The sequence below is a fragment of the Nuphar pumila genome, chromosome 5 (assembly GCF_984573655.1).
Source record: "Nuphar pumila chromosome 5, dmNupPumi1.hap1.1, whole genome shotgun sequence".
Lineage (NCBI taxonomy): Eukaryota > Viridiplantae > Streptophyta > Magnoliopsida > Nymphaeales > Nymphaeaceae > Nuphar > Nuphar pumila.
The window spans coordinates 2,827,024-2,968,621 of record NC_143253.1 but is presented as its reverse complement, the minus strand read 5'-3'; the positions used below and the strand labels follow the sequence as shown (position 1 = coordinate 2,968,621).

Genomic DNA, 141,598 nt, shown 5'->3' with positions numbered 1-141,598 from the left:
ATAAGATATAATGGATTCTTGATATCATTGCGTCATCACACCATTGCCTGAAACAACAGTCTACTCGTCACCTGAATCTCATAAAATGAGGCTAGACTCATGAAATCTTGATAGGTACAATAATGTCACAGAGTTGTAAAAAAATAATATACGTATGATGAATAGTCATGCATATATATTTAGTCACATCAATAATATCATAATACATGCAATTTAAATGATCTACTAATTTGTATAAGCAGATCATCATTTTCATTCCAATTAACAGAATGAATATCAAGACTTTGTTTCGATATTATTTACCTGCGGGTACTCACAGGACGAATACGCAGATGCATACTGAGATCATTTGGAGGTTTGTTATTTCATGTATGTTGATACCCCAAATGATTAGTTGAATATGCTTCAAAGGGGATGATGTAATAACTGAGATAAAATTCTCTAGAGGCCACTTGTTTGGATGTATCTTATACTTCTGCAAAATTAGTGGGATCTATCACCTAGGATAATTTTTGGTAGACTTGTCCCCCTAACTCTGATGATTAGGGCCGTCAAGTCATTGCTCTTCGAGGATCATAGTTATTTTGACAATGATGTTCATCAGAGTTTATATTTTTCATCATCTTCATATAGGTCATTAAGTGTGAATGAGTTAATGAGTCCTTTATTAATAAGGGAATTTACCACATTTGCATATGTCTCACTTTTGTAAGCATCATCTACCCGTTCTAGGTAGGTTCTCATATTTGTATTTTATTTCAACCCATTCACTATGCTTTAAACTTTTAAACTGATGAAGCATTTTGCATGTGAAGGTAATTCCAGATTTTTTCATGTGTTTTTTCATTATTGCACCCCGAAGTTTGTCATAAACCTCAACTGATTCATAGCATAGTGCATTGTTGCACTGCGAGGCTTGTCATAAACCTCAACTTATTCATAAGTGTATGTGTATGTCTCGCACGTCTTATAATACAACAGTGATGATAATCAACCTGGTTTTAAAAAAGATTAACTTTATATTTGAAAACCAATAGGGGTATTCTAAAAAATTATTGTTGTTAAAAATGATTTCTCAAACCTCAAGTCGAGGTGAATCTAGGTTATTCCCAGAAGCATATTGGAGAACTTAATGTATGTACAACAAAAGTCCATATAATTGAAGTCCTGCATTTGCTTGATCACAATAGATTTAGTTGTATATAGCTGAATCATCGTTCATAATAGATTCAGTTGTGTATATCTGAATCGTCGTTCACAATAGATTCAATTGTGTATATCTGAATCTTATCAATAATTATTCTTTTAAACAATCTTTTAAGTTTGAACTACGTAAGGTTATTATTTCGCAAAGTTTGTCATTTAAAAATGTTCGATGTAAGCAAACGTAAATTATCGCATGCACACTTTTGTAAAATATCGAACACATGCGAATATAAAATCTCGCACATATGAAAATGTAAAGCCATTGATTATTTTACAAATTAGAATATGTGTGCGAGCGTAGGATCAGGTATGCATGTGAACGTAAATCTCTTGATTATTTTGCAAAATATGATGTGTGTAAGAGCACATTATCACATGCATTCTAACGTCAATCTTTTTATTATTTTGCAAATTATTAGATGTGTGTGAGCATAGAATCTCGCATGAATCTCTTGATTATTTTTTAAATTATCGGATGTGTATGAGCATAGAATCTCTCACACACATGCGAACGTAAATCTCACATAGAAGTGAACGTAAATCTCTTGTTTGTTTTGCAAGAATGTCGAGGGCATGCAGATGCAAAGTCTCGCATGTAAGTTTTTAAAAAGTAAATTAAAGCATGTGTACGCACGTGAAAGCCTACGTACACAAATAAGTCATGTGTAATTTAAATAAAGCATCATATGCAAAACTACACACGTAAATAAATGCAAGTGTAATTTAAATAAAATAACATATGCAAAAATATGTATGTAAATAAATATATGCATAACTTAAATAAAGCAGTATACGCAAAACTACGTACTTAAATAAATTATATATATATATATATATATATATATGATAGTATATACAATTATAACAAAGTTGTATTCACATAAATGCTATCATAAATAAATGCACTCATAATTTAAATAAAGCATTGTAAGTAAAAAGATGTATATGTAAATAAATCATACATATATACTTATGTATATATGTATATAATGAGTGTAGGTGCCTGGGGCTTTTTTCTAAAATCTGATGATACAGATGTGAACTATATTTGATTTTATAGGAATCAACTTTTGGATCATCCTATTCCAACACCAGTTAGGTTTTTATAAGATTCAAAAATCAACCATCTACAATTTTAAAAAATAATCAATGCTTAAAAAATCATTTTTCTCTAAAAATAATGTTCCAAATGTGTTTTTCTTGTACATAGATCATGATGAATGCATCTCAGATTTTTAAAAACAACCTGAAAACCCATATCCAGGCTGGGTAGGCACACGATAGGCACAAAAAGGGTCAGACATCTACCCTTTCTCTTGTATATAATATATATAATATATATTTATTTAAATAAATAAGAAATACTATGTGGATCATACAAATGCGATCATTGTGTGTATTTTTTTCTACCTCAAAGTATGCACAATTCCTGGAAGAATAGGAAAGTAGGCGGAAGCTCAATCGCACCTTATCACTTTAATGGAGACACTTACGATTTTGCAAGTGCCTTTATTTTCGTCCTGCTAGCACAAAAATGCGTGCATGTGCAGGTGTAATGCTGCAATAAGGGCCCAATGTGCACGAGTCGAGTCGAGGGAAGTGGTACCGACTGCGAGACTCGATCGGCCCAATGGTGGTGGCATCGGTTAGTGGGCAGCTTTTTTTCCCTTTCTCTTTTTTTTTTTCTTTCCTTTTCTCTTTTTTTTTTCCTCTTATTTTTCTTTCTTTTATTTTTTCTTCTTTTTCTTTTTTTTTTTCTCTCTCTCTCTCTCTCTTTTTGTTTCTTTCCTTTTCATTCCTTCTTCCTGCCTGTCAAGGCAAGGGAACCGAGCAGAAGATGGGTGCTCCGGCCACCACAATGGAGGAAGGGGTAGGCACAGGTGGTGCCTGCCTTCCGATCGAAACAGAAGACGGAGCAGGGGAGGACACTCATAGCACGCCTGCCCCTGTCCGACGAAAATAGAGAAAGAGAAGGGGGAAAGGGGAGCAGGCGTGGGAAGAGGGGGAAAGAGAGAGATAAAGAGGAGAGGGCGGTGGCGGTGCCTCACCTGAGGTGGCTGAGGGATCAGCCGGGGCACCTGAGAGAGGGAGAGCGCAGAGAGAGGGGCGCAAGGGGGTGGGCCTGCGGGGTTGCCTCCAGTTGAGAGAGGAGAGGCGCACGACAAGGGGGTGACCCGTCTGGGTCACCTCCGGCTGAGGAGGAGGGCATACGGGGAGGCCCCGTCGGGTGCCTCTGTCTGAGGAGGAGGGCACAAGGGGTGGGGGAAGAAGAAGATGCAGAGAGAGAGAGAAATAAAGATTTCCATGAAAAGCTTAGGGGGGTGCGGGGTTTAAATAAAATTTTAGGGATGGCAGTTTGAGTGAACAGGGTTTTTGGGTTTCAGAAAAAAGCGTGGGTGTTATGTGTTGTTGGGTTGGGTTGGGCCTATTTGGACCCTCAATCCACTACTTATATATATATATATATATATATATATATATATATATATATATATATATATATATATATATATTTAAATGTGGTTTGGATTTTGTTTTGGATTGGGTTGGGTCCATTTGGATTCAACTCAATCTATTATATATATTGTGTGGTTTAGATTTGGATTTTAAATCCTAATCCAATCCAAACCTTATTCTCAACCTAAATCCATAATATATGGATTTAGATTGAGATTGGATTGAATCCATTTTTAGATCCAAGTCCAATACAATGTATTCAAGCATTAAATAGTGTGGTGTTTTTTGTTAGGTTGGGTCTGAATGAACCCAAACCATACGTCATCCTAGATGAGACCCCCTCCCTTTGGATCTTGAATCCAAAATAACCACTCATATATGTATTATATATATTTCTATTGATGTTTAGTTTATAGTGGATTGGGTTCATCTAATGGATCCAATCCAAATAACAAGATCTTTCGCAAGGATCTAACGATAGTTATATATATATCACATATAGATATACCTTATATTTAGAATTTTGTATGTTTGAGAATTGGTTTGTGTATTTGGATCCAATTCTAGGTCCGGAGTTGTCATCATTAGATATCTTTTGGATTCAACTTGTTATGAGATTGGATCCATCTAATGGATCCAATTCTAAGTATTAAGGTTTTGAGAAATCTGGATGTCCAACTTGAAACTATTCTAAACTTGGACTTGGTCCATTGAATGGATTTGAGTCCTTATTAAAGTGTTTTATAAAATTTGGTTCACTCTCTGGATTTAAACTCATTTAACTAAGAGATCCAGTAGATCCTAGGCATCTCAAATGTGTAATTTGAATGGGGTTTCATGGGTGTTGATCATCGTGGATTCTCCATCGAGACCTAAATCCAAAAATATTTTTAAAAGGATCTCGTAGGTCTTAAATAATTTGATAAGATCCAAAATCTTTATCAATAATTTAATTGTCAATTCTTTAATTAGAAAATATCAGTATAATCCCTTATTATTTTTGAAAAATCCAAAAAAATTGTGAACTTTACATCTTCAACATCACTTTTGTTTATATAGACTACCACACTTGCCTATTCTAAACTCTTGTCCTTCTGAGGACATGCATGGTGACCTTGGTCTAAGCTATAATCACAATATCACAAATATTTTAAACATATCATTTATATTGAAAAATATACAATTTAACTTAATATTAACATGATAAAAATATTGTTTTGTAATACCTCTATATTATTTATAATTTTTACATATTTATATATTTTATATTCTTATAATATCATAAGTGTACTTTTTTCATCTCTTGCATAGGTGTAGTCACTTAATGGCTGGCTCTCCTTGGTGCCAAGTGCTTAAGGTTGATGACACCAAACAATAATTCGTTTACAAAATGGGAACTACTAAGACTTTCAAATGACCAACTTAGCCTTGGCTAGGCATTGCTCTTTAAGGTTGGATTAGTCACCTCTTAAAGTGAAGAATAGGTTTGAGGTGTTAGGCATATCAATTGATATATGTGATAAGACCCACTGGTTTTTTCGTAGTGGGATTGGGCTAGACCGTTTGATGGGCAGTATAGGTTCAGGGTCACCCTCTTAGGGAAGCCAAAGCTTGGCCAGAAAGCCCTCGGAGTTTTACGCTGACATGGATAGAGATGTAAGTACGTCCGGCTGAACCAGCCGGACTAGGTCTCTGCGCCTGGAGCGGTTTATCTGAGTATAAATAAATAAAATTAATATATGAGATAATATCAAATAATGCTTGTTACTTTTTTGTGATGGCCACTCAGTATGTCACATGGATGTGCCATTTTGGCTTATGTATCGTGTTCCCTTATATATTAGGCTTTAGAGAATTTCATATAAACGACCATATCTCTTTATCTTCGGTCATATCCATGTGACATAGAATACTAATTTTCTCAAATTACCATCCTAGCCTTGGTTTGGTACTGCTAGTTTAAGATAAGGTTAGTCACATTTTCAAGGTAAAAAAATAACAGTTTTTGGGTGATGCATCCTTTTCTTTTTTCCTTGGTGAACTAAGGGCACCTTTGAAAGAAAGAAAATGGTAAGAAAAGTCCAAATAGCAAAGGAAAAATGCTAATATTTTCAACCATTCCCAATGAGAGAAAAAAAAATTAATGTTGTTTTTTATTTTTCTATAAAAAATTCTTTTTTTTTTATCAGGGCAAGCATTCATCCATGACACATCTAATTCTATGGGCTGCCATAAGAAAAACTTCCTACATCTTCATCTTCATCTTCATCTTCATCTTCATCTTCATCTTAATCTTCATCCCACCCACCACCATTTTCATCTCTCTCTCTCTATATATATATATATACATATATACCATACGAGAGAAGTTGATCGACCACCTCTCTCATTTTTCTCACATTTTTCATTTTATTTTTCTCATGCTATACAAACAAGTGAAAAAAAATTATTTAGAAAGGCTATCATATCAAAACTTGTGATAGGCAAAATTTTCTTTTCCTGTGAGCACTTTTCTTGCTTCTAAACGTGACGAAAACAAAACCCATTTCTGATTAGCCATGACTAGGGTAGGTGTGAACCCAACCAGCTCTAGTGTAGGCCTCCACCCATAAAATCTTTGGGGTCCACCCGGCGCTGGCATTTCTCCGAGTTTTAGCCTTGCGACAAATGATGCACACCTGGGTATTGAACTCGTGACATCATACGACTTGAACGCTTTTAAAATAAACCAACCTAGTCATCCCCCAAGGTGCCCTTGGGGGCAATTATTCATGTCCATTTTGCAGGATCGATTCAAAATATCAAGATGACGTAACTTTGTCAAGAAGCCTGTTTGCAACTGATTACTAATAGTTTGCAAGTGAAACCTTGTAAAAGAAAAGGCTGAAAATATAGGCATGGGCCATGTAGGACCAACCTACCTTTTTGCTTTCACCCTCCGCCTAACGGTCAACACTTGTACTCAGTCCACTCTAGTGTTATCATATAAAGAGCCAGGATCAAGTGCCATCACATGGCACACTTTGAGTGTGCCTCTGCACTCAGCTGCCCTCCATCTGCTTTTGGGCTCCAAAACTGACCGACTGTCAGCCAAAGATGGAGGGCATCAGGTGCAGCTGCACACTTCAAAGTGCCATGTGATGGCACCTGATCCTGGGCCTCGTATAAAAGGGGAGGTATTTCATGTTTCTACCGTATCTACCAAACCTTTTGGAAGAGCATTAATAAGAACGTTACTATACTCTCCAGTACGAACTAAGTCATTTTTATATATTAATTTTTATTTACCTTGGGGGCAAGGTTTTCACCCTCGCCCCCATCTCAAAATCTTGACTTTCACCCCTGCACGGGTTTTGATTTTAACCTCCTTTCTCGGACCAAACGGGCGTTTTCCCTCTGTCCATTGTCATTCCTAAAGAAGGATTGGGGACGTAGCAGGGCGGGGCAAGGGACAGGGATGGGGCGAGGGGTGGGGGTGGGGGAAAGCGTAAGTCCATCCCCGCCTGAGTTTTGATTTTAACCTTCATCCCTGCCTCCATCCCCAGTCCAAACGGGGCGGGGCCATTTCCCCCCGGTCCACTGCCATCCCTATTTATTTAGTTAAAAACATGTTTTAGATTATCCGCGTAAGCAGGTTTTTAAGAGCTGCAAAATGGTCAATAATGTGTCAACATTTCACTACAACAACAACAACTACGCCTTCATCCCAAAACAATTGGGGTCGGCGATATGAACCAACAAAGAAAATCATTCTGGGTCTTCCACATGAATCTTTCTCCTCCATTCATTTCTATCCAATGCCATGTCCTCGGTGAGGTTCAAAGCATTCATATCCTTTCCTATCACCTTCATCCATGTCTTCCTAGGCCTACCCCGACCTCTTTTAACTAATATATTTTCTCATTTCTCCATCCTTCTAACGGGAGCATCATTAGGCCTTCGTCGAATATGTCCAAACCACCGTAAACGATTCTCTCTCATCTTATTTTCAATTAGTGCAACGTCTACCTTCTTACGTATCTCCTCGTTCCGAATCTTATCTTTTATTGTATTTTCACACATCCATCTCAGCATACGCATCTCAGCTACACTCATTTTTTGAATATGATGTATCTTGGCAGCCCAACATTCTGTACCATATAGTAAAGCGGGCCTAATAGTCGTCCTATAAAACTTTCCCTTCAACCGCAATGGCATTCTACGATCGCACAACACTCCAGTTGCACTCTTCCATTTCATTCACCCAACCTTTATCCTATGATTTACATCTCCATCAATTTCTTCATACTTTTGAATGATAGATCCCAAATATTTGAAAGAACCATCCACCGGTATTTCTTGCTCACCAAGCTTCACTACACTCCCATCTCTATTTCGTTTCTTACTAAATCGACATTCCATGTATTTTGTCTTACTCTTACTCAACTTAAAACCTCTAGCTTTCAATGTCTGTCTCCACAATTCTAACTTAACATTAACCCCAGCTCTAGACTCATCAATCAAAACAATATCATCAGCAAACAACATACACCACGACACATTTTCTTGAATTGATCTCGTAAGCTCATCCATCACTATAGCAAATAGGAAAGGGCTTAAAGCAGATCCTTGATGTAACCCAACCGTTATAGGAAAATTGCTTGTCACCCCTCCACAAGTGCGGACATTGGTTACTACTCCTTCATACATATCTTTAATTATAGTAATGTACTTGAGAGAAACACCTTTCTTCATCATTGTCCACCAGAGAACGTCCCTAGGTACTCTATCGTAAGCCTTCTCCAAATCAATAAAAACCATATGCAAATCTTTGTTCCTCTCTCTATTTCTCTCAATAAGTTGTCTAAGAAGATGTATAGCTTCCATAGTAGATCTTCTAGGCATAAAACCAAATTGATTCTCTGATATCATGACAACCTTCCTCAACCTAGACTCAATCACCCTCTCCCAAAGTTTCATAGTATGACTCATGAGTTTTATACCACGATAGTTTGTGCAATCTTGTATATCACCCTTATTCTTATATAGAGGCACCAAAGTACTCTTCCTCCACTCATTAGGCATCTTATTTGTCCGTCAAATCTTGTTAAAAAGATTTGTCAACCATTCTAAACCTTTCTCTCCTAAGCATTTTCAAGCCCCAAGTGTCAACATTTCACTATTAAAAAAAATATGAATTTACATAAGAAGTACTCAATCCAAAGTGTGATACTTATGAGGTGAGACTGAACAAATAATACTCACACCTGTGATGTTTGCTAGACTGTATGGTATTATTAAGAGTAGCCAATACCTTCCCTTGATAAGACCCAATATTTAAAACAAGATTAGTTTAAGCTCATGGTTTGCTTCCCTAGTAGATGATAAACTTGTGAAAAGCCCATGAACCTTTTGATGGAGTGAAGGGAGGTGATGAAATGAAACCTATTTGTGGTAAAGTACAATGGTTTTGTAGGGGCTCGGCTTTCCAGCAGCTGTTGATACCATTGTGATAACAAAAACTGTGCAAAGTTTCACCAACAATAAGCCCTTATTCAATCGGGTTATCAGTAAGGCTGCACATGAGCCGGGCTCGAGCCAACCTTTGGCTGAAAAAGCTTGGCTTGTTAAAAAAATGTACATATTCAAACTCAACTTGGCTTGGCCAAAGGCTCGAGCTGAGTTTGATCTCATTTGTACAGACCCAGCTCGGCTCGAGCCTCAAGCCGAGAGCTTATATTCTTCAAAAATGTAATGAAATTAAAGTGGAGGGGGAGGGGTTCAAACCCACCACCTCACACATAGATTAATGATAACGTCTAATTACCCACTTGGATAAGGTCTTTTTTGCTTTATGATAAAAAATCTACATATCCTAATGCTGGCCTCTATGTAACCACAGGAGCCGAGCTTAATCTGGCTATTCGAGCTTGAACACTTGATCAAGCTTGACTCGTTTATACTTAAAAGGAGCCTGAGCTCTTGTACAAGCTTGGCTTGTTTACCTACTCAGACCAGTCCAAACAAGTTGAGGCCGAGCCGAGCTCGAGCTAGCTTGGCTTGTTGTGCAGCCCTAATTACTAATAGTCAACCGGGTTGTTGTGCAGCCCTAATTATTAGGACTTAACCAGGATACAAAGATCTCTTATCTTATTTATTATGTGTGCACAACGAATCACAACATCATTTTGAGTGGGCCCGTATTCTATTCCAGTGGGGCCTATGTTATGCAGACATGTGAATGGTTGTGGACATATAGAAGATAAGAGATCAGTGCCTTAATAAATACTCTGTATTTGGCATTGGATGGGTTGTTTCTGTATAACTGTAAAGACTTGGTAGCTTCGTATGTGGTAAACGGGGTCCTGTGCCAAGCTGAAGGCTCAGGTTCGAATCCCTCTGCCATATGGGGCTTAAGAGATATATGGTAGGGGTCTGCCTAACCCCAGCTTGCCTTTAAAAAAAAACTAAAAAAACTTCGAGTGCTCTTCATTAATCTTGTTTATTTTCTAATATTTCATTAAATGATTTATAGATCTGGGCATGTATATGTGATCTTGATAATCTAATGGAGAACATGCAATAAATTAAGAAGTTTTGATGCTTATAAAGTTTTCAAAATAAAATCAAACATCAACAGCTCATAATGCACTAAAACTTTTAATTAAGAAGACAAACAAATAAATCAAACCTGTCATGTATATGGCTGATATTTTCACAAAAAATAGACGATGTTTTTCTGAGATTTTTGTCAAGAAAACCATAATGTTCACATCATGAGATTTTCTTGGGAACAAGATTTATGAGTTATGACCAACGTTGTCAATATCAGTATATCGTTTGGCCAATGATTCAGGTTAATCGGCCGATACCTATACTCAAGTAAATCGGTTTGAATTGGTTAAAATTAATTAAAAAAATATTAAGTGTCAATCAAAACAACATGATGCATGTAAAATCTATTAAAATATTATTAAAAATAATTTTAAGTATTTTTTTTTACATTTATTAAAAAATAACCCATTCAAAGGTAAAGCCTAGCAATTTTCTGACAACATTGGTTATGACATTGTCCTAAACATGTTCCTTACTAATCAAAACATAACACATCTACAAGTTGCAACCATTACTCTCTACCGGAAAGACTATGATAACTAGAGCCTTACTTTAACTGTAAAAGTCTTCAAAATATAAAAATAAAGTGCTACTTTGAGGGGGCGTTTGCATGTCACGGAAGGGGTGCCGTGGCACCCCCCTTGGCCTTGGGTCGAAAAGCATGCTGCTGAAATAGAATCGGACTCTCCCACGGGAACCGTTTATGCAGAAAAACTCTCTTCCAGCGTGTATTTTGGCACGCCCGTAGAGGGTTTTTCGCAAAAATAGCAGTTTTTACTGTTTGTATTGTCACGATAGGCTCTGCGGAAATGCACGTCCGCCAATGCATTTCTGCGAAAAACACCATTTTTTTTTTGTGACAAACAAACGTGCCATAAATGTCTACAACGACTCCACACATATGGTGAGAGCAACTTGTGAGTGTCACCAACTAGCTTCAAATCTCATGTCTCGTGGGCGAGGGTAAGCCCTCGGATTTTACGCTGACCTGAACAGAGACTGTAAGTACGGCAGGCTGAGCCAGCACTGTTAGGTGTCTCCACCTCAAGTGGTGTTTTCGAGTAAAAAAAAAACAAACTTACGTCACAAAATCGACGAGACGTGACAAGGTATAAAATAAAATCCTACTTTGAATGTAATAGTTTCAACTTTCAATACATTTTACCTGGTTACACACTCACGTCCGTAGCCTCATCTCCAATTTTTTTTTTCTTGTTTTCCAATACCCACTAACCAGATTGAACTAAATGATGATGTGGGAAAAGTAAACCAGAGAAAATGCTGACCCCAACAAGAAAACCTTCCTCAAAATGGGTCTTTTTCTCATGATGCACACACATCTTTAGCAGAAGTGCCTGGATAGTTGGGCACCACTCCTTCCTTCCACCTCATGACAGAAGATGGATTCTGGTTCCCACACTTCTATTCCAAGTTCATCTCTACCACCGGAATCTAAACAAGTCTCTGATTTTAGTACTGCTGCGTTGTTGTCAGATGAGCTCAAATGCTTCGACAGTGAGGCTTCTGCGGTTTCTGGATTCTGCCATCTTGGTGTTCCATTCAACAGTTTCTCTGCTTCCTCAGCTGCATGCAGTAGCCGAATTGCTGACAACCCATTGGAGTCTTCACTCTCTTTAGAGGAATTGGATGCCTTAGAGACAGAGTTGGAGTTGATCCATGATGTTTTGACGGAGGATGTGAACGTGGGTAGTGCTGGTTTGAGTGGAATAGGGCTGGGACAAGATACCAAGCTGGGGAAAATTCCCAGAGACGAAGAAAGCTCAGTTGGGAATGAGGCCTCTGCTGTGAAGAAAGGTACCCAGATTGCTACTGTGTCTGTTGATCTCATTCAGAACAGGAGGCCTTTCAAATGTTCGCATTCGGGGTGCGAGAAGACGTTCAAGAATCCGCAGACGCTGAAAATGCACTACAAGACTCATTCTTCCGATGAGGTTACGCTGCAACTGAGCTCCGAGTGGGTTACTCAGGCGTGCAGGGCAGGGCAGAATAAGAAGATCCCTTGCAGGTGCCCGGTATGCGGCGGGACGTTCGTCGGCCTCTACGAATTGAGGCGGCATTTCGGCCGGAAACACTCGGAGGGCGAGAAGACGCAGAGGTGCTGGAAATGCGGGAAGAAATTCTACATTGAGGTGGATCTGAGAGACCACTTGAAGCTCTGCGGGGAGCCTGTTGGATGCAAATGTGGGATGAAATTCGCATTCAAGTGCAACCTTCTGGCTCATAAGAAAACCCACCCAGAGTGCCTGGAGCCATCTCCAAATGCAGAATCTACATTCTCAGTCCGGAAGGTTTTGCCGATGACTCGGGATCGAATGCCATGCTTCCTGGGCTGAGCAATCCTGATTGAAAGAGTTGGAGGATTTCAGTGGTATATATAAACTCAGAAAGCAACTTGATTTTGGCAGTTGTGATCAGCTACTGATTCACCCCTTGAGTACATTGGAGCTGAATGATCTTTTTGGTTTTATTCAATTTTACATTTTTGGTCATGTTTATGCCTCTGTGATACCATAGTGTTTTAGAATTCTGTCATTAGTAGGGAGACTTGGTCATCTTTTTGATGGCTTAGCGCTCGCGTCTGTTAAGATCTGCTGAAGCGGAAGGCTTTTGTTAGTTATGAATATGATTCATGAATAAATACTACTAGTTTCTCAACTCCTCATATTTCACAGTTTGGTGAATACACAGACACTGCTTGACAACTTAATTAATGGGTTTATAGTTTAATAAGTGGGTTTGCCATATTCTTTTTGTCCCTTAGATTCGATTCTTCTTTTGTTGTAGCTACATTGACATGGATTGAAGAGGTGGAATGTTTCTTATTCTGTGGCAATTCTTGCATACCCTTCTTCAGTGCACTTTCTGTTCTGAGCCTTTGACGGCTGTTGTTTTGTTGGTATTAGTGGCTTTTCCTAAAGCCTTACTGGCATAAATCTGTTACATCTGCTAGTTCCCTATATTCACAGTATAGAAAGGGATGATGTAATTGTTTTTCCTCCTTAGGATCATGACATATCACCTTTGAAGTGAAATACATAAAATATGGTATTGGAGTTTATATTCTGGAGTGCTACCTGAAATTCACTGATATATCATAGTTGAAAGTTGAAACTGGTTTTATGAATATATTCCTCTATTGGATTAGTTCTACGCAATACTAAATGTACAGAATCAACTTTCTCATGGCACATGGCACATGGAACTTGGAATTGGTCCCATTCTAAAATCGAATTAGATGTAATCTCTCCAACTTCTATTTCCATCTTGGTAAGGAGAACCTAGCCCATCGGATGCCAGTCTGTCACAGTCCAAGTTACCAAAACCAGGGTAAACAAAAGTAGCCCGTCCCTGTCACATGTATGATTTTGGAAGGATGTGGAGTGAGTCTTCAAGAGGCAACCTCGTATAGCCCATGGATTCTAACTTATCCGCCTTAAAATGGGATACATGGATGTAGGGGAGTATAATCTGTTCATGTGATCGTGTAATGTGGCAAATATATGCATATATCCTCTTTTAATGGATGAGCAATTCATAGATATAAAATGATGAACTGACCAACTAGAAAACAAGACCTTTAATATTTATGGGTTATCTATCTTACATGGACATGTTCAAACTATAGAAGCACTTAATTTTCTAGTTCTTTTCAAATATAAAATTTGGTATGCATTATGTGAGATTAAATTGTGTCCTGACAGTGTCTCCACTTTAACCAGCATGTGGCTAACTAATGTATGATAATTCAAAAGTTCTCTTCTCATTGCTCAAAATATAGTTGAAAAATGTTGCTTAATGAGGTGAACATGCATCTGCTGCTTTATAATCATCCTGTTTAAGTTCCAATATTTCATTGTGCCATACATCATGCAAAGCATTTGATGTTGAAATAGCTAATTGATCAACTCCAATGGAAATGTGTAAAATATATATTGACATTGCTTAGCATTGATATTAAATGTGCATATGTACATGTGTGTATGCACATAAAGACATTCTGTGAACTTGAAACACATCAGATGGCAGTATTGAGCTCAATCGAATTGTTCAATTTGATCACATTAATGGATGCTACTACAATAAAAGTTGAATGCATTATACTTGGCTCAAACAGAAGGCAAAAATACTGAAGTTCAGCTCCTGATGGGAAGTTGAATCCCATGTAGTTAGTCACTACAATCTGCAAAAAACAAATGCTTTCCAGGGAAACCAATGATCTGTGCTACACATAATAATCCATTTTAAATCTTGATGAGAGTTGGAAGTACATTTAACATCAACTCTAGCAGACTTCCACTTTGGGCTGAAGAATATAGGAGGAGAGAAAACAGTTAGGATATTCAATAAAAGATCCCATAAAATAAATCCCATTTTCTAAAGTCCAGCCTCATATGCAGTTATTCTCATCATTATCTTATTATCATTAGAAACTTGAGTGATCATTCCTTTACTTTCTAATGTTTTCTTGTTTATTCAAAAACTGGTTATAGAGGATCGCCAATAGGAATTTATATATGAACTGCCAACCACTGGAGAAATTTTGAGAGTTTCCTCAAATCCCTTGCTATATTCTTCACAGCCTCAAACCTTCTTCCTCCACAGTGAATTACTATTCTTCCCCATCTACAGCTTCATACAGCAATAGTTCATTGACACTATCGTCAAACTACTCTCTGCATGTTGATGCTTTTCCTATGAACCAGGAAAGCAGAAAACTGTATGAGAAAAGCTTAGAGAACCTAAGAGAAAAATACAAGGCCAAAACCACTGCCAATCATGACAAGGGAAACCCATTCATTGACGTAGAAAACGGCACAGGACCTTATTGTTTGTGCATGACATAGCTTCCCCATTCTCAAGGGTCATTCCTTGGTTCAAAGAATTGGGGCAGTCAGCATGCAAACACAGGTTCAAGAGTGTGGCTACTTCATGCGAAAGGCAGAAGCTTAGGACCATCTCCAGTCCACCCTTCTCCAGCTCCCCTAGATATGGGGCAACACTGGCTATTGTCCCTTTTCTAGATTCTCATTCTCTATTTGTGCCTGAACATTAACATTGCCTTCTCATTGAATAAAATAAATCTACTTTTTGCAAATAACATGCATCTTCTGCCTGATGTGTGTGCCCTTGTTGCATCTTTGTGGATCCAATTGTGGTCTTCATGGTTTTCTATATTATCTGCATTATGCCCCAGTTTTTCAACTTGATGCCCACTGAACAACTTTTGGCACAATTAATTTACAGAAAATGACCATACTTACGGGAAAATGACCGTACTGTATGGGAAAATGACATGTTTTCCTAAATGCTCCCACAATTTTTTAAATCTGCCCCATATCCATATTCTCAAACGCCCAACTTTTTTAGGAACTTTTTACCCTTCGCACGAGTGAACCTCCTAAGATTCACGCAATATATAGGTATGTTGTTCTGATCTCACAACCTCTCACTAAAAAGTACATTCACACGATGATTTCACGAACCTCACGAAGTTTGCATAACCAAATTTGTGAACCTCCTGTAACTGAAATATGCATACCTTCATAAATACCCTACAAAATTCACATATATAGACAATATTTACAAGCTACCATGTGAATCTTCTTTAAGTAAATGATCATCAAGGATGTCTGCAAATGTGTGGCGACATTCACATATAATTTTTGTGAATGTTCCTGACCTTCACACTCTTCTACGAAGATTGCAAATATGGTGTTACTCTCACAAATAATATGCGACCTCACGATGAGTGCTTGTGAATCTATCTAGACAAATTTAAATTTATCTTCAATGACATCCGCAAATATGTGCCGACATGCACAAATTTTTAACATGTGGATTTTCGTACATTCACATGCTTGCTTTTATATATATATATATATATATATATATATATATATATATATATATATATTTGTTTTTTTAATTGTTTCTACAAATAACCCTGACCCTTTTTCCTTTAGAACCCTCAACCATTTTTCCTCTCCCATTATTGTGATTCTCGTAAAATCTTTTTGTTTCATTTTGATAAGGTTGTGGTATCCTTCTCATCAACTTCCTGATTATGTCGAAATATGAGTTTCATACAAATAATATATATGCATATTGTTTTATTTTATTCTGAACCTTTTTTTAGATGAGTATTTAATAACATTGCAGTATGCGTGTTTGGTTATTGTTGTAGATGATTTATATATGTTTCTCTATGTTTTATTTAATATTTGGCGCCGAAATTATTGTTTAGGGTTTATTATGTTTAGGATTTTTTTTCATAAATGTATATTTGTTAGTATTGCAGATAATTTATGTTTGTTTGCCTGTCATTTATTTAATATTTGGTGGTTTTGTCTTGGTGTAATGGGGCTAGGGTTGATTGTGCACAAGCATTCAATTAGTATGATGGGGTTGGGGTTGATTGTGCATATGCATTGAATAAGGATTAGGGGGTTATTGTGGGTAGTTGATTTTTAGTTGGTTTTCAGAGTGATTGTTGTAGGCAGTTTTGTTAATTGAATGTATGAAAGACATATTGATGGTATATTTTCATTAGATGAATGATATGTTGTGTGGTTGGTGTAGACAGTTAATGATGACTTCTAAAATAGTTAAAGAACATTATAGTAGCATTGATCACCTTACTTAGAGATCTATATTAGCCCAAAAAAACAGTAGCTTTAAAGAATTTATGGCTTTGATGTCTCATAAAAATAAATATGTAAAAAAGTTATTGAGTCTCTAGTATAGTTATTCTCTCAAAGTATGTAGCTAAGATATATAAATAGATGTTTTGGACAATGATATAGAGTCAATGTTATTTAGCGGCAACTTTTGCTTAGTTGCTCGCAAAGTTAAACAAAAGCAATTGAAAGTGATGTACAAGAAGTTATTGATGAATAAAATGATGAGAATCTTGTAAAGAATGTGTATTTATCTTCGGCACCATCTATTGAGCTCAATCCTTTGACGAACATCTAACTATCCCAAATAGTGGGTGATATTGATGTCCCAAACATTGAGCTCAAGCATATAGAGGGCATGTCGTTGCCCTAACCAATTAGAGATATAGATATTCGACGTGCAAAAAATAAAAAACTTTTATGAACAATTGATGTTGTACATAATTAGATGATCATTGTAGAGGATATGGAATTATGTGAAAAAACAGTGTTATTGATCTTTATCACAATAATTTAGATGGCATGCAGCCTTTCAGAGCAGTTGACATAACTAGGTACAAGTTGTTGGACTTTATAATGCATGCTTGAGATGTAGGTGTGATGATTGAAGTGCTATTTTTATGATTAATCTTGAAATTTGAAAATGCAGAAATGTTGCATGTATGAAAGCAAAAGAAGCGATAGATACAACAAATTTTGATTTAGTTTGTGCAACTGAATAATCAATTAATGATAGTAGTGATCACGTTGACAATAGAGAATAAAATGATATTGATGATGATGATGATGATTATACCATGTCGGATGATGACATGGGATAAATAATGGCAGATAAAAATGATGCACAAATGGCAATTGTAAAGTCAAACCCTTAGCATGTTGTATATGCTATATGAGCATTTGTTGGGCAGTATAACTGTTTTATCTTTTTACACTAATGAGACATGGTTGAATAAGTTCTCGTTCAATGGCCAGCCGTCGCCGCTCGCCAGCCGCCGCTCCCCGTCCACCGCTCGCCAGCCGGCGCTCACCAGCTGTCGCTCCCCGTCAACCTCCCGCCACCGCCCAGCGACGCGCAGGTAATCACTTGCATCTTCTTCTTCTTCTTCTTCTTCTTCTTCTTCTTTTTCTTCTTCTTCTTCTTCTTCTTCTTCACGCTGTACGCCCCGGCGATGGCCGATGAGGTTGAGCCTGGGCTATCGGCGGCGAACCTCGCCTGAGCTTGCCTTGCCTCAAGCTCATGGCCTGAGGTGAGGCTTCGCCTGAGCCGGGCTTGCCTCAGGCTCATAGCCTGAGGTGAGTCCTCGCTTGAGCCAGCCTCATGCTCGAGCCATAAGGTGTGCTCGTTGAGGCCAGGGTCGAGCCCTCGCCTGGGCCAGGTTCACGTCTGAGCCTCCCCTGAGGTGAGCTCACCTCAGCCTAGCCTCCATTCCTCACTTCAGTCAGGCTTGAGGTCTTGCTCATCCACGCAACATCGCCAGCCTGTTCGCTGTCCCTTGTGTGCACGTTTTCAAGATCCACAATGCTTGGTTTGTTATTGGAATCATCAAAATCACATTTCTTCCTTAAGATTCCATATGCTTGTGTTAATTTTTTTTTTCTTTTTTCCACTTTGGTGATGATCATGAATGTGTGCATCAAGCATGAAAGAATCAGATTTCTTTTTTTTTCCTACTTTGGGCGAAAAGTTTTGTAACATTGGTGCAATTTTGAATTATACTGAAAACATGGGAGCAATTTGAAAAATTAGCCTTTAGTTTTTTCATCGAGTTCTCACTACAATTTGATGTTCAAGCTTCAAAAACAAGGTTCGGAGTGCACTTATAATTTTTCTCCCTTTTTTTTAGGGGAAGACGCTAGTTTAAAAAAATATATCATCACTGCTTCTTTTTCACTTTATTTCATCGCATTTCATCATTAGATATATCATCAACAGTTTAGTTGTTTTTTGCATTGCATAAGTGTTTGTGTTTCCCTAATTAGCTTCAATATTCATTTTAACACAGTGTTTTTTGCAGATTTCTCAACGGAACTCGCTTGTGCCCCGCCAACCGTGGTAAGTAAGTGACAAAAACAATGCAAATCGGGTAAATACCCGTGGTGAGTAAGTGATGCAAGCGCATCACATGTTATTTAATTTATTGAATGTAACACTTTATTGTTCACACACTCACTTAGTTGTTGATATCTATGACTGCTTTGTTGGAGTTCGGAGATCATGCTGAGCATGATTTTAATGTATGAGAATAGAAGTGTTCTTATTTTTGGAGTACGGAGTCCATGCTATGCATGGTAGTAGTTAGTGGGATATTGAAGTGTGTTTGCTGCAGGTACATGTTTGACATTTGTTTGATATGAATTATTTCGATGTATTGCAATGTTTGATGTGATTGTATCCATGCTTACATGTAGTTACTTTCAATTTGATTATGTCTTCCATGTGAAATTGTATACTGAAAGCATGCTTCAAATGAATGTATCGTGTCATGAATAGTTTGCACATGAAAATATTAAGTTATCAATGCATGCATCATAATTCTTGTGATTGTATGACATCATATATTGCATGATAAATTTGATATTTTCTTCATCATAGCATTCTGATGGTTCTCTTTTAACTGGTTAGGATACTATTCGTAACATCATACGACAGAATGACTGCAAACCGTGAATGAATGTACTGTAGGATAGCGGACAATGAGTTATCGCATGAATATATGGATGGTGTCGATAGTTTTATTGAATTTGCAATGGCAAGTGTCAGTACGGTAGATCCCACAGGTCGGATTAGGTGTCCCTGCAAGATTTGTAAGAATAATTGATTTGTAGAACCTCATGGCGTTAGACATCACCTATACAGGAAGGGTTTTGTCAGTGATTATCAGAACTGGACGTTTCATGGAGAAGAATTTAGAAACGATTTTGATGCACGGGTGAATATGGTGCACGATAATCCATATACGAATTTGATATTTGATGCTGCAGGAACAGAACTGGGTTCTGCTATGAGTTCTAGTGATGTAAGAACTGCCGTAGATGAAGAATCACCAAACGATGCAGCTAGTAGATTTTATGATTTACTTAAAGATGCTGATGAGCCACTTTGGAACGGTTGTGAGAGTCACACTATCTTGTCTGCAGTTCTTCAACTAATGAATTTGAAGTCCGAGTATAATTTGAGTCAATCATGTTTTGACCGTTTGTGCATGATTGTGAAGAGTATGTTGCCTAAAGATGAGAAATTGCCACAAAATTTCTATCGTGCGAAAGTTATGGTCAACGCTCTAGGTATGGGTTACAAAAAGATTGATGCTTGTCCAAATCACTGCATGCTGTATTTCAAAGAGCAGAAAAACGACATATCATGCCCGTCATGTGGGCATCCTCGGTTCAAGCCAAAGACAAGAGGCAATGGTAGCACGAGATCAAAGGAAGTTTCATACAAGTCGCTCCGCTACTTTCCTATCACTCCTAGATTGCAGCGATTGTATATGTCTTCAAAGACAGCTAAACACATGAGATGGCATGCAAATAAAGTTCGACACGATGAAAACAAGATCACGCATCATGTTGACGCTGAAGCTTGGAAGCACTTTGATCGTACTCATCAGAACTTCGCAATGGAAGTGCGAAATGTTAGACTCGGTCTATGTACAGATGAATTTAATCCATTTGGGGGTAGATCAACTTCATACTCATGCTGGCCAGTATTTGTAACTCCATACAACCTTCCACCAAGCTTGTGTATGAAACGTCCAAATCTTTTCTTGTCTCTGTTGATCCCTGGTCCGACCTCACCTGGCCAAAATCTTGATGTATATCTAAGGCCATTGATTGATGAATTAAAAGTACTGTGGGATGACAGTGTTACCACGTATGATGCCCACAAAAAACAAAATTTCAACATGAAGGCCGCTGTTCTATGGACAATCAGTGACTTCCCTGCATATGGTATGTTATCTGGTTGGAGCACACATGGGAGGTTGGCTTGTCCGTACTGCATGGAGGATTCCAAAGCTTTTAGATTGAGGCATGGAAGGAAGCCTTGCTAGTTTGATTGTCATCGTTGATTTCTACCCAGCGATCATCCGTTCCGACGTCAAAAGAATGCATTTAAAGCAGGCACAACTGAAACGGAAGGTCCATCCTCAAGATTGTCTGGCATAAAGATTCTAAGAAGATTGCGATACTTTCCAGATGTATTAACAGATGCCCGCAGTCCTACACCCTTCCGTGGATTTGGGAAGGATCACAATTGGACGAAAAAATCTATTTTTTGGGAACTACCGTATTGGCCGACCCTATTGATACAACATAATTTGGATGTGATGCATGTAGAGAAAAATGTGTTTGATAATGTGTTCAATACAGTAATGAATATTAAAGAAAAAATGAAGGATAATCTGAAGGCCCGTATGGATTTAAAATTAATATGTAAAAGACCAGAATTGGAACTCAAAGAGTATAATGGCAAAGTACTGAAACCAAAGGCGAAGTACGTGCTCGGACCTGATCAAATAGTGTATATCGATAATCGACCGTAAGTATTTTGTTTTAAATTATTGCATATCTTTTAAATATTTTATATTGATATTTACTGTGTAACAATTCATGTGCAGCACGAGGTTTGAGCCACAAGAAGTAGTACGGGAGATTAGGAATTCACTTCTTCAACATCTACCAGGACCAGTTGCTCAATGGAAAGAGTACCCAAAGGAGGTGTTAGACAGATTGTGGTCCTCATTCATGGTATACAGTGGTTCCTCATAGTTAATGTGTTTCATATTTAATTTATTTAAGCAATGTCTACTAACTTTCTGAAAATATTTGTAGGCTTCGAATCGCTTCGCAACTACGGTGGAAGAAAATGATGCAAGGAAGGTGTGGCAGAAGGTGGCTGCCAATCGATTTGCAGACATGCTGCACACTATGAAGACTGCAGCAAAAAAAGCATCTGGCGTAGTAGATGATCCATTACTGTGGAAGGGCCATGGTCCTATTACTATCAGGAGAGATTACTGGGATGAAATATGCGATAAGTGGGTGGGAGATGCATTTAAAAATCGCTCTACGAAGGCTTCACAAAATCGATCGAAGATGCCCGAAGCCCATCTACACACAGGTGGATCTAAGACATTTGGGAGCCACCTAAAGAAAATGGTAACTCATCAATATATAATATTAATTTTATAAGTATTGTTGCAAACTTGTGTACTAAATCTTTTGTCATTTAACTTCGCAGGAAGCAGAAAAAGGAGGTAGTGTACCATATAAGGATGTGTTTGTAGAAACACATAAACGGAAGACCACGAGAGTCTTCGTATCAGAGAAGGCGAGAACGACAACGGTATGTATTAATTCTATTAATAATCATTGCAATATATATGCAAGTTATCATAATGTTATCATTAATTATTAATGAATACTTTAAACATTATTTTGTAGGAGGCATATGAGCAACAGATGGTAGAGCGATATGGCGAAGACGCTACTCAGCATCCATCATTTGATACTACAGCATGGGTGACTGCAGCAGGTGAACCAAAAAAATGTCGCGTGTTCGGGTTTGGGAGTAATATGAACACTTCACCAGTTATTGGTTCTTCCAGTTACGGCTCACCGACTTCTTGCGCCGACATAAGCTCCAAGCAGCCGACTATTCTTTCTGGTGATGATGTACGCGAGATCATTAATGAATCACTGAATAACTACTTTCAATACACCGTCGCCCCCTTTCTCCGAAATGAGATCAAGGCCGCTGTTCAGGATAGGGGATCTTCGATTCCAGGTCCCTCTCAGGTATAATCACATATTCAGTTTTTTGACTGCCTTAGAGCACATATGAGCATGCTATATTCACATATTCAATTTTTTGACTGCCTTAGCACACATACGAGCATGATCGAATCACATATATAGTTTTTTGCCTGCCTTAAAGCACATCTGAGCATGGTAGAATCACATATAGAGTTTTTTTAGATGCCTTAGAACACATATGAACATGCTATAATCACATATTCAATTTTTTGACTGCCTTAGAACACATATGAACATGTTATATATCATTTATGATAGAATCACATATAAAATTTTTGGCTTTGCCTGCCTTAGAGCACATATGAGCATGCTATATTCACATATTCAATTTTTTTACTGCCTTAGCACACATATGAGCATGATAAAATCATATATATATATATATATATATATATATATATATATATATATATATATATATATATATATATATATATATATATATATATATAACTTTTTGTCTGCCTTAGAGCACATATGAGCATGATAGAATAACATATAAAGTTTTTTTGACTGCATTATAACACATATGAGCATGCTATAATCACATATTCAGTTTTTTGACTGCCTAAGAACACATATGAGCATATTATAATCACATATTCAGTTTTTTGACTGCCTTAGCACACATATGAGCATGCTATAATAACATATAGAGTTTTTTTACTGCCTTAGAACATATATGAACATGTTATATATCATTTATGATAGAATCACATATAAAATTTTTGGCTTTGCCTGCCTTAGAGCACATATGAGCATGCTATATTCACATATTCAATTTTTTTACTGCCTTAGCACACATACGAGCATGATCGAATCACATATATAGTTTTTTGCCTGCCTTAAAGCACATCTGAGCATGGTAGAATCACATATAGAGTTTTTTTAGATGCCTTAGAACACATATGAACATGCTATAATCACATATTCAATTTTTTGACTGCCTTAGAGCACATATGAGCATGATAGAATCACATATAGAGTTTTTTTATTGCCTTAGATCACACATGAGCACATGATAGAATCACATATAGTGTGTAATTTATTTCATTATATTTTGTTTATCAATACTGACTGTTCTTTTCTTGTGTAGGCTGCTAGCGATAATCAGGGTAGTGGAGCTGAAGGGACAGATAAAGATAATGAACAAGAAGACGCACAAAATCTTGGCGATGATTAGAGGACTGTGTTGAAGAAGTTCTATTTTTTTTATTTTTCCTAATTGTAATTGTTGAATTGTAAATAATTAAACTTCTTAATTTTAAGGTGGAACGATTAATTATTGTAGATTCTTGTTATATGAATTTTTTTGTGTGGTTTGTTTTTTATTTACAGGAAATATAAATTGTACAAGAAATAGAAATTGTACAGTTCTCGGTAATTAATTTTCAAATATTTTTTTTTAATTTTTTTCTGTGTTTGCGACGGATTAGCGACGGAACCATCCGTCGCTATTCATATTAATATAGCGACGACATCGCGACGGAAGTAAATCCGTCGCCAAGCGGTGGTCGACGTTGAGTACCGGCGGATTGGCGACGGAATATAGCGCTTGTTATTCCGTCGCAATTAGCGACGGACCTGGCGACGGAATAATTCCGTCGCCAGTTAGCGTCGAAATATTCGCGACGTAAGCATATTGTCGCCTAGTTGTCGCTAATCCGTCGCTAACCATGTTAGCGACGGATTAGACGCGGAATGTGGTCGTCGCTAATCTACTGCTTTGTTGTAGTGTGTGGGCCCCTCCGAGACAGTCTCTTCAATCTTCATTTTATAATAAACAAGTTTAGAATTTTCTACAATAACAAAACAGAGAATAAAGGTAGACAGGCAGACAACAGAGACAAAAAATAAGTTCTTAAAAAAATAGAATATGATATTAAAAATACTAAAAAATGATGCAAGTGTTTCCTACTCATATTTATAATACAAGATACACAACAGATAAACAACTAAATTCAAGGATAATGGCATACCAATCGTTAAGGAAACAAAGAGACAAACAATCACTCACTGAAAAATGATTTAAATAAAGAAAAAAATAAATACGCTATTGAACATGCAAAGATAAATTGAAAACCATGTAATTCTTTCACAAAATAATTGACTCATGCTAATTTTTAGTTATTTACTGATTCATATTGTTGCTTCAAAAAATAATTGATTCAATCGTTAACGATGTGCTTATCTAAAAAACTTGTCCTCGATTATTCTTAAAAAGTCACCGATGAAGTACCGCCGCTGATGAATCACCAGAAATAGTTGTCAGGAAATCATTGAGATTTTTTGTCAAAGAAGGAACATTGGAGACCATAAAAACCGTCAGTTTATGCAAAATTAGCCCTAGAATGTGAACCATCATTTTTATATTGAGGATCATCACATTTAATGCTCGTACAAACATCCACAAAAGTAGAAAAATTCAAAGGCAAAGTAATTTCTCAAATTTGCAAATGTTTGAGAAGTCTGCAAATGAGTCAAAACTTTTGCATATACAAAGCAAAATCGTAACAACAAGATGCGAAGATCAAGAGTATTCACAAAAATTATATGTGTATGTTGTCACACATTTGCGGACCTCCTTGATGATCATTTACTTAAAAAAGATTCTCATGGTAGCTCACAAATATCGTAGTATATATGTGAAGGTAATGCCTTATTTGCAAAGATTGATCAGGATGCAAAGGTCGAGAACATTTACAAACATTAAACTATGAATGCCACCACACATTTGTGAACTTTCATGAAGATCAGTTACTTAAAGGCAATTCACACGGTAGCTCACGAATGTCGTCTCTATATGCATTTTTTGTACAATATTTGCAAATGTACGCAAATTTCAGTTACATGAGATTCACAAATTTGGTTATGCGAACTTCGTGAGGTTTGCGAAATCATTGTGCGAATATACTTTTTAGTAAGAAGTTACGAGATCAGGACATTGTACATATATACCGTGCGAACCTTTGCTCATGCAAAGGGTAAAAAGGTCTTAAAAAAGTCAGGCATTTGCCAATTTGAATATAGGACAGATTTGGGAAATTATAAGGCATTTCAAAAAAACGTGTCAGTTTCTCATACAGTACAGTTATTTTCCAATTAATTTATCTAACCCCGGATTGCCAATTTTATTTGAATCAGGACTGCCTTATGCTAAAAGAAACTGCTGCTGAGTTTTTTATATTTACCATGTTTTCTACATCAAATCCGTGAAATGATCTTGCATATAATTCTCTCCCGGTCTAGAATTTCTAATATAGTCTTGGCCATGTGGGATCACTGTGGAATTCTTTCTGTTTTTACTTTTTACCTTATTATAAGCATGACCAGAAGTGATTGACCAGTCAGATGTTGGGACCAGTGATATTATAGATCAAGTTGGGCTAAGTTGGTCTTTCTACGACTTGACTGATTTGAAGCTTCTGTTGATGCATTCTGTGTTGTTTTGCGCCCATCATCAACATGACATCATCAAGCTTACAATGAGTCGTATTATTTTGGAATTTTCTTTTCTTAGACCTGATATCCTATATAATTTGCTTCAGTGAAGATCAAAATTTTGGGGCAACAAGGAGCAAGATTTACGAAGTAGATAGCACGCCTCAGGAACCGTCAAACCGAGTATTTAACATTCAAATACATGGAACTTCAATGTATTCAGTGAGTAAATAATTGAATTGAATTTGCCAGGTCCTAAGTTGCATTACAATTATCGTAATATTGAAAATTCAGAACTTGTGCTAGTTTAAGAAATCGTTGGTGCCATGCATACTGCACTGCAGTTTGCACACAAATTTGTCGAGTCCTACTCTGTCAATTTTCTTATCCATCTGTTAACAGTTGTCACTATGACGATTACTGAGCCAACTGTTTGAGCCACATCCTCGGATGGTTAGCTCATCACGCGGTGAATCAAAAGATGTTGAACTGATCGTCTAGTCTTTGGATTAAATCGATTATCAATTGGAAATTAGAATAAATGATTGGCCTGTGTGTAGAGAATCGCAAAGCAAGTTCTGCAAGTCACTCGGAAAGAACTACATCTGATATTAGTACAGCATATTCACACCATTCAGATATACACGTTAGCTGTTTGCAAATCAGACTGGCTGCCCAACAACACATGATTAAACCTGAAACAGGTGGGCAGAAAAAAACAAGACAAGAAAAGATGGGCCACCAACAATACACACACATTACAACCAAGCACAGGATACCATGCTAACCCCAGACAAAAGACCTGACCCAAAAACATGCCGATCTTGAGTTGCCTCCACTTCAACACCGGGCAGACGTGAGCTAGCAAGTATGACCAATTAGAGGGAAAATAAAGAAATAATTACGTAAGAATGAAACAGGGCAACCATACCGGCCTAGCCAGGATTGAGCCACAGCAATGCTGACTGGTTACGTATTTCGTATACTCCTGTTCAGAAAAAAATATATATATATTACTCAGGCATTACATCTTAACGAGAGCCGGGAAAAAAAAAACAGTACAGCACAATTATATCCAAACTGTTCATGATAGGTTGAGAATGGGTTCCCACCTGATCATTGGGTTTAATCTCTAGACACTAATTTTTCAGTTAAATGATTGTGGCAAAAAAAAAAAAAAGCATGGTTGTAGCAACGAACAAATAAAGCAGAGAAGAATGCTCAGTGCTGTGGACATGGTGTCCGGATCTGCTAAATGAGGTCACACAGCAATTTATTGTAAACTAGTACTACATTGACACAGAATAGAATTCATAACTCCAGCTTCCATCATGTGGGGCGGCCAATTGTAGAAAATCAGGAGTAAAACTTGAAGAGAAAACTTGGAGATGCAGAGAAAACCATTAGATGATTTTACGGGTAGCAGAAGGCAACTGTTCATACTTCAAAATGTCATTTTCCTCTAGTAAGTGGTACAAACTCTATTAACAGTCATACAACCAAATGGGGTATGCTTTCTCTTTATGGTTGGAAGCAAATGGGGTTTCCAAGACCTTCATTGGCTACAACCCTTATTCTCTTGCGATTCAGCTATTTTATCTAATCTTTCTGTTGAGTTCTTGTCAACCTCTGCTCATGTATGGTCTACCCTTACTGAGTCTTTTCATAAAACGTTTTCCTTTCCATAAATAAAAAAACAGTTGTACGACCAAAGGTACAGCTCCACTTTAGAAAACGATGATATGCATTTGGAACATTAGCACGTGAGGAACCATTCTAGTTCCACTTAAGATGGTACGACACTTTAAGTATAACCCAATTCTCATGCCAATCCCAGAAAAATGAAAGAAGAAGAAGAAATAATACAAATAAAAGGTGGAAACTTTAAATTTCCAAAATATATCCATATATTTTGGAACTGAAGCATGAAGAGCACTTGAATGAAAAATGGCACAACAGCAATATAAAAAGCTCAATCTGACATTCCGCAAACAAAAGGAGACAAGTTGACTGGCAACTTCATTCAACAAATAATAAAATGTATGTTAAAAAAGCCAAGTATTTTTGTTACATAAACACAGCAGTTCATAAAGAAAGCTATGACCTATAAAATGAGGTGAAATACTTTTAGACCAGTTACCTGATGATTGCACATAAATAAGTGAATGAGTGGCTGCTTCTAAAACCCAATTGTCCAACTAGCAATCATAGGATATCACAGGTTCACTCTAAATCTACTCATAAACTTGGGGATAATTGGGGAATTCTACAGGATAATTTTTTTAAATTGGACCAAAAAACCTATTATTACCATGAGAATGAAAGATTTCACGCATTTAACAAAGTGGATTCAATTATATGGCCAGCATGATAGTAAATTGTACCTTCCAGGAAGCAGCTGGGAGCTCATTACAGGCCCTTTTGAACTACTAAGGCGCCTTGCCCTTAAATCACGTCCCTTCTCCACTCTGATTGCAGCCACTTCCTTTTCCATTGCAGCTACTTCTCTTCGCATTTTCTTGGCCTCAACCTCCATTGCTTTCGTCAAAGTCTCCACCTTTTTAGCTAACATCTGTTTGAAGATTATGTCCATAAAATTCAGCTTCAGGACAAAGAAGATACACCAAATGGAAAAAAAAAATCCAAGCAATAGAACCAAAATAATAACCTCAATAGCATCATCCTTGTCTTTAAGGCTTTGATCCTTCTCATGGCTAGCCTTCCTCAAAGCTATGACCTCTTTTTGCAGCATATCATACAGTAGCCCAGATACATATTCACCAGAATCTGCTTTTGCAGTTTCACTTGGTTTACTGTCCGGGTTGTCCTCCCATGTGGTATGTGTCTCATTTTCTCTAACCCTATCAACCTTGTTCATTGAAGAGTTGGACCTTGTACCATTTGCAAAAAGCTTGCTTTGGTCCAATGACCGACTACCACCATCAAACGACCTTGAAGAACCTTTAGCATGCTTCAATACTGTGCTGGCACTGTTTGAAGTTGCAGATCCATATTGTGGTGTAGGGGCTCTCCTTGATGAAAGGCCATTTGAAGATGTTCTGGACAAATTTTCTGCTCCACCAAGTGACTGCCGTCGAGATGGTCCACTACTTGCGCTTCGTCTATCAGAGGATGTGCGAGCATTACCATTTGATGATGTTCTCAGGCTTTCTTCCAAAACTTTGAGTCGCAATAGATATTTCTCCTTAATAATCAACATAAAGAAGAAATAGTAAATAACCAGAGAAGAACATACAGAAGACTATATAAATGCCACTTATTTGAAAAACAATTCCCACCTTCAGCTGGGCTTCAGATTTTGCAGTTCTTTCAACTATAGCAAGTTTGTCCCGAAGCTGCTGCATTTCTCCCTAAAGGCATAGATAAATTTATAATTCACTTGAGAAAAAAATGAATCCTGCAGGAATTATCCTTCATCAAGAGGACAAAGAAAGTATTTAGAAGGGAAAGATTTTGATGAAATCATTTTAGACCTGGATAAATCTCCTTTCTTCAAGCCATTGTTTCACAGGCATTACTTTGTCATTGGCATCTTTCCATTCATTTGCAACTACCACTGCTACCCGATTTGCTGTAACCTTTGCACGAGCTAATTCCCGGTCAAGAGTTTTCCTCTCTTCCTAAAGAAACAGGAAAAAAAGGGAGAACCACTTAGGCATACCAAATAACTTTTTGTATCAGGGCATTCATATGCATAACATTTCAAGAGGGATAAAACATTCTTACACTCATCTCCTGCACTTTCCGTTGGTAATCACGCACAGCATTTGCAGCTGCACCGCCAGCAAGAACAGCCTCCTCAAGCTCTCGAACAGTTTGACTCAGTTTTTCAACCTCTGAAACCTTCTGCCGGTGCATTTTATCCAGAATCTTGTTTTCCTCCTGGATCATGGGAGGCCCAGAAGAAGCAAGTGTACCACAGGTTCAATATAAATGGACTCTGCTAACCAAAGTGAATAATTGATAGCCCATACATGAAAGGAGGTAAGATGAACACCTGGCATATCTCAATCTGCTTCATCAGCTCTTGGTTCTTGTTTTGCAAATCATCAACTAAAGAGGCCTTTGCTAATGCCAGCTGGACAGTTCTCTCTGCTTCGAGCAAAGCTGCTTCTTTTGATTTCGTAAGCCGGTCCAATGCTCGATTGTCATCCTGCAGCTTGGCAGCCTGGAAGGAAATAGTTAACCAATACATCAGAAAAAAACTTTTTATGTGACAGACTTGGTGCATCGAGAACATCACTGCAATGCGACCCACCTCCAACCTAGCAAGCCTAAGCTCTGCTTCCAGTGGTGTGATGATGGCCTCAATTGGAGGCATTTCATCATCTTTCTGAGCTGCATGGACTCTTCGAAGAGTTGCTTCTGCTGCAAACTGTGCCGCCAATGCTGCTTTCTTCTCATCATTTATCTTCTTAATCTCAAGGTTCTGCAAGAAATAAATGCAATTCATGTAGGTTTGCACATGAATTGATCACTCGAATAGTTAACAGATAGTTTTCAACAAGAAACAAACAGAAACCAAAGATTACTTTATTTTCTAGAAGAGCTTCAGTTGTCTTCAGCTTGTCCTCCACTTTTTTCAGTTCATCTGTAAGCTATGTGCCAAACATGGACAAATAAAATGGTAAGCGTAACAAATATTCAAAGTTAAAGATGGAAATAATGAATGATTCAAGATTCAAAAAGGAAAAACTGGATAACAATTACCTACAAAATAACCAAACTGGAAAAACTGGATAACAATTCACTAAAGAAACGCAATTACCCACTATATTCTTGCTCCTTACTAAAGAGAATTAATAGAATAACAAAACTATTCTGATCATAAAGTTCTCAAATATAAGAGAGAGAAAAGGCAAAAAAATTCCTTCAGCTTTACAAAGGCATTTGGGTGTGTTCAGTCTTTCTTAAATATGATCAAGCGAGCAATAATCCCTGATAATCAATTACCATTTTTTGTGGCCCTCTTTCAGATGCTAATGAAAAGTTCAATTGAATGGACAAAATTTGTGCTTCAACTACAATTTGCTAGTCTGATCCTACGCATCCATGGTAACAGACATGGTCCATCTCCAAAATTAACCAATAGTTTAATTATTCAAAAAGATTGTTCATAGGTAATAAGATAACAATGGTAACAAGACTTCTTTTTTCCTCTCCTGGACAAAGAACAGTAACAGAAACAACTTGATTTTCCAAAAGAAATATAGATATCCCGAAAATTTTCCAAAAATAGAGAAATTTATTGTTTTCTACTTCTACCTATAATTCTATTCTTCAGAAAAATGATAATACAAAAACAAAAGCAACAATCATGAAAATAACGATGATAATGATAGTAATGGTAGTTGTAGTCATTATACTAGCATCAGCATCAATCATAATAATGATAATCATGGTTGTGATAATAATAGAACCTACTTCTTCAACAGCTTTTTCCTTTAGACGCTCTGATAATTTCAATGCCTTGATTTCTGCCTGGGCTTCTCCTAAATCTCTATCCTTATCTGCACAAAGAAAATCCAAGACAACATTAAAACTAGGTGTGAAATACACATACACACAGTATGTGTGCACGTGTTAACAGCCCAAAATAACTGCAAACTATGAAGTGTAACAAAGAAAGACGATTAATGTTAGTTATCAAAAGGGACAAAGGAAAATTTGATGACTCAGATATCTTAATCTGGCAAGTTGATCCAAAATCTGTGGAAGTGACGCAGACCAAAATTTGAAAATTTAAAGACCAAGTGACCTTAATCCATGCAAGTTGATCCAAAATCTGCGCAAACTGATGGGAGTGCCACACATCCAAGGTTACCAGTTTAACACAATGGACCACCAAAAGCACCAGACATCTTAAAATAACATATGTCTTAGTTTACAAAAGCAAGATAATAAGAAGCCAATTCACCCTTAACACAGGAACGCCATTTCACACATAACAAAAAGAAAACCAACCATGAGCAGACCTAACCAAAACTGCTTTCAAATCGATCCAGAATATTGGTTAAAATATAGCTTTTGTAAGCCCGTCTAATTAAGATAGAAACAGAAAGGGGGAACAACACAACACTAATGTATCATGAAAACTTTCTCGGAACTAGATGCCCAAAAATAATGATCAAATTATAAGTTACATAAAGCTATTAATGTACCAACTATAACTAATCCAGCTTGAATTTCTCTCAAGATAGTACACATAACCAGCAAAACTCATTCTGAGATGAAAACAACGAGGGAGAGGAAAGAGAAACCTACAGATGTCAAGAACGGAACAACAGTATAAAAATCTTAAATAGACAAAAAATAGGTATAATCCACAGAAATCTCCTACAAGTGTCAACCCTAGATATCCGGACTGTAAATAGGAAAAACAAAAGCAAGCACGATTAGCAACCCCCTCCCTCAAAAATAGAAAAAACTAATGCAAAGCAAATAAAATCTAAAAACTTGACTTTGACTCAAATTTCAGCTCGATAGAGCTGATTTCAGAAACCCTAAAATTTCGCTACTGACTGACACTGAGCCTCCTAACAAGGGGAAAAAGAGGCTGAATTTTGGCGAAGATGAAACCCTCAAATCCGACCCATCCAAAAACTGCATGAAACACTCTGAAGAAACGAATCCACAAAAGACACAATGCAATGTAACCAGGAAAACTAAAAGAACGCCACTGAACTCCTTCAGAAGAAAAAAAATAATCCGATAGGATACGTGTGAAGCAAGAACCCGACGAAAATCGCACCTTTAACTTCATTCTCGAGCCGATTGAGCTCCACCTTCACAGGATCCGAGCCGTGCAAGAGATTGATGAAATCCTCCGTCTCCGAGCCGGATCGTAGATGCTGAACCTTCTTCTTGCTCCTACTCTCGCCCTTGAACGACGCAGAAACACCCATGAATGGCTTAGGCGTCTCGAAGCCCGGATCATCTCCGCCGTTCTGCAAATCCGCCATCGGGAAACCCACGCAGGACAACAAACAAATCCGAAATACAATCCAAACTCACGAGATCATCAAACCCGCGGAAAAAGAACCCGAAACCCAACAAATCGCAGCTAGACGAAGAACGCTAGATCATCCACAGACCCCGAACCGTCATCCTGATCCACCGCAGCACGGAACCCGCCGGAATATCCCGAAACTTAGGGAAATTCCGATAGGCAGCCAGAAGAAACCTCCAGAAACCGTCACGAGAGCGACGAAGAAGGGGTCGCGGAACTCGAAATCTTAGAGGATCACAGAGTGAAGAAAGCCGAAGAAGAATCCGGCGATCGGATTCCGCATTCCACCGGAGAAACGGAAACCCTAGAGAAGGATTCCGGCTCGCAGGTGAGAATGGGAAAATGCAGGATGGAGAAAAAAAAAGTAGAAATTTGTTTTTTTTATTTTATTTTTTATTTTATTTTTCCTCTGCAAACGGAAAGGGGGTGGGAAAGGAAGGAGAGAGCGTGCGCTTAGTACTTAGCGGGGGAATTTTGAGCGAAGTTTAAATTGGCGTTTTTTTACTTGCTTCTCCTCGTTTGTATTTATCTCGTTTGTATTTATTTTGTTTAAATGGTTTTTAACTTGTGAAATAGGGAATTCCCGAATCCAGAACCCATGTGAAATGACAATGGTAGCCTTCTGTTCTCCTTTTTGTTGGAATTAACGTAAGTGCCCTTTGACCGTTAAAAAGGACAGAAAAAACCACAATGGTTTTGGACTGCTGCGTTTGACTGGATCAGATTTGTGAACCGAAGATTTTAGAACGATGGATCTCTGACCCGTCTCCCACAGTTCGAGTTGAATCAGGTTCTTGTTCGATTAAAAATATATTAGATTATTTTAGACTTAAATGGATCAACAGGTTTAGGTATTTATCAAGTCGGGTACGATGGATCAAATAAATACGGAGTCAATCATTTTATGAGAACATGAATTGGATCGAGTCCTGTAGTTGATTGTGGACTGGGTCGGGTCTACAACGTTTGGGTAAAACAGGTTTAGATCCATAAACAGTTTGGATTTCATTTAGTTTGGGAACAAACGCGAGAGGTTTCCAACAGGATTTGGTTCACTCAATAAAAGCATTTAGGGTGAAGTATGGTTCAATAAAAATATTAAAATTTTATATAAGTAAACAAGTAACCAGTAGGGGGATAGTCCACCCACTACATGGTCCGCCCCTTGTCCTTCCTTTCAAAATCTCTATGTTAAATATATTTTTTTGGCAAATTATATTCATGTCTGAAAACACATGAATAGACTCATGGTAGGATTTTATAAGGTTGTAAAAATCCCCCTTTTTAAAAAATTTTGATTTTTTTTTGTTACAAAATACTAATGTTAAAAAAAGCTTGATCCAAGAGTCTATTCATATGTTTTCAAGGATAAAGATCACATCCATAAAGTATTTGTCAAAAAAATATATTAAAAATGAAAATCCTGAAGAGGAGGACAAGTGGTAGACCATTTAATGGGTGGACAATCTCCCTTGACATAAATAACACCAAAGTCACCAAATTAAAAGCTTTTTCTCTCTCTCTCTCTCTCTCTCTCTCTCTCTCTCTATATATATATATATATATATATATATATATAGAAAGAGAGAGAGAGAGAGAGAGAGATGCACGGGCATATAATGTGGTTAAAAAAATCAACAGTCGAAAGCTCCAAATATTATTTTTTTACCCAAAACACATTATGATCTTGGTGTCAATTCCTACTAAATTAACCATTCCAAACACATATAGGGTTGAAATCACAAAAAAAGACAAAATTTTTAAACCCTATTTAACATGTTTTCATCACTGATATATATATATATATATATATATATATATATATATATATATATATATATATATATATATATATATATATATATATATATAAAGAGAGAGAGAGAGACATGATCCAGTTCAAAAAATAAACGGTCCAAATTCTTTGTAAAATTTTTAGACTCCAATATCATTCTTTTCATCGAAACACATGATCTGGGTGTCAAGTCCTAATAAAACTTCCATGCCAAACACATCTATGGGGTTGGAATTGTGAAAAAAAATATATATCATGTTTGCATCACTCATATGACTATGCCAAACACTTCTATAGGGTTGGAATCATGAAAAAGCACCGAAAAAAAAAATCATTTAGCATGTTTGCATCACTCATACAATGTTGGCAGTGCTGATCTTTTATGTTTCAATTCAGCAAACTCCATTTTCTAGGAATCAATTTTTTGATGAAAAAATATGATTTTATTTATCTTTAAGTTTATAAAAACATTGAACCATCGTTTTTTTAAGCTTTATAAAAACCCCCAAACCATTTACACCCCAACTTTATCACGTTATGGAAACATTGGTTTGGTTCTATATGGCCTTTGGAAGCTACCGACATCATTAATCATCATCAACATACATGCATGTCTCACTTACAGTTCATCTACTAATACTAATTCTCCATCTTAAAAAAGCTCATATGAAAAAAGAACTATAGCTCAGATGGTACATGATACTGTGAGCCAGTTACTCCAATCAGAGTGATATCTAAAGAATAGAATATGTATTTCGGCCATTTGGGAACTCAACAAGACCAATTTGTCTTGTTTGCAACGTTATTGGATTTGCGATATCTTTCAGATTTGGGTGAATGTGATGAGGGTTGACAGTCACACTATCTTGATTGATTGAGTGGTCTCCTTCTCTAATCCCTTTGAGGCATTTTTTTTTTTGTATTTTAGTTTTTTTTTTTTTTTATCAAGGGAACCCCGAGTTCAGGTTGTGGGGCTTGGGAGAGATTGAACTCTCAAACGATTAGAACCAATTCTGTCAAAATAGTATCGGCTAAGGTGAATCGGCCAATACCGATTCTCAAGTGAATCATTCTGAATTGGCTAAAAAATAATTAAAAAATATTCTGTGTTAAAATAATATAAAAAAGTTAATTTTAAATTTTTTTTACATATATTAAAAAATAGCCAATTCAGGTTAGTGTCGCATCGATTTTAGCACCGATCATACTCACAACATTGGTGACTGCCCTCTTTTTTTTCTTTTCCAAGAAGCTTGCGGTTTTAGCAATAGTGCAAAGAACATTCGCCTTGGATTGTAGTTTATGCTTACAAAACAACAACAACAACTACGCCTTCATCCCAAAACAATTGAGGTCGGCGATATGAACCAAAAAAGAAAATCATTCTGAGTCTTCCACATGAATCCTTCTCCTCCAATCATTTCTATCCAATGCCATGTCCTCTGTGAGGTTCAAAGCATTCATATCCTTTCCTATCACCTTCATCCATGTCTTCTTAGGCTTACCCCAACCTCTTTTAACTAATATATTTTCTCATTTCTCCATCCTTCTAACTGGAGCATCATTAGGTCTTCGCCAAACTTGTCCAAACCACCATAAACGATTCTCTCTCATCTTATTTATGCTTGCATACCTTTTTTTTCATGATGTGGAACCCTCATAAAAAACCGAGTCACTTATTGGGCTCACTCTTTTGTGACCAAACCCTAGGTAAGGTCACCCACAAGCAGTTAAAGGCACTCACAGAGTCGGTAAAACTTGTGTTGAAAGGATCAACACCTTTTCTCTAGGCCCGCTACCACTTGGGCGACCTGGGCGGGTCAGAAGAAGGGAAAAACAAAGTTTTTGCAATCCATGGAAAAAATAAGAGCTGGATCGATCCTAACCTTCTGCATAAAGTGGCTAACTTCAAGACTTAAACTTGCACCTTTGTACTAACAGCACAAGTATGTTACTGTTCTATCAAAGATCAAACAATGACTCCTAACCTTTGAGTGGCACGTGTAAATATCTCATAATTTTATTTTAAAGAGTTTTTTTTTATGACAAGCAACCCTCGTCAAGCATTGAGTTACTTACCTACAGGGGCCTCCACTTGTCTGGTAGGAGCAGCTAGTGTAGGTCACCTTGTGTTGTGACATTGCAAGTTCAAAACTCAAAGGTATCGTTGTATAACTGGTAGGGGTTTGCTTAACCCCAGCTTGCCTTTCAAAAAAAAAAACATCAAATTAATTAATGGGCCAATCCGGGGAGGAAAAGCTCGGGTGGGGTCACCGACACTCGAGCTCTTATGGGTTGTTTGATGACTTGTTCAGTATTGGACGAAATGAACAATAAGAATGTAACACAACATTGGTTTTGTTGGTTCCATTCTTTTTCTTTCAATTCTAACAGTTGTTCAATTTTTGATGAGGAAAGAACGAAGAAGAAGAAGAAGAAGAAGAAACTCTAATCAATGAAAAAAAAAACTAATCAATAAAAGAACCTTAACCAATAAAATCAAACAAAAACCCCTAATTTAAGAAAACCCTCACATATGAAAACCTAAAAAAAAAAATTGATTCGTACTAAAATAAGAAGAAAGAAGAAAGAAGAAAGAAGAAAGAAGAAAGAAGAAAGAAGAAAGAAGAAAAAGAGAAACCTTACCGACGTTCTCATCCCATACGACTTCGCATCGCCTCGACAACAGCCCGTACCCTCAACTTTTTTTTTTGACATGCATTTCCCACTCCTTGTTCTTTTTGTAACAAAGAAAGGAGGAGGGGTGTTATGAAAATAACACTTTTTTTAAAAATGCAACAGGCACCGTTTCGAGCATCCACTGCAATCAAACGTTTGTTGAAATCATTGTCCCTCACATTCATTTTGTCCCATTTTGAAATCCACCACCTAAAAGGCACCTGCACATCTGGTGGGAGTCAAACATGGCACGAAGGGGTCAGCATGCGTGCAGGCGGGTTTTTAGGCTTGTGTTTAAGGTTGCACACTTTAGCTGTTTAAACTCAATTGAAAATAAAAAGTCTTCGAGCCAAGCTCGAGTCAACCATGGGCAAGCCCGAGCTAGGCTTTCATCACCTCAAGCTGATTAACTTGTAACAAGAAAAGACAATTAAAAGCCTTTGAATAGGCGATATTAAAAACTGCCACCTCTTTCAAAGATACACATCTTATACTAATAATTAGGTATTCTTTTTGCCTTCCAAAAAAAAATTAGATCTTTTTTGTTTTTTGTGAAAAAAAAAACTTTATGACCTAACATAAATGTATACATTTAAAAATATATATACAAGAGACAAAACTAACTTATCTAAGTTCAAGCTCAAGCTCAAGTCCGGGTCGTCTAAGTGAATCTTAAACAAAGGCTCAAGCGCAAGTCCGAGTCGTCTAAGTGAGTCTTAAACAAAGGCTCAAGCTCACTTGTTTATTAAAAGCAAATGAGCCGAACCAAGCTCGAGCTTCTCGGCTCATTCTATTAACCATTCTGTTGGTCAATATGAGAAAAGGGACATGTTCGACATTTTTCGTTACACAAGGGTAGCACATGAGAGAGAGAGAGAGAGAGAGAGAGAGAGAGAGTTTAAAAGGGAAAGCCCGTGCAGTGTCATAGGAATCAGGGAAGCTGGGATGCCGTTATATGCGGGGCCCACTTGATCCTCCTGAATTGCACGTGCAACACACCTAATATTGCAATTATGGTTGCACAATTAAGTTTTATTGGCGTTATTTTTAATAGTAAATTTGTTGATAAATTTAACACAAACAAACAAGTATATAAATATAGACCCAATAGTGGGATAGAGCTTAGACGGATAGAGTCTTAATCCATGTGTTAAGGGGTAAGTCCTCAGAGTTTTATGCCGATATGGACAAAGACCGAAGTACCACAGGCGCAGCTAGGTCTCTATGCTTGGAGCGATTTATTTAAGTAAAAATAAAAAAAGTATAGAATTATATTTTTCTCTAAGAAAATATAAAATATACCTAAATTATAAATCTACTATTCTTTTTTTAAGGCACTTCTACGGTGGTACACACTTGATTTACATCTATCATGACCAGCTTCTATTTATTATTTTAATGTCTTAAGTTGATTCAAGTAAGATGTTTTATATTAATTTTAAATCATCCTTATTTTCATGAATTTTGAGTGGTTAATTTTCACCTAATCATAAATAAAATCTTATGGTGTATTAAATATGATAAAACCTTCTAACCTAGTAAATAAACTATGCTAAACAAATATGTACGGCTAGATTTACCATTTGATGGATAGATCTATGCACACAAGAGTGTCTACTTCAATATCGGTGTGTATCAGCCTGAATCAGCCGATGTGTATTGTATAGCCAAAAAATTGATATGATTAATGATCAAGATCGACTATTTTTTTAATAAATGTAAAAAAAATAGCTTAAAATTAAAAAATTTATATTATTTTAATAGATTTAACACAAATCGCATTCTGATTGACACATAATATTCTTTTATTATTTTTGTCTGATTCAGAACAATTCACTTGAGAATCGGTATCGGCGATTCACCTGAATCGTTGGTCAAACGATACAGGTCCTATTCCGATGCTGACAACATTGGTGTCTACCACCGTATAGTATCATGATAAAGACTAAAGAACCACCATATATTTTCCCTCTTCTTATTTGTATTTTGTTATATGTACATACACAAATACTAAAAAAAAGGGAAGGTACATAAAGGAGGTATCGGAAATGAAAACATCAGGTTAAAAGGTGGAATCTTTCCGACAATAAATAGACCACATTTTCCCATTTTTAGAGAAAAGTGACAGGAGAAAACGAAAAGAACTTTAAATCAAGCTCTCGTATACCGTGCTGCCACCTGTACAATCAGTTCCGATTTTTTCGAAAAAGTGATATGGGATTTTGGGGAAATGACACAGATTTTTGAACCACAGAAAAGTGCCGTTGTGACTTGATTTTTGAAATTACTTCCGTGTTACAGCGTATTTTCCTGCACAAGGGCGCGGATCCGATGCGAAAAGAACAGGTGCAATATGATTGCACAAACATTAAGCACTTGATCACCCTCCATCTTGGGAACAGGGCCTGTCAGTTGTGGGGCCATGGCTTGATGGAGGGCATACAGGTGCTTAATGCACAAATTTTGTGCCATGTGATTGCACCTGATACAGACTCCGATCCGATGCGGTGAATAAGTGGCAAATTCCTGCTACAACTGATAAAGGGGTCGCGAGTTCAAACCTTGGGAAGGCAAGTTGGAATTAAGCAGCTTATGGTTGAGTTGGTGATCAAATATGGAAATGGACTCTTAAGTTGGATGGGCAGCTTGCAGTTTATTTATTGTCCAGCCAGTTGTAAATAGGAAATCAAAAGCCAAACAGGTGGTGAGTGAGAAAGGTAACAGATGATTACTTATTGGTCCTGAACAGTTCCTATGCACTTTAAAATACATTGTTACAGGTATTCTTTTGCTTAGTATAAACTAATATATATTGCTGTTATTTATCGATTAGAAATTGGCTTTGGAACAAAATCAATTTAACTAGAAACTTTGATTCTTTTTTCTACCAAGTTTTAGTGTGATGTGAGCCTTTTTTCACTCTAAAATGGATCTAAACGTGAGAAATGTCTCATGACCTAAATCATCTTTTTTACCAAGTTGTACAGAATGCATCTATAACTTCAGATTATACTGTTTAGGGTGGTTTTGGAGATTTACTGTTTAGGACCCTCTCTCTCTCTCTCACACACACACACATATATATATATATATATAACAGAGAGAGAGGATGGTCCACCCACCTGCCCTCCCCTTCAAAATTCTCACGTAGATATGTTTTTTGGAAAATCTGACCATATGGATGCCATATTTATGGTTGAAAACCTACACATTGGCTTTTGGATCAAATTTTTTGATGTAAATTTTTGAACCATTGACTTTTAGATATTTGTAAAATCCTATCTTTCACGGCTCATAAAAACATGTGTTTTTGTCAAAAAACATAGTCCAAGAGTAGATTCCCACTAAATCGAGCATGCTAAACACATCTGACGTCTATCATAAAATACTTCAAAACTATGGGGCAAAATGAGAAATAAGACCTAATATATATATATATATATATATATATATATATATATATATATATATATATATATATTCCTTAGGCCCCTTTTTTCTTTAGGTCTAGTTAGGCTCCTTCAAAAATCATAGTTTTAAGTATTTTTTCTCACGTTATAACACTGTAGATGTGATCTATAGGTTTTGTTTAGTGGGAACCGACTTTTGGATCACCAGAATCTGACCTCTATACAGGTTTTTTTGGTGAGCCAAAATCAATGGCTATGAAAGTACCAATTTTTTCAGGCTCAGAAAAACATGTTTCTTCATTAAAAAAACATGATCCAAGAGTCTATTCCCACTAAATCAAGCATGATAAACACATCTAATGGTTCAGATCTATCATAAATCACTTAAAACCTATGGGGCAAAACGAGAAATGGGGCCTAATATGTTCAGTTCTCTCTCTCTCTCTCTCTCTCTCTCTCTCTCTCTCTCTCTATATATATATATATATATATATATATATATATATATATATATATATATATATATAAACAAACTGTTCTAAACACCTGTAGAAAAAATAACTGCACCCATGCATGTGTGTGCGTAGGATAATCGAATGAGTTCAAAACTTAGTTTTGGCATAAGGCCCACATCCAAGGATATTTGAAAACATGGATCTTAACACCCTGTTTGGGCCAGAGATAAGGCTCTACCCAAAGTTGACCCAGGTGGACCGCAACACCAGATGTACCACAATGGCACACAAAGCAGAACCATATGCTCAAGAAAAATGAAGTTACCAGGGATGGGGAGAAATGAAGTGGGAGAATATTGTCAATACTTCAACACCCAGCCTAAGGCATAAGGTTCGAGGGAATGTTAGGGAGGCTTTAAAGAGATGGAGGAGAAATGAAGTGGGAGAATAAAGTCATTAGGTCATCGTGGATTGTCCTCCCAAATGGTTGTAAGATGAATATGGGAACTTGGAAATAAAGTGATTTTTGAGGCTTTGAAGTTTGAAGGTGGGAAAGTTTTATCACTACAACAAAGCAGTAGCTTAGCGACGACCACATTCCGTCGCTAATCCGTCGCTAATCCGTCGCTAACCATGTTAGCGACGGATTAGCGACAACGCGGCGACAATATGCTTACGTCGCGAATATTTCGACGCTAACTGGCGACGGAATAATTCCGTCGCCAAGTCCGTCGCTAATTGCGACGGAATAACGAGCGCTATATTCCGTCGCCAATCCGCCGGTACTAAACGGCGACCACGGCGTGGCGACGGATTTAATTCCGTCGCTAAGCCGTCGCTAGATTAATATGAATAGCGACGGAATCATCCGTCGCTAATCCGTCGCAAAAACGAAAAAAAATCAAAAAAATTTATTTAAAAATTAATTACCGAGAACTGTACAATTTATATTTCCTGTACAATTTATATTTCCTGTAAATAAAAAACAAACCACACAAAAAAATTCATATAACAAGTATCTATAATAATTAATCATTCCACCTTAAAACTAAGAAGTTTAATTATTTACAATTCAACAATTACAATTAGGAAAAATAAAAAAAATAGAACTTCTTCAACACAGTCCTCTAATCATCGCCAAGATTTTGTGCGTCTTCTTGTTCATTGTCTTTATCTGTCCCTTCAGCTCCACTACCCTGATTATCGCTAGCAGCCTACACAAGAAAAGAACAGTCAGTATTGATAAACAAAATATAATGAAATAAATTACACACTATATGTGATTCTATCATGTGCTCATGTGTGATCTAAGGCAATAAAAAAACTCTATATGTGATTCTATCATGCTCATATGTGTGCTAAGGCAGTCAAAAAATTGAATATGTGATTATAGCATGTTCATATGTGTTCTAAGGCATATAAAAAAACTCTATATGTGATTCTACCATGCTCAGATGTGCTTTAAGGCAGGCAAAAAACTATATATGTGATTCGATCATGCTCGTATGTGTGCTAAGGCAGTAAAAAAATTGAATATGTGAATATAGCATGCTCATATGTGCTCTAAGGCAGGCAAAGCCAAAAATTTTATATGTGATTCTATCATAAATGATATATAACATGTTCATATGTGTTCTAAGGCAGTTAAAAAACTCTATATGTTATTATAGCATGTTCATATGTGTGCTAAGGCAGTCAAAAAACAGAATATGTGATTATAATATGCTCATATGTGTTCTTAGGCAGTAAAAAAACTGAATATGTGATTATAGCATGCTTATGTGTTCTAATGCAATCAAAAAAACTTTATATGTGATTCTATCATGCTCATATGTGCTCTAAGACAGACAAAAAGTTAAATATATATATATATATATATATATATATGTGATTCTATCATGCTCATATGTGTGCTAAGGCAGTAAAAAAATTGAATATGTGATTATAGCATGTTCATATGTGTTCTAAGGCATCTAGAAAAACTCTATATGTGATTCTACCATGCTCAGATGTGCTTTAAGACAGTCAAAAAAACTATATATGTGATTATACCTGAGAGGGACCTGGAATCGAAGATCCCCTATCCTGAACAGCGGCCTTGATCTCATTTCGGAGAAAGGTGGCGACGGTGTATTGGAAGTAGTTATTCAGTGATTCATTAATGATCTCGCGTACATCATCACCGGAAAGAATAGTCGGCTGCTTGGAGCTTATGTCGGCGCAAGAAGTTGGTGAGCCGTAACTGGAAGAACCAATAACTGGTGAAGTGTTCATATTACTCCCAAACCCGAACACGCGACCTTTTTTGGGTTCACCTGCTGCAGTCACCCATGCTGTAGGATCAAATGATGGATGCTGAGTAGCGTCTTCGCCATATCGCTCTACCATTTGTTGCTCATATGCCTCCTACAAAATAATGTTTAAAGTATTAATTAATAATTAATGATAACATTATGATGACTTGCATATATATTGCAATGATTATTAATAGAATTAATACATACTGTTGTCATTCTCGCCTTCTCTGATACGAAGACTCCCGTGGTCTTCCGTTTATGTGTTTCTATAAACACATCCTTATATGGTACACTGCCTCCTTTTTCTGCTTCCTGCGAAGTTAAATGACAAAAGATTTAGTACACAAATTTGCAACAATACTTATAAAATTAATATTATATATTGATGAGTTACCATTTTCTTTAGGTGGCTCCCAAATGTCTTAGATCCACCTGTGTGTAGATGGGCTTCGGACATCTTCGATCGATTTTGTGAAGCCTTCGCAGAGCGATTTTTAAATGCATCTCCCGCCCACATATCGCACATTTCATCCCAGTAATCTCTCCTGATAGTAATAGGACCATGGCCCTTCCACAGTAATGGATCATCTACTACGCCAGATGCTTTTTTTGCTGCAGTCTTCATAGTGTGCAGCATGTCTGCAAATCGATTGGCAGCCACCTTCTGCCACACCTTCCTTGCATCATTTTCTTCCACCGTAGTTGCAAAGCGATTCGAAGCCTACAAATATTTTCAGAAAGTTAGTAGACATTGCTTAAATAAATTAAATATGAAACACATTAACTATGAGGAACAACTGTATACCATGAATGAGGACCACAATCTGTCTAATACCTCCTTTGGGTACTCTTTCCATTGAGCAATTGGTCCTGATAGATGTTGAAGAAGTGAATTCCTAATCTCCCGTACTACTTCTTGTGGCTCAAACCTCGTGCTGCACATGAATTGTTACACAGTAAATATCAATATAAAATATTTAAAAGATATGCAATAATTGAAAACAAAATACTTACGGTCGATTATCGATATACACTATTCGAATGAGTCTTCTTGTGCCAGCCTGAGAAGACCCTGTTTCTTGTGTTGGCTGTTGACTTGTGCGATCAACTGGTGTAGGTGGGTCGTGTACAGGCGCAACATCATCTGTAAAAAAATACACACCAAGTTCTCAGAATGTGCATTTGAACTAATCAAGCATCTAATTAGTTATATGATATACCTATCACAGGAGCCCGTGAAGATGAAGGTTGAGCCTGGCTACTACTGGATGAGCGACCACTATAACCTCCACGAACCATATTCTAACAAATAACATATGTCATACAATACATTCAAATAATTCACATCAAGTATTACAATGCATTCAAGTCATTCACATCAAGCATTGCAATGCATTCAAATAATTCAAATCATTGACATCAAGTATTGCACTAATTCAAATCATTCGTTAATTGCATAAATTATAATACATTCAGATAATTGAAATCATTCACATCAAATATTACAATGCATTCGAATCATTCGTATCAAGTATTACAATACATTGAAATAAAATTTTTAATCATTCACACCAAGTATTGCAATACAACTCACATCAAGTATTACAATGCATTTAAATAGAGGTTTGTAGTATAAGATTTTGCTCACTAGCTTGAGAATTCTTCCTCGTCACTAGTTTGACTTTCTTCTTCTTCTTCTTCTTCTTCTTCATTGTTTGCCCATCCACTTGGTACATCATTTGGATCACATTCCTCTATGAATGTTTCATCAGCCAATGGAGATATGACATGCATATCATGCGCAACATCGTGACCATAAGCGAAGTCACAGACATCATCTGATTGATAGTAATCACTGTCTTCAGCTAACTCATCTTCTTGTAACTGATCATACTCGTGGTATAGTTTGGATTTCACCTTGTAAACTGCCCACCATTCATTTCTATCTGACTTTTTTATACTCGGATATGAAGTATAATAAACTTGTTGAGCTTGCGAGGCTAATATGAATGGTTCATATGTTCCAAACCTGGATTTATGATTCACCTCCACAATGCCTGAAGCTTTGTCGAGTCTTGTTGCAGTTGGATCAAACCAATGACACTTGAATACCGTAACCCTGTTATTCATGCCTAAGTAAGTCAACTCCATTATTTCCTCTATAACACCGTAGTAATCATGTTCATTTTCACCGTAGCTGCTACCCTTGACACACACACCACTATTTATCGTTGATTTGTTTATACCGTAGTCTTTTGTATGGAATCGATAACCATTTACGATATACCCGTTGTAGCATTGCACAACTTTGGTCGGACCATTTTCTAAATCACATATTCCTTGATCTTTAACATCACCATGGCGAACCTACGCACAGACATAAATAATTATTGTGATCACGATCAATTAAGTAACTTAGTGTTGTTTATAAGTACAAAATTTATGTTAGCTTCTTTACCAACTGTTTCAACCACTCCACAAACTTAGTTTCACGTTCTTTTTGTACTTCTGCATTAGTGAGATGTGAAACTTTGCTTTGTAACTCCAGATCAAATCGTCTGCAAACCACAAATACTTATATTACCGAGCCATGTATCCACATATAGAACATAAAAGGATTTATAATTGAGTTGCATATACATATACTTACTCGATGTATGGGTCGATCGCTGAACATTTAAAAAGAATATAGATGTGTGCTGCATCTTGCTCTCGATCTGTCAATAGCCTTGATCGGCAACTACCAAATGCATGCCCAAGTCATTGAAATATCGACAGCTTGTCAGCTACAGTTACTTGTTCTCCATCATCGTTACGGGGCGGGCATGTGTAACGTGTTGAAATATGAGGTTCGAAGTACATAGATGAGAAATTTGAAATCTCTTCTAAAGTGTACGCCTCACAAATAGAGCCTTCTACTCTTGCTTTATTACGAACCTTTTTTTTTAGGTCGAACATGCATCTGACAAGAATATACATTTCAAATTTTAAATATCTGTCATTAAAGAGACAAATATAAAAAAACATATACCTTTCAAATGGGTACATCCATCGATATTGCACAGGGCCACCAACCCTTAGTTCATATGGCAAATGTATGATCAAATGTTCCATAACATCGAAAAATGCTGGCGTAAATATCTTTTCTAACAGACAAACAGTGGTGATGACAGAGTCCTCGAGATTCTTTACATCTGATACAATGACCTCCGATGCGCACAATGTTCTGAAAAATCCGCTCAACTCAGACAATACCCCCCATATAGGTTTGTCTAACATATCATGGAATGCTAGGGGTATCAATCGTTGCATAAAGATATGACAATCATGGCTCTTCAACCCATATAACTGTCCATCGTCAATCTTCACAGCCCGAGCAATGTTAGAGACATATCCATCTGGAAATCTCAGTTGTCTCAACCATTGACATACATGTTTTATTTGATCAGGTCCGAGCACGTACTTCGCCTTTGGTTTCAGTACTTTGCCATTATACTCTTTGAGTTCCAATTCTGGTCTTTTACATATTAATTTTAAATCCATACGGGCCTTCGGATTATCCTTCGTTTTTCCTTTAATATTCATTACTGTATTGAACACATTATCAAACACATTTTTCTCTACATGCATCACATCCAAATTATGTCGTATCAATAGGGTCGGCCAATACGGTAGTTCCCAAAAAATAGATTTTTTTGTCCAATTGTGTTCCTTCCCAAATCCACGGAAGGGTGTAGGACTGCGGGCATCTGTTAATACATCTGGAAAGTATCGCAATCTTCTTAAAATCTCTATGCCAGACAATCTTGAGGATGGACCTTCCATTTCAGTTGTGCCTGCTGTAAATGCATTCTTTTGACGTCGGAACGGATGATCGCTAGGTAGAAATCGACGATGGCAATCAAACCAGCAAGGCTTCCTTCCATGCCTCAATCTAAAAGCTTTGGAATCCTCCATGCAGTACGGACAAGCCAACCTCCCATGTGTGCTCCAACCAGATAACATACCATATGCAGGGAAGTCACTGATTGTCCATAGAACAGCGACCTTCATGTTGAAATTTTGTTTTTTGTGGGCATCATACGTGGTAACACCGTCATCCCACAGTACTTTTAATTCATCAATCAATGGCCTTAGATATACATCAAGATTTTGGCCAGGTGAGGTCGGACCAGGGATCAACAGAGACAAGAAAAGATTTGGACGTTTCATACACAAGCTTGGTGGAAGGTTGTATGGAGTTACAAATACTGGCCAGCATGAGTATGGAGTTGATCTACCCCCAAATGGATTAAATCCATCTGTACATAGACCGAGTCTAACATTTCGCACTTCCATTGCGAAGTTCTGATGAGTACGATCAAAGTGCTTCCAAGCTTCAGCGTCAACAGGATGCGTGATCTTGTTTTCATCGTGTCGAACTTTATTTGCATGCCATCTCATGTGTTTAGCTGTCTTTGAAGACATATACAATCGCTGCAATCTAGGAGTGATAGGAAAGTAGCGGAGCGACTTGTATGAAACTTCCTTTGATCTCGTGCTACCATTGCCTCTTGTCTTTGGCTTGAACCGAGGATGCCCACATGACGGGCATGATATGTCGTTTTCCTGCTCCTTGAAATACAACATGCAGTGATTTGGACAAGCATCAATCTTTTTGTAACCCATACCTAGAGCGTTGACCATAACTTTCGCACGATAGAAATTTTGTGGCAATTTCTCATCTTTAGGCAACATACTCTTCACAATCATGCACAAACGGTCAAAACATGATTGACTCAAATTATACTCGGACTTCAAATTCATTAGTTGAAGAACTGCAGACAAGATAGTGTGACTCTCACAACCGTTCCAAAGTGGCTCATCAGCATCTCTAAGTAAATCATAAAATCTACTAGCTGCATCGTTTGGTGATTCTTCATCTACGACAGTTCTTACATCACTAGAACTCATAGCAGAACCCAGTTCTGTTCCTGCAGCATCAAATATCAAATTCGTATATGGATTATCGTGCACCACATTCACCCGTGCATCAAAATCGTTTCTAAATTCTTCTCCATGAAACGTCCAGTTCTGATAATCACTCACAAAACCCTTCCTGTATAGGTGATGTCTAACGCCATGAGGTTCTACAAATCGATTATTCTTACAAATCTTGCAGGGACACCTAATCCGACCTGTGGGATCTACCGTACTGACACTTGCCGTTGCAAATTCAATAAAACTGTCGACACCATCCATATATTCATGCGATAACTCATTGTCCACTATCCTACGGTACATCCATTCACGGTTTGCAGTCATTCTGTCGTATGATGTTACGAATAGTATCCTAACCAGTTAAAAGAGAACCATCAGAATACTATGATGAAGAAAATATCAAATTTATCATGCAATATATGATGTCATACAATCACAAGAATTATGATGCATGCATTGATAACTTAATATTTTCATGTGCAAACTATTCATGACACGATACATTCATTTGAAACATGCTTTCAGTATACAATTTCACATGGAAGACATAATCAAATTGAAAGTAACTACATGTAAGCATGGATACAATCACATCAAACATTGCAATACATCGAAATAATTCATATCAAACAAATATCAAACATGTACCTGCAGCAAACACACTTCAATATCCCACTAACTACTACCATGCATAGCATGGACTCCGTACTCCAAAAATAAGAACACTTCCATATTCATACATTAAAATCATGCTCAGCATGATCTCCGAACTCCAACAAAGTAGTCCTAGATATCAACAACTAAGTGAGTGTGTGAACAATAAAGTGATATATTCAATAAATTAAATAACATGTGATGCGCTTGCATCACTTACTCACCACGGGTATTTACCCGATTTGCATTGTTTTTGTCACTTACTTACCACGGGTGGCGGGGCACAAGCGAGTTCTGTTGAGAAATCTGCAAAAAAAAATGATGTTTTAAAATGAAGTCACCATGAAATTATTCGACCATATTAAATCATAAAACCTTAAAATACAAGAAAATAAATTATAAATAAACCAAAACATCATAAACTATAAGAAAAATAAACCATAAAATTAAATAAAAAAGCCACAATTTAAACCTTAATCAAACAAGGAAAAAACCTGCCCAAATCAAATACAAAAAAATCCTTAATCAAATTAACTAAAAAGTATTAATTAAAAAAATGTGATTTAAATCCCTAATTATAGAAAATAAAAATAAAAACTCTAAATAAATAAAAAAAACCTAATCAAATTAACTATAAAAGCCTTAATTAAAAAATTTTGATTTAAAGTCCTAACCAAATTAACTAAAAATCCTTAATTAAAAAAATTATGATTCAAATCCCTAATCATAGAAAATAAAAATAAAAGCTCTAATCAAATTCAAGAAAACCCTAATCAAATTAACTATAAAATGCCCTAATTTTTAAATTTTGATTCAAAGCCCTAATAAAACAAAATCAAATAAAAAACCCTAATTAAATTAACTACAAATAGCCTTAATTTAAGAAATTTGATTCAATTGCTTAATAAATGAAAATCAAAATAAAAAATCCTAATCAATGAAAATCAAAGAAAACTAAACAATAAAAATAAAATAAAAACCCTAATTTCTGAAAAAAGAAAAAAAAGAGCAAGAAACCATGGGGTCGACCCCCGGCCGGACACGGCAGGGGGTCGACCCCCGGCCGGACATCAAAAGGGGTTGACCCCCTGCCGAACAAGGCAGGGGGTTGACCCCTGGCCGGACACGGCAGGGGGTCGACCCCGGCCGGACAAGGCAGGGGGTTGACCCCCTGCCGGACATCAAAAGGGGTTGACCCCCTGCCGGGGTTGACCCCCGGCCGGACATGGCGGGGGGTCGACCCCCCCCCCCCCCCCCCGGCCGGACACGGCAGGGGGTCGACCCTCGGCCGGACATGGCAGAGGGTCGACCACCTACCGGGGTCGACCGCCTGGCAGAGTCGACCCCCTGCCGGAAAACGCAGGGGGTCGACCTCCAATCCATTTAAGGTGAAATACGTACCTGCGGTTGCTCCGGGCAGCGACGGCGGCAGCGGAAGGTTGATGGAGATCGACTTCCGGCGAACGGTGGGGGCCGGCAGAGAGGTCGACGGGATGTATAGGGCGGCCGAAGGAAGAGGGCGGCAGGAGGGAGAGGGCGGCGGGCGGGAGCAGCGAAAGGAGAAAGGAAAAAGAGGGCTGGGATTAGGGGTAATGCGACATTTAGCGACGGATTAATTCTGTCGCTAAGCCATCGTAATTCAAAAAACAAAAAAGGCGACAGAAAATATTTCGTCGCCTAGGCCGTCGCTATGTTGCGACGAAATTTTAGCCGTCGCAATTCCGTCGCTAACTGTCGTATTTTTTCGACAAAATATTCTCTCGCACAATCCGTCGCTAAGTAGCGACGGATTTTGCGAGGGAATATAATCTGTCGCTAGTTTCGTAAAATTCTACAAATATAGCGATGGATTCATTTCTCTCGTTAATCCGTCGCTAAGTAGCGACGATATAACTCCGTCGCTAAATTCCGTCGCTAATCAACTATTTTTTTGTAGTGTATAACATATTTTCATTTCAGTTCATGAAAAGGTGCTTCTGATCTTGAAAGGAGTTAATCACAACACATTATCTAGATGGTTATATGCAGGAAGATGGAAACCTCCGGATGAGGGATGAATTAAGGTATCAATTGCTAGTAGTGAGACTTATGTCTCCTTGATGGGGTTCGCTGTAAGATATCACAAAGGTCAGTTTTTTAAGCTAGGCTAGTTAGTATGGCAAATCAATGACGGTGGTAGGATATTGTGAATGATATAAATGAGAAACTCAATATTATTAGTGGGTCTTCTAAGAATAATGCAGTGGAAGAACAGCCATGATAGAGGGAAGACATATGAGGACCAAATTTGCTGTCTGAAAACTGTATCCTTTAATAGAATCCACTGTCAGTGGTGTCCGAGTTTAGCAAGTATATATCCAAATGAGTTGTATTTGATATAATCGACTTAACAAAACTCCTTTTTTGTTTTCTTTAATTTAGCATCATAGGTGTGATCTATAAACTATGCTTAATAAGAATTGGCTTTATCACCACAATTCAACGTAAGTTTTTCTGATGATGCAAAGGATGACAGCCATAAATGCACAAATTTTGTTGGCTCAAAAAGCATGGTTTTCATCTAAAAGACACGATAAAAGGGTTGATTCACACTAAATTGATCATGCTGAACGCATCTACAAGCTTATTGAGTCAAAACGGCTTGGATCGTGGGATCTCAACTTGATTGCAGATACAATCAATTGTAATATATATATATATATATATATATATATATATATATATATATATATATATATATATATAGAGAGAGAGAGAGAGAGAGAGAGAGAGAGAGAGAGAGAGCCGAACTATAACCATCAACATTACGATACGAAAACAAGTTCAACCAACATTGAACCTACCGGGAAACCAAACACGGGCCCAAGACATGCCAAGGAGCCCCAAAAAAGGAAAGAAAAGAAAAGTAAAGATGCAAGGAGAAAAGGAAGAAAGAAACCAGAAGCAAATACAGTTAGGCGACGAGCATCACCCAGGATCATGAATGGTCCCTGGAGGCAGATGGTGTTGCAGATCAGGGATGTTGATGCGGAGAATGGCGTATACGTCTGCCAAAATAAGGTTCACCATTTTGTTGAACACTGCCGGAATATGCCGAAAAATAGCGTTGTTGCGAGTCATCCATACGGCCCACCATGACGAGAGAAGCCAAGTTCGCCAAATAATACGCCATTTGTTGCAATGACGAACTGGTTGAGGACCCCACAACAAATCATTGGCGAACGATTCCTGGCGCACGCTGACCTCCGGCTTATTCCAAGTCACCTTAAAGATGTTTTGAAAAACAGAGCACTCCCAAAAAGGTGAAAGGCAGATTCTTCAGCCGCCTCACACAACACACATTTACTCGGCAGATGAAATCCGATGGATTTGAGGAAGTTGTCAGTCTGCACCCGATCGTGTAAGATTAGCCAAGCCAGGAAACATGATCTCGGAGTGGGACCCTTGCCCCAGATCAGGTTCGTCGGAAACCGGTCCACCCCCGACGGAAGGAGAGCGAGGTAGCCTTCTTTAGAGCGGAAAGATCTGTTCGGAGCAAGGGTACGACCAAAGAACTGAGACTGCGATTCAACATTGCCATTATGAGACAGAACTGCAGACCATGCTTGGATCCATGATCGCCGAAGCTTTGACATAGATCGCTGACGCACGCTTGTCGCCCCCACCAATGATTCCACACCACCGTATTTAGCTAGAAGCACGCTTGCACACGGAGACCCAGGTTGGTGTGCAAGCCAGCTCTGCTTCACGACAAGAATCATACTCCTCAGCCGGGGGTCCTTGATTCCCAAACCCCCCCTATTTTGGGGTAGTCGAAGAGTGTCCCACCCTATTAGGTGGCGCTTGTTTTGGGGACCACGCCCAGACCACAGGAAGTGCGTCACTACCTGAGCTAGCTTCTTACTAACCCCCATGGGCATCAGGAACATAGACATAAAAAATTCTGGCATAGCAGAAAGAACGTGCTTGATGAGAGTTAGTCTACCCGCGATAGAAAGGTAGGACGCTTGCCAACCCAAATTTTTTTTCTGAACCCTTTGGATAGTGGTGCTCCAGGCTGCCATTGATACATGACTGATTTGAAGCGGCAAACCCAAATAAGAGAAAGAGTTATCCGAAACCGAGCATCTGAATATCCGTTGGCCCAAGTCCAACATTGAAGCAGGGGCGTTGACCATGAAAAGACAACACTTCTCGTAGTTCAAGGATAGACCTGACATCGATTGGAAAAAAAGAAGAACAAGCTTGAATCTTAACATTTGTTGGATGGAGGCCCTTCTGAAGATAATTATGTCATCAGCGTATGTCAGGATCTGACTACGACACTCTTGAATACCGAGAGATTCAATTAGATCACCCTCCACTGCCCTCTTAACCAAGACCACCAGGCCTTCAGAGACGACGTTAAAGAGTAACTGAGACAGAGGACATCCTTATCGAAGACCACGACCAAGTTTGAACTGTTTTCCCTTGACCCCATTGATCTGAAATTGTGATTGGGCATTGGTTACCAGCTCATGCACCCAGCTAGAGAAACGCCTACCGAAGCCCAAATTTGCCAACATGTTGAAAAGGAACGGCCAATGAACCGAGTCGTAGGCTTTATAAAAGTCAAGCTTCAGAGTGAAAAAGGCCCCCCCGCTGATCTTGAGAGAGTGCAACACTTCTGTGGCCAAAATGAAGGAATGTTGAAGTCTTCTGTTAGGAATGAAGGCGAACTGAGCATCTGAGAAAATCCTAGGAGCAATTGACCGCATCATGTTAGCTAAGACCTTGGTGATAATGCGATATAAACTCCCTAACACTGATATAGGTCTAAACCGCGAGATATCCGATGCGACTTCCTCCTTAGGAATAAGCGACACAATTGCTAGGTGAGAATGAACCGGCAATCTGCCATTTCGATGAAACTCGGCGAAGACACTAAGAATGTCACTCTTAACGCATTGCCAGAACATGCGAAAGAAATCCACAGGATGCCCATCAAATCCTGGAGCTTTCCACCCAGACGACTCCCGCACCGCCGAGACGATTTCTTCTTCGGTGAACAACCCCTGAATCAAGTTGGCTAGCGCTCGATCCATAGACAAAAATAAAGTTGAACCCATATTGCCACCTACAACTTGGTTGCAGGAATACAGGTTAGAAAAATAGTTGGAGACAACATTGATTACCTGGTCGCCCGAAAAGGAGACACCATTGATATACAGAGTGAATCGCATGTCTTCGATGCCTGTGAGATGCTAAAGAATGAAAAAACCTTGTATTCCCGTCACCCGCTTTAAGCCAATTCACCCTTGACCGCTGCTTTCAACGAATTTCATCCTTTAGACGCCACGATTGCACTAGAAGAGTCAGCTCGGCCGATCTAGCATTGAGACATTCAATATCTGATGCATTCATATATGACGCCAGCTCTCGCTCTCAATCCCCCAGATTTTGGAATTTACTTATTTTATTGGAGATAAGCCAAGATTTGATATCGCGGGATAGACGAAAAAGCTTAACCATGCATCTTGTAGCCGCCCGGACTGCAAAGCAAGGTCTACTCCAAGATTGATGGACTAACGACTCGAAGCCCGCCTCCTTAAGCCACCATTGCTCAAATCTAAAGGATATATCGCCGGTGAAGCCTTGACCCCATCGGATAACAATCTGACTATGGTCTGAGACAGATGGTGGCAGAAGATAACAAGAGATGTCATTAATAGAACTCAGCAGCTCTGACGAAACGAGCACCCTGTCTAGCAGACGGAAGCACGGTGTAGATCGTCGATTGGACCACGAGAAAGCTTCACCAACATGGGGAACGTGGTACAACCGGTTCATCTGAATAAAGTTTTGGAAGTCCCTCATTGAAGCCGAGAAATTAACCGGAAAGCTAGAATCGATAGGAGACATAAGGCAGTTGAAATCTCCCATGAAAATATGCTGGTCCCCGAATGAAGCAATTACCCTATTTAAGTCCAAAGAGAAAAAGAGAGACTGGTTCCTCCTAACGGTAGGAGGGTGCATACAGTTTTAATTTTCATTTTTTTAAGTATAACCTTATAAATGTGATCTATATGCACTGTTTAGTAGAAATAGGCTTTTGGATCATCTGAACATGTGAGCAGATTTTTATAAGAGTTCAAAAATAGATGGCTCAGAATTTTAAAAAATTTAAAGACTCATAAATTCATATTTTTATTGAAAAACATGATCCAAACAACTAGTCTGAACACATCTGTAAAGTCAGATTTACCAAACATGACCTGAAACATCAAATCTAGCACAATCCAGGAGGACCAAATTTTCTTATATATATATATATATATATATATATATATATAATATATATATATATATGAAAAATATGTGCTGCAGTTACGAATGTCGCTTTTTTTTTCTTGGTTGTTTTTCATGAAACCAACCTTGTTTTCAAGTTGGACCACATAGATTCAGAAAGGTTTATACCAATGTTGTCAGTATGGAAGAGTATCGGCCGATACATATCATTATTGGCAGAAAATCGATAAGCATCACCCTTGCTTCAGTTATCTTTTAATAAATGAAAGAATACTAAAAATTATTTTTATTTTTATTTTAAATATTATTTTCATAATTTTAACATGTGTCACATTCCGATTAACACGTAATGCTTTTTTATTATTTTTTGGCTGATACAGAACAATTACTATTGGTATCGGCCGATACATTGAATCGTTGGCCAAACGACCCAGGGCCAATACCGATACTGACAACATTGGTTTATACCTACAAACGTTTATAACAAACATTTTTTCTTATATACAATGAAGCCTGAAATGGATCATACCCGATTAGATATGGAGGCCAACTGACAGAGACCCCACATCGAGTTGAATCCAAAATTGTTTGGTAGAGACTCAAAATTCACGGCTTTCAATCATCACAAACCCCACTTGGTGAAGCCATCTTTGTCCTTTTTTCATCTTTTCATAAAGGAAGTGAAGGGATTGGTCGAAACTAAACGTCTAAAAACCAGTGAGCCGTGGGATAAGGTAGTGATGACTCCCACTGATCCAGGTTATCCAGCCATCAAATTGGATAAGGTCTGGTAAACGAGCCGAGCTTGGCTCATTCTTGTGGTGAGCCAAGCTGAGTTAGAGCTGACTTGTTTATAGAAAAAATACATTGTTTTAGAGCTGAAAGAAATAGGATTAAAAAAGTACATGTCAAATATATTTTTTACTACCTAACTAGCTCATATGAGTTAAGCTGAGCCGATTACCAAGTGTTCATAATCAGCTTGACAGGCCTATTTTAAGAGTTCAAACGACCTCTTTATGAGCATAGCAGAGCAGAGAGCAGAGCAGAGCCATGAGCAGCTCAGCTTGTTTCCCAGCCTTAAATTGGACCCATGGCCAATTGGCCATTATACCAAGGCCCTGGGTGAAGAGGAACATAAACTTCCAACGGTCAAGACACCCAATATTTTCAAACACGACTGCATCACTGCAAATAACAGTGGTCCAACTCCAAGAGAGCCTGTCACGCTTTGTCCATCAAGGGTGTGTCATATTCTTACACCTCTTTCAAAAGAAAACACTCAACACTAAAGATAAAGCAATCAGAGGACATTTTTGTCTTACTGGAAACGGTTGGAAAGTACTGCACCATCCATGGAGCCTCCCAACTTTAGAAAGGATAAAAAGCAGGCAATCCATCACTTTCAAATATTCAAATGTACTTCCAAGATGATGAAAGATAACTTTCACCAAGGCTACTCATAGTTCTCATCCAACGTTTTTTTTTTTGTTTCTTTACCTCTTCTGTGGAAGCACATTGCTTCTCCAAGAATGAGTACATCCAAAGGAGTTATACATTTGCTTCAGGCTAGATTGAATCAAAGTACACTACACACCATGCCAAGATTTACATCTCACCACACTCAGCTATGACAGGCAAGCTTTGGTCGGTTGTTGGGACCTGTTGAGACGTTCTCAATCTTCCTGACAACCAATAGACCTTCCCCAAGCACTCTCTGCATGAGGCACAGATTAATATAATTTGGTGTGCAGGCAAACGATACCATGCACAGCCAGGCAAAAGTTCAGAGAGAGAGAGAGAGAGAGTACCCCAAAAACCACATGCTTGTTATCTAGCCAGTCATATTTAGCGCATGTTATGAAAAACTGTACCAGACGAAACAAGATTTATTCAGCTTACCCCAAAAAGCAACACGCTCAACCAATCACATATAGCATACAGCAACAGGTGAAAGAGCAGTAGTTAAGGTTCAAGCAAAAAAATCATGATATACTTAGGGAGTTGGACTCTAAACCCAACAAGAATTATATGAAGAAAAGCACCACACCCTTTAAAATTTTATTGCAATGCTATCATATCTTGGATTAAAGAGAATAAACAAGTTAACTTGAGAAACACCTCATGAGACAACAAGTACTTGCTAAATAAAAGCTAAAAACTAAACAAATAAATGACATTTATTTTTCGATGAGGCAAAAAAAAGTCATTTATTTATTTAGTTGACACTTATTTAGCTTGAAATAAAGGCTACTACATGTTTGTAAAACAGGAAATATCAATGACAAAACAATTTCATTTAGTTCAAACGGGACAGGATTATAGCAATTCCGAAGACGCTTATGATTCTCAAAGTACACATGAGCAGAGTTCCTTGATTTTTATAAGAGATTTGAAAACAAGACGTTATGTGGTTTCAAAACAAATCTAGAATGGAATTCCATGTGGGTGCTTCCAAGTCTATGCTCAACAATGTGTGCTTAGTGCATAGAATGTCAAATGAAGAAAATGTGATGATTCGAGTAATTCTTGAAAAAGCACACATTTTGCAATTTCAGAAGCAATTCTTGTATGCATTATTAATCGAATAGCAAACAAAACAACTGAAAGAACTGGACCCACCTAATGCACCCAGGCCCAAATTGAGGCTTGGGATGTTTTACCCAACTCATATTTGTCTGGATTCAAGCAGTCTGGCAAAATCTGTGTAACTTAAAAAAGATGCTCACAACCAATCTCAAAAGATCCACAAAGGTTTACAATTATTAATGAATCTTTGAAGGATATTATGCAAGAGAAAGATACAAACAATCTTCTCACAATAACCATGAAATCTTCATAAAGAGTATATATTCATAAGAAGATTACAAGGACCGAAAGGCTCCTCAAAGAGAGTTCAAACACAAAAAACACCCAAAATCCCCAAAGGAGGGTACACACGAAAAGGAGAGGAAAAACTTCATTAAAGTGAAAGAAATCCCAACAAAGAAGAATAATAGGTTTATTAAAAAACCTTACAACAAAATAAGATTGCACTATGGCATAAATCTATAAAATCAAATGTTTATTGAAAAAAAATTCAAAACTCATAAGTTTATCAAAAACATATGACTTAATAGGTTATAACCAACTCCTAATGCAATAAGTATGAAACAAGCATTAATGAAGACCATAAATTTTATAATGAGACAAACTCTTGAAATCAAATTTGAAGAATCTTTAAGAGTATAAAGATGTAAAGAGAATAACCATATTCCATAAGACCATTTTAAAACTTAATTCAATCGATATTATAAGACATCTTCTTAATTAAATATTGTTCATATGAAAAGGATACATTAGGTAAAAAAATCAAAACTTAATAAAGATTTTTTCATAGATGATATATGTCAATCATTTTTTTCAAAAAACACACGATATTATAAGAAGCCACATATAAGACTTTTTAGTGGGTAAACACATACCTTTAATACGAAACAACAAATATGATGAGTGTCTAGAAGAGTATGTGATCAATACTATATATCTCACAAACATTTTAATCTTAACACAACTTTCTTTAAAGACTTATCATTCATATAAAAGGTATTCTTACAAACAAAGTTAAATATAAATTCAAAAACTCCAACGGTCATAAATTTTTACCGACCCATTAAAGCATGTTTTGAGCAATCATATATCTAATTGAAAAAGAAAACAAGTTCACCGGTTTTTAGAAATTATCATTTAAAATTTTTCAAAGAAAAACATACAAAAAAAGTTAAATGGAGTATCAAGTAACCCAAACTCTTATAAAAAGACATAATGACAAAGAGAACACATATGAAAAACATATCTAATTCTTCATAATGCTCGACACTTAAAGAAATAGCATGCATACCAAATAACTTTAAGAAAGAAAAGAGAAAGAGAAATGAAAACTTCACCATTTTTCTTTAAAATTTCTTGAACAATATGCTTCTCGATGCACCAAAGAATAACTCGATCCCAACTGAGCTCTGATACCATGTTAGAAAGTATGCGAAAATGAATTACAAGAATGCATAATGCATTCATAAGGCCCAATATTAGACAAACACAACCCCGTAATGGGGAATAACAAAATGGTCAACTAAGAGACACCACAAGAAGCCTACGAAGAGGCATAAGTTGCACATACTTCATTGAATGAGGGCCTAAAAGACCATAGAAATACATGGGGTAGAAACCCTTATTTATACAAGAAAAAGGGCTGAAAAAGGGGAGCCATTGGAAGCTCCTCATAGAGACGTTGGGAGCCCCAACGACTCTATGTGGGCCCCCCTTATGCGTGGATCCCTTATTCAAAAAAAAGGAAAAAATAAAAACTAAAAACTAAAAATAATTATTTACATAAAATAGTTGTTTCTAAAAACAACTATGTAAAATAACAAAAAACCCCTATCAGGTATTTCACACACACACACACACACACACACACACATATATATATATATGTGAGAACATATATATTTTAACAATTCTAACCCACAAAATCGATCGTACTGTATGGAAAAAAAGACATGTATTCTGCTTTTTACCACAAAAACTATAAGCAATTGCATGTGTGCATATGTCTGCATGTATTTATGTATTTTGGAATCTATCTTATTGAATACCATCAAGTGAATTTCATCAGTATCGTCTCCTTCCAATTATTGTACCCTCTGGTCATGATCAATGAATATAAGCTTTGAATTCTATTGCATGATTTAGACTGTATGATTCTAGTGGTTGAGATGGTGGAATAAGCTTTGATGATAATGGAGATTATGCACTTGTGCCCTCAAAGTGTTTGTTGAATTTTCTAAGTAGGCATTCACATAGAAGGGGAAACTTTCTGCATATTTTGGTTTGTGCCCAACAACCAGTTAGCCTAAAAGGCTCATATCAAACAAGCTAGAATAGGCTAACAGAAAAACCAACCTCTACAAAGAGACATGTGTTGGGGTATGCTTTAAAATTAGAACCGGAATGCTAATTCAATACATACCAGTAGACACCATGAATGATGTGACGTGTGGGTGCTCAACGCTCTCCTCAACCTATCGATGCCCACGATGAGCCCAGACCTTCAAGTAGATGGTGAGCAGGACCCTGAACCCAAATGGGAATTATGAGGATACAAGCAATAGGCTTCAGTTGGCCAAGCCTTATATTTATAGTGGAGGATAAGAGAGGTTACAAAATGTGAACCCCTTCACATTCACGTAACCCCTACCCCACTAAATCTCATTAATTGTCGACTAATTACCTCATTAGTGTCAAACCAGCTCATACTATGGGTTGGACCCAAACCCAAATGTCCAACATTCTCTCACTTGACCCATTGATACTAAAAATGTACTAAATCGAGGTTTATAACGTTATCTCGACTTAATTCTTCATGTGGGTTCAGATGCTATCCTGTATCACAAGAATGAATCATATGAGTTATGGAGATGATCACCTATTTATGAAATGTCATATTTTCATGTACTACAATATAATTCATTTTCAGTATTTAAGCATGTTAAGATTACTTTTCTAAATAGGTTGGTCTTTAGTGCATTTTATTGGTCATTTTAATATTGATATTATGTTATTCTCTCTAACCAAATGAGAGATCTTTTATGCAAAATCAACAATACATGAAGTCATAGAAAATCAATTCATTTTTACAAATGTGATCACATATAATCATAATGTATTGTCATACATAAGAAGGAATCAAACATATGCATCTCCTTTATATGTTTGGAATACAATCCTGGTGCTAGCCCTTTAATAAGGGATCTACAGTCATTTTCTTTGTACCAATTGTATCAATATATACCGAATGATTCTCAGTTCTTTATTTAACAATAAAGTACTTTAACTCCATATGTCAACACGAGGTTGAGCTCTTGTTGTCATGTAAGAAGAACACAACAACTTCATTATCACAAAAAATCTTTAGTGGTTTCTCAATAGAGTCCACAATCCCAAGACCCATAATGAAGTTTCTTATCCATATGCCCTAAGCTAAAATCTCGTATAAAATCAATAATTTGTCTCAATGGATTTTAAAAATTCATTCACTGACCTGCAGTGAGAGATAACAACTCAAAAATTTTGAGTCACTCACAATTGCAAAAGCAACATGCTAAGAATATTCGAACACTCTTACTTCTCATAGACGATCTTAAGAGTTGTTATTTTATTCTCCATATGAGTGAGAGATTAATCGTTTTATATGATATTTATATTGAAAAGGTAAATGCAAGACCTTTTATTATTCACCTTTTTTTAGACAAGCATAATTGGGTCATTATCATTCCACTTTGGTGAAAACGACAAAATTCATAGTTGTTTTGTCTCCTCGATTCACAAGGAATTGACTTTAGTTGGTGAAACTAGCATATCATGTAACCATGAGGCAATTCAGTAGTGTACCTTTGGGTACGAACATGCTTCATGGGTTGCAATATATATCTACTATTACACCTTGTGTGAATTTAGAACACAACGACCTACCTTTGGGTATAATCGTCATTTCATAAAGACATACAATCATAATATTGAATCTTAATATGGTCCAAAGAATCCTTAATCAACGCAACTCAGATCACTTTGGTGATTGCATAAGTCAATCAATCCAAATCTTTTACCGAAATCATATTTGTATTATGAAACATGCTCATGCACACATGTTAATGCATGTATATTCATGACCGAATATGTATTATATCATCAAATTCAACTTATATGCATAAACTAATTTTAATGATAACACATTAAAAAATGTCATGAATTTAGTCATAATTCAAGATTGAAAATATTATGCATAACTTAAACAACATAAAACACATGTATTAAACATGTATAAGTAATGCTTCTTTAACAATAAACACTTATAAAGCATTAAAAATAACAAAAACATACTCATATGGTTAAAACCCAGGGTCCTCAAGCTGGAATCAGTCTAAAAATACCCTGAACCGGTCTGAAATGACCTCAAACCTATCTTTTAAGTGTTTGAACCAATTCTTGACCTAATGAACTGATTCAAAACATGAACAAAAGCTCATAAAACCCTATAACCCAATGAGAAAATCCTTATTCTTTTATGAATTCATGAAAACAGGGTCTCTACATCTCGAAACCGGTAGAAAATCGATAGGAACCGGTCAAAAATGGCTCCCAACCAGTCGCAAAAAGTCTCGTATCGGTCACAGAACTGATTCAAGTGTAAATAATAAATGGACCTATTTCGGATCTGATTTGATCCAATCCGAATCCAATTAGAACAGATCCCGAGTTGGATACCCTCAGTCTGAATCCAATCTGGATTTAGACCCATAATGATCGAGTCTTAGATTGGATCCAATGATCCAAAACCCGATCCAGACCTAGATCTGATCCATGATAGGACTTGGGTCGAGTCCAAAAACCATACCCGATTCAGGATGTGGTTGGATCTGGATCTTGACCCAATCTAACTGGATCATACCCAAACCAGTATTGTACTTAGATCCGATTGATCCAGATCATGACCTAGTTCATCCGAATCGAACCAGATCCAAAATCCAAATGGATCTGATTCTGATCCAATCAGGTCAGATCCGATCACCGACCCACTGTTCGGATCAGATCCAAACTCAGAACCATAAATGGGTCCAGGTCAGGTCTGATCACCGACCCGATGTTTGGATCAGACCCAGACCCGAAACCATAAATAGGTCCCAGTCAGATCCAGTTCTTCGGACATGAATCCATTAAGGACAGGGTTGATCGGGTCTAACCCAATGTTGGGGTGTGCTTAAAAATTAAAACTGAAATGCAAATTCAACACATATCGATGTGAACGTGGGGGCACTCGGCGTTCTCCTCAACCTATCGACGCCCACGATAAGCCCGGGCCTTCAAGTCTATAGTGAGCAGGACCCTTAACCCAAATGAGAATTTCGAAGATAGGTGCAGCCAAGCCTCCTGTTTATAGTAGAGGATAAGGGTTGCATGACCCCTACCCCACTAAATCCCACTAATTGCCCACTAATTACCTCGTTAATGCCAAACCTGGTCACACTATGCCTTCTAACCCAAACCCAAATGTCCAACAACAGGAAGACAAAAGACAGCGTCTAAGTTATTCCCATAAAGAACCAGATGCACCAACATGATTTTCAGCCACGATTATCATTGATATATCGAAAGCACAACATGAAGAAAAACACATGAAACCAGCATCACCCGGTAATGGGGTGTCGCTAGTTAATCAAGAAAATGCCTAATAACTTTTGGGTGGTCGATAAATTTCTGGTTACCTTATTAGACAGACAGACAGACAGACAGAGAGATTAAAAGAGAATAGAGTAACCTGAAGTTCTCGGCCGTTTTCGGGGGCGATATCTGCAAAAAGCTCCATTTTGATCCTTCCGGCGGGTAGAGTACCGACTGTGACGTCGAAGTAGACGATCGGATTCTTGGGGTTTGGGGGCCTCAGGTGACATTCCACCGCTGCACCTGCCCTTCCCCCACCACCACCCGTCGCCATTTTTCTTTCCTCTGACCAGCAACGAGAGCGCCTCCCTGCTAGTGTTTAAGTCTTACTCTATCGAATCAAGGGGGCAAGGGGTATGGGTGCAAACGGGTCGGACTGGATCCGAAACCGAGTCCGGATTCGGATCAGATCCGAGGATGTAAGGTTGAATCCGAAATACATTTGGTAATACCGAATCCAGAAAAATAAAACAAAATTATAAAAACCAATCCATTTACATGTAAAAAATGCAATCGAGTTGGATTTTTATTTGGATCAACTCCATATCCAACTTAAAATACTATTTGGATCTGACCTGGATCCAAAAGAAATTGGTTCTAAATGTACATTCGGGTTTTACAAAAAGAATCTATATCCAGAAATAACATGTCGGACTTGGATCGAATATCTGTCCATATATATCCAATACATTTTCAGCCCTTTAGGGGTGGCAATGGGTCGGTGTTAATCCACCCGGTCCCGTAACCAAGGACTGGGCCTGCCTATTACCAATTTTAGCAAAATTAGATACAATAACCCAACTTGGTAATTTGAAATTGATGCCGCATATCTTGTCCTTGGTAAATTATCAACAAGGAAAATCTCATGATAAAAATCTAGTTTTTCTCGAGAAAAAATTTGGAAAATGTTGGTGGATGCAAGAATGTACAAATATAAAATATACATGTAAGAATCTAAATTAACAAAAACATAAGAATTTAAAAAATAGATGGTGCTTTGAAAATATCACATATTTTTTCAGCATTAACTCAGCTTTTGGCAATATAAAGTTCGAAATCGGTGAAATTTTCAAGATATTGACATTATCTGTGATATAGCTTAGGATCGATGTGGTAATCCTGTCAACAGGATTTTGGCTCATTTTACCAAGGCTATTTTTGGGTGCCGTTGCTAAGAACGGTCATGAAATATGTGGATTTGGCAACAACATCCTCACCAATGATTTATAACACCGTCTCCCCTCTCAAGACCGCTCCCACTCCTCCCAAAACAGTGGCTCCAATCAACGGATATGCTTGGGATTTGATGAACCTCCGTCGTCCCCCCTATGGCTAACAAACAGAGCCTGAAACTGGACTGATGATTCATACGATTGTAGCCAACATTGATTGAGATTTCGCAAAAGGTCGTTAAACAAGAAAGATGATTATTTTAAAAAATTATATCAGAGATTTTTAGCAATAGGCATTATGAACGAAGTAAATCATCCTCTGCCTATCTTGCAATTCTCATGTAAACACGTATCTCTTATATATATATACTAGAATATCAATCAAATATGTAAACTCCTGTGCACCAATAGAAACCGTGATCTCCAGTTTCCCCCCTCTTCTTTTCCCTCCCACCACCGACCTCTCCTCTCTCCTTTCCACTTCCACCACCGACTTCCCCGCCGCTGTCCCTTCTCTCACTGGAGAACCACCACTGTGCGAGGACGTTCGACGAGACGGCGAGGAGGCCGTCTGCCGTTCCTGGTGGAGCGCAGTAACGAGAGAGAGAGAGCAGCGTGCAGAGAGGGAGAGAACTGGCGAGGAGGGCGTGGACGACGGCGAGGAGGCCGTCCACAGTCCCTAGTGGAGAGAGGAGAGAGCTGCGTGCAGAGAGAGAGGACGGGAGAGAAGGAGAGGGAGAGGTTCAGTGCGGAGAGGCTGTCCAACGGCAGGGAGGCCGTTTCGGCGATGAAGGGTCAGCGGAGAGGCGGAGGAAGGAGCGGTGGTAGAGGTTGTGGAAGGAGAAAGGGGAAAGAAATTAAAAGGAATACATAAGCTAGTTTCCCATATATATATATATATATATATATATATATATATATCGCTGGTTGCGTATAAGTGAGTAAGTTCCCCAATAGGGTATCGGGTCAGGGTGGCAATACCCGGAACGTGTGCGTTTGTGCCCACCCTAGTGACTCTACCTCAGTAAGGGTATCGCGTCAGGGTGGCTGACCCGGAACGTGGCGTTTGTGCCTACCCTAGTTTAGATACCTGTCTCCCTTCCTCTCGCGCGCGCGAGAGCTATTCAGAAGGGTCGGAAGTACTCTCGGTCTCAGAAGAGAACAGCGGAGGGTTTGGATCTTTAGAGTTCAAGAATGGTTGAATCGGTTTCTAGGGTTTTGAGAGATGGGGTGTTGGAGGGAGAGCATGCCCCTGCCCTCATGGTCAAGGACTCGTTGAGCATTCAATTGGGTTTTCATATTGTTGATCACTTCATTTGCAACCTTTGCTCCAACGTCTCCTCTGGAAGATCTCAAGCTCGGTAAGTTTGTTACTCTCTCTCACACACACTTTTCTTGTTGGGGGTTTTGATGGTTCAATTTGATCTGTTCTTTTCTAGGGGGTTGGTGGTCATCACATCAGCACGAAAGCCTACTTACTATTTAAACTTGTTGAAAAGGAGAGGGATTGATATGACGCTCTCGGAGAGATGGTAATCTGAAAATACCATCACCACCATGAATAGTTCTGAAGCGTCTAACTGTATTTCTCATCGTTGTTGTTATTATAGTCGTGAGTGGCATTTTGTTGTCGGATTGATAAGACTAAATTCCAAGCAAGGAACTGAAGTTATAGTCGGGATTGTTATGGAATCGATATCACATGGATTGGTTAGACTTTTGATCGTAGGAAATGATAATATTTTGCGTCCTCGGCTATTTTGACATCAAAGAATCAAGATTTTTATGAAGTTTCATTCGTGATTACTTGCATAAAGTAGACAATTTCTTTCTTTCTATTTTTCTTTTTTTTTTTAATTCAAAACTTTTTTGTCTCGGTTTATGGATGTTAACTTGATAGCTGGTGATATACCATTATCACATCTAGTTTGGAACTGCTTAGGTCAAGATGCCAACCCATTGTTCTTGATAATTTGTTGTAGCTTTGGGTGAGAAGAAGAGAATGCAGAATAAAACAGGATTCGTTTTAACTTTTAACAGTAGCAGCATATAGTAGAGCATTTTCAGATTTGACTTATTCTGCCTTTATATCATGTTTAGGCAGGTCATCCTACCTCCAATTAGTATCAGTAGTCCTAATGCTTCATAGGACCAAAGACATCTCATCATTATCATGCCATCTAAATTATATTATTCATGTTATCTTGGTCATTCTTTTGCTATTTCCATTTAGGTATAGTCTTGTAATGCGTTATTGTTTATAACAGGGTATTCTTGCTATCGTTCTGTCCATGATTGCGGAGTTTGATTCTTTCAGGCATGTGGGTTGAGGATGCACAATTACTTTCAGAAACAATCAAACAACAAACTACCATCTCCCATTTGCTAATGCAAGTCTTGCAGATACATGGTTGCAATATCTATGATATAGAGGAGCTATTGCACACTTCCTGTACATCTGAATGTTGTATATAATATTCATTGGGATTCGAAGATGGCATCTCTTGATCAACACGGGCTATAATATTGTTCACCAATAAAATAAAGTGATGCAAGAGAATAATTGAATTTCGACAGTTTGTATGAGTTCTCAGAGCTGTCTATGACGTCTTAAAGGCAGCATGTATACAAAATTTCCTACATTTTTTATAATAGTAAATGACCCCTTGTATTTCCTACTGAGGCCTTTGTTTGCACCATAAAATGCTTTGTATTGTTGCCATAAATTCTTTAATAGTAACTAGTTTTGCAGATGGAAGCACTTGCTTTAACCAATTTGACTTAACCATTCATTAAAGAGTAGATTACTGGAGGCTCTGCGTTCAAAGAAACTTGGTTGTTCATCTTTGTCCTAAAAGTAGTTCAGGAAAGGTTGTTCATCTTCATCACAAAAGTAGTTCTGGACATAAAACAAAAAGAAACTTGGTTATTGATCTATGTTGAAAAAGTAGTTTGGCAGATAAAAAAAATTTATTCCACTTAATACTTGCTATTTTGGGCATGGCTTCTCAAAGTGGCCTTGCACAAGCATTGTTTGCACCAAAAGAAAAGTGCAATACTGTTAGGAACACCAACTTGATTTGAAGTTTGAGCAGGTGCTAAATGCTTGATAAGTTTATAAATTGTAAATTGTTAATGCACACATGCTAGTGTTTATCCTCATCTCAATAGCTTTCATGACATTAATACCTACATATAAGAAGTGCTTCCATGTGGGATTGAATGAGATAGCTGGATGGTTAGGTCACACTATCACAACCAAAGGATCTCGGGTTCAAATACCGTGGGGACTATTCCCAAGCTCAAGTATAAAAAAGAAAAAGAACGCTTTCATGTGTTTAAAGTTTAAACCAAAAAATTCCCTAGGTCTTTGAACCGATGATTCCTTTATGGATGTAGCCATGTAGGTGCAGGTGTGGAAAGATATAAGCCACAAAGTCTACAATATCACAGGTTTTCCTTCTATTCTTATTTTGTTTTCTTAATTTATTTTTTTGCCCTCTTTTCTTGTAGATGAAATTAATGGCTTTCTTCTAACCAACAAATCATTATCGGTTCCCTAACCCCTGGACCCCCCACTATTTAGTCTAGTTCCTAGATTGTTAGGATTGATATATGCAGAAGATGTCACCATTCTTGAGTTAAGATTGATTTTTATGAAATTGAGAAGCAAGAGGCTGTTCGTGTTTCCATTTGTTTTCTAGCAAATATACTTAATTTAATTCATAACTTAGTGTTTTCATTGGAGGAAATTTTATGCTTGTAATTTATTTATGTTTTTTGATGGCTCAGGTTTCAGATTTTAGACTGCCATTCAGATCCTCTTGGCTGGAAGGACAGACTTTTGAATTGCACTGAAGAATATGTCAATGACAATAGTGACTTGTCCCATAGTTCCAATGTGTCCCTTTTTAAGGATGTCACTAACACAAATAAATTACTCTCTTCTATTCTTGATCTTGGCAAAGGTATCCTTTTACTGGTCTGTTGTCTTGTTTATGTGCCATGACTTGCTTTGTGACTGATAACTTCCTAAATGCCATTTACATATATGACATACAGAAACCATCGGACAAGGGAAAGGTCGATTTTCAGTAGCAATTGATTTGGTAACTTTTTCCTTACTTCATTTTACAATTATATTTGTATAATTATTTGACATATCATCTACTGTTTTGGTTTGTTTGACCTTCTATGTCTGCTTAGATCCTTTTCTTCCTTTCCTAATAAACTGGTTGTGATTTATTCTTTCATGCATATTTTGACATATTTGGTGAGAGATAATATGTGCTTCCGGTAATATTATTCAGTACAATCACAAGTAATAGTATGTTAGCCTTTTATGATAGATGAAGTCAACACAAAACATGCCCAGAAAAATGAATTTAAATGCTAGGTGGATTCGTCATTAATCCATAAAGTGGCCCACATTCGTCATTCGTCATTATTCTGTACTTCAATTATCTGGGTGATTTCTTGTCTTCACCTCCATTTCATGTATATCAAAGTACAAGTTAATGAATAATCTTACCTACTTGACAATTTTTTATTGGATGGAATACGAGACTATCAATGCATATTTAATAGCTACCTTGTTCCACATTCCTAAACCCTTAAGTATACCAGCAGCCAAAAATGCAAATGATCAGTGATTGGTAAATGTTGGTTGCTTCATTTCTCAAGTATTTTAGTGCTCGAGTGGGTGTAACCTTACTATTCTCAATTTTTGCGTTAAATAGTTTTTAGATGCTTATGCACATCTATCAAATATGGGTGCTTATAAAGGTACAAAAAACTGTATTGGTAGAGGGAGACACGTGTGTGTGTGTGTGTGTGTGTGTGTGTGTGTGTGTGCCATTGCTGCTGTCAACATGATGTCTGGTGTGGTCAGCATGCACCTGACCATGTTTTCAAAGTTTTAGATGTCATCAAGTTGATTGAATCTTTTTTTCCAACTTCTACCCTTTAATTCTCTGAGTGTTGATGCCCTCCTTTCAACGCCATTAATGATCATGGACAACCACCATTTTTTTTCCTTTCTTCTTTTATGCCTTGTATCGATGAGGCTTCTTTTTATCCGAACAACGACCATTAATAATTGACCACTATGACTGTTAACAACCACACGTCACTTTTTATTCCCTTTCTTGTGTTATTTGTGCTTTTTTTTGTCCTAAATCTTCTCTCCCAATCAGACCCATTCCAACATCCAAGTTGAGCTTGCTGGTTAGATTTCCAGCAATGTGAAACAAATCTTGGCAAACTACTCTCTCTCTCTCTCTCTCCAAACCATCAGCCATTTCTTTGACTCAGATGAACTCTTTCTACCAAACCACCCTATCTAGAACCCCACTCCCCATGTAATTTTGTTAAGTTTTCTCACTCCTTCAATCTATGTCACATGGGTATGGGTACGGAGGGTATGACATGGCAATTTAAAAAAATGCGGGTACGGGGACATGGCTATATATATATATAGATATCACATAAGTACAAAATAAATTCAAAATAAACAGAATATAATCTAAATATATATGCTATATCTAAAATATATATTATATACTGAAAATATAAAGTTATAAGATGAAAATATAATTATAAATTATAAATTGAATACAAACTTGTATGTACAGAGGGTAAAATGGCATGTCCAGGTGTCAACTTTGTGTCGACATGGGGACACGCTTGTCGACATGGGTACGGAGGGCAAAATGCAGTGTTCGTGTGACATAGCCTTCAATCTTTATCTTTTTTTCTGTTGTTTATTTAGATTTGAATGGGTGAGTTACGAGAGGGAACAAGCAATAAAGTAGCCAAATTTGGTTTAGACTTTAGAGAGTTAACTTTGTTGCATGTTCGTTCTCACATCTATTCAGGTCGGGTGAAAGTCTGATTTACTTTTACTTTTCGCAATATATTATTTTTTTCATATTTTTTGTATTCTTGCTTTGTTATTGGTTTTTACCTATTTTTTTTTTTTTACAAATCTATTTGTGATTGACTCTAAATAGTTTGGTTTATCAAATCATTAGAAAATTGATTTATCCTTTGAACCGGTTTTAACAGCAGTCTCCGAGAGTTGGTTTCCAGCAGACCTGGGACTGAGTTTAGTAGGATTGAAATTGTGATGCAATCTTGTAAATGTACCAGCTGGATTGGAAGCTCTTCATGACAAATTTAATTTCTCTATGGTTCTTAGCTTGTAACTGTAAAATCCTTGGGTTTTCTTTTTTCTCTTATTTTGTGTCTGTGTTGTTTCAGGTAAGTGAATTGATTAGACATTCATCAGTACAATTGATATCTAGCCTCATAAACAATCTTCGTAGTCATGGTATGTTATCAGATAGTTGAAAATATCCACCTTCTGATGTCCTATTATATTTTTCTCCGAGATTGAGAAAGAACGAAAGATGATAGCAAGATGTTTCATAATCTTCTGCAAAAGGTGTTGACCAGGGTTGCTTTGCAAATACTACGTTTTTCAATGAACATCATCTTACATAATGTTATGTTAGTAATATAATTCTATTGTGAATGTTATTGATTTTTTTCGTTACATAATGCTTTATGCTATGCAAATTCTTGTACATTTTCCTTATTTCTACAAGTTGGAACATAATTATGATGTGGAAGCACGGGGCTAGAAAGGAGCACTTGCCTAGGCAGATAAACACACACACGGTTTTTTACTAAGACGTACCTGGCCTCTTCAATGTTGAGTATTTCAAAAACATACCCTATTTTTCCTAGTGTTAACCAAATAAATTCTTCAAAAAACTTGCATTTTACACTCAATTTCTTCTGATATCATTTTCACCTTTATAAGTGTAACAAGTTGACAATTTTGCCCTTTCTACGACAAAGCTGAAGAATTTCTCCCTCCTTTCATCTCTCATATTGTGATCAGGTTCATCTTCATCAATACCCCTTTGATCTAGCAAAGATCTTTCCTGAATCACAATGCACACACACATGATTTAGGCATGGCATCTATTTTACATTTTTGTATATCTTTTTGTATTCATTTTCTTTTTTCAACTTTTAATCAAGCCATTGACAATGTTATGTTCATGCTAGCACCTCAATGATGTTTCTTCATCGTGCACAATAGGATGCAACTTCTTGCTTGTTATTTAAGGTTAGTAGTAATTCACAGCCATGATGGCAATGATGCTATGGTGTTAATAATGGTGGATAGGTGATGGATAATGCATGAGAGATAATATTAACTTCAGCCACTGGTGGATATGAAATGGGATAACAGAGGAAAGATGTTGCATGTTATTGAAATAGGCAAAAATCTGGGTATGAAGTTGAAGGTTTTAAATGTCTAAAAGAACTAGGGTTATTTTGTAAATAACCATCAAATTTGGGTATGGATTTGAAGGTTTTGAATTGTCTAAAAGAATCCCTGATTAAGGAAAACTCCGCCGTAGAGTTTGTTGAGATTATTAATTTTGGAATTAGATATAAACTAAAACATTCTTTTGTGGGTTATGTCTTTTTGTATTGTTATAACTGTAGTTTTAACACTTAGGGTATGTTTGGTTGCATTTCATGTCGAATCACATGTGATTCGGAATCACATGAGATTCACTTCAAATGTGATCTCCATTTCTTATTTGCATGAGATTCCGAATCACATGTTTGGTTGGCTTTGCAAATGAGATTCATTATCTCATTTGCATGATATTCCAAATCACATGTTTGGTTAGCTGTGCAAATGAGATTCATTTTCTCGTTTATATGATATTCCAAATCACATTTGAATGCAACCAAACATACCCTAAATTTGCAAAGAATCACTTCATTGATTCATATGCATTGATTATGAACATTTTCTATGAATTGTCTATTGCGTCCAAGGGTTTCCTGTTTATTTTTAATAACAATTTCTTGATGCTCCATGGCATTCAGTTAGACTAACCATTTCTCCACTACATCGTTCTGTTGGATCAACCTTGGCACAAGGTTATGATGGTTGGTCAAGCACAAGGGTGCCGGGAAGGAAAACAGAAACAAGAATCGTGTTGGGAAACGGAAACAGGAAACTATATATATATATATATATAAAGTGCAAATGTCAACAATATGGATGAAGAATATTACAAGTGTACTTACTTTTTTATTGATTATGATAAATAGTAATGTTTAATAAAAAATTTATAAAATATATGATTACATTGAAAATTTAATATTTAAGAAAAACTTGCAAAAAAGTATGGATACATGTTTCCCAAATAAGGGATACGAGTTTCCCATATAAAATAAGTAGGTTTCTCATGTGATGTGAAACAGGTTTCTCACTCGATGGGAAACGGGTTTCCCTTGCTTTTTTAGAAGTTTCCCACAAGTTTTGAAAATACATGGTCTTCAGTATCTGAAACGGTTTCCCAGGAAATGAGTTTCTCACATGTAAGTGGAGTTTCAGGTAACCCTGGTTAAGCATCAACATGAAATGTCAAGATCCAAATATCCACACCATGTGTTCACTTACAGGGATGGTTTCATAGTGCAAAAAATATCACACATTCATAGCTAATAACCTAAAATTTGTTCTGCTAGGATCAACTCCATGGGTGCTTCACCAAGTTGCACAAGGATGGGTAAAGCTCTTTGCTGAAATTATTCCATTTTCATTTCCAGCAGCAAATACAGCTCCCAATTTATGGCAGCCATTTTGGCAATAGTCTTCTCACACTAGTTTCATATGACAAAAATACTTCTGCAAAGGGGTATTAGTATGACTGTATGGGAAAGTTTACATGAATTCCTCTTTTTCAAAATACCAACTTTGTGAATATTTCTCAAATCAGTTATGCTTTCTGGCTTTAGCAGTCCCTACCACTGTTAATTAGTCCAGCGCCACCATAAGCCAATGAAAATTTTTGCTGAAATTTTCAAGAATGATAGTTTAATGCACATGTTGAAAAAATGGTATATCCCAACATGGATGCGACAGAACCTGAGCACAAAACCTTGGTATCATATGTAGCCACCTTGCTAAATTGAAGTCTATAATGCAATAATGCATTATAACATCCTTCATTGAATTATGTCCTGATAGTGTTTCTTTGTTACAGAAAAACATGCATCTTCTCTGATTTCCCTTTTGCTTTCAATTCATGATCTTCCAGCTGACTTTACCATTTGCACATGGTTGGTGCCATTGACCTGCTGATCAGGTGGCTGGGCATCAACTTTGGGAGTTTCAATGTGAATATTTTAATTTGATCTTGTGCCATCTAATTGTCAGCAACAATTTGGATCCAGTAGAGGCCTATGATTTGAAACTTTGATATTTGGCTTTTGGTTAATAGGTGTGATACGTATTGTCTTCTGTTATCAACTTTTGTATTCAAAATTGTTTTCTATGCAGTGTAATTCAAGCATTTATGGTTCACTGTAACTTATTTTCTGCTGCAGATCAAGTTTCATCTCTCCTATGGTTAATGCATTCAGACCTCCATGAGCCTAGGATGGTTGCAGCTCTTGAATATATGTCCAGTATGGTTGCAGGTTTGGAGCCAATGGCTCGCATACCTCTAGTTGCACATAGTAGCAATGCCAGCTTATGTAGGTTTGAACAGGACTCTAGGGGCAAATTACATTTACGGTTAAAGCGTCGAAATGGGAGAGTCAAAATTCTAGTAAGCTCTCTCTCTCCATACACACACACACACACACACGCACATACAACGTCATATGAATACTAATCCATACAAAATCAATGATAGTACGAGGTCTGTGTGTGTGTGTACACACACACACACATACACAGATATAGAACGTCATATGGGTACTGATCCGTACAAAATCAATGATAGTGTGAAGAATTTTTCGTGGAACATGGAGGAGTTAAATTTGTACCAGTTTCTTCGGGGAATGGTGTTAACAGTGAAAGCATTCTACCAAAGGTGAGTTATTCTATATAGGCAAGGACATCTATCTTTGTCAACGTCTGGATATTGAACTTAGAAATTTTGACACTAATACCATTTTCTGCACTTCATCTTCAATAGGTTCAGTTCAATCTCCAGCTTACAGAGAAGGAAAGAATTGATAGGGCAAAAGTTGTACTTCCTTTTGAACACCAAGGTGCAATTGATTTCCTAACTTTTCTCCATGTCATATTCCACTTGGCTGTCTCACCATGCTTAGTTTTAAGTGTTTTTTTCCTTTGGGATTTGTTGGGGGCTGGGGGGTGGAATTTGAATGGCGGGGTTTGTTACATTTTTGGCTGTTTTGTTGAGACTAGTTTACCATTTGTTCAGCATGGGGTAGTCCTAAAAGTTTTCCAGGAAACATCATTTATAAAATAGGAATTTTTGTGAAAGATTTTGCTGTTCTTTGTGTCTGTATCAGGGAACGGCAAACATATAGAGATTTATGATGGGCGAAGATCAATTGCAAGTTCACAGAAAAATGACATATCCAGTTCTCTCACTAATGACCCTGTTTCTGCCATTGGTAAACTTAACTTGCAAAAAGATGATGATGGCAAGGTTCAGATACATTATATTCGTGATTCAGATGAAGAGTCGTTTGATTCTGATGAGGATCCAGATGATGATTTGGATATATAGTTGTATTTCTTGTTTCTTGAATCACTACATTATGTATCATATTTTAGAGGAAAGAGGTTAACTTGTTCAATCATATAAAAAGATGACAATTTTGTATGGCTTTGATAATTAAGCGCTAGTTAGAACTTAAAAGTTGTCAGGGAGGGTATTTGTTAATGGAGTTTGGACACGCGAGACTAATCTGGTTGGTCTGATTTGATTGGATGGGCTAAAAAAAAGCCTTGATGAAGACTGGTTTCGCTGCCTTTTTTTTTGGATATTGAGGAGAAACCACCGTACGGTTCACGTCCTGTTATGGGCTAAGAGGTGCTATGTTGACCATGAATTTGTTTCGGCATCTGCAGTGTAAGATTTTGAGTGCTCTCTTCTTATCCACCGGGGATAGTTTTCCATTGGCTTCAATCTGGTGACAAGAGACACACTTCTGGCATCAAACTTGCAAGTTGCGATATATTGAAAAATCCCTTATGGCTGCATGTGTCAAAAAAAATATTGAGATATTTCATTTCTTACAGCATTTGAAAAATTGATCATTTTCTATATATCGCAGGGGTTGATTATATCGTTGATAATCGAAAATAAGAGATAGAAGGGATTTTCAACCCATTCTTTTCTTTTTCTTTAAAGCAGAATTCATCTTTTTCTTTTCCATTCAGTCGGATTTTCTCTGTTTCATATATCTTATAATATAAGGATTCCACATTCCTTCCAAAGAAATAGAAATGTCTTCTTCCACAAATCTCTCTTCCTATTTTATCTTTATTTTATTGAAATTGTTTTTATTTCTGCATCTATTTCTTTTTGAGTTTCCTTCTTTTCTTTCCTCTTTTAACTTTCTTTAGGTTTCTTAGTTATAATAGGTGATGGCATTCTTGATAGCAGACAGATGATAAATAAGAAAATACTAAATATTTGAGACATAATTTTTGCATTTTGACACGAAACTTATTAGATCTAAAAAGTGCATTAGATCTCGCTTTTTCCCATGACCAAGATAATATTAAGCCAATAGATTTCATCAATAAAGTGTGACCAATTAACTAGCTAAAAAAACTAATTATTACAAATAAAATCTTATTGAAACATAAAAATACAGACTAATTTGGTTAATGCTGAACTTGATAAAATAAAATGTTTGAATTATTAAAAAATTAGATTATTCAAGAATACAAATTGAATGCTAAGGTTGGGAATATGAAAATCCTGTGAGTAGAACTACGATTAAAAAGGGATTTGTGATTGTTCAAGAAATGAAGCAAAATATAAGTAGGACTAGAACAGTTGGTGCATGGGGTTTACTCAATGCTAGATGCTGGGGCAGATAACAGGTCGATATGAATATTATGAATTGTTTCATAAAAAAAAAAGCGGTTGTTGCTAATACTTCTTTTTTGCTCCCTTCTTTTGTAACCCGAGTTTGTAGAAGTAAGAGATAAGGACCTATAAAAAAAAATATGGTTAGAAATCCATAATAAAGTCCGCCCAAAACGACCTTCAACTTGAGCACCCTCACCTCTCCAGGTTTCTAAGGCGCACTTTGTATTGTAAAACCAGTGGGGTCATAGTTGTGAAGCCCATGGTCACATGTCTACCTGTAGGCAACACCTTAGTCACAAAAATATATATAATAAGCAATGTTACTTTTAATAAAAATTTAAAAGAATTAAAAAAAAGTTGACTATTACTTTCGTTCATACTCAGTATTTTTTTTAGCGATGAGAAAGCCTTGTTGACAACCAGGTCACTTAATAGGCTCACCCCCTACTAGGCAATCCCCAGGTGGAGTCACGGACACCCAAGCCCTTACAGAGCCCACCAGCTTTTTCTTATTAGGCAAAGTATGTTCTATAATGGACCCGGATCCGACCCATTGTTGATGCTGCTAGGGCCGGCATCAGTCTGACTCCTGATGCTGACTTCATCAAAGCCTGTCCAGCTTGACTTCTGATTGAGACACTGATAAGGTTCAGGTCAAGTCGGGTTCAGTCTATTTACTGATTAGGCACATGGAGGCTCAGTTGAGCTCCCACTGAAATGGTGTTTCTGCCTTACCTGGAACCCATGGCAGAGGGACAAGCCATTTTGAGTTCATGTCATTGGTGTCACGAGTTGATACACTGACATGGACATTAAGTAACTAACACGTATGATGATATTCTAATATTTTTTTAATAATATTATACTTTTTCATATTTTTAGTAATAATCTATTTACTATTATAATTTTAAAACGTTAGTTTTTTATTGGTTACAAAATTAAAATAACCCCATGTGTCCTATTTTTTAGAAAAATAATTGAATTTACAAGTGTCACGTGTCCTCATATCCACGTATCTTTGTGACGTAGCAGGCTGGAACCCAGTCCGTTTACTAATCCGATTGGGTTAGGCTTGAGTCCTATTGACTTATCGAGCTTCGGCCTGTAAGCCCGTGACCTCGCCTATCTCGGGTCGGGTAATCCGAATACCATCTGCTACTCAACCCAATATCCACCCCTAGTAACGCTGCAACCTGCACATGGTTAGGGGTGTATCTGAGTCGGGTATACCTGACTCAACCCAACGTCCCAAACCGACTATACCTGCCCCCTATCTTAATAGACCCACGGGTTCAGATTGAGGGTTCAAAATATAGACCCGTAACAAAAATAGGTCGGGTCTTGGGTATTGCAATTGAAGACCCGGCCTCATTTGGATCCAATAAGCTTTTTATACCTAACCCAATGGTTTTCTATATTGTAAAATCAAACCCGTTTTATTATTGAACTGAGTCGAGTTGAACTCAAACCCGCTTGGTATCCGTGTCGAGCCAAACTGATTATGTGCCCAAACTCGTTCTATATAACCCAAACTTATGATACATTTTGAATATTGTAGAAAATAAAATTTTTATATTTAGATTTTAGCATTATTTAAAATAGATAACAAATTTCTCAATTGTTAGCATATAATGTTCTTAATGAATAATTTTTGTTTTTGTTTTTGTTTTTTATGAGCATTCATCATGAATAGTTGATCTCAATAATTTACATAAGTTTTCATTGGCCGATAATTATGTTTGGAATACCAATCATATCAAGACCTTAGCTGAAACCCAAACAAGTTATAACTTTACTTTTTCAGCCATACTCAGACCGGAACCTGATCCAATACAAACACTTATGGGTTCACAGCTTCTGCACCCTATCCGGAACCTGAACTAGATCAGGTTAGGTTTGGGTCTTTTTTTAGACCCGAACCGAACCTGACAGGGTTACACCTAACACGAATCCAACTTAAGTTCTTCGAAAGATGACGAAAATGCCCATCATGGCATTTAACAGCAACCCCGTTTACGAGGCGGTGTGGTCGAGAAGGAGAAGGAGACGGAGACTCGTCTCTGCCGCTGAGTGGGGCTGGTTGCACCGCCTCTGATGCGTTGCTGGAACGGCCTGAGGACTCTCCTTCCCATGGCCGCGCATAAAATCCCTCGCCCCTTCCTCCCAAGTAAGTGCATAAGCATTTCTCTCTCTCTCTCTCTCTCTGCATTCTTGAGGGAGGATACCCATTTTGCCCTTCTTCCCACTCCTCAGGCGAGGGAGCGTCGCCGGTGAAGAGCAGGAGGATGACGACGACGGCAGGCGCGGACTCCGCCATCAGGGACAGCTTCGAACAGTACGCTCAGTACCTCAACGATCTGGTACGTCCAACCCAACACCATCGACGGTCGGGCTCTCTCTCTGTCTCTCTCGTATTTGGGCTTAGGGTTTTTATGGATGTTTCTGTCTTTGTTGTGAATCTCGTGGGTAAATGGTGGAAGGGCGACTGGTTGTGGTGGAATGACTGGAACGGCCCTGGATTTTCCGGGAGTGTGCTTGGTGGTGAGTGTGGTTTCCTATTTTTTCGACGAATTCGCCTCAGCTTTCTACCAAATGGGTGTGAATCTGGATTCTGTGTTTCATGCATAATTCTCGACGTGGAATTTGCCTTTCTGGGATTTGCGTAGGTAGCCTTGGTAGCGAGTGTGGATTCTGATCTCCGCCCAATTTGCCTCCGTTTTCCACCAAAAGGTTGGGAATGTGGGTTCTGTGTTTCATGTATATGGGAAGTGGGAATCGGAGGGTATCTGACTGGTTGCGAGGAATCGAAGTTCTCCAAATCCTAAGTCGAGTTTGGGAGAAACGATTTGGTGGAATTGTGAAGTCAGTCAAATCCTTGTTTTCAGTTTCCTTCACATAGTGGAAGATAAGAGGTGAATTCTCCTTTGGGAAGGATGTTGGCATAAAATGGATAATTGAAGAGCCACTTGCCCGATGCTGCCATGGACCATCCTAATGACGCCTCATTGTATATGGTGGTTGGCGTTCTCTTTGGTCAATTGATGCCTATAATGGAACGTCTAATGATGAGCAGGACCCTTGAACCTAGAGAGATAAATCACACACTTATGTGACACTCTTCACACCATTACGGGTCTCCTATTTATAAGGAGATTTGTGAGTTCAATAATTGGCACTAGTCTAGGTCTATAATGGGCATGAATGTCCAATTACAAGGCCTGTAACACCCAAAACCCAAGAGCTACAATGATGTATATCCTCCCATGTCAATATGGGTCCGATCCAAAATTCAACATTCTCCCACTTAACCCATTGACATGAAAAAACACTTCATCGAGGTTCATTACCGTTATCTCGATTTAATTTTCATGTGTGTTCACATGCTATCTTGTATCACCCGAATGAATGATACGAGATGTAGATGTAGATGTAGATATTTTCATGTACTATAATATTATTCATTTTTTAGTGTTTAGTATGTTAAGAATACCTTTATCAATAGGTTGGTCTCTAACCCATTCTATTGGTCTTTTTAATATTGTTATTTTACTATTCTCTATTCCCAAACAAGAAATACTTTACACAAAATCAACAATACACAAAAACCATAAAGAATCAATTTAGTTGCATAAATATGATTACATTATAATCATAATGCATCAGAAGGAATCCAAAAGACTCATCGTCGTTACATGTTGGGAATATAATCTCGGTACTAGCACTTTAGTAAGATGATCCACAATCATTTCTTTCGTACTGATTGTATCAATACACACTAAATGATTTTCAGTCATTTCTTTAACAATAAAGTACTTTAACTCAATGTGATGAGGTGGAGTTATTGTTGTTATTCGAGAAGGACACAACAACTTTATTATCACATAAGATCTTTAGTTGTCTCTCAATAAAGTCTATTATACCAAGAGCCATAATGAAGTTTCTGATCCTTATGGCTTGAGATGAAATATCGTTTAAATTAATAATTTTTGCCACAATGACTTTTAGAAATTTCTTCACTGTCCTGCAGTGAGAGATGACGCCTTGAATATTCTTAGCTACTCGTGATTGCAAAAATAACAGGCTAAGACTATTTGAGCGCTCACACTTCTCATACATACCCTTCTAAGCGCTCTCACTTCTCATAGACAACCTTCTAATCAATTGTGCTATACTCTGTAGGAGTCAATTAATCGCTCTATACGAGATTCATATTGAAAAGTTAAACATGAGGCCCTTTATTATTCACCTTTTCTAAGGTAAGTATAATAGAGTCATTATCATTCTATTTTGGTAAAAAACAATAATACTAAGAGCAGTTTCGTCTCCTTAATTCTTAAGGAATTGAATCCAATTGGTGAAACTAGTAGATCATGTAACCAAAGGCAATTCAACACTTTTTCTTTGGACCCAATCATGCTTAATGGGTTGGTGTACCCGCCTACTATTACAACCTGTGTGAATTTGGAACACAATGACTTACCTTTGAATATAATCATTGTTTCATAAAATCGCACACAATCGTAATACCGAATGTCGGTCTTAACACAATCCAAGGAACCCTCAATCAAGTCAACTCGGATTATTTTGGTGATAGCTAGAGTGAGTTGATCAAGATCTTTTACCACAAACATATTCGTATTACAAACCATGCCCATGCAATGCATGCATATTCATGATAAACTGTGTATAATAAGATCAAAAAATAAAAATTCATGCTACATCTCATATGCACAAATGAAATTTTTGTGAAACACATCACATATATCATGAATTAAGTCATAATTTCACACTTAAATATCATGAATAACTTAAAATAATCATAAAATGCATGCAATGACATGCAAAATGCATCCATGATAAAATTACACATAAAAGCATGAGGAAAATGACAAAGGCATACTTCTACAGGTAATATCCGGGGTCCTAGTATTGGAACTGACCATAAAATATCCCGAACCAGTCTAAAACACCCTCAAACCGATCAAGAAAGACTTTGAACCGGTCACAGAACTGTTGAACCAGTAACCAGTCTGAAATATGCACAAAAGCCTCTAAAACCCTAAAACCGAATAAGAAAACCCCTGTTCTTTCTTAGATACAAGAAAACAAGGTCTCCTCTTGCAAGAACCGGTGAAAAACCTTTCAAAATTGCTCAAAAAATGCTCTAAATTGGTCTCAAAATTCATCGAATCGGACACCGAACCGGTTCTGCTTCTTAAAAGGGTCAAACAATGCATATTCTATCATAGGATCTTGTTTCATACTTGATCCAACCCGAAACAACACATGGGTCAGATCCCTCAATCTAGAAAACACCTGAACCAGTCTCAGGAAGCCCAAAAACGATCCAGAAAACACCAGAATCGGTCTCAAGAACCCTTGAACTGGCCCCCATAAAAACTGCATCGGTTCCTGGACCGGTTCTGTCCTTAATAGGTTAAGGGGTCTTGTTTTGGACCTGATCCGACCCATGGTTACTGATCCGGTCCACCCTGAAACAATAATGGGTCCCAAATCGGGTCTCAACGGGTTACACTCAGACCCGATCCACCCGGAACCCAAATATTGAGCCCGGGTTTCAAGGCTATGTCTAGCCGGTTTGGGTATACACTTGGTCCACCCAGAATCCTATAAACGGGTCCGAGTCTCTTAATCGAGTCAACCATGGATCCGATCCACCGAAAACCCTTAACGGGTCTGGGTCAAGATCGGGTCCCCCAGGTAGGCATATACCCAATCCACCCGGAATCCCCAACGAGTTCGGGTCCCGGACTGAGGCTGATAGGGTCATGCACAGACTCTATCCACCAGTCCCTCTAATGGGTCAGGGTTTGGATCGGGTCCCGTCGGGTTGGGTACATACTCGATCCACTTGGTCCTGCCAATGGGTCTAGGTCTGGATCGGGTCCCGCCGAGTTGAGTGAAAATCCAATCCACCTGGAAACCCTCTAATAGGTTTCTGGGCTCGGATCGGGTGATGACCTGATCCACCCGATAACCCATTAGTGGAATAATGGGTTACCGGGCCCGGATCATGTCCCACCCTTGACGGGCGGAGACCTGATCCACCCGAAACCCAAGATCGATTTTGGGTTCAGATCGGGTCCCCAACCCAGTCGGGTTTTACTGTAGTTGCTACAGTAAAACCCCGATCACTTCCACATGCAATTTTTTTTTTGTTGGTGGTGAGGGTTACACCCCCTCCCCTCCCATTGTCTTCTGCCGCCACCGACGGCCGGCCTCGACTGCCAACAACGGCCAGCCTTTGACGACCTCAGTCGTCTGTCGACGGCTACAAGGGCAGAAAAAGTGAATGAAAAAGGGGTTTTGGCCCCCTTTTCTATCTGGCCACCACCACCAGTGGCCATCTATAGTCGTCGGCGGCGACGATCACATGCCGGTGACCAGTCGCCGACGGAGGCCGGTGATGGAAGGGGGTTAAACCCCAAAACAAAACCCAACGGTTTCTCAGAGTATCGCCCTCTCCCTCTTGTAACCACCACGAACAGCGGTCACCCCCGCCAACCATCGGCGACCATCCGCCGTCATCCTCAAAATGCTTCGGTGACAGCAGCCAACTGAGAGGGTGGAAGAGCTGAATGTGGCTGTGAACAACCATAGTAGTCGGAAGCCGCCTTCCCCCGTCATGGGCGGGTGGCCTCCGGCAGCCATCGACGACGGCCGGCCTTAAGCGACCAGCCGCCACTCGGCGGTGCTTGATCCAGCCTCCAGGTGGCTGCAGCGACGGTGTTGATAGTGGCAGGGGGCTCCTTACGGGGGATCCAAAAAACCCGACTAGTGATCAAGGTGATCAAGACTGAAATAAAGGGGAGACTAGTGAGGAGTCTTAATTGCAATAGAGGTTGCTTTCTCCATCAAGAAGTCCTAGTCTTTGGAGAGTCTCCATCAAGAAGTCCTAATCCTTGGAGAGAGGGAGAGAGTAATATTTGAAAAAGCTAGGCCAAGTCAGTTAGAGATTGAAGAAGAGTTGTAATAGCTGCTATGACCGATGAGAGTGAGGAAACCAAATCCCAAGAATATAGATGCAGCTCTAGCTAAAGAAGAAGAGACTTTAAAATAATCAAATGAAGGATTGGGTTCCAAAGTTCGAGAAGAAGAATGCTTTATACAAGCAAGTATAAAAAATGGGATTATACATACATTAGATGCAAAAAGATGCTATAGGACAGTAGTTTTATCGTGAATTGGGAAGAACAAAAAGAGTTGTCTCTTCTATAAAAAGCTTACAAGTTCTTGACTTCACAAAGTTAAAAAGATTATTCTGAAATAAGGCATGTCACTGTCAAGAAGTCAACAATCATAAAAGTAGGTTTAAGGTGGAGAATATTAGAGTCAATACCGACTAGTGATGATGCAAATTTGGGGAGCAAAAGTTCATCCATCTCCTTCAAACTTGATGCATACAGTGGTGGTGTTGGTGAGTTTGAAGCCAGCAAGATTGAGAATGATGAGTATGACTATATGAGAGCAGATCAGGTAGTGATAATGTGGAGGGTGGATCTGGTGATGAGCAAGATGGTGATACCCCCCCCCCCCCCCCCCCCCCATCCAAAAAAAAGAAAAAGAAAAAGAGAAAAGATATAGGCATACTCCCCAACAGATTAAAAAAAATGAACTCGAAGCATAAGATCTAGTTACAATGGGTTAGATCCACCCACAAAGTCAACCTAGTGCCAAGCCTTTAGAAAGAAGATGGAAAAGGTAGATTTGTGTGCATCCCTGCATGCACACAAGTGTGCATATCTGCATTTGCTTGTGTACATATACTGATACACATACAAACACATGCCCACACATGCATGGATGATTGATCATGTGTTTGTGTGCATGTACGTGTGTTTGTGTGCACGTGCCTAGCTTTTAACTATTCCTCACCATTAATGAGTAGTCTTACAGCCAACAATAGTTTCATGAGAGAGAGAGAGAGCACCTGCTCAACGACAGCCCACATATGGAAGAAACAGCGTACCCTCACTGGTGGTTGCACCCGTCATAGACTCGTAGTCCTCGTGGATTTGTGTTGTTGATGGTGCTGGTCTTGCTGGAGAAGAGTAGAGCCAATTGTGGATTGTGATTAGGGTTTAGGATTGAAGATTAGATAGTTATCTAAATTTTAGGGTTTTGGATTGGAGACTAGATAGTTATTTAAATTTTAGGTTTAGGAAATTATGGTTAGTTACCAACTTACCAAGTGTACCACGTTACCAACTTTTTCCTAAATTTATCCTAATTAACATAGAAATGATGAACATTAGGTGAAAGTTCAGGATTTTTTTTTTATTTTAGACTATTTTTTCCAACTTAAGAGTTATTTCTTATGAAAAAAAATCTTAACAGTTACTATATAAAAGAAAAGGGCCACGGGATAGCCCGTGGGCTTGACCCGATTTGAATGAATTTTCAATTTCAAACAGGCGCGGGCTAGCCTGACCTGACCCGATAATTTGTTGTGCCAGGTTAAGGCCCATTTTGTGTCGGGCAATTGTTTAAAATCCAAGCCCAAACCCGACCCACACGGGGCAGGGCTATGGGCCGCCAGATCCATTGTACAGCCCTAGCATTGACCACATCATTTAGTTTTTTGGTGTGTCATAATTTTTTCTTTTGATTAGTGTGTTAACTGGCCACTGGATTGGCCATATCACATGTTTAACAATGTTGAGTCAGTTTTATAAAACTAACGAGTTTTGTGGTCATTAATCTGACCATGTTGACTAAGGGTATAATATGGTAATGTGTCATAGTTTTATTTGTATGCCTATGTAATAATGAGACTCACATGACCCCCCCCTGTGATTGCCTATAAATAGACATGCCCTCTCATTGAATGGTGTTTGATTTAAGGAATGAATTGTGCCATTTGGTTCAGCTTGGTCATGTTGTGGACTCTAGTATGTGTTATGTTATTTTAATATTTTGTGACAATTAGTTAGATATATATCAGATCCTTGTTAGGTCTGATCGAAATAAGCAACTGGATCCAATAAGTGGTATCAGAGCTCAATCATATCCAACAAAATATGTGGGACCCACCACACCCAACAACTGGTATCATAGCTCGACCAAGATCCAACAAAATATGCAAAATGTTGATTTTTGCCTTGTTTTAAGTAGTACAAAATATGTGCTGATTTGCAGTGGAAACCCATATTTTAGGATTAGTAGTTTTTGAAGAATAAAAACATGTTATGGTTAATATCGATGTAGTTGCTTGTTTTTTGGTTAGCCTGTTTATCTTGACCTTTTCAATGAAGCAGCAGCCCTTCAGAAGATCACAATCAAGAGAACTAAATGTATCACTATTTTATGTATGTGTTCTAGAATGAGAAAAGAGAGAGAGTAGTAAAGGCAAGTCGAGATGTGACAATTAACAGCAAAAAGGTTATATTTCAGGTGCACAGGTAACATGTCTGTTTTTCGTTGTTTAGTCTTTCATTAGTGCTTCCAAGTTTGAAGCTTACTGAATTTCCATAGTTATTAGATGTTTGGGCTTTCATTAATTAGGTGTTTGGATGCACCAATTTATCTAGAAATGGGGGATAAGTTCGGATATTGCATTGTGGATCATAATGCAACTTTCCAACTTGTACCAGTTTTGTGGACAACCTAACATCTCCTAAATGTTGCACTTTTGTCCTTGAAATAGGATTAGTAAATATAATAAAGAAGAAGTGCTGGAGAAGGCCGAGAACGATCTTTCTTTGGTTATCGTTCAATATATGGCAAGATTGGTGAATGAATTACAAGGGAGTGACTTTTGGAAGCTGAGGCGAGCTTACTCTCCTGCAGTTAGCACCTTCAACTCATCCAATTTTTAGTGCATACATTTGCTAATGGACTTTTGAGTTTCATATACTTTGCTTTGTTTCATGTAGCTCAGGTCCAAGAGTATGTGGAAGCTGCATCCCTTTGCAAGTTCTGCAAATATGGGACACTATTGACACTTTCTGAGATCAACAAGAGTCTGTTGTATCTGAGTGATAAATTTGCTGAGCCATTGCAAATTAATATCCTTGACTATCTCCTAGGGGTGAGCCCTCTAGTTCCTTTTAAACAGAAGTAGCATTTTGAATCCATTACTGGGAGTAGTTACTTTGAATTCTTGTGTTAAGATCGCGGATTTGACTGGAGAGCTGATGAGACTAGCCATTGGTCGGATATCAGATGGTGAACTTGAATATGCTAAGACAATATGTGGATTTGTACGCGATATATACAGGGAGCTGACCCTTCTTGTCCCTGATATGGATGACAACTTCGACATGAAGAAGAAGATGGAGACAATGCTTCAAAGTGTCATCAAGATTGAAAATGGTATTACATGCTTATTATGCTTCTAGTTTCTAGAATATTTGTTATATACAATTCTTGTTTTTGACAATTTGTGCATTATACTGGTCAGAAAGATGCACGAAGACATCGAACTTGCTTGCATCTGTGTCATGCATGATCTATTAGCATTTTTCATTGCTTTGGTGTTTCCTTCCCTCCCTCCTTTTTAAGATGTAGGGCCTTTTCTTGAAATCTGAAAATTATTATCCTTTCACGTCACCTACTGGGTTGCTGGTCTGGTTGGTTTATTGAGTCTTTTTTTTATTAGGTAGCTGGGGTTACGCAGAGCCTATGTCACATGGGTGCGGGTGCAACACGGGTGCGGCGTAATTTTAAAAATTTTGGACACGGGGATTCGGCTATATATATATATATATATTTAAAATATATATAATAATATATCCAGTGTGCATATATGTGGATATTGTCCTCTAAAGTTTGGCACCAGCATGAGTGTTTTTATAAACTTTGCAAACTATACTTTTGCCCTTGCAGAAAGGGTTTGAGACTCATGCTATATATATATTTAAAAAATATATAAAAAGATCATTTTTTTTGTTTTTTACCCTAAAAATGAACATTTTGGACTCAGTCAATGTTGACCGAGTCCAAAACAAGGACGAACTCGGCCTCGACTCGTTGACCGAGTCCGACTTGGCGTTGACCGAATCCGGGCCGTGCCCGAAGCCGCACCCGTGTCGGGGCATGTCGACTCGGGTGCGGCGCCTCCCTACCCGAGTCCGTGTGACATAACAGAGCCTACCAGAGAATACAGAATGCACTCTGTTAAGTTGTAATATAAGTATATATATTTAATTATATATACTTATATATATATATACATATAAATATGTATATATATATATATTTTTTATTATTGTAATATGTAATACCCATTAGGGGTATTTTGGTCATTTTTCTGTTGTGTAATAGGCTGTGCCCATTAGGGGCACATCGGTCTTTTATGTTTTTTTTTTGGAGAAAGGCAAAGTGCCTTTTATACAACAACAACAACTATGCCTTCATCCCAAAACAATTGGGGTCGGCGATATGAACCAACAAAGAAAATCATTCTGGGTCTTACACATAAATCCTTCTCCTCCAATCATTTCTATCCAATGCCATGTCCTCGGTGAGGTTCAAAGCATTCATATCCTTTCCTATCATCTCCATCCGAGTCTTCCTAGGCCTACCCCGACCTCTTTTAACTAATATATTTTCCCATTTCTCCATCCTTCTAACTGGAGCATCATTAGGCCTTCGCCGAATATGTCCAAACCACCGTAAACGATTCTCTCTCATCTTATTTTCAATGGGTGCAACGCCTACCTTCTTACGTATCTCCTTGTTCTGAATCTTATCTTTTATTGTATTTCCACACATCCATCTAAGCATATGCATCTCGCTACACTCATTTTTTGAATATGATGTCTCTTGGCAGCCCAACATTCCGTACCATATAATAAAGTGGGCCTAATAGTCGTCCTATAAAACTTTCCCTTCAACCGCAATGGCAAAGTGCCTTTTATATTTTCTTTTATTTTTGTCTTTTTTATTTTTCATTTTGTGATGGGCATTATTGTCAAATGCCACATAAAGTCATTGTGAACGGCTCTATGAGCCCCTCTTGTGTATATATAAAGGGGTATTTCCCCTTGGTTGGGTTATGCTTTCTCAAGCACCCTCACTCTCAACAAAGACTATTTTTTACTTGTGTTTTAGCCCCCAAATGGCTTGTGTGCATGTGTTTATGTATTGACCCATAAGTGGTTATGTTCTTGTGCTTTTGTAAGCCCATAAGAGGTACCTACTTGTATCATTTTTCCATTTTCATTGCACACTCCAAATACATCAAAAGGTTACATGTTGTCCGGACTTGGCATCCAGTCTGGAGCTTTCTCCAGTCTTTACATTCTATGTTGCAGTTTACGAAGTGTTTACAATAAATACTCAGGATATAGGGAGAACCTGCTGTTTCATATAGAAAATTCATACCAGAAGATGCATTAGGGTCTGAAACTCCTGAGGGAATATGCAGAAAAACAAACATGCTATGGTAAATGCTTCAACCGACTGATCATTCTTTCGTCATGCAACGAACTCTGGGTTTTTTTCTATAGTTTTCGTTCTTTGTACTTCCATCTTGCACATAAATTGTTTGGGAAACAATTTCTAAAGGCACAAGAATCAACCCATCGAGGTGTCCCATTAAATCATGGCTGTAAAGAATAGAATAATTTGCTTCTTTCAGGTGATGAAATTGGAAGAATCAAATTTCTCAGTGACTAATTGACTTAGAAAGAAACTATTAATAACGGCCATTAAGAACAATCTGCGTTTTTTTTTTGCAGATGATCAGAAACTACAGATCGGAGAGAATATCTGCACTCGATTTAACAATCAAAATATCTATCTATCTATCTATCTATCTATCTATCTATCTATATATATATATATATTGCAGATGATCCAACGGCTGTGATGCATGCATAAATATAGCTGCTCTCACTTTAATTACGCATGCAAATACCTTAAATGATATTTGGATGCTTTAAAATTTTCAGCCGTTACATTAAATGGCTCTCTCTCTTACCTATGACTTCATACGTTGATCTCTCTCTTTCCCTCGTCCTTTCTCATGCAACTGCCTTAAATGACACATTCACTTTCTTTCACAAATAGATATGGTGGTGGATCTTGTAGTGTGTGGACATGGATGGCATGTGCTGACTTGCCATCATCCATGTAGTGTGTAGATCTTAAACGTCTCTCTCTCTCACTACATCTATTTGTGGGAGAGGGCTACATGGATGACTGATGATTATAGATAACTGGACTATGAGATCCGTTGTCTACAATGAGATCCGTTGGGATCCAATTTACATTTTGAAGATTTTTTTTAATTTATTTGAATTTTGACACTAATTGTGAATCATTTTTAAATTAAAGGGTTAATCAAGTACTATAGGTTATAATTTAGTTTTTGATCTCTTTCAATGACATCAAGATAATATAGCTATATATATATGACTCGATGATAAATTTGGTGTAAATTTTATGAAACTCGATGATAAATTTGGTGTAAATTTTATTAAACTCGATGATAAATTTGGTGTAAATTTTATGAAATAGATTTTTAAAGATATATTTTTGATAAAACGTTTTATGAAAGCAAGACACCAAATAATAAAAACCGGCTCACACTAAGGTGAGATCCGGGTCAAACTCAGGGAACGGAACGAATAACTTTGTATTCTACATAAATGCAGTCTTTATTGCCTTAAAATAAAAATAACTAACTAAATAAAATGAGTTACCCTCTGCAGAGGGTTCAACAATAATAAACAGGCCTTATTACAAACCCACTTAATTTAAATAACCCTAAAACTAAAAAAAAAGAAAAAAAAAAAAGGATTTTCTTGTTGCTTGTGATATAGTCCATTGATATGCACTGCTTCTGCTTAGTCCAAGAGCTATTGGTATTTAATGTTTAAATGTCTTGCATTCATTTCTTTACATTTCTGAGGGCTCTTTTTGAAGGGCTTGAAGGACCTTTTGAAGGGCCTTTCTTAGGGCTTTTTCACTTGAAAACGCTTTCTTGCAAAACACAAAAAGACAAAAACAAAACAAACAAAGACACTATTCCTAAAACGAAGGTTAGTCACATAAAAACAAGAATCAAACTAACTATTCTAACAAACTTGTAACAAAACTAACTACTTAATTCATGAAAAACATTGAATCATAACTGATTAATAACTTTAAATTAGCTAACTACTTTGCAACAAATTAACAAATTCTAACTCATTGTGAAACAAAATAAAACAAGTTTTGACTAACTAAACATCAAACAAATCAAACATGTCTAAACTAATTGGTTATGAAACACTAGTTATACGACTAAGGAAAACATGAAAGCTAATTTAATTGACTATTACCGTAAGACAATAAAATAAAATCTAATTTGCACTAATTAGTTATAAAATATTCATGCTAACTATGAAAACTCGTTAAATATTTTTACTAATCTATGACAAGAAAAAGAGTATAACTTCTAATCTAATGATGATGAAATACCAAAACTATAAAGTAAGTTAAAGGAAACTAATCAAATAACCATAAATTCTTGCTGCAATCTAAAACAAATTAAAACATACTTTTTTTTTCTTTTTGAACTAATCACCGCAGCTAGCTCACGCAAGGTTGGCCAAGAGCAACTGATCTGTGTCACGTCACTCACGCTAGATCGTGATTAACGCTAATAATGTTTGGTTCACGTACATGCTGAACCTGAATATGCAAATTGCTGAACAGGAAAAGAAATATATCGTGGTCCAAGAGATCACATCAATCAGACTAACTTGCTTGGCAACACGGTAGTTCAGATGCACGTCAACCGCAATTTATGCACTTATTTGTGAACTCACCAAAACACGGTATACAATCAAATCTTCATGCAATATGACAGCAATGAAGTATGCCGTTTGCGAATCCAATCAAACGTTTTAAAGAAAGAAAATGTGATTATGAGAATCACGAGTAATCATAACAAAAACGACCAGCATAGTTGCGCTGATGGTGCGCGTGATATCATCGGATTCACGGTCTAATAAAGATCGCAGATCGTATAATTTTTTTTTTGAAAAAAAATATACGTAATACGCTTATGCTGGTTTTTGGTGTTTCACAAACTCAAACAGCCCTCCGTGAATACATGATTCACGCAGGTTTGTTTGCAGGCCTCTAACAAGAATATGCTGTGTTTTCTAAAAAACAAAAAAACTAATATAAAACACAAAATGAATCTATGATGAGACAATATTCTAAATGAGAAATAAAAAAAATGACAAATCAGAAATCAATTATTCTAAATGAGACACTATTGCTAAGAATAAATCTAAACTATTTTCAAACCTAATAAAGAGATGGGGAAGAAGAAACGTACCTCGCAGTCGCTTCTAACGGAGGGGTTGAGAAAAATAATCGGTCGCTCTCGTGGTTAAACGTGTACTCCGACGATGAGGCAAGAAGCATCGGCGATAGCATAGATCAGTAGAACGACAAAATCAAGATTGAAGAAGGGAAGAAGTGAGGGAGAACCAGTGATCGAACGAGATTCAAGAGGAAAGAACAAAGAGGAGAGGGAGAGAAAGGAACCTGCATTTTTCCCAAGGGAGGACGCCCCTCTTTCTTGCAAAATACTATTTATACTAAAAAAAAACAAAAATTTCTAAAAACTCCTATTTAATTTTCAAAAAATCTAAAAACTACCTTGCTAAAAACTGAATTTCAGAACTACTCAATCCTAAACTAATTAAAATATGAATTAAAAACTCCTAAACTAATTAAAATACTGTAAACCACGCAGGGAATGTTGAAATTGGCATTTTTTTTTCATTTTCAATTTTAAAGCAGTTTCTCGAAAAACATTGGCAAGAGTGGGTTCCTAATTCATTTTTTTTTTCGACAGATCATGCATAAAATATGTATCTAAAATGCAGAAATTATGCATGATCAAAATGCATTCATATTTGCAGCATTTCAAGCTGCCCGCTTGGTTTCATATTTGTAAAACACACACCCATTGTCGTAGGCAGTCATAAGAGTATAACTTCTGGATATAAATACACCATAGATTTTACGATGAAGTCCGAGCTTTAGCAATGAGTTGAGCCAAGTGGCACTAGATCAAAAGGACTAAAGATCAGGAAAACCTATTGAAAAAGTCAAAATGAACAGTTCAATGTTCAATCTGACCTAAATCCACAGTTTTTTTTTATCTGATGGACATGGATCGAATAGCCCGACCATGTTTGTTCAAGGCCTGATGGGAGTCAAAACATTATTACCTGTATTGAACAGTATGTTTGTCCCCCTCTCACATTAATGATTCCACTTCCTTGCCCATCATTCTGATTGCTGCTTTCTTCTAACAGGCAAGGTAAGGTCAGGTGACAACCGAAGTCCAGTCGAGCGCCTTTCGCCACAATAGGCCATTTTTTAACTTGAACCAAAAATGACAAGAATGAATTTTCGGATCCAAAACAAAATGTGGTCACGTCATCTTGATCCAGATTGTAATTGAATGAGCATGTACTCTTAAGCCCTTAACCAAAATCGAGATATCTGAACTGGTTTATCTTTTGAAATTGAAAGTTGGCAGACTTCACCCAATTTCAGCAGCTCCAGTACTACAAGGTGTGGGTGTACATATCTTAACCGAATTCAGGATTTATTGTGAAATCCAGTCCAAAACCAAATCCACTCTTGGATCCAATGTCAGGTCCGGGCTGACCTAATTAGTTTTTTCATGACAAAGAACCAAAAGACATAGTGGACATGGACTCCTGTGCTCACATGCCATCACGAGAGAGAGAGAGAGAGAGAGAGAGAGAGAGAGAGAGAGAGAGAGAGAGAGAGAGAGAGAGAGAGACTACATGGAGCACATGCCATCGTCCATGTCCGCACACTACAAGATCCACCACCGTATCTGAGAGAGAGAGAGAGGGTCATTTAAGGCAGTTGCATGAGAAAAAGAGAGATCCATGTATGAAGTCATAGGTGTGAGAGGGAGAGAGCCATTTAATGTAAATGGCTGGAATTTTCAAGGCATGCAAATACCATTTAAGGTAGCTGCATGCATCACAACCGTTGGATCTTTTCAACGGCTAATAAAAGGGAGTAGGTGCTATATATATATTAAAGAAAAGAAGATGGGACGTCACTTCAAGAAAAGGAAGATCGTCAGATCTGATCTGATGTGATGGATCATCAGATCTGGTTTGACGTGATTACAAGAAACAAATCTGGTCTGCACTCTATCTTTTTTTTGTGTGTGTGATCAGACCAACAACTAACGACCAATGAGACTTGCCTCTTCTAGGCCCTGATACCATGTGAAGTAGACCCTTGGAAGTTGTGTCCTGCACAATGAACAAACAAGAGAAAGAGGATAAGAGAAGCAACCTTGAAAACAGAAGACGTCTCAACCAGAGTTACCAGTCAAGGAAGCGGGAGCGGGAAGCGGGAAGCGAGGCACTTTCAAAAATTTAGGAAGCGGGGAAGCGTGGGACCACTTAGAAGAAAATTCCGAACCGTCTCGGAAGCGACCTAGGAAGCGAACCGGAAGCGACCTAGGAAGCAAACCGGAAGCGAGGGGGAAGCGAAAAAAATGAAAAAATGGGGAAGCGAAGGGGAAGAGTGGGGGAAACGTGGGGGAAGCGCGCTTCCCATAAAAGGGAAACGTGCTTCCCATAAAAGGGAAGCGCACTTCCCAAAAAAGGGGGACGCTTCCCCTCACGCTTCGGAAGCGCGCTTCCCCTTTTACCTAGGCGCTTCCAGTAACTCTGGTCTCAACTCCAGCCTAGGGTGACGTCCTTTCTTTTATATTAAAGGGTATCATTATTGTCCTTAAGTATAAAAATAAATACAAGTGGACATACATGATAGAATCGATTTTGGATATTGATCCAACTTGGTATAGTCTTAACAACACTATTTGTTTGATGACTGTCTTGCTTTGTTGTATTCCCTAAAAGGCCTTGTATTCAATATTGGATAGGCGTGTACATCAAATTTACAACTTTATTTTGTTGAAATGGTGCTTTACATGGAGGAAGGGTGTAGAGCTTTTACTTTGTTTCATGCAACTTCCCCTTGAAAAGAAGAAGGAACTTTATTTACAAAAAGCTGAGGAGGTTATAGGTGGAGCTTATCACCGTACCAGCTAATTAAAATATGGGAATTATCAGATAAGTGAGAATTTGGAACCTCCATAAAGAAAGGGAAAAATATTTTGTACACTTTTTTAACCCAGTCATTGAGGGTTCGCCCTTGGCAAGCTATTTGTGCATAAAGTCAACTGGACTTATGGTGATACTGTAATACCGTTAGCTCTTGCTGTATGGTTGAACCTAAGTCACACGGACTCGGCCAAAAGGTCGACGCACCCGTGTCGATACGCCCCGACACGGGTGCAGCTTTGGACACGAGACAAACATGGTCAACTAAGTGTCAGACTCAGTCAACGCATCGGGGCCGAGTCCATCCATATTTTGGACTCGGACAACTTTGATCGAGTCTATTTTTGTTCATTTATTAAAATTAATTTGGACTCGGGTCGGGTCCGGACTTGATCCAGATCCAAGACGGTATCGGGGTTGGGGCCCGACCCTTAAGAGGCTACACAGGGGGCGGGGGCAGACGACAGACCCCTCCCTGTCGATCGCTCCCTCTCCCCCACCCGTCCCTCGCTCCTTGTCCCCTTCAGGCTTGCCGACAACCCAGACCCTGACGACTGTAGCCGCCAGTGACACCAGCCACCGTCGACCCCAACCATCGGTCCTCTCAAGTATATCCCTCTTCTATTCTTCTTCCTCTTCCTTTGGTAGGGGGCGGAGGCCCCTGCCTCAGTTTCTTTTCCGGCAGGGGCGGAACCCCCTGCCTCAGATCTGTTTTCCGGTAGGGGGCTCCGCCCCATGCCTCAATTTGTTTTTTCGACAGGGGCAAAGCCCCCTACCAACGTTTGGTTTTCTGGCAGGCTCAATTCAGTTTTTTGGCAGGGGGCCTTTGCCTCAGATCTGTTTTTCGGTAGGGGGCTCTGCCCCCTGGCTCAATTTGTTTTTTCGGCAGGGGGCGGAGCCCCCTACCTCCGTTTGGTTTTCCGACAGGGGCTCCGCCCCTTGCCTCAGTTCCCCTGCCTCTGTTATTTTCTGTCAGGCACACATTGATAGGGGTGGAGCTCCTGTTACTATTTTTTTGAAGTGTTTATTAACTTTATTTACATAGTTTGGTGTGTACTGCATACAATTTTGTGTTCAGTTTTCAGTTTCACTTTTCTTTTCAGTTTTCAGATATAATGGTGAGTTCCAGTAGCAGTGTCAATACAGTTGGTTCAAGTTCTAACTCTGAATTAGAAGCTTTTGGAGGCTTGTGACAAAATGGATAAAAGCTAGTGGTGGTGGTGGAAATACACAGTTTCTTTGTAATCTATCTAAGACTGCTTTCACGGGTTCTTATACATGTGTAAAAGCACATCTTTTGCATATTCGTGGTCAAAGAATTTGGTCATGTTATAGGATTGACAAAGACTTGTTAAATCAATTAAAGAAAGAACAAGAGGAAGCTGAAAAGAAGAAAATTGCATAGATGAGAAGCGATTTGATTAGTCTACCTTTTGCTATTGCTAGTGATGAACAAACACTTTTGAAGAAAAGAAAGATGGAAGACAATAAAACAATACAAGGGTCATTCAAAAACATGGCAAGAGCAGAAATTGATAAAAAGATTGGTTGATTCTTTTACTCAAGCTCAATTCATTTTAATGTAACTATAAGTCCATACTAGAAAGATATAATTACATCTTTGGCTAATTTTAATTTGAGTGGTTGTATCTCCTAGTTCAGAAAAACTAAGAACAATCATTCTGCAGAGAAAAAAATAGAATTAAAGACTTATTAGCAAGGTTTTAAAAACCGTGACTCGGGACTCGACTCGTTCTTTATTAACTCGTGACTCGGCGGGTCAACTCGGTGACTCGGACCGGGTTTTGTTAACTTTTGATTTTAAAAGAAAATAATATATAATTTGTCTCAAACCATGTTTTTCAGTGAACAAGAGATAAACTCATATACAGGGGCTCATGTTAAGCAAAATATGTCTGTAGTTGGGACTTTTTAAAATGGTCCATGCTTGGTTTGTACTGAAGTTGATGAGACCTGACCAACTCATAAATGTTGTAATGGCCAGTTCACCAGGTTCTACCTTTTGTAGGCCCAATCCACTTCAAAATCAATGTTTAATCCTGGCTCAGAAAATATTGGACTTGTGCTTTATGAAACATGCCCACATATCAAAAGTAACCATGTACAATATAGAATTACACTTTTAAGTTGCACTAGGATGACTGCTAGAAAAAATTGGCCACAGTATCTGATTATGTAGAATAGACTCACAAGGAAATCATCTAATAAAAGACAATATTGAACAACAGAATGAGGGGCCGAGGCTTATAGTTTTTGAGATGAAATATGAAGGATATCCAATGTGCTTTGTAAGAGAAATTCAACCATACTATAGGCTCAAGAATCACAGTCATAACAAGCACATGAAACTTGCTCATGTAGTGTACACTTCCAACTACACATAGCTAAAGACAAGTTCTTTTCAAAGTCATGATCCTATTCAGTCATAAAAAATAAATTAACATTATAGCCATTTCAGTAATTTGAAAAATAGAAAGATATTTGAGAGAAAGTATGGGTTACATACTATGTGTGAGAAAATCCATAACAAAATCAAAGAAGAAATTCTCAAGACAACTGATCAAATTATTAGCAGTGTTTTAAAACTCTTATTAGCAGTGTTTTAAAACTCGTCGAGTCAACTCGTTGACTCGGCTGACTCGGCTCGGTTCGCCCCTCCAGCAAGTCAACCCGGCAAGGCAAACTCGGTTTGCCAAAACTCGGGCTTGACTCGGCCTGACTCGGACGAGTTTTGGGATGTTTGAAATTTGTTTTTTGAGTTTCAAATTACAGTTTCGAAATATACAAGTACATATATTTTAACAAGGGTTACCCCCAGATTTTGTATAAAAAAGAAAATAAAAATCATTTAAAGATAAAAAAGCATTTAAATCCATAGAATAAAATCGCCATGTTGTTCGAAGTATTGTTCACCCAGTGTTATCAACTTATTCTAGCAAAATATTTTAAAGAAATGATTCTCACTATATATGGCGGGTCAACTGTGCCTATGGGAAGTCACATTTAGGTTTCATCATCCATTTGTTATGTGAACAAGCATTGTACATATTCAAATATTAGTAGTCTTTTTATAGTTGTGCCATTAATATATTTCCTGCATAGTTTTATACATGAGAGAAAATTGCTTATTTATGTTGATATTGGGCATTCTGTAAACTTTCAATATGCACATATATCCCTGTTTTACATTTATGGATTTGTTAGAGAGGGAATTAAAACTTTTAAAACAAGCTAGCATATATGATTGGCCATTTTAGAAACCTTAGGTAGTAGCAGACTGAACTCATGGTGACCAAATCCTCTAATTCAAGTCATGAATTAGTCAAAGTGCTTGTATAAATATCAAATTCAATTATTCAAGCAAACCTCTATAACTCTTTGCAGTTGTTTTTATATTCTTACAGACATTTGGAGACTATGTTTACTCAAAAACATGGTTTCAGACAAATTATATATTGTTTTTCTTTTAAAATCAAAAGTTAACAAAAGCCGGTCCGAGTCACCGAGTTGACCCGCCGAGTCACTTGTCAATAAAGAACGAGTCGAGTTCCAAGTCACGGGTTTTAAAACCTTGCTTATTAGAGACCCAAAAATTTGCATGGAAACGACATGGAGTGTCTATTGGGTGGACTGATATACAAAAGCGACCACTGATAAACTCCATTGCTTACTCACTTATTGAGCCAATCTTTTTTAAGAGTGTTGATGTATCTGGGGAGTATAAAGATGTTGAATATTTAAAGAGATTATTTGTCGAAGTGATAAAAGAAGTGGGTGAAGAAAGTGTGGTGCAAATCATTACTGACAACGCTCTAGTTTGCAGTCGTGCATGAATGAATTTGGCAAATGAAGATACGTATTCACATATTTTTTGAACTCATTGTGCAACACACAGTTTAAATTTGGCACTTAAGAGTATATGCAATCCATCAAAAGATGATGCACATGCACGTGAAATGTGTTTATGGATTGAAGAAATAGAGCATGATCGAAATATTAAAAATTTTGTTGTAAACCATCATCATGGCCTTTCTATATTTAATAGGCATTCTGATTTCAAGTTACTGAAAGTTGCTGAAACTCGTTTTGCTTCTCTCATTATTATGATGAAATGAATTACGCAACTTAAGAATGCATTGATGATGATGATGGTGGCTGATCAAGATTGGGATTTTTATCGTACTGAAGATAATGTTAAGGCTCAAGCTATCAAAAAATGCATCTATGATGATTTTTTGTGGGATAAAATTACATATTTTGTTGAATTTACAGAGCTTATTTGGGAAATGTTGAGAGAAGTTGACAGAGATGTATTCATACTTCATAGAATTTATGAAATGTGGGACAATATGATTGAAAAAGTTCAAAGTATCATTTTCAAACATGAGAAGAAAGATGTTGCACTTGATGATTCAGAATTTTACAATTATGTACATTCAGTTTTAGTGAGAAGATGAGATAAAAGCAATACACCTTTGCATTGCATGACACACTCTCTTAATCAAAAATATTATGCAAAAAAATGGTTGACAGAAGGTCTTGGTCGTGTTTCTCCAGATGAAGATCCTGAGATATCAAGGAATAAAACGATATGTTTGAGAAGACTTTTTAATGATCCTTACATGTTTAAGGTTGTAAATAGCGAGTTTGGAAAGTTCTCTACTAGGAGATTTGATTCTTTAGCAGCACTTATGACAAGGGACGAAGAAGATATCCTTAATTGGTAGGCAACATATGGATCAAAGACACCAAATCTGCAACATCTTGCAATGAAGTTGTTATCCCAACCTGCTACATCATCGTGTTGTGAAAAAAATTGGAGTACATATGCTCAAATTCACAACATTAAAAGAAACAAACTCACTAGTAAAAGAACAGAGAATTTGGTTTATGTTCACTATAATCTACGATTAATTTCTCGCCGCACCAAAGATGAGTATAGATACTTTTTTTCTTTTGTATTCAAAGTTCATATTTAAATATTTGCATTCAAAGTTTGAAGTTAGATACTAAGTTAGTTATATTTTGATGCAGTTGTGGACCATCCAAGTATTGAGATGTAAATCCAGAAAATTTTGACTTGGAGGGAGAACATGATTTGCTTACTCTCAACATGGACTACCTTGATCTTGTTCTTCCCTCTAATTCAGATCATGAGGCAGATTTATGATAAGTTTTGTTGTTATCACACTCACAAGTTTCTTTATGTATTATATTTTGATAAGTTTATATTGTTACTTCAATAGAATTACTTTTTTATTTTTGCTTTAAAATTTACAATCTTATATATATAGCCGTGTCGCACCCTTACCCGTACCCGCATCCATGTGATATAGGGCTGGACACTTCTCAGTAGAAATACATCTCTCTAATTCCTGCTGTATGACTGGATGCTTCATGATGGAAGTACATCTTCCATGGATTTCCCCATCTACAAATAAACCATGAGGTGTATTTTCATTTATACGTTGTGCTGCTGTTGGTCAAAGCTTGGCCAGCATGCATTGAACTACAAATATGAGGTCAAAATCTTGACAGCACAAGGGAGACAGTCACTAACTACTCTGACAATATACAACCCGTAGACATCAGTTTAGATAACAGGCAGGCTTAGAGGGTAGAAATCCACTATTGTGCGAATTTCACTTTTGTCATTCTTGTTGTCAGGCTGGACACTTCCAGTTACTGCTTAAAGAAAAAAACGATTCAGTTTAGACTCAACCCGTAGACACTGATCAGAAGCCTGCCCAGCTGGATTCTTCTAGGGTTGTTAGCACAGGGTTGGGGTGATTCTGAATTTTGCATGCCTTTATGTCCTTTGTGAACTATGTTCTAGAGAAATGCATAGTGATTTACCATACTTTGTAAGCTTTTCTCGTTTGGTAAGTTTTTGCCATTTCACACGTGTGAGTTGGCACGTTTTTTTATTTGAGGGTAAAGCCTGAGTGAGATGAAACTAGGTTTCATCACTGTCCAATCAAACACCTTTTTTCATTTTTCATGTTTGTGGAATGGAGCATGATGATGGGTGAACGTTTATTGCTGTATGCTGAATATAATCTCTCTCTCTCTCTCTCTTATATACATGTATATCATGGCAATGATACACTAGCATTTCCCAGCAATATTTTGGCATCAGACTTGTTGGAAACTGTCAGGGTGGCCGGTGCCACTTGACATTATCTGGCCTATCCGACACTGAAATGGTCGCCTACACACACACACGGCATTTTGGTTAAGGTTTTGAGAGTGGTATTCCTTATCAAGGTCCTTATGTTTGCTTGTGGCTGGCTATCTTGCAGCATGTTTTAGTGTTCATGTTAGAGGATCAGAGTACATCCCTTTGCTTGGGTCGAGCGACCCCAATTTCTCTCTTTTTGGAACGCTAGACCTCGATCTGTGAAGAGTATGTCTCTTGGTAAAGATGGTTGTACTTCTTTCTCTCTTAGCCAAGAATAAAGGTCTTTTTCCTTTCCTGAACTCAGATATGCATTTTTGTCATCTTTCTTGCAGCTAAACTTCTCAACCTTTTCTGATTGTGACCAACTTAACTCATTCACTGCAGCATATTACACAGCTAAACCGATGATAGGAATGCAGATTGGATCGAGTCTGACTTTGGATCTAAATCTAACATTATTTTTCACAGTTACAAACACTTTATGCAGTTGGACTTCTTTTGGCTTGAGCTTTGTGTTTGGATTGATATTCTCTTATCAGATTTATTTTCAAATTTGGAATTAAATATGATCGGTTCATGATTTTTACATGTAAAATGCTTGTTTCTAGCCTTTTGTTTGTTTGTTTGTTTGTTTGGATAGGCAAGCTGGGGTTAGGAGGACCACTACCAGTTTATTGATTAAAACAGGACTTTACATTGATCCCCTCTAGCCAAATTGGTCAGGTACCTGACTTAAGATTTAGTATTCCCCAAAAATCTCTTTATTTGAATTCTATGAAACCTATACAAGAGATTGTGTCCAGCGATTTTTACTGGATCTAAAGTCGTTATATAAATTCTATTCAAGAAGCAGCTCTACTAGTTGAGTTTTGTTTAACCCCAGATTCATAATTAGACTTATTGCTTTAAATTCAAATTCGGATTCATGTCAATCATAATGCCGCCCTTTGTAGATGCTCTTGCATCATTGTTGACTTCACAAGGCAAATTTCGGCCTTTCTTAAGTCAAGTTAGGGGTTAGACCTTGTGAGATTTTCTTTTTCCCATTTATAACCTGAAGAAACCACACCTGGCACAAAGATGTGGTCGCACTGGCTCATCCTGTCATACCTGTGGTCATAGTGCGGGCAGCGTAAAACTTTGAGGCTAGGACCCCGGCCTTGAGGCCTATGCTGGGCGCCGTCGGCTTGCTTGCGCAGGTGAGACACTCATGGGAATTGAACCTTGACTGCCTTTTTAGTAGTCAAGGCCCCACCCCACTACGCCAACCCCCCTTGGGACTAGCCCTTGTGAGATTCGAACCTGCTGTTTGGTTATGATGGTGAGACCTACCCAATTGAGTTATTTCATTTTGAAGCCAAATTTAGGTTTCAAAAACCACGAACAGGGGAGTGGATTGCTGCACTATTTTAAGTGAGGGTTTCTTGCGTCATATTGGCAAAAGTTTTAAACGGTACTCAGTATCACGTGAGAAATAGGAAAAAAATTATATTTCTAGAATTTTTGGCAAAATATTGGCTGAAATAAATTAATTAAAAGATAAGAGAAATATATGTAAAAGGAATACAATGATAAAAGGGTTAAAACTTTTTTCCAATATAATAATCTCACAAAAATCGTGACATTTGAAAATAAATGATATTGACCCTTTAAAATGGCTGGCAAAATAATGTGAGATTTTGATATTTCTCAAAATCTCGTGATATTTGTCACTATGCTGGGGTCTGCTAACAGAAAAACACAACAATGCCCTTATCGTTTGTGCAACATAGATTACATATTTAACATTTTAAAAAACGAATCGGGATTTCGATTCCATCTATCAAGCGTTAAATAAGTTTCAATGTATTAAAGATCCTGTAAGCCCTTAAAGAATGTTCTTTCATCGTCTCTCGGACAGACTATACATTACTAAGGCTAATGTTTGGGAGCCATGCATTGGAATGCAAATATGATTTCCGTGTTACCAACACTTGTCTGGCACGAGCAGTTAGTGCACGTTAACTTGTGTTGGACGTTGCAAGTTCGAATCCTAAATGGCATGGTTGTATAACTGGTAGGGGTCTGCCTAACCCCAGCTTTCTCTATCGAAAAAAATAAGGTTTCCTTTATTTTCAGGGGATTTTAGCATTTGAAAAAGTTGGTGTTAGCTTCCAAACGAGTGGGCCTTGTTTGGAATAAAAAAAGAAAAACAAAACATAACAAAAAAGGCAGAGCCAGCCACCCACCGGCTGGGAAATGTCTGGGATGGTGCCGCCCACACCCGGCGACACCATCCCGGCCGGCTGGTGGGTGGCGAGGAAATGGCTGGCCACCCAAAAAAATAAAAAATAAAAGAACAAGCAAGAGGCCCGCAGAGGGCCATTTCCCAGCCACCCACCAGCCGGGATGGTGTCCCCCACACCGGGCGACACCATCCCGGCCATTTTCCCTCCAGTGGCCAGCCGGAAATGGCCGGACAACGTGAGGTGAGGGATGGGTGAGGTTGCAAAGAGAGGGTGTGAGGGCATCGAGGAGGGTGTTCCATTCACGGAATCCACAAAACCCACCTCTACAGGTGGGTGTCCAATCCCTGCATTGGAGAGGGTTTTGGCAGCCACAACCTTCCCCATCACCCATGTTTTGCCAAAACGATGTTCCCAAACACCGTGTTGCATTGGTGATTACTAAAAATAACACCCATGCACTGTAAAACTGTTTTCCCAACACAGCCTAAGATGCAGCAGGCTGGTATTCATCCAAACAATGGGATTCTAACCCGAAAAATTCTTGGTATGTTGTGAATTGCTCTCAGCATTTAGTCACAACTCACAAGTCGAAGCTAAGGCTACCTGTTTGAGAACGTAGGAGATAAACTCACTTAGCATGTAGCACTAGTTGCATTAACCTTGTAACTAATTAATTATCAGATTCAGACCCAAGGGGTTTGGCATAGTGGGATGGGACCTAGACTGTTAGATGGGCAGTCTAGGTTCGAATCCCATGGGCGTCAACCCCCTTGCGTAAGCCAAAGCTTGACGACTCTCCGCAGTTGAGGGGTAAGCCCTTGGAGTTTTACGCCAACATGTACAGAGACCGTAGTACAACAGGCTGAGCCAGAGCAGCTAGGTCTATGAGCCTGGGGCGGTTTCTCCAAGTAAACTAAAAAAAAAAAGAATCTGATCCATTTCACGAGAAAAAAAAACAGACACATATCAAGCCACATCATATCTCTGAGAGGTAATGAAGCCATCATTTCACGATCTGAGAATACAATTTATCCACTAAAAAACACCAGTTTCTAAACAACTTCAAATATGCTCGCATAGAAAAAAAGAAACAAAATGGTTTTAGACCAGACTGATGCCATCCTTCTAGCCAGGAGTCGGTTCTTTCCAGCAGCAGCAGCAGCTTCCCGTTCTTTGTGACGCCTCTCCCTCTTAACACAATAACACTAAGGTTACTATTATGCCTTTAGAAGTTCAGCATTAGAAAAGTGAAATGAGAATAAAATTTATACTCTACAATGTGCCCTTACTCATTGCTAATAATAATAATCATTTCAAATTTAACCTGTTTGCTAAGAAGAGTAAAGATCAGCAAAGGTAAGCCCAAAAGTATGAAATGATCAAGCTAAGGAAAAAAGTCAGATTTGATCAAGACTTGGACAAAAGCCATTGCATGATCGGCTTACCTCTTTAAAGCAGTAACTACCACAAACTGGATAGCTTTCATTAAAGAAAAGGGTACTAAAGCAGGCGATGGTGGTTGATTATTGATAGAACTTTGCAACCATAGGAAGGTGGCTACTGGCTTAATCAGAAAGGCAGTAAAATCAATTGGGAGATCAAATAACTATTAACATTCTTCCATGGTTGTTCACATCCATCTACAAGCAATAATTAGGAACCATTTTGTCTATTCAAGTTCACACAAAAAGAGGACGAGAATTGACCCAAGGGGTTTGGCGAAGTGGGATGGGGCCCAGACCGTGTTTGACGGGCAGTCTAGGTTCAAATCCCATGGACATCACCCCCCGGTATAAGCCGAAGCTTGGTGACTCCCTGGGCCCTTGGAGTTTTACAACCATTAGCACGGCTAGGTCTCTGTGCCTGGGGCGGTTTCTCCGAGTAAAAAAAAAAGGATGAGAAAGGCCACACTTCAGAAGCCAAGGGTAGCTAGGTGGGTCAGCTAAGGTGTTCAAGTTGAGAGACATTGCAAGTTCAATACCCGTGATGTGCATTCTTTGCTACAAGGTCAAAGCCAACAGAAAAGTATCCCAAAACAGGGCTATGGTCAATGTGGCACCTTTTGGCTTGTAATAGGACATCCGTTATGAAAAAAGAAAGGTCACGCTAGACCTTTTTTCTGGTCAAAGGGAAAATCTGAACGAGTATTTCCTGTCATCATTATGTGCATAGAAGCTTATATCATGTGTGGGATGGGATCAAATGAGGCAGCCCATTATCATAAAACCAAAAAAAGAAGCTTATATCATGTGTATTAGTTAGCAATCTTCCTTCAGTTAAAAAAAGAAACTTACATCATGTGTTGAATTTTCATAATCTTCTTAAACTCGAACAAATTCTAGATCCTTAATATTGTTTTCCTCAAAGGACGGCTATGTTGCTTCAAAATCCTCAAAAGATCATCATTCAACAAGTTGTAAACAAACAAACAGTTAATGACTGAACACACTATGGGTTCAAAAACTGTTTCATATAGGAAGAGCAATAAGAACGAGCAGATCTAGGAGAACAAATTAGGGCTTACATAGGACTAATATAAGAAATTAAAAACTGATTGAAGCTATGAGGAAAAAAATGAAACATTAAACTTGAAACTGGGTTGATACCCTTCTCTCTCAATAAGGATGGAAGCAAACAAAATCATAAACGGGAGTAATTGTAGACACCAAAGCAACATTCACTCCCAGAAATACCAAAAGCGCTGTCAGTGGTCTTGTCCTATGAGGCATTGTTATGTCAAGCTCAAAATACAGTCATGGTTGTCTCATAAAAAATCTGCAACAAAAAGTGCAAACCTGAATGGTAAGCAGACAGACAATGGAAAGCTGAAAACAGACAAGTGAGATGAAAATAAGACAGTTCTTAATAGCCATACCTTCCACTAATATAACTACTTCCATTGTCTACAAGAATTTAGGTAACTAAAGGTAACAAATGTATTTTATAGTAAAAGTAATTGTGATTAAACTGCGCTGTAAAGCACCGTATAGGACTGATCCACATTGGTTGAAATCATTGTACACCTTATGGCACTCAATAATTGCCTCAATTAGTGTCAGCCTTTCAATTCAGGGACTCACTTAGTTTCAACTTTCATACATTTATTTCATCCACATAGAAGTTTGTTGCATTATGATGGCCTTGATAAATGGAGGAAATGGCACACTCAGTCAGAGATCTAAACTTTATTGTTATCACCATGTGGAAGTGGGCAATGGCAATTTAATCATGGCACCAATGTTAGGTGGATCACATATCATCAACATACTTCACATGCCAACTTTTAATTTTGTTACAAGTACACTAGGTCCATTTGCTTCCCTATTAAATCTTTAATTAAATCCTACCTTAAACATCCAATATTAAAAGAGTTTCTGTCATCCAATATAAAGTCAATATAGCCATAAACCAGCATTTGAATATAAAATAAATATAAATCTAACAAAAATAATGACAGTAAACACTGTCGCTTTCTCCAACTGCATGTACATGTTTCTTTATGTTAGTTAACCAATTTACTCAAACAGTTTGTGGACAACATAAGTTCACAATTGCACTAGTAAATTCACCCAAAAAATATCTGAATAAAACAAATGCATGACTTCATTAAGAAATTCAATCAAGACTTCCAAACCCCATGTTGATTCAATAAAAAATGAATGGAGAACAAAGGCTCAGAATGGCCAGCATCCTCATTTGTCCATACAACCATGTAACCTACGGAGATTTGGAGTTCCAGCTTTAATTGCCTGGAAGAAGCTTTTCTCAAAGTCCAACACAGAAAGTTGTCAGTGGATCAGACCCAAAGTCAGACTACATGGCTCCCAGTACATTAGATATACATCACAAAAGGCCAATTATCATGGGAAAAAAAGGACACAATCTCTTAGCATTTGGTCTTTGCTGATATTATCAATTTATCAACATGCTCAGGCACTCAAATGGGTACTCCCTTGTTTATTGCATGAAAAATCAAACACTGGCCTACGAGTACAATATGGACCACATATTGACTAATCATCATTACCTTCTTCCTGCTCAAACCTTCCTCTTCATATACATTACATTACGTCGGAACCTTTTGAGTATTCATTAATACAGTCTGGTTCACAAACTACACTAATACACCAGAAATCTTTAAATCTCATAATGTTCACCTTATATATGTCAAAACATAAGCCAGGTCTCCTCAGCCATATATTAATTTTCCTGTTACCCAACACCACACTGAGTGGGAGCTTGGTCTGGAAAGCATCTGTAGGCAGTGATTGCCTTACAGGTATTACAGTCTATCTTTTCTAGGTATCCTCATCCAATTTTGAAGTGCAACATGAACTCAACACAAAGTACACAAGCCATTTAGTTTCACAACAATGATTAACGTACAGCAGTACATATAAAGGGAAACAGGCCCATCATGACCATTACAGAAAAGACTTTGACAATAAAGGTTCGCAAATTGCATGACACACTACTTGGCATGGCATTCATCAACTAAAACTTTGAGAGAGAGAGAGTAGTTGATGAAAAATGGTTGGTCTAATAACATACATCAAGAAACTATCATATCTGTTCCATATTCGTCACTCCACATCCTAGATGCTATATCTTCTCTCATCTGATCCAATTCATCTCTTTCTTGTTGAGAATATGAACTAGCAAACAAATTGATTGCATCAATATCGTCTTCTTCCTGCTCAATAACATCTGTATCTTCCTCAGCCTCTTCAAATTCCTTATCAATCGTGTCACCTCCCATGCTCCTGATGAAGTTGTGTAGTATACAGCAAGCTATCACTATCTTCACTTGTGTCTTAAATTTATACTGTGGTGCTATGGTCAAGATGGGAAACCGCTTCTTCAACAAATTGAGAGTACGTTCAACTACACTGCATAATGATGAATGACGATAATTGAAGAGCTCAAGGTCAGTTCGGGGGACCCTTTCCGATCTTATATATTCATTCAGCTGGTATAGAATACCACGAAAAGGTGTCAGGAAGCCAGGAACATTGGGATATCCATTATCGGCAACATAGTACTTCCCTGCATTCATAGTTGCCACTTATTAAAGAATGAAAGAAAAGCAGACATGCTACAAAACTGATGGGCGGGTAATATTAGTGGAGTTGATTACCAGGTGGTACTATTAGTCCCTTGTTCCTACTAAGTGCATCCTCCAAGACCCTTGCATCACTTGCAGAACCTTCCCAACCAGCTAAAATATACTGGAAGCACATATCAAATGATACAGCAACTAGAACATTCTGTGTTGTGTTTCCCTTACTGTTGCGCCATTGCGGAGCATCACTTGAAGGAACATATGCCGGAATGTGTATACAATCAATGGCGCCAACACAGTCCTAAGTAACAAGCGTTATGCGGTTAGATATCTATTCTGAAAGTTAGACAAGAGAACGCCATACAATTCATACAGATACCTTAAAATATGGAAAATATTTTTGATTGGACTGGATCTCAAATGGCGTCTCCGGCGTGGCTTGTTTCACAAAATATGGGTGCAATTGCAAGATGGCATTGAGCGCCCTGTGAAAATGCCGGCTAACTGTTTCGCCGGACCTCTTGAAACGACGCCCGACTGCCCGGTTCCTAACATTGTGCCCCAAAGTGTGCAACAACATCACCACCTGCTCTTCCATTGCCGACCTTCTCGTGTCGGCAAGCAACCCTTTCTCGTGCAGGAGGCTGCAAAGGAGAAAGAACGCATCCTGGGTCATCCTAATCTGTTCGATATAGTCCCTAGCTCTACGCCCAATTATGCCCTGTATGTACTTCTGCCTGCGCCTATCTCTGTTACGGGAAGGCTCCCTTGCTATGTACATTTGGGTGAACCATTGCGCAACCACCATCATAAACGTCGCCGCCGCGATTATAACGTAGAGGATTATCTTCCTTTTGGTGTTTTCATCTAAGGGAGGCATCTGCTAAGCCACCCACAAGCAAATAGCTTAGCACTCACTTGACCCGAAAATTTTTAAGCCGGATTTTTGTCCTTTTTTTCTGTTCCATCAGGATTTACACACAATATGTGATGAAAAAATCAACCAAACAAAGAAAAAAAAATGAAACCCATCTTCAGTATACAGCAACGAGCAATTAGGGGGCGACACCACATACCCATTTTGCTACATCCATAAATCTAACAAAAACATATCAAAAATTTAAAAATAAAACGATAAACCGCATCAATGTGTAGCGAGAGAGAGAGAGAATCTTACCTTGTCCAGCGAAGGATGGGCGTGCGCTCGAACCCTAAACCGTCTCCGATCAGATACACAAAGAGAGAGAGAGAGAGAGAGTGCAGGAAAACGGCGTCGCCGAGAGGTAGTGGTTGGGGACGGAGCAGGTGGTCTCTAGTAGCAGGACTCCAGAGTGAGGAAGAGCATCAGATTTGAGGGAGAGAGAGCCAAGGTCGAGTGGGCTACGCAGAGGTGGTCAGACGGTTGTGTGAGGTGGCACTCTGGCGAGAGTCGTGGGTTAGGGTGAGATGGGGAGAGCGAGAGAGATGGGGGAAAACTCGTGCAAGGGTTTGTGGGCTCGGCCATGCTAGAACGAGCAGATCACGATAATCTCTATCGTGATCAGGGATAGCGATAAGTATTGGGCCCAGCTAATTTCGTGAATTATATATATATATATATATATATATATATATATATATATATATATATATATATATATATATATATATATATATATATATATATATGTGTGCCCTGTACATTGGTATACTTCACAACAACTACAACTACAACTAAGCTTTCATCCCAAAATAAATGGGGTCGGCCATATAAACCAAAAAAAAAAATCATTGTGGGTCTTCCACCTGAATCCTTCTCCGCCAATCATTTCTATTCAATGTCATGTCCTCCGTGGGGTTCAAAGCATTCATATCCTCTCCTATCATCTTCATCTTCTTAGGCCTACCTCGACCTCTTTTAACTAATATATTTTCCCATTTCTCCATCCTTCTAACTGGAGCATCATTAAGCTTTCGTTGAATATGTTCAAACCACTGTAAATGATTCTCTCTCATCTTATTTTCAATGAATGCAACACCTACCTTCTTACATATCACCTCATTTCGAATCTTATCTTTTATTGTATTTTCACATATCCATCTAAGCATACGCATCTCAGCTACACTCATTTTTTGAATATGATGTCTCTTGGCAGCCCAATATTCCGTACCATATAGTAAAGCGGGCCTAATTGTCGTCCTATAAAACTTTTCCTTCAATCGCAATGGCATTCTACGATCGCACAACACTCTAGTTGAACTTTTTTATTTCATCCACCCAACCTTTATCCTATGATTTACATCTCCATCAATTTCTTCATACTTTTGAATGATAGATTTCAAATATTTGAAACAATCATCCATCGGTATTTCTTGCTCACCAAGCTTCAATACACTCTCATCACTACTTCGTTTCTTACTAAACCGACATTCCATATATTCTGTCTTACTCTTACTCAACTTAAAACCTCTTGCTTCCAATGTCTGTCTCCATAATTCTAACTTAGCATTAACCCCAGCTTTAGACTCATCAATCAAAACAATATCATCAACAAATAACATACACCACGATACATTTTCTTGAATTGATCTCGTAAGCTCATCCATCACTATAGCAAATAGGAAAGGGCTTAATGCAGATCCTTGATATAACCCAACCGTTATAGGAAAATTGGTTGTCACCCCTCCACAAGTTCAGACATTGGTTACTACTCCTTCGTACATATCTTTAATTATACTAATGTACTTGAGAGAAACACCTTTCTTCATTATTGTCCACCAGAGAACATCCCTAGGTACTCTATCGTATGCCTTCTCCGAATCAATAAAAACCATATGCAAATCTTTTTTTCTCTCTCTATATCTCTCAATAAGTTGTCTAAGAAGATGTATAGCTTCCATAGTTGATCTTCCAGGCATAAAACCAAATTGATTCTCCGATATCATGACAATCTTCCTCAACCTATACTCAATCACCCTCTCCCAAAGTTTCATAGTATGACTCATGAGTTTTATACCATGATAGTTTGTGCAATCTTGTATATCACCCTTATTCTTATATAGAGGCACCAAAGTACTCTTCCTCCAGTCATTAGGCATATTATTTGTCCGCCAAATCCTGTTAAAAAGATTTGTCAACCATTCTAAATCTTTCTCACCCAAGCATTTTCAAGCCTCGATAGGTATACCATATGGGCCAACTGCCCTTCTTGATTTTATTTTCTTCAAAGCCTCTGCAATTTCTTTCTTTTGAATCTTGTGCATGAAGTCACGATTCATCTCATGAAAAAGAATGGAGAAGTCTCAAAAATCCTGAGCATGACTTCCATTAAATAGCTTATTAAAATAATTTTTTCATCTCTCCTTAATCTCTTCATCTTTGACTAAAACCCTTTGTGTTTCATCTTTGATACATCTAACCATACCAAGATCCCTCGATTTCCTATCTCTCATATTTGCAAGCCTATAAATATCCTTTTCGCCCTCTTTGGTATCCAACTTGTCATAAACCTCCTTATATACCTTATCCATTGTGTTTCAAACTACTTTTTTAGCTTCCTTCTTTGCTATCATATACTTCTTCAAATTCTCATTATCACGACTCTTACTTAGATTTCTATAACACTCTCTTTTAACCTTAATAGCTAATTTGACATCCTCGTTCTACCATGATGTATCCTTACCTAGCAGTGCACCCCCTTTAGACTCACCCAATACCTCATTAACCACCTTTCTCATGCCACCCGCTATCTTATTTAACATTGATTCTGAATCCTCCTTGAGACACCAATCAACTTCCTTAACTACCTGCTCTACAAGTATTCCTTGTTTAGCTTCTTTCAGTGCCCATCACTTAATTCTAGGATCTATCTTATGTCTATCCCTTTTACGATATTTTCTAATTCTAAGATCTCAAATTAAGACTCTATGTTGTGTAGGTACACTTTCTTCCGATATAACCTTACAATCGATGCAACAACCCTTATCTCTCTTTCTAAGTAGAAAAAAATCTATTTGACTCGTATTAACCTCACTTTTAAATGTTACGAGGTGAGACTCCCTCTTCCTAAACCAAGTGTTTGCTAAGATCATATCATAGGACAAAGCAAAATCTAAAATTCTTTCTCCACTTTCGTTTCTTTCTCTTATACCATAACCTCCATAGATACTCTCAAATTCATCCCTACTAATGCCTACATGTCCATTAAGGTCACCGCCGATGAAAAGCTTTTCTCCATAAGATATCCCTTGTACTACTCCATCTAAATCTTTCCAAAATTGATGCTTAATGGAATCATCTAAACCTACTTGAGGTGCATAAACACTAAGAATATTAATAATATTTGTACCTAATAATAATTTAATAAGTAAAATCTTATCACCCTTCCTACGGACCTCAACTACATTATCTATAAACTCACGATTAATAACAATCCCTACTCCATTCCTATTCATATTTATTCTTGTATACCAAATCTTATATCCCCAAGGTTCTATCACTTTTGCTTTCTCACCTACCCATGTGGTCTCTTGTAGACATAAAATATCCATCTTTCTCCTACACATAACATCTACTAACTCTATCAACTTACCAGTTAAAGACCCTGTACATTGGTGTACTCATTCAGAAAATATAATTTTATTTTTCAATCTATGTAAACTTTTTCTCTCAATCGGTGTTCTCAGCCTGCATTTTTAATATGATATCAAAGCCCAGCTCAGATCCTGTGAGCCTGACCTAGGTCGTGCCTCCTCCTGTTTGACTTGCACCATTCTTCTGATGCAGATCTTCTAGTGGTGTTATCGGGAATCTTTTCCCTCTCTAGCATGATAATCTTAGTGGAGGAGATTTCTAAGGATCACTCCAGAACTTGCTCAACACCTGATCAGCTACCTCAGGCCTGATGCAGGTCTGATTCAGGCGATCTGACACAACTGCAGCCATTTTCTGCCTACGGCGACACTTCTTCTAATGCAATTCACACTTTTTGATCATTCACGTTCAGATCTTCAGATTTGAGCTAGGAGCGTCGTGGAATTTGAGTCTTATCGAGCATCCGCTAGAAGCATTTCCAGCTCTACTATGACTCAGCCAGAGCACGTGTGTTTGACCCAGTCCAATACTGTGTTTATGCACGGTGATCCTTCATGTGCTTTCCCACGGCCTCCTCGAGAGTTTGCAGCAGCCGATCGGCCTGCTGCCTTCATCTAGATCAGATCCTTAGTTAGCACACCTTAATCTGTGTGTATCTTAGTGTTGCCTTTTGCACAATACACATGGCTGCATAAATCACAAGATCCTCCAATACTGAAGGGGATTCATCGATGGAGTCTATTGTTAATCCATATTTTATACATCAGGTATGGTGCTGGTATCCTAAGTTTTAATTAGAAAGAATTATTCTACATGAAAACTGGTTATGTGCATGGCCCTAAGTGCCAAGAACAAGCTCTATTTCATTGATGGATCGATTCTAAAACTGGATATCCACTCTAATTTATTTGTGGGATGGTAAAGATGTGATGACATGGTTTTTTCATGGATCTTGAACCCAATCCATAAGGACCTGTCCTCGAGTGTTATATATTCTGATATTGCATTGAATGTTTGGAATGATCTTCACGAGCGATTCTTTCAATAAAATGCACCACACTTTTATTGAATTTAATTTTATATAATCAATCACAAACAACATCATTCATTTATCACTGTTTATTATACAAAGCTCAAAGGAATGTAAGATGAGTTAGCTTCATATGCCTCATACCCGATTTGCTCTTGTGGAACAATCAAAGCAATTCAAGACATGCAACAAAGAGATTGTCTTATGCAGTTTTTTATGAGGCTTAATGATAGTTATAGATTTATCCAAAGTCAAATTCTCTTGATCGAACCAATGCCTTTTGTCTCGAAAGCATATGCTCTCATCATTCAGGAAGAGCGATAGAGAGAGATGCGAGTTATTCCTTCGTCATCAAATGAACACAATATGTTGGCTGCCACTATTGAGCATAAGGACGATAAGTTCATGAATTCAAGATTTGTTCAATCAAGAACGCATCCAAATCGCTCAAGACCTAAGTGTGACCATTGCGGTAAGTTGAGCTACGTCAAGGCAAAATGCGACCAACTTCATGGTTACCCAAATTCAAGCAACACAAGTGCAACGGTGAATTTGATCAAGCCAAGTGAGGATGTTGTCCTACCACAGATCACACCCGAACAATATAAACATCTCATAACCCTCACGTCACAAGGTAAACCGGAATTCCAAACCAATTTTGCAGGTATTACTCTAGCTTCCCTATCTTACTCTTTTTATTGGATAATAGATACTGAGGCTATTGACCACATTCTTTCTAGCCTGAATTTTACTACATTCTCCATAATTCATCATTTATCCACCATTAGAATTACCCACCAGATTATCTGCTCGAGTCACTCACATTGAAAGTGTAAACATAAATCCATAAATATCTCTCATTGATGTCTTATGTGTTCCCAGTTTTAAGTACAATTTGATATTTGTTAGCAAGTTGACCAAAGATTTACAGTGTGATGTCATTTTCACTAATGAATCTATTACTTTTCAGAACAGCCGCTTAAAATAGACGATTGGAGTGGGTAAGATGCAAAATGGACTTTATATGATTGAAATCCAGAGTAGAGTCGAAGTTGCTCTTTCTAATTTCAGCCTTGCTCATTTTTGGCATTATTGACTTGGGCATATTCCAAGTTCTCTTTCAATATCTCGTTAATTCTAATAAATTGCATTCTTGCAAATTTGATGGAATATGCTCAATTTGTCCTTTGACTAAACAATCACATCTTCCTTTTTCGAACGGAGCCATTAATCCAACATCAATTTTTGAACTCATCCATGTTGACTTATGAAGAGGATATCAAACTCCATCCCTATCTGATGTACATTATTTTTTAACCATCGTAGATGATTACTCTCGCTCTACTTGGGTATACCTAATGCGTTATAAATTTGAAACATTTTTTCTTATCTAAGATTTTTTGTTCACGATCAAAACTCAGTTTAAAACTCAAATATAAAAGGTTAGAAGTGATAATGGGAGTGATTTTTTTCAACCAATATGCAAACATTCTTTTAAAATCAGGGTATCTTTTATCAACACAGTTGTATATACACCCCTCAACAAAATAGAGTGGTGGAACGCAAGCACCGAGATCTCTTTAATATGGCTTGGGCCTTGTGCTTTCAAACCAATTTCTTATAAAATTATGAGGGAAATATATTATGACTGTCGCATATCTCATGAATCATGTTTCCAGTACAACCCTTAATGAGAAAACCTCACACGACATTTTATTTCACAAAAGTCTTAATTACCAACACCTTAAAGTTTTTGGATGCCTATGTTATGCTCACAATATTCACCACTCTCACAAATTTGATAGTAGAGCGAGAAAATGCATCTTTCTTGGATATCTATATAGCCAAGCTGCTTACCGTTTATATGATCGAGTCCTATGTTATTTTCACCAGTAGATACATGATTTTTCATGAACACGTTTTTCCTTTCCAATCTGCTTCATGTGTGCCATCTAATTCTGGAGATATTGTCTTACCCATCTCCTCTTCTGATGTCTCCCATCCACTCCCAATGATTGATACTTTAGACAATATACCGATTTTCCAAAATTGTCAAAGTCCATCACTACATACAGTTTTACCTTCAGACACTTTAAATCCTTCTTTGACAATTCCTGGATCCACTATCCTTGTTCGACGCTCCTCTAGGGCAAGAGCTCCACCTACTCATCTTTATAATTATAAATGCTATGCTACATTTTGCTCGCCCCAATCAGACGCTCTGAGTGCTTGCCAGAAAGGTACAAGGTATCTTCTTTCTTATTATTTATCATAATTATCTCTACCACATCATGCCTTTCTAGTAGCCCTTACCCAAAACCCTGAACCTCATACCTTTTCCCAAGCCATAGGGTGTGATCATTGGAGGGAAGCCAAGGCGTCCAAAATTCGTGCCCTTGAAGACAACCATACATGGACAGTTACACACCTTCCCCCAGATAAACGACTCATTGATTGCAAATGGGTCTACAAAGTGAAGTACAAATCAGATGGGTCTGTTGAGCGCTACAAAGCTTGCCTTGTTGTGAAAGGTTATGCACAAGTTGAACGTCTCAACTATCATGAAACATTTGCTTTTGTAGCTAAGCTTGTTATTGTTCGATGCCTCTTAGTTCTAGCTGCAGTCAAACATTGGGACCTCCATGAATTTGATGTCAACAATGTGTTTCTACACGGTAATCTTGATGACAAAATCTATATGGCATTCCCTTCTGGTTTTCACAAACAAGGGGAGCAATGAGTTTGTGACTCAACAAATCCATCTATGGACTCAAACAATCATCTCGAAATTGGTTTGCAAAATTTTTAAACTTTTTTAAAGGGATTGGTTTTACTCAGTCTCGGGTGGATTATTTATTGTTTTCTTGTTTCACAAAGCATGGATGTATATTTGTTCTCGTATATGTTGATGATATTATTATAGATGGAGACGGCATTTCAACAATCAATCAACTAAATATACTTGTAAATAATGCTTTTCGCATCAAGGATCTATGAGTACTCAATATTTCTTGGGAATTGAAGTCGCAAGATCCAGTAAGGGCATTTTCTTATCACAACATAAATACACATTGGACCTCATTGGAGATCACGGGTACTTGGGAGCAAAGCTGATAGATTTTCCCATGGAACAATACAGAAAACTTAATTCAGAGGAAGGAAAACCATTGAATGATCCAACTTATTATCAAAGACTAGTGGGTCGATTGATATACCTCACCATTACAAGGCTTGATATAGCTTATTGTGTCAATATTTTAAGCTAATTTATGCATACACTAAGGAGGCCACATCTTAATGCTGCACAGAGGCTCTTGCGATATCTTAAGTCCACACTAGGTCAAGGCATACATTTGTCATCTGATAGCGAACTTCAACTGTTTGTCTATTGTGATTTAGATTGGGCATCATGTTCAAAAGCTCAAAGATCTACCTCAGGTTATTGTACCATGTTGGGAAAGAGTTCAATCTCTTGAAAAACAAAGAAACAAACAACAATATCAAGATCGTCAATCGAAGCAGAGTACAAATCGATGCCACTTGCAAGTTGTGAATTAACATGGTTAAAATACTTGTTGACAAATTTAGGAATCAAGCATCCCCAGCCTATGTTGATGTTCTGTGACAACCAGGCAACATTGCATATTGTGGCAAATTTGGTGTTCCACGAATGTACTAAACATATAGAGATTGATTGTTATGTTATAAGAGAAAAAATTCAAAATGACTCATTTAGAACTCAATTTGTTTTGACAAACTTACATTGCACAGATATGTTTACCAAGCCATTGGGATGAGATTAGTTTCTTTAACTCAAGAGCAAGTTGGGCGTCATCAATCCCCATACTCCAACTTGAGGGGGAGCATGTTAGAATGAGCAGATCAAGTTAATCTCTATCGTGATCTGGGATAGCGATAAGTATTGGGATAACGATAACCCTTATCGTTATCCCAACTAATTTTGTGGATTACGTATCTGTATATATATGTGCCTTGTACATTGGTGTATTCATTCAGAAAATAGAATTCCATTTTTCAATATGTGTAAATTTTTCCTCTTAGTCATTGTTCTCAGCGTCGTTTTTAATAGGGAGAGATGGGCAGAGCGAGAGAGATGGGGCAGACTCGAGCTGGGCTTCCAGTGACTATGGTGAGCAGGTGCTTCAGGTGTCAAGTCTCGAGCGAGCAGGGGACCTTAGAGAGAGAGAGAGAGAGAGAGAGAGAGAGAGAGAGAGAGAGAGAGAGAGAGCTTCGTACTTGATAGGGATGGGGGAAGGGGGGTTTCAAGGTCAAGGAGAATAGGTTCCCCATATTCAAAATAGTTTAAAATTTTGAATGTGTAAAACATGGACCATCCGATCAACATCGACGATCCATGTGGGACTGGTTCAACCACATGAGGCTGATTGAACACATTTCTCATATATATATATATATATATATATATATATATAGAGAGAGAGAGAGAGAGAGAGAAATATATATATAAGGGTAAATATTGACTACTAATGAAGGTAAACTAATGAGTAAAAACTCACCCTTTTTTAAAAATAAATTACTTTTTTGTATATATCAAATATTACCGATGTGATCTACATGGTTTGTTTAGTAGGAAGCTTGTGTTGAACCATGTGATTATCAAGAGTAACTAGGTTTTTAAAGGGTTCTAAAAATCAATAGCTCACAATGTGCCAAAATTTTACAACATAAAAGTTCACGTTTTTATATCAGAAAAGCATAATCTAAGGCTCGATCCGCATCAAACCATGTTGAACATATCTATGTGGTTAAATTGAATTGATACAACTTTTGCCCTTGATTTCTAACTCATTAGTTCTTTACCTTTATTAGTAACCAATATTTTTTCTATATATAATGTTGTATATATTTCATCCCTCCATTTTGGACAAAAAAAAAGCTTGCATCTTTTTTACTTTAATTAGTTTTATCTTTCATGTGAGAAGCTTGGAAGCACCACTACTACTACTATTATATTCATTGCTTGTGTTCATGGTTTTTTTTTGGAAAAAATATCCAGTAAGCTCTTTTTGAGGCTACGATTTCCTCGTCACTAATTCAAGTTTACCATTTTCTTTATACCACAATGTTTTATTAGGCCGTGTATGTAGAGGCTTCTAGTATTCATGAGTCCACAAGAATTTATCCTACCAATCATGTTATTGAGTTAATGATGATTCCATAATTTTTTTTAACGGTCGGGGTAACTTCATGGGGTTCGAATATGAGACCCCTTTGATAGTGTGACCTATGTTGGCATATCTTCAAAATCAAAACTGAAATGTAAAATAACAACACATACTGGTAGATGCCATGGTCGATGTGATGTGCGGGTGCTCAGCATTCTCCTCTACCTATCGACGTCCACAATGAGCCTAGTCCTTCAAGTCGATTGTGAGCAGGACCCTGAACCCAAATAGGAATTACGAGGACATGGGCAATAAGCTACAAGCTTCTAGCTACCCTCATCATGTAGTGGAGGATAAGGCGGTGGTTACAGAATGTAAACTCTTCACATTCACGTAACCTCTACCCCACTAATTCCCATTAAGTGCCCACTAACAACCCACTAACCCTCTCATTAGTGTCAAATTGGGTTACACTACGGGTTGAACCCAAACCCAAATGCCTAACATTCTCCCACTTGACCGGTTGACACTAAAAGGGTAATAAATCGATGTTTATACCATTATCTCAACTTAATTCTTCATGTGGGTTCACATGGTATCCTGTATCACAAGAATGAATCATATGAGTCATGAAGATGATTACCTTTTTATGAAATGTCATATTTTCATGTATTACAATATAACTCATTTTCAGTGTTTTATCATGCTAAGATTACCTTTATGAATAGGTTGGTCTCTAACCCATTCTATTGGTCCTTTTAATATTGTTATTCTGCTATTCTCTTTAATAAAATGAGAGTTTCTTTATGCAATATCAACAATACACAAAGACATAGAGAATCAATTCATTTTCACAAATGTGATCACATCATGTATTGTCATACATCAAAGAAATCAAATAGACCCATCCCCTTTACATGTTGGAAATACAATCCCGGTACTAGCCCTTTAGTAAGGGGATCCGTAGTAATTTTCTCTGTACAAATTATATCAATACATACCAGATAATTCTCAGTCCTTTTTTTAACAACAAAGTACTTTAACTCTATATATCGACATGAGGTTGAGCTTTTGTTGTTATTTGAGGACACGACTGCTTCATTATTACAAAAGATCTTTAGTGGTCTCTCAATAAAGTCCACAATCTCAAGACCCATAATGAAGTTTCCTATCCAAATGTCCTAAGATGAAGTCTCGTATAGAGCAATAAATTTAGCCTCCATGGTATGAGCAACAATTATAAATTGCTTTCCACTTCTTTATGAGACGATACCACCTGCTAGTAGGAAAATGTATCTAGTAGTAGACTTTCTACTATCGAGACATCCTCCTAATTTTGCATCAGAGTATCCAATGACCTCTATGTGGTCAACTTTTCTATAGGTCAACATATAGTCCTTCGTTCCTTACAAATAGGGCATGCCCTTTTTCGCTGCCTTCCAAAGCACAATATCTAGATTTGACTGATATCAACCAAGCATTCTCACATCAAATGTGATATCAGGTTGTGTGCAGGTCTGCGCATACTGCAAACTCCCAACCGCTGAAGCATATGAGACAGTTGCCATCAGAGCCTTTTCATTATCATCTTGAGGACAATCCTTTAGGCTCAATTTATCCCCTTTCACTATGGGTGCCGAACCAAAAGAACAGTTCTTCATCCCATATCTTTTAAGAACCTTAAGGATATATGATTTTTGAGAGAGACCAAGGACACTTTTAGTTCTATAATGATGGATCTCGATTTCAAGGACATATGCGGCCTCACTATGTCCTTCATATTGAAATGAGAGAAAAGAAAATCTTTTGTCTCATGTTGTAGACTCAAATTATTAGTTGTAAGAAGAATGACATCAATATATAAAACCAAAATTATGAACTTACTCCCACTATTTTTAATGTATATGCACTTATCAATAATGTTTTCAGTAAATCCAAAGTTCATAATTACCTGATTAAACTTTTTATACCACTGACAAAAGGCTTGTTTAAGTCCATAAATTGACTTCTTCAATTTGCAAACTAAATGATTTGAATTATCTATACTGAAACCAAAAGGTTGTTGCATGTATACCTCATCTTTCAGATCTCCATTCAGGAAGATAGTTTTTACATCCATTTGATGCATCTCTAAATCAAAATGAGCTACGAGGGTCATGATTATCCTTAACGGTTCTTTAGTTGAGACAGAAGAAAAAGTCTCATTGTAATCAATGCTCTCTATCTGTGTGAAACCTTTTGCAATAAGCCTAACCTTGTACCACTCTACTTAACCTTTAGAGCTTGTCTTGCTCTTAAAGACCTACTTACAACTAACAAGTCTAACTCCACCAGGTCGAGGTACAAGTTCTCACACTTGGTTCTTTACCATAGAGTCAAGTTCTTCCTTCATGGCATTGATCCAATGTGTTGATCTTATACTTTCAATAGCTTCTGCAAAGGTGAAGAGATTATCATTAATATCTATAAAATTATTAGACTCTTATAAATACACCACATAGTCTGGATGGATTGCTGGTTTTCTGGTCCTCGTAGACCTCCATACATGTGCTACAAGTGGTTCAAAATGAACTTTTGTATCTTGTTGTTGTTGTATATTCTCATCAACAACTTGTTTTATTTGGGATTGATGTTTATTGACTGGAGTTTTCCTGATATTATCCAAAGGGACAATAAAATAAAAAATTAGGTCTTTATCCGTTGTAGGTATAGAAACTGAATCCTGCATTTCCTCAAATTTAATACTTTGGGATGCATCTATCCCAATAGAACCATTTTCAAGAAATTTCGTTTTATCTGTTTTCATTATCTATGGTATATGAGATGAACAATAAAACCTAAAGCTTTTTTATCTTTCTAGATAACCAATAAAAAATCCAATAGTCATCCTAGGATCAAAGACTTTTATATGTGGGTTATATAGTTTAGCTTTTGTTGGACATCTCCATATGCACATATATGACAAAGAAGGTTTCCTACCAGTCCATAACTTGTAAGGAGTCTTTTGAACAACCTTCATAGGAATCTTATTCAAAATATGCATTGTTGTCCTAAGTGCTTCACCACACAAGGTCAAGGGAATGTTTGAGTGATTCAACATCGCTCGAACAATTTCTTTAAGCGTATGGTTTCTTCTTTCAATTACACCATTATGGTAAGCACTAGCAGACATGGTATACTGAGGTAGAATACCTTCATCTTTTAGAAATCGTGTTAATAGCCCTTTCTTTTGTCCTATCTCTATGAAACAAACATAATATTTGCCACCTCTATCAGATCAGACCACCTTAATAACTTTACCGATTTATTTCTCTACTTCTTTCTTAAAGTTCTTAAAAACCTGAATGACTTCTGATTTTTCAAATAATAAGTAGAGATACATATATCATGAGTAATCGTCTATAAATGTGACAAAATACTTTTCACTTGTATAGCACAGTGAAAAAGGCTCATAAACATCTGTATGCACTATCTCTAACTTTCCATTACTGTGTTTGTCATCTTTCTTATACGTGTTAAACTGCTTAGCTTTTATGCTGTCAATACATGGTTTTGTATATGTGAAATCAAGGGATCCAAGAATTCTTTCTTTCATAACACTCTGGACTCTCTATTTTGAGATGTGTTCTAACCTTCGATGCCAAAACAAATAATATTGATCTTCCTTTAAGTCACGTTTATTATCAATCATTGTGTTCTCAACAGAGTGAGATTTTTAAATTTAAATTTTGGTTTTTAATCGATACAAACCATCACATACATATGCAAAACCTACATTAATAGAATTTTTAATAATAATAAGCTTAAAGTTTTCAAATTTAAAAATAAAACCAAACTTATTAAGTTTCAAAATTGAAATCAGGTTCCGACTATAGAATGAAACATTAAAATGTATTAACTAAATTCAAAATGAATCCTGATTCCAACACAACTCTATAGGTCCCAATGTTCTTGACATGCGAATGCATCTTATTTCCTGAGAAGATGCTTATTTCATGCTCTATTGGTTCTCTTTTATTCAGAAATGCCTGCAAAGAGTTGATAATGTGTACTGTGACACCAAAATCAATGCACTAATTATGTAATGAAATATGAATTAAATTGCACTCATGAGAAATAAATGACATATTACATTTATTTTTTAGCTATTTCTTATGCTTCAAGTAGTCCACCTTTTTGTGTCCCTTCTTCTTACAGAAGAAACACTTTATAGAAGAGCCTTCTGTCTGAGATTTGGCTTTCGCCTGAGAGTTTAAACTCTTCCTAGAGGTTTTCTTTTTGTTCTTCTTTTTTAAGGAACTTTTCTTTGGCCCAACCTTTGTTTTTCCTTATGAGAGACCATATGTGCACTCGACATCCTCTTACCCTTCAGTCTTTTTTTCTCTTCAACACACTTGGTTACGAGTTCATTAAAAGACCACTCATCGTTATGTGTATTGTAGGAGATTTTGAAGGGTCCATATTCAGTAGGCAATGAGGTCAAAATCAGATGGACCAAAAAAGAATAAAAAGTGACAAACTTCATGTTATTCAACTGAGATGCAATATTCCTTATTTCCAAAATGTTTTGTCGGATATGACTATTACCAGTATATTTTATAAATACTAGTTTGGACATCAGTGTACTAGCCCTTGCCTTATTAGAACTGACAAATTGAGCATAAATGACTCTCAAAATATTCTTTACTGTTTTGCAGTGAGGAATAATGCCTCAAATGTTCTTAGCCACTCGAGATTGCAAAAGCAATATGCTAAGTTTGTTTGAGTGCTCCCACTTCTCAGAGATAACCTTTTGTTTGGTTGTACTATGCTCTGTAAGAGCGGGAGGTTCGTCAGTCCTAAGGGCCAAATTCATGTCCATGTAACTCAGAGTGAACAATACTATTTCTTTCTAATTCGAGAAAATTGATCCATCTAACAGGGGAATATTACTAAAATCGTTAATAAGGAAAGAACTTGATACAACAAGGAATGAAAAAAAAAGACCTTATTATTGCTCAGACGAGACTTATGATGAAAAGGTAAAAACTAAGACCCTTTATTATTCACATTTTCTAAGACAAACATAATTGAGTCATTATTGTTCAACTTTGGTAGAAACAACAATACTCATAGTTGCTCCATCTCCTTAATTCATAAAGAATTGACTTCAGTTGGTGAAACTAGCAGATCATGTAATCATTAACAATTCAGCAATGTACCTTTGGGTATAAACATGTTTTATAGGTTAAAATACACATCTACTATTACACCCTGTGTGAACTTGGAACACAACACGTACCTTTGAGTAGAATCATTGTTTTACAAAGTCACACACAATCATAATATACGGTACAAAGAATCTTTAATCAACGCAACTCAGATTACTTTGATGATTGCATGAGTCAGTCAATCAAGATCTTTTACCGAAATCATATTCGTATTATGGAGCATGGCCATGCACACATGTTAATGCATGTATATTCATGGTAGAATATGCATTATATCATCAAAATACAAGTTTATGCGTCAACTTATATGTATAAACTAATTTTGATGATAACACATTAAAAAATATCATGAACTTAGTCATAATTCATGCTTAAAAAATATTATGCATAACTTAAACAACATAAAACACACATAAGTTATTCTTTCTTAACAATGAACACTTATAAAGTATGAAAAATAACAAAAACATACTCATATGGGTAAAACCTAGGGTCCTTAAGCTAGAACCGATCTAAAAGTACCCCAAACCGGTCTGAAATGACCTCGAACCGGTAATCCAAGGGTCAGAACCGGTTTTGGACCTAATAAACCAGTCCAAAACATGAACAAAAGCTTATAAAACCCTATAACTGAATGAGAAAAACTTTGTTCTTTCATAAAACAGGGTCTCTACATCTCAAAACCGGTGAAAATTGATAGGAATCGATCAAAAATAACTTTGAACCGGTCCTGAAAAGTGCTATATCAGTCACATAACTGATTCAGGTGTAAATAGTAATCAGACCTATTTCAGATCTGATTTGAACCAATCTAGATCCAGATCTAGTAAGAACAGATCCTGGGTTGGATATCCCTGGTCATGATCCAATCTAGATCCAGACCCATAATGAACGGGTCCCAAATTGGATCCAATGATCCAATAACTTATCCAGACCCAGTTTTAGACCATGACAAGACTCGGGTCAGGTCCAAAAACTATACCCGGATCTTGTTGGGTCTGGATCTTGACCCAGTTTAATCGGATTAGATTAGACCCGGTCCAAACCTGGATCCTATTGAATCCCGATTATGACCCGGTTCATTCAGATCAAATCATGACCCGATACTTTCGGATCAGACCAAATCTGGAACCCAAATGGGTCCAATTTGATCCAACCGGGTCAGATTCAGTTACCAACCAACTGTTTGGATCAGACCCAGACCCTAAACTAGAATGGTCTGGGTCTGGTCCAAACCCTCACAACGGATTTGGTCTGTCTGGTAGATAGGGTCTTGATCCAAAAGGTGAGGTAGACCCGATCCACCCAAAACGGGTTTGGATCGGGCCCACCACCGGGTCAGTACACTCGATCTGTCCTGGTACCCTGTAATGAAAAGGACTTGATGGCTTTCGGCTTTTGAGAAAACCGAAAACATTCAATTTCTCAGAAACCGAACATCACCCCACGATGACTCACGTTGTCGTACGGTGACCCACGTCGCCCTACAATGATCGACACCAACGGCTAGCCGATGAATGCGATAGCAGGCCTGAATCTATGTCAGCAGCGATAACTAAATATGCCTATATCGGCGAGCGTTAACAAAACACTCCTGATGCACCTACACGTGCAGCAGAATGCGCGGTGGTGCCCATAACCCAATGTTGGGGTATCTTCAAAATCAAAATCGAAATGCAAAAAAATAACACATACTGACAGACGCCATGGTCGATGAGACGTGCTGGTGCTCGGCGTTCTCCTTAACCTATTGACGCCCACGATAAGCCCAAGCCTTCAAGTCGATGGTGAGCAGAACCCTGAACCCAAATAGAAATTACGAAAACACGAGCAATAGGCTACATGCTTCTGGCTATCCTTATCATGCAGCCAAGCCCCTTATTTATAATGGAGGATTAGGGTGTGGTTACAGAATGTGAACTCTTCACATTAACGTAACCTCTACCCCACTAATTCCCATTAAGTGCCCACTAACCCTTTCATTAGTATCAAATCGGGTCACACTATGGGTTGGACCCAAGCCCAAATATCCAACAACCTAACCATCCAACAATTTCAATTGATTCACACCAATTAAAATAGGCAAAGACTGGTAGCATCAAAGGGATCTAGGAAAGAATTCAGTTGCAGCAAGCAGCACAACAACTTTTCTTCCTACAACTCAAAATGTCTTAGCAACCATCAAGCATTTCCAACAACAATATCGTCTTTAAGAATGACAATATTTAATGGTAAAATCTCTCTCTCTCTCTCTCTCTCTCTCTCTCTCTCTCTCTCTCTCTCTCTTCTTTTTTGCAAAATGCAATTTTCCATCTAATGACAATGAGTAAATTATAAGAATCACCTCAAAGATTGGGTTAGTTTTCATTTTCCTTTCTTAAATGGGTTGCTTGTAATGTGTTTTTGGGATTTGTTTTGCACAAGCCTTGTAATAAATAAAAAACTCAAAAAATTGCCTTGCTCTTCTTTTAATCAAGCGTGAATAGCTCCCAGTGGCATTACAACCTAAAACCTATTGGTTACGAATTGAGATATTTTGGCTCTCTAGGCAAAATATGTGTTTTTTTATTTTGCACAATAAATTTGCTTTCTTGCTGTTTACGTTGAATGTGAAACACAACAACGAATGCTGGCAATAATTTGAAAAGGTAACCATTCTATGGTTTCGGATTTCAACCTGAAGTCTATTGGTCAATATAGCCTGGTTCTATTTGGGCAAACTATTTTATTGGATCTTTGTACACTATTATTATTAATTATTATTATTTGCTCAAATATTTACAGCAAAAATTTCAATAGATAAAATCTTCAAACATTGTGAATTTTACAAAATTTACCACTTTTTAAAATATCATGGAAGCATCTATTTATGTTACATGGCTATTACATTTTTTGCATTTTATATATTTTATCTATTATTTAATTACATATGTGCTAATATTTTCCTAACGTTTTGTTAATTTATCATGATAACTTTTGTCATTGAGAAAATCTTAATGTATTTGTAACAATCACATAAATTAATTTCTTGTAGGATAAGTTTTTCTTGGAAATTTATTGAAACCCTATAATTGAATATATACTAACAACATTCTCTAAAAAAAAGAATATACATTAACAACATTAATAAATTGTTTAAAATATAATACTTAAAAAGTAATTTTTAATACACTTGAATGTTAGAAAAGTTTTTAAATTAAAATCTTAGTGATTTTGTTTACTACCAAAAGTGCCTTGAAAAAGTTTAGTCCCATATCTAAGAGCGAATTTTTTTTCAAGAGGTTAATTTAAATAGAGAGTTTGTTATCTATTCTTTACTTTGGTAAGCTTTGAGTCTTTAGATGGTTTGCAGACGTTGCTGCGCATCGTGCAACAACGGACGTGTCGTTCGCGCGCGTGTGTGCACAATAGCGCAATATGGCGTTTTGATGATGCACTTTGCACTTCTCACTGCGAGGTGCATATGAGACACAAATGTCCGTTTAGACTTTTCGGTTTTGAGATATCTGGCCGTTTGAAAGGTTTTAATAGCATTTATATTGAGTTGATGGCGCTTTGTGGTTGTTGGACGGTTTTGAAGGCCTTTGATTGACAGTCAAAGGTGGGTGACCGTTCAAAGACCTTTTAGTCCTATTTTCAAACCATCAGGATTATGACCATTAATCTCATTTATCTCAAAATGTTTGGGTCTGGCTAGTCTATAAATATCTTCCTTTTCCGTCTTTTGGATCATCAGAATTTCTGACTCTCCAGTTTTCTCCTTTCTTTCTTCCCGGTTTGGCTTGCAGAGTTCATGTGTGGGAGAGGTCATCTGTTCTTGCAAAGCAGTGACTCTCTTGAGGTTCAAGCCTAGTTGTATCCTAGGAACTAAGTCGTAACAAAACCCTTTTTCGCATCTTCGGAATTTCTAGAGTGGGGCGATTGAAGTTCTAAAGATAGCGATCTTAAGAACGTGCCTCTAGGCTTGAGATCTCTTTTCTGAAATCTATTTTATCACAAGGTTGAAATAACAATTTTAGAACTTCAATATGGCCTCTAGTTCAACATCCAACTCCATCAATCTGCTTAGCCGTGACCTTGAAAAACTAGATCGATTTGATGGGTCAAACTTCAAGCGGTGACAATCAAAGGTCTCTTTCTTGTTGTCCGAGCTGCATATCGACTATGTCCTCAAAAAGGTCTGTCCCACTGTCGTTGTTGGAGAAGTTGAGATAGAAGAACAGAAGAAAGAGCGAGAGAAGTGACATACTGACAACTACCGATGCAAAGGGCATATCCTGAACACTTTAGCCGATTCTCTCCTTGACTTATATTCTCCATTGGAGTCGGCTAGAGAGTTTTGGAATGCTCTCGAGATCAAGTACAATGCAGAAGATGTTGATAACAAAAGGTTTATCGTAGATCCGTATGTTAATTTTTCTATTATTGATGATAAGCCTATACTTGCTCAAATTCATGAGATGCAAATACTGGCCTATTAAGATAAAAAAAGAAGGTATGTATCTTGATAATGACTTTCAAGTTGCTGTCATCATTGAGAAACTACCGGATTCTTGAAAAGAATATAGGAATCACCTAAAACATAAAAAAGAGAAAATCACTTTAGATGGTATTCTTAAGGACATCTGAATTGAGGAGGAGACTCGTCTTCGTGACAAAAAGAATTTGAGTCCTAAAAAGGGTTATCCTAAAGTGAATTTTGTTAGTAACAAGGGTGGCAAAATCATGAAAACCCAGAAAATCAAAAAGAATTTCGTGAAAGGGAAAAAGCCAACTGATAAAAAGAAAATTAGTTGCTATGTTTGTGGCAAGTTTGACCATTTTGTTAGGGAATGCAGAAAAAGGAAGAGGACTGGTCCTAAGCCAAATGAGTCAGAGGAGAGGCTTGTTGCTGTAATCTCTGAAACCTTTATGGTGGCTGCAAATAAGGATTGATACCTGGATACTGGAAGCACTGTTCATGTGGCTAACGACAGAAATTTGTTCAAGTTGTATGAAGTAGTAGGGGAGGGATGCAATCTCTTTATGGGAAACTCTTCCTCAACTAAAGTGTTGGGAAAATGGTGTGTGGAAATTAAGTTCACCTCCGGGAAAGTCCTAACACTTGAGAATGTCCACTATGCTCCAGAAGTTCGAAAAAATTTAATCTCTGCAGATCTACTATCACGAAATGATTTTAAGATTGTTATTGAGTCTAGGATTATAACTGTGACCAAAGGAAAAATCTTTATAGATAAAGGGTTTGCCACTGGTGGTATGTTCAAGATGAGCATAAATGAAGCTATTACTTTTTTTTATATGGTTGACTTCTATTTTCTTTGACATTCACGATTAAGACATATAAATTCTTGTTGCATTCATAATATGAATAACTTTGGTCGTCTTCCTTGTCATGTTAGAATATAACATAATCATAAGTGTGAGACATGCATTTAAATAAAGCTAACTAGACTCCCGTTTCCTAGTGTAGAAAAGAATTATAAATTGCTTGAATCAGTGCATTCTGATGTGTGTACGATGGATAATGTTTTGAGTCGTGGTGGCAATAGGTACTTTATTACCTTTATAGATGATTACTCGAAATTCTGTTATGTTTATTTGATGAAACATAAATCTGAAGCATTTTTTAAATTTCTTCTTTATATTTCTGAAGTACAAAATATGTTTAAAACAAAGATTGTACATTTAAGAACATATAGAGGAGGTGAATACTTAGGAGAAGAATTTGATAAATTCTGTGGAGATAATGGTATTATCCATCAAACTTCAGCGCCTAGAACTCTTGAACAAAATGGAGTAGCAGAAAGAAAAAATAAAACACTTGTAGAAATGATGAATGCCATGCTTCTTAATACGAGTTTGCATTTCAACTTGTGGGGCGAGGCTATACTTATTGCTTGCTATATTCTTAACCGAGTTCCTTATTTCAAATATGAAAAATCACCTTATGAACTGTGCTTTGGTAAGAAACCTAATCTTAGTTATTTTCGTGTTTGGGGTTGTTTAGCATATGTTAAAATTCCTGAAAACAAAAGAAAGAAGGTTGGACCTAAAGCATTTAAATGTGCATTTGTTGGATATGCTAAAAATAGTAAAACATATAAATTTCTAGACATTGTTAATGATGTTATTATTGAATCTAGAGATGCATCTTTCATAGAACATAAAAATGCATTTGATTCTTTTCTTAATGGCAGTCGTATTATAGTAGATGAACATCCTGTTAATGACATGATTGAATATTCTAATGATTGTGCTGCTGAACCAGAAACTGAAGTTAGGCACAATAAACACATTAGAAAATCAACCAATTTTGGTTCTGACTTTTATACATTTCTAATTGAGAATGATCATGTGTCTTTTCAAGAGGCGATGTCTTCTCAAGATGCTGCTTTTTGGAGAGAAGTTATTAATGATGAAATATAATCAATTATGTCTAATAATGTTTAGAAATTAGTGGATTTACCTGTTGGTTACAAAACTATTGGCTGCAAATAGATTTTCAAAAAGAAATTAAAAGCTGATGGTACAATCGATAAATTTAAAGCTCGTTTGGTTGCAAAAAGTTTTAAACAAAAATAAGGTATTGATTATTTTGATACTTTTGCTCCTGTAACCAGAATATCTACTATTAGAATTCTGATTGTCATGACTGCCATATATAAGTTTCAAATCCATCAAATGGACGTGAAAATAGCCTTTTTGAATGAATAATTAGATAAAGAGATATATATGGAGCAACCTGAAGGTTTTGTAGTGCTAGGGCAAGAGCGCAAAGTTTGCAAACTTAAGAAATCCTTATATGGATTAAAGCAAGCCCCTAAACAATGGCATGACAAATTTGATAGTTCTCTGGTACATAATAGTTTTAAAATTTATGATGCTGACAAATGTGTCTACAGTAAAGTAGATAGTAGCTCAATTATTATTATTTGTTTATATGTTGATGATATGCTTATTTTGGGTAACAATAGTGAATGCATAAATCAAACAAAAAGATTTTTATTTTCCTTGTTTTGTATGAAAGACTTGGGTGTTGCAGATGTTATTTTAAGAATCAAAATTGTAAGAAATAATAATGGCATTGTATTATGTCAATCACATTATATTGAAAAAATTCTTACAAAGTATGAATATCTTAATAGTTTACCAGCATTCCCCCATATGATCCAAATATGAAATTGACTCCTAATGTTGGTACAAGTGTTCAACAATTAAAATATGCCAGTGTTGTAGGTAGCCTTATGTTGCAATAAACTGCACAAGACCTGATATTGCCTATGCAATGAGTAAAGTGTGTAAATACACTAATAATCCTTGTCATCAACACTGGAATGCAGTGAACATGATTCTTAGATATCTTAAACATGTTTTAGACTATGAAATTCACTATACTGAGTTTCCTGTTATTATTGATGGGTATAGTGATGCAAGTTGGAATACCGACTTTGAAGATTCCAAGTCTACGAGTGGTTGGGTTTTTACCCTTGGTGGAGGAGCAATTGCATGGGGGTCTAAGAAACAGATCTGTATAACTAATTTTACAATGGAATCTGAGTTTATTGCTTTGGCATATGCTTGTAGAGAAGCTGAATGGCTTAAGAATATGTTAGTGGATATTTCACTAGGTGAGAAACCTATACCTGCTATATCAATGTTTTGTGATAGTCAATCAGCTATATGTAAAGCAGATAATATGAAATACAATGAGAAGTCTAGACATATTAGTCTAAGACACAGTTTTATAAGACAAATGATTGATGACAATATTATATCATTGAAATATATGAAGTCATGTCAAAATTTGGCAGACCCATTTATGAAAGGCCTTTCGAGAGATGTCATCAGTAAAACATTAAGGGGAATGAGAATTAAGCCAATTAAATTATCACCTAAGGATACCCAACCTAGAGCGTTGGAGATCCCACATGCATATGTTCAATAAGAAACAAATTGGTGAATGACAGATATTGAGCATATTTATGTAAGCCCATTACTGATGTGTACTCATGAGTTGTAACTAATGTGAGGGTTGAGCTAATTGCTCTTAATGAGTTTGTAGGCCTTAAGGCTAGGGTGTGTGTTATAGTACACCTAGACAAACTCACCTATATGAGTGTAGAAATATAAGCCATTTCTTATGAGAATTGACAATTCTCTAGAGCACTCATGAATCCAGGAAAGCACAAGGCTCTAAATGTGCCAACATGAAATCCACACAATTGAACTTTTGAAAACATATATATGATTGAAAAACTCCGTTAACAATATAAGAGCTAAGTTCAAGGTAAGTCCACTTAGCACCTTGATTAATTTAGGTTTTCTTTCAAAAAGTGAGGGTTCAAGTCTTGCAGACACTCTCACTGATGCATAAGTTTCTATGCAAGTCAAATATATTTTAAAACTAGTGGGAGATGTTTAGAAAAGTTTTAAAATTAAAATCTTGGTGATTTTGTTTACTTACAAAAGTGCCTTGAAAAAGTTTAGTTCCATATCTAAGAGAGAATTTTTTTTCAAGACGTTTAAATAGAGAGTTTGTTATCTATTCTTTACTTTGGTAAGCCTTGAGTCTTTAGGTGGTTTGCGAACGTTGTTGCGCATCGTGCAGCAACAAACGCATCGTTTATGTGTGTGCAAGGGTGCTTGAGGCACAATGTGGCATTTTGATGACGCACTTTGCACTTCGCATGCTCGTAGCGGTGCGAGGTGCATATGAGGCGCAAATGTTCGTTTTGACTTTTCAGTTTTAAGATATCTGGCCGTTTGAAAGGTTTTAATAGCATTTATATTGAGTTTATGGCGCTTTGTGGCTGTTGGACGGTTTTGAAGGCCTTTGATTGACAAACAAAGGTGAGTGATCGTTCAAGGACCTTTTCATCATATTTTCAAATTGTCAGGATTATGATCATTAATCTCATTTATCTCAAAACGTTTTGGCTTGGCTAGTCTATAAATCTCTTCATTTTTCGTCTTTTGGATCATCAGAATTTCTGACTCTCCAGTTTTCTCATTTCTTTCTTCCCGGTTTGGCTTGCAGAGTTCATGTGTGAGAGAGGTCATCTCTTCTTGCAAAGCAGTGACTCTCTTGAAGTTCAAGACTAGTTGTATCCTGGGAACTCAGTCGTAACAAAACCCTTTTCGCATCTTTGAAATTCCTGAAGTGGGGTGATTGAAGTTCTAAAGATAGCGATCTTAAGAACGTGCCTCTAGGCTTGAGATCTCTTTTTTGAAATCCATTTTATCATAAGGTTGGAATAACATTGAATGCTTCCCCTTTTATAGTGATAATATTTCTGTTTTTGTATTTTCAATTTTATTATGAAATCTTATGAAGTCTCTAAATTGCCGAAGAACCTTTTTTTTCAAAGGCAAGCAGGGTGGATAAGCTGTTACAGATGTAAGTAGTTGAGGTTCGGGTCTGTTCGAGTCCATTTAGTTGGAGTCGGGCAACAAGAAAGATTGATGTTCAGCTAAAATAATACAACTATACCATCCAAAAGGTGGTGTCAGCTTTGGGTCAATTCAAAGACATCTGCTATTATTGGATGCTTGTCCATGGGCACCTGCAGTTCGACCTTTGCTGCTGCCCCCCCCCCCCCCCTGTCCACTCCCTTGATTCACTTGGCTACATCCGCCCCTACCTAACAAAATCATTTATTTCATGTAGGGGTGTCAACGGGTCGGGTTTACCAGGATCAGACCCGGACCAAACCTTATAGGGTCTGGGTATGGTAACAAATAAGAAGACTCAATTAATATTCGGGTCCAGATTTGAAGGTCTGATTAATACATGGACCCGGGTATAGTTTGTGAAATTTTATACCAGATTCGGGCCCGGCCCGAGTTTCGATTAAGACCTGTAATTTTTCAATGTAAAAATGATAAAAAAAAAATACCGGGTATGATCTGGATCTGGGTCTGGGTATGGGTATGGTTTCTCTTATAGTATACCTAATTAGACCCAAGTTTGGATCCGATACCATACCCAAAAATTTGGTTAAGTCTGATTCCACCTGGGTCCAAACCAAACCCAACCAGTTGACACCCCTAATTTCTTGTAACACTTTTGAAAGGCACGCATCTTATAAATGAGCAGGGCCATATTGGATTTAGAAATGAAGAGATTAGGGGTGTCAACGGGTTGGATTTACCCGGACCCGACCCGTACCAAACCATATAGGTCTGGGTATGGTGATAAATAAGAAGACCCGATTAAGAATTGTGTCCGGACCTGAAGGTCCGATTAATATATGGATCTGGGTACAGTTTGTGAAATTTTATATCATACCTTGGCCCGACCTGAGTTCCGATTAAGACCCTCAAATTTTCAATGTAAATATGATAAAAAATAATATATTACCGGGTATGGTATTTGGATCTGGTCCATGTACTTCTTATTGGGTCTGAGTGTGGTTTCTCTTATGGTGGCTCTGATTAAACCCAAGTCCAGACCCCATACCATACCGGAAAATCGAGTACTAGTCTGGTTCCACCTAAGTCCCAACCAAACCCGACCCGTTGACACGCATGAAGGCGTCGACTGAGATATAGCTGCATGGTTTGTTCACACTATCATAAACAAAAAGGATCTCGGAGAAGACCTAGTGTTTGGGCCCGAATACTTTTCCAGATACTCGAGCCACACAAAACACATAAAAGTAGTTGTGTGTGTACAGATTTTCCGTGTTTTGTGTGGCCTGGCTGCTTTGTAAAATACTGGGGTTCGATCACCTGACCACACACCAAGGGATCTTGTGTTCGAATCGTACATGGGATATCTCAACTTACCTATCCAATAAAAGAAATGAAAAAAAGAACTTATGCCACATGAACATGTTATTTGGGACACCATATCTAGGGGACATACCATGATACTTGTGCACGCCGTGTGTTATGTCACGAGACATTTATGACATATTTATGATTTTAATGGTTTTTATACTTCATTGTTAATAAACATATTTTTGTATGATATCAAAAATGTGTCAAAAAAAAAAAAAAAACATGCCTTGGTGCCATGCTTTTCATATTGGGTCCGTTTCCTATCCATGTCCATATCCATACTCATATACTCATGTGAATTGTGAGATAGGGAGTGACAAACGAAATAAAGAGACAGTCCTTTTAGTGGGGATTTTGAAAATTTGGAAATGACAAGGGCATGTGGGCATTTGAGGTTGAAAGTAAGGATGAAGAAGAAAACTAAAGAAGGCAAGCAATGTTGTCGGTATCGGACCTGTATCGTTTGACCAACGATTCAGGTGAATCGACCGGATACTGATTCTCAAGTGAATCGTTCTGAATTGGCCAACAAAATAATTAAAAAATATTATGTGTCAATCAGAACGTGACATTTGTTAAAGATATTAAAATAATATTAAAAATTTTGACTTTAAGTTATTTTTTATATTTATTAAAAATAGCCGATTCAGGTCAGTATCATGTTGATTTTCTGGCGATATGATATGTATCGGACGATTCAGGCCGATACGCACCGATACTGACAACACTGCCAAGGGCTGCTTTGGATTTTGGAAGTTCTACACCCATTGACGCTTACGTAATGATTTCTTTAAATGTGGTATTATTGGATATTAAGATAGGAAAATAGCAAGAGACAAACGGTAAACCGTTACATGTGAAAACCGACTCGATATTGACTCATGGCTCGGACCATGAGATGTATCGGATTCCTATTCAACCATAGATGTTGGCTGGTTCAACTTGCCTTTGCACTAACATAGGTTTAACCAATAGCCCGACTTGGATGGTGCAAAGTCATGTCTCGAACCACTCTAAACACTTATTGACTTGTAAACATCTCGCCAATCATCAGGGAGGCTATCTTAACTTAGGTTCAGCAGGGTTTAACCAATAGCTGCAAAAGCTCCGACCTAAAGCACATGATAATCTTAGCCCAAACATAACAAAAAGAAAAATGGACCTAAACCTGGGCTCGAGCTATGCCCATTGTTGAGCAGTTGAATGCATGCCTCGCTCGATTTCAAAACCAGCATTATGTTGGGTTAGGTCAGCTTCATTTGTTACCTTACAACCGATGCTTAGCTTAGTCAAAGCACATAGGCATGTGAGAGTTTGCAAGCGTTGACTGGGTTCATTCCCCACTTAACCTAACCAACACAAACAAACCCAGTCCTCAGTTTCCTAATTCCGATTCGATGATCCGATCCGAACTCATGAGAATCCTCATCTCCGATACGGTCCACCTGCTGGAGAATGATTAAAAACCGATAGAAAGCAAAACCAGAGCGTGGGCCCCACCGTCTCTCTCTCTCTCTCTCTCTTCTAGTTGTTCGTCTCCTTTTCTTCATCCAACGCCAAAACCGTCTCATGTGATGCGATCGATCCCTTCCCTCTCCAAATTGGACATGTAAGAAAGTGGATATTTTCCCCTTCTTCTTCCTTTCTTTATTGTTATTCCTTTCCCCCCAATTGGTAGTTTCAATTCTGTGGTTGCAAGTTTCTACTTTGATCTCTCTCTCTCTCTCTTGATCGACCGACTAAGGGTTTGTTTTATGATGGGTCAGGAGGGGAGATCTAGAGAATTGCGTGACATACCTAATAGAAGATCATAGCTTCAAACAGGACCATGATTGAGGAAGAGAACATTGGTAAGATTTGAGCACTAAGCCATACGATGGTGTTCTTATTATGTTATTCAAATTTTTTTCTTGGACTTTGTTTTTTGGTTGATTTTCAGTTTTCGGTGTGACGTAGAGGGGTGCAGAGAAGGAAAAAATTATAGGGTTTTGGAGATGGGTGTTGGGGGTTAATGGTATCTTGAACGGATGGCTTGTGGGTGTTGGTCGTTTGTGTGTATTTGGTTGTGCAGAGGAAGGAAGAGGGGCAGTTTGAATGTGGATCGTGTATTTTTTTGGGTTTTTCTTTTTTTCTTGAAGCCCTTTTCGAATAATTGAGTGTTTCTGAATGGGGACACGAACCTTACTCACTCTTATGCTTCATTGGAGACGATGGAATGTGTTTTACCGCTTCTAAGCCTTTGATCTATTAGAAATACCACTTACAATATTTGATCGTCTCTTTTGGTTGTTGCATGCGATCCTTGTATGCCAACTGGGAGCATTTTGTCTCTGTCTTTGTTTTGGGGGTGGAAGGTTCTGATAATCACGAAACTTGATGAAGAATTCAAGCAGGTTCTGAGTACTCTATTTGAATGCTATTCAAAATAGAGTACAAGGTTATGTGCATGTTTTGATGTTATTGAGGGCTATCCAGATATTTGAACTATAGATTTTTAGTTATTAAAATTGGAAATTTACCATGTTATGTTGGTGCGGAAGTTCTCATCTGGCATCGTGAGAGATGCTTGTCCTGGTTATGATTTTTGGCATTTTTTGTTTTAATTCTTTCTGTTCAATGTATTAATTTCATAGGGACTCTTATTTTATATTTGGGTAATTTCCTAATGAGTGATCTTGGTTTTTTCTTCTGGGTTTGGTTTTGTTCCTACACCTGAATTTTTTTAGGAATAGTTTCGCAAAATGTTTTTATATTGCATAATTTAGGACTGGCACATGTGCAACAATTAGTGTTTGAAAGTGCATGTTTATGACTTGATGGAGCACTAATGAAGGATTCACAGTCGAGATGTTACTCAAATTGCTTGGGATTTATGGGGAAATGCATGTCCTGGATGATTTTCCTGCAATGAAGGTTGATGCAGGATAAATGTGATTTGCATTGCTCGGTTGCTTCCTGTTGCTATAAAGAAGTAATTTTAGTAATATGTTTTTGTTTAGATGAGAAACTTGTTTAGTGCACATCTTCCCTGGTAACTTTGTGAAGGGGATCTTTACTTGGAGGATCTGCTTCTATCAGGAGTAGTTTTATTCAGTAGGGGAGGGAGAATGGCAATGTACCCTTTTGCTGGTTGTGAATTTAAGTTGGTGGTAGATGGTATCCTTTTATCAGTTTCTTTTATAGTAGAACAGCGTCTTGAGAGGGAGGTATTTGTTTTCGTCATACGATGACTGGGTTTCTCTGTTGGAGTTGATATATTGTTAGGGATGCTGTTCAGGGACAATAATATTGTGAAGCCTGACTAGGTTGATTGTCTTTGTGGAATTGGAGACACGTCACATGTTTTTTTGCTTCTTCAGTGATTGAATAACATGGTGTTTTTTGACTTAGGAAAGTTGTGTTTTCCACCTGAGGTTTGTTTTCCCCACATTCATGTCCATGGCTTTGTATTCATTCACACTTTTGAAGACACTAAAGGGGCGTTTGAATGTGTGTCCCGCGTGTCATGTGGGATACTGTCCTCGTCAAACTGTGGATGCGCAGACATGCTGTTCCGCCCATCCGCGCATCCTGCGGGACGTGTTCTTTCATACCGACCATTCCCTGGGACAATGTGGACAGGGATGGGGATGGTATTCAAATAAATAAATAAATATGTCCCAGGGGACAGTGTGTTCTGTCCAAGCTTGGACAAGCAGTCAAACACCCCTAAGTACCCATTTGAATCCATGGACATAGGAAGGATGTCAAGGCAGATTTAGCTATACCCCCTGTTTTTTGTTTTCTCTATTGTTGGTATCCAATATAATGGGGTAGGTGTAAACAATATAAACTTCCTCCTGCTCCTAGCAACCCAATTTTCTCTTGTGGATTGTTGGCAAATACACACACACATAATATATTTCTGGTTTTGTTATAACAGAGACACTCCAATCCCTTCTTGACCATGCCTTAGGTTTTCCTCATAGTTGCTAGGGCAAGAAGTGGAAGTGGGAAGAAATGCGGGAAACAAGAGTGGAAACCGACATTTAAATTTTAGGAGGATTCAGTAAATGTGAAGCAAAAATGAAATGATATCGGGAATTTTTTAGGAAGAGAAATAGGATTTGTGTTTGAAGTGATGGGGAAGTGAGAGGAGTAAGAAAAAAATGTTTAATAAATGGGTATTATTTAAGCTACTTGCTCTAGGAGTCCCAATTACTCGATCCCATGAATCCTAATTCTTGAATGTTACTGAAATTCTTGGCCCCTTCCTATTCATTTTAGGAGGCTGCTTCCTGTTCTCAATTCAGGTTTTCACCTAGGTGATTCTTGTAACAATGGTTTTCCCCAACTCTTTGGATCCAAATATGCTTTAGGTAGATCCACTTGTTCCAAATATCCTCAAGTCAATGCTTTGTTCTTACAAATACGCCAGAAGACTTTGTTCTTAGAATGCAATATGTCAAAAGATTTATCTCCTTTTGTTGATAGTCCCTAGTTAAGTATCATTTTTCAAGTGTTTATTTTTGTTAAGATATTTTGGAGTATGTTGCTTGCCCCATTGGACTTTTATTTCCTTGTTTATCTGACATTTTCTAATACTTAAGGGATTGTATACTCGCCTAAGATGGGACGAGCTTACTCAGGACTGAGATTGGTACAACAGCTCTGTTAGAAAACAACGGGTTCGATAATGAACCCATAAATGCACACTAAAGGTGCAAATACACAAACCCACTAAGGGGCAACCAAAAGCACATAAAGTGCTTAACCCATAAACCCACAATGGGGTTAAGCCAAAAGGCTAAAAGAATATCTATTTATTATGAAAAATAGGGTAAAAACCCTTTTACAATGGAGCTAAAGCTCCCTCAAGAATGTTGAATTACAAGGGGGAGACCCCTATTTATAATACAAGAGAGGCGCCACATAGGGAGCTCCCAAAGGAGTCGTTGGGAGCCCCCAACAGTCACATTTGTGACCGTTGGGGGCTCCCCAACGACTCTTTTGGAGAGCCTCCCTAGGTGGCGCAAACCACAAAAATAAAAAAAAGGAAAAAGGAAAAATAAAAGAAAAATTACAATCATATTCCAAATGAAATATGCGTAAAAACAAGTGAAATGACTAAACTACCCCTATAGCTAATAATAGAGAAATATATATTTTATATATATAATTAGGAAGATACATATACATATATACCATATATGTATATGTATCATCCTTTATATATATATATATAATTACAATGATTGAAGAATACATTTTAACAAGCTCATTACATATATAAAAAAAATCTATTCTGGTACTGAGCTATGGTATGATATGATGGATATGCACCCGTGTTTGCGTGGATCTAGCCACCAAATATTGTATTTACTGTAAAGGTGTTCAGGGTAGTTTCTTTACCATGTTAGTAGGTTTAATCATTTCTAATGTCACAGTATTCACTTTTCATGATAGTAAAAAATCGATGGCCCACAATTCAAAAATGGCTCAAAACATTAATCATTTCTAATATGTCACAACATTCACTTTTCGTGATAGTAAAAAATCGATCGCCCACAATTCAAAAATGGCTCAAAACATCATGTTGGATTCGACTTTAACACATGAAAATAGTAAATAGAACAGATTTAGCTTTTGTATATTAGATCAATATAGACTAAGAGTGTACTATCATAAGTTATGGTGGTTTCATACCATAATAGATGGTGTGTGTGTGTGTGTGTATAATGGCAGACATAAAATTCTGTGAGAAGCCATATGTATGGCTTACGGCTTAAAGGAGACCTTTCATATCTTTCGATAATTCACCCTATGGTATGGGGTCAAGAATCCATAATTAGTGATTTTCTTTTAACCCTTATAGCACCCGATTCTTCAACCTTTTTCATGCTCATGTCACGTTGAGGAAGAGAAAACTGCAAATTCCAATCAAATTTGTTGTAATCAATTAGTTAACATGTTGGTTAACTATATTATGAAACACGGAAAAAATCATTGGCTTACCTAACTTACAGTAATAGAAGTATATGTCCTAATATGTGACTTGCTATTATGTTGACTAGCAGGCCCTGACTCACCCTCTGTGGGAAGACTCATTCATTTGGATTGACATGAGGGTCTAACTATATTGCATCCTGGGATCA

The 141,598-nt window shown here is 37.6% G+C and overlaps 6 protein-coding genes and 1 pseudogene across 8 annotated transcripts in view; 4 read left to right on the top strand and 3 right to left on the bottom strand.

Moving 5' to 3' along the window:
* The first annotated feature begins 22,523 nt into the window (after positions 1-22,523).
* Positions 22,524-24,103, top strand: LOC149836482 (uncharacterized). The gene is made up of 2 exons (XM_090007004.1): positions 22,524-22,754; positions 23,869-24,103. Exons 1-2 carry the CDS (start codon positions 22,533-22,535, stop codon positions 23,953-23,955), a joined length of 309 nt encoding a protein of 102 aa, XP_089863130.1. The 5' UTR covers positions 22,524-22,532; the 3' UTR covers positions 23,956-24,103.
* Positions 24,104-26,807: 2,704 nt separating this feature from the next.
* LOC149836481 (microtubule-associated protein 70-2-like) lies at positions 26,808-33,614 on the bottom strand. The gene is made up of 11 exons (XM_090007003.1): positions 32,986-33,614; positions 31,659-31,744; positions 30,767-30,832; positions 30,493-30,663; positions 30,232-30,402; positions 29,961-30,116; positions 29,708-29,854; positions 29,513-29,584; positions 28,882-29,418; positions 28,598-28,785; positions 26,808-27,201 (listed from the first exon to the last, which is right to left on the bottom strand). The coding sequence occupies exons 1-11, from the start codon at positions 33,194-33,196 to the stop codon at positions 27,183-27,185; spliced, it is 1,824 nt and encodes a 607-aa protein (XP_089863129.1). The 5' UTR covers positions 33,197-33,614; the 3' UTR covers positions 26,808-27,182.
* An 8,566-nt stretch (positions 33,615-42,180) lies between these two features.
* LOC149836480 (uncharacterized) lies at positions 42,181-43,863 on the bottom strand. The gene is made up of 2 exons (XM_090007002.1): positions 43,635-43,863; positions 42,181-42,796 (listed from the first exon to the last, which is right to left on the bottom strand). Exons 1-2 carry the CDS (start codon positions 43,854-43,856, stop codon positions 42,710-42,712), a joined length of 309 nt encoding a protein of 102 aa, XP_089863128.1. The 5' UTR covers positions 43,857-43,863; the 3' UTR covers positions 42,181-42,709.
* Positions 43,864-57,425: 13,562 nt separating this feature from the next.
* Positions 57,426-64,334, bottom strand: LOC149836479 (peptidyl-prolyl cis-trans isomerase CYP22 pseudogene; annotated as a pseudogene).
* A 2,092-nt stretch (positions 64,335-66,426) lies between these two features.
* LOC149836478 (elongator complex protein 5-like) lies at positions 66,427-76,010 on the top strand. Its single transcript, XM_090005377.1, has 9 exons — positions 66,427-66,593; positions 66,672-66,764; positions 69,025-69,200; positions 69,295-69,341; positions 71,494-71,563; positions 74,659-74,882; positions 75,060-75,149; positions 75,255-75,330; positions 75,598-76,010. Exons 1-9 carry the CDS (start codon positions 66,427-66,429, stop codon positions 75,816-75,818), a joined length of 1,164 nt encoding a protein of 387 aa, XP_089861503.1. The 3' UTR covers positions 75,819-76,010.
* Positions 76,011-79,152: 3,142 nt separating this feature from the next.
* LOC149836477 (uncharacterized) lies at positions 79,153-102,027 on the top strand. 3 transcript variants are annotated; one of them, XR_016431796.1, is made up of 8 exons: positions 79,153-79,302; positions 79,389-79,495; positions 86,478-86,557; positions 86,803-86,944; positions 87,037-87,186; positions 87,269-87,470; positions 101,554-101,712; positions 101,817-102,027. XR_016431796.1 is itself a non-coding variant. In XM_090005376.1 (8 exons), the coding sequence occupies exons 1-7, from the start codon at positions 79,230-79,232 to the stop codon at positions 101,652-101,654; spliced, it is 855 nt and encodes a 284-aa protein (XP_089861502.1). In that variant the 5' UTR covers positions 79,153-79,229; the 3' UTR covers positions 101,655-101,669; positions 101,765-102,027. The 3 variants fall into 3 exon arrangements, 2 of the variants coding, with proteins under 2 accessions (XP_089861502.1, XP_089861501.1); XM_090005376.1 differs by having other exon boundaries at positions 101,554-101,669; positions 101,765-102,027; XM_090005375.1 differs by having other exon boundaries at positions 101,554-101,657; positions 101,765-101,903.
* A 34,926-nt stretch (positions 102,028-136,953) lies between these two features.
* The window catches only part of LOC149836476 (uncharacterized), an 11,962-nt gene continuing 7,317 nt past the window's right edge, over positions 136,954-141,598 (top strand). Inside the window, exons 1-2 of the mRNA XM_090005374.1 lie at positions 136,954-137,073; positions 137,231-137,314. Coding sequence (XP_089861500.1) covers positions 137,293-137,314 — 22 coding nt within the window. The 5' untranslated portion in view covers positions 136,954-137,073; positions 137,231-137,292. The remainder of the gene's footprint in view (positions 137,074-137,230; positions 137,315-141,598) is intronic.

What these genes read in the sequence shown, in the direction of transcription:
- LOC149836482 (XM_090007004.1), top strand. Translation starts at nt 22,533, where the DNA reads ATGAACACTTCACCAGTTATTGGTTCTTCCAGTTACGGCTCACCGACT. An exon ending in CGATTCCAGGTCCCTCTCAG is followed by an intron (nt 22,755 to 23,868) that starts GTATAATCACAT and finishes TTTCTTGTGTAG; the next exon opens with GCTGCTAGCGATAATCAGGG.
- LOC149836481 (XM_090007003.1), bottom strand. Translation starts at nt 33,196, where the DNA reads ATGGCGGATTTGCAGAACGGCGGAGATGATCCGGGCTTCGAGACGCCT. An exon ending in AGCAGATTGAGATATGCCAG is followed by an intron (nt 30,117 to 30,231) that starts GTGTTCATCTTA and finishes CCCATGATCCAG; the next exon opens with GAGGAAAACAAGATTCTGGA. An exon ending in AAGAAAGGAGATTTATCCAG is followed by an intron (nt 29,585 to 29,707) that starts GTCTAAAATGAT and finishes CTATGCCTTTAG; the next exon opens with GGAGAAATGCAGCAGCTTCG.
- LOC149836480 (XM_090007002.1), bottom strand. Translation starts at nt 43,856, where the DNA reads ATGAACACTTCACCAGTTATTGGTTCTTCCAGTTACGGCTCACCAACT. An exon ending in CGATTCCAGGTCCCTCTCAG is followed by an intron (nt 42,797 to 43,634) that starts GTATAATCACAT and finishes TTTCTTGTGTAG; the next exon opens with GCTGCTAGCGATAATCAGGG.
- LOC149836478 (XM_090005377.1), top strand. Translation starts at nt 66,427, where the DNA reads ATGGTTGAATCGGTTTCTAGGGTTTTGAGAGATGGGGTGTTGGAGGGA. An exon ending in TATTCTTGATCTTGGCAAAG is followed by an intron (nt 69,201 to 69,294) that starts GTATCCTTTTAC and finishes TATGACATACAG; the next exon opens with AAACCATCGGACAAGGGAAA. An exon ending in ACTTCCTTTTGAACACCAAG is followed by an intron (nt 75,331 to 75,597) that starts GTGCAATTGATT and finishes TGTCTGTATCAG; the next exon opens with GGAACGGCAAACATATAGAG.
- LOC149836477 (XM_090005376.1), top strand. Translation starts at nt 79,230, where the DNA reads ATGCGTTGCTGGAACGGCCTGAGGACTCTCCTTCCCATGGCCGCGCAT. An exon ending in CCCTCGCCCCTTCCTCCCAA is followed by an intron (nt 79,303 to 79,388) that starts GTAAGTGCATAA and finishes CCCACTCCTCAG; the next exon opens with GCGAGGGAGCGTCGCCGGTG. An exon ending in TCCTTGACTATCTCCTAGGG is followed by an intron (nt 87,187 to 87,268) that starts GTGAGCCCTCTA and finishes TCTTGTGTTAAG; the next exon opens with ATCGCGGATTTGACTGGAGA.